We start from the raw sequence: 139,288 nt of genomic DNA, 5'->3' as shown, positions 1-139,288 counted from the left end.
GGGATGTAGCTAACTTTCTTAAATAGAGAAAAATTATAGATACTGAAGCTGATATCATACTGTAAGTTCCACCTGTTAGTAGTTGAGTCATCTTGGGCAAAAAACTAGGATTTTAAGGACCTGACTCTAGAGCCTGCAATCTGGCCACCGTGCCCGTTATCTGAGCACTGCCCTCGCTCGTGTGCTCAAAGAGACGGGCTGGTCACTTTCAAGGTCATCTGAAGTGGCCTTTTCATGTATAATGTCAGAGGCTTGACTGAAACCTTTTCTGAATCTGGCAAGACATCTAGCCCACATTTGCCTTCTAAAGTCATGGCCATATTATGTCCTTCACCATGTTCTGTCCCAGGAAAAGTGGGCTACAGGGGTGACCCCGTGAATGCTACCCATGTACCGCTGAGGGCTCTCCTGTAAGCTGCTTTCCTCAGCCATCAACTTCCTGGCCAGGAGCCCTGCCTCCAGGCTGTCCCGCCACCAAAAGTATGGGCTCCTGGGTCGCAACAGAATCCTGATGGTGCTTTGACCATTTGACTTGAGGATGATAAACAGCCCCTCATCTTCAAGACTGCCTCATAGGGTACTGTATTGCTTACATATGCAAAAAACACATGCAAAGTACTGATATAGGGTAGATGCCCAACACATATTTTATATCCTTTTTCTTTTATTTATTAAAAAAATTTTTTTTTCTTTATTAATTTTAGAGAGAGAAGAAGGGAGAGGGAGAGACAGATAGAAACATGGATGAGAGAGAACATCGACTGGCCGCCTCCTGCACGCCCCCCCACTGGGGATCGGGCCCACAACCTGGGCATGTGCCCTGACCAGGAATCAAACCAGCGACCTCTTGGTACATGAGTCAATGCTCAACCACTGAGCCACCCCCGCCGGGCTGTCCTTTTTCTTTTAGATGCTTGGTGTTATGACATACTCAGAGGAGCATTCATTTACAAGGGAGTATATTGTATCAAATAAGTGATATAAACAGCATATACCATAGGACAGTAGTTCCTAACAAGCAATTCATATGAACACTCACTGAAAACCTTTTTAAAAATTTCTTAGACCTACTCAGTTGGCATCACCAGGGTCGGACTGGGGCATATGAATACAGTGTGTATTTATTTTCTATTTAAATAGTAACACATGCTGATGGTTACAATGTAAACAGTATAAAGGGTATACGATGAGAAGTAATTCTCCCTCCCACTCCCATCCCTCCAGGCCCTCCCCATCCCTCTCCATGGGGCATTCATTTTCTCCAAAGATATGCTTTATTTTTTTCCAATACTTTTCCTCCGTGTTCTTCAGACTCTGTAATTTCTATTCTATCTTCTAGTTCACTGACTTTTTTGTTATTTTCATTCTGCTGTAAGCCCATCCAGTGACTTTACATTTCTAATGTTGCTTTTCTTTTTTTAGTTCTAGAATTGAACCATTTGGTTGTTTGCGAATAATCTCTATTTCTCTGATGACATTTCCTATTGGTTCCTTCATTATGAACAATTTTCCATTATAACCAGTTCTTATCCCATTATGTGTTTCCCCTTAATGACAAACCTTTTCTCCGCTTCTATTTAATTCTCAGCTGGGTTCCCTCTTTATCTAGAGAATGAAGAATTAGACCCAGTAATCTTCACAGAAGAAAGATTATTCGATTTCTTAAAATCCTTTTATTCACCTTGCAAGCAATTATAAATTTGTCTTTTCTTAAAAAATGAATGTTTCATTTGAACTATATCACGCATTTAATGTGAGTAAAAATAGCATATCTTCTGCTAAGTGATTTGAATAAGAATGTGCCCTGGCTGGTTTGGCTCAGCGGTTAGTGAGTCGACCTGCGATCCAGAGAGACCCAGGTTCGGTTCCCGCTAAGGGTATGTGCCTTGGTTGGAGTTTGTCCCCGGCCCTGGTTGGGTTGTGCGGGTGGCAACCACTTGATGTGTCCCTTTCACATCGATGTTTCTCTCTCTCTCTCCCTCCCACTCTATCTGAACAAAAAATGGAAAAATGTCCTCGGGTGAGGATAATAAATAAATAAATAAATAAATAAATAAATAAATAAAATAAAGAATACACCAAAACACACCGTCTTTTGCCTATTTTTAATTTGAAATATTTCCACCTCTCCCCACTGCCTCACTGTGGAAGGTGCAGAACTTGAGGGGACTCCTGAGCTTTTAGTGGCAGCAGCTAGGACACAAGAACATTTCTGCCACCTGTTCTGCAGGTGCGAGAATAATGTCCCCCCTTGAGTCCAGTAGGTAAGAGAAAGCAATTCTCTCCTGGCCACTCACTGAATTAGGGCAAACATTTCTGCTGTAAGAGGGGAAAAGAAGCAGAACTTCTGCTAAAATGATGCCCAAGAAAACAATTTCTTTCAAATAAACTATTCCATCTCACATTAATAACAGGAAAGTACAAAACACATTATTAGTGTATTATAATCACTGAAAATTGCCTTAAAGATGAAGTTGGGCCAATTCTAAGAAAAAACCTGAAACAAAATAACCATTTAGTAATCTTTGTTCTTTTTTTTATCCTCACCTGAGGACATTTTTTTCTTTTTTTTTTTTTTTGTTGTTGTTGTTCAGATAGAATGGGAGGGAGAGACAGGAAGAGAGAGAGAGAGAGAGAGAAACATTGACGTGAAAGGGACACATCGAGTGGCTGCCACCTGCACGACCCAACCAGGGCCGGGACAAACTGCAAGCGAGGTATGTGCCCGAGAACCAAACCCGGGTCTCTCTGGAACTCAGGCCGACGCTCTAACCGCTGAGCCAAACTGGCCAGGGCCTTTTTTTTTTTTATTCCTCACCCGAGGATATTTTTCTGCTTATTGTCAGATAGAGTGGGAGGGATGGAAAGGGAAGGAGAGAGAGAGAAACATCAATGTGACAGAGACATCAACTGGTTGCCTCCCGCACGACCCGACCAAAGCTGGGGATGAACCACAACCGAGGTCCATGCCCTGGACTGGAATCGAACCCTCGACTCATTGTTCTGCAGGCCAATGCTCTAACCGCGAAGCCAAACAGGCCAGGGCTAATCTTTGTTCTTTTTAAGTGAACAAATACCAAACAACATATTTATAAATATGATTAAACTGAATTGTATTTCCTAAAGAAAATACCAGAATCTTCTAAGAACAGGGCTTTTTGTTCTTAAAGGGTATGTTTTTCTCATATACATTTTGTATTTAACAGATTTTATGTAAAGAGCAATTCCACACGATGGCAGAGTATGTCTGGAGATAGCAGTTGCCTTTGTCCTTCATGATGAAGTTATGAAACACATCGGCAAGATCTGATGATCTGGTTTCTGGGAAAAGGAGACGCAAAATGGAGCAGGGACCAGTCAGGCCGTTGACAGAAGTTGGAACAACCACCGGATCCTGCGAGTTGTGAAGGATATTGTTAGATTAATATTGCCTAGAAAAAGCATGTGTTAATTATTCCTTGTTAATTGTGTTCAATGTTAACTGCAAACTTGCTAATTGCAGAAATAACGACTGTTTCCTAATGTTCTGTTTTAAAATACAGTTTAGGATGCTAAACATATGTTTATGGTTTAGAAATACCTATCTGCTGGCATGTATGTGGGCCAAGCAAAGTTGGACTGGAAAATGTAAATATATGTATTCTTTTACTATATTGTCATGGCCTTGTGCTCCTGACAGTTTTAATGGTGTTACTATTAAATCTTGGCAGACACTCCGTGGTGCTTCTCAGAATGTGGGTGGCCCTCCAATAACCTGCATCAGAACCCCCAGGGGGTTAACGTACAGGTTCCCAGGCCCCATCTAAAACCTGCTGAGTCAGAACTTCAGTTTGAGAAACACTGTGCCTTCGGGGGCTGCCTGCTCTGCCCTACCAGTGGTCTTCCTTGGGTTTCACTTTTCCACAGGAAACAGAACATAAATCTCAACTTGTCTTTGCACTTGGACCAGTTCCCTTTGTTGATCTGATACAAGAATAGCTTTTTGTGCTGTGACGGTGAGTGGGTTGAATGGATCCCTTGTATTTTAGGAGAAGAAATGTAGTGCCTCCTTGCTCCCCATCACTATTGGCCCTGGTAGCTCTGAGGATAAACCAGCTTGGATTTCACCCTGGAGGATTAACATTTCATAGAGTACATAAAGCCACTTGAAAGTCAAGATGAGGCAGAGTGAAGTGTGCCCTGGGCTCTTTGTGTGGTTGGTTTCTTGTCTTTGGCCATGTGTCAGGCACAGCAGCTGAGGCTGCTGAATTGGATCAGGTAGGAACATTCAAGAGTCGAACCAGCGGCAAGATGTTCCCCTAGGATGGAGAGAGGGCTGCTGACCCCCTCCCGTCCCTCTCAAGCTTAACTCCACACCTGGGATTGTAAGACAGAGAGAATGTATCCTCTATTCTCTTAGGTTCGGCACCTGGGGACCTGCAAATTAAGCTGACAAAGATTAGCAGGAGAAAAGGCCTACAATTTTCTTGATGTTACTTTTGTACATGGGGCTTCACAAAAAAGGAAGTGAAAACACAAAGAAGCAACTAGACTTGGGGGCTTAAATACCATTTTAAGAAAGGGCAATAAATAGTGGGAAAGGGGATTTGGGGTTCTAGGGTGATAAATTGGGGGAACGTAACTAAGATATAGGGGGGTAAATTAATGAAAGGTGAGGGTTATTTTAGGAAAGTCTGTTTCTACAGACTCGTCTTGGAATGCCCCCCCACTCCTTTCTCTAGTGATAAGAGTCCATCTCCTCTTACTGGTGCAGAGGGGCATCTTCCTCAAAGGAGAATTTATGCCCTGCTTTTAGGCAGATAAGGGGAGGACAGAGAACTTTCCTGGCATCTTTTTTTTTTCTCAATTGCCAACTCAAAATAATCCTTATGTCAAAGTAGCACATGTTGGGGTGGTATATTCTGATCCCCTTGGGACCATCAGTATATGCAGCTGGGGAGAAGCTGAACAGGGGCTGGTACAGAGGGAGGTGTCAGGCAGTTTCTCTGAGTTCCAACTGCAACCCCTGTGCAGAACAACTGGTCTATGCCCTGGTGAGGCCTGCTCTCCCCCCTGCTCCAGAATCGCTGTGGACTCGTTTGAAAGCAGCCCTCTGACCCTGGAGGAAAGACAAAATGACTGTGTTTGCAGGACTGAGGTGCCCACCAGGTAGAACAGCTCGGCAGGAAGACAGAATCTCAGATGGTGAAAACCAAGCTTCATTGTCCAAAGGATTGAAAATGAAATCATAACTAATTTTTGAAAAGAATTTTGTGAAATGTGTGAGTATGCCATTATCTGCAAATGACCCTAAAATTATGACTAGTAAGTAATAAACGGGGTCCTATTTAAAATCTAGCCCCACCGGTGTTGCTCAGTGGACTGAGTGCCCCGCCCCCAATGGGCTGAGAGGTCCTGGTTTGAGTCCCGGCTGATTTCTGGTCAGGGCGCATGCCTGGGTTTCAAGTTCATCCCTAGAAGGGGGGCTGCAGGAGGCAGCCCATCAATGTTTCTCTCTCACATCAATGTTTCTATCTCTCTCTCCCTCAAAAAAATTCAACAAAAACATATTTAAAATCTAGGTGAAGACCTAATTCAAAGAAATCATTATGTTCCACTAGAGGGCACTGTGGTAACAATCTAGTAACTAGTTTATAAAAATAATAGATGAGCAAGAAGGGTGTTTGAGATTGGTTTATAAATTTGTGATGAGAATTCTTTGAGTGGAAACAAAAAATCAAATACCACTTTTACCACAGGGGGTTTGTCTATATGACACCAAAATTACTCAGGCAGTTGTTTTTTTTAAGTTGGAATGTTTTTTAAAATGCAAGTTGACTGACTTGAGCAAAACGGAATGGCTGTCAATTAGTTGCTATGTTGTTCTGTTGCTATGTGGTCTCGTAGAGGCTGCAAACAAAATCAAGGAGATCACATTTCCTCTGCCTCAGCCATTTGAAAAGTTTCATACCCCTCAGAGTCCTCATCTGCAGTTGTGCCCAGAGTAACAAAGTTTGTGTGAGGGTTTAAATCAGGAAAGAATGTTATAGCTTGTTTTTCTGCTGTTGTTTGTTTATTGATAGATTGATTGATTGATGATTTGAGAGAGAGAGAAAGAGAAACATCAGTTTGCTGTTCTACTTATTTATGCATTCGTTGGTTGCTTCTTGCATGTGCCCTGACCGGGGATGGAACCTGCACCTTGGCGTATCGGGATGATGCTCTAACCAGCTGAGCTACCTGGCCAGGGCCTGTTCTTTTCTTAACTCTGAGTGACAGGTTGGGTATTTCACATGTTTGATCTCTTTAATCCCCACAGCAGCCCTGAGTTAGGTCATATTATTATTTACTATCTTGACCAGACAGATGAAGAAACTAAGGCTCATACAGGATTTCATGCTTGCCCATGGGACATGGCTAATCAATGGCAGAGTTGGGATTCAAACTCTGGCAGATCAAATCTAGATCCCTACCCTGGCCGGTTTGGCTCAGTGGTTAAAGCATCGGCCTGCGGACCAGAGAGTCCCGGGTTCGGTTCCCGCTAGGGGCATGTACCAAAAAAAAAAAAAATCTAGATCCCAAGTTTGAGCTATTTCCAGGCAATTAGTGGCAAAGACAGAACCAGAACCCAGGTCTCTTTGTTACAAATGAAAGAGTGATTTAATGTTAAAAAAGATGTGTATGGGCAGGAATGCGCAGGAGAAAAACTTTAGACGAGGGCTGAGGTGAAAGACAAAATGACTGTGTTTGCAAAGAGATGGATTCATGCCAAGAAATAAGAACATTCCAGGCTAAGCTGGGATGTCCCATAGATGCCAATTATGTACAGTGCCCGAGCGGCCACGACCAGAGGGGTTTCCCTGCTGCCTCCTGAAATCCACAGAGCCTGAGGTGCATGGCCTGGTGGGCTTCCCAGGAAAAGCTCGCCGAAGACTGCTTCTTGTTTCGGGGCACAGAATAGGAGAGTTAGAAGTTCAGCTTAATCCCCAGAGCCCCTGGTCAAGTCCATTCCAAAACTACAAGAATAATTATAGTTGCTATCACTTGAGCACAGAAATGTGCTTCTGTGCCGGCGCCGCGCTGAGCACTGTACTTGTCTTAGCTCACAGAATCTTCCTGACAGCTCTGGGAGGTGAATACCGCGTCCACCACCCGGGAATTTGATGTGCTGTCCCCTCATGTAGGGCATGTGAGAATTACGAGTGAGAATGTACATCATGCCCACACATTGGACATTTTATTTATTTATTTATTTATTTATTTATTTAAATATTTATTTATTTATTTATTTTTATCCTCACTCGAGGACATTTTCCATCCTTTGTTCAGGTAGAGTAGGAGGGAGAGAGAGGAACACAGAGAGAGAGAGAAACATCGACGTGAAAGGGACACATCGAGTGGCTGCCACCCACACAACCAACCAGGGCCGGGGACAAACTGCAACAGAGGTACGTGCCCTTAGCGGGAACCAAACCCGGGTCTCTCGGGACCGCAGGCCGATGCTCTAACTGCTGAGCCAAACCGGCCAGAGCCACATTGGACATTTTAACCTCCCTCCCTTATCTTTGAGCAAAACAGCCAGTTCTGTTACTTAAATACAAGCCACTTCTGGGGAGGGATGGCAGACTGCTTACTTCCCCCTTCCAAAGTCGCACTCAGATAGCAGGAAAGGAGATATATATGTGAAAATGGGAGGAGAGACAACATGGAGAAGAGAGTTCCAGAAATATTTAGATGATGGAGAGAATGGTAGCTGATTTGGTGGAACGAGTAATCACTGTCTGGGTCCTACAGACAAGAAGACCAACAAGCAGACCAAGGTTGACCTTGCAGAACTCTAAGTCCTGAGGACTCAGAGGCACAAGATCTACAGAAGGTGGAAATGAGGCATGACACTAAGGGGGGGTGGGGGTAGGAGGGGTTGGCCCCCCTTCCTTCTGCTTCTGAGAGTTACCAGGCATTACAGACAGCTTACCCTAGCCCTCCCCACACACCCACCATGCCAGCGGATCTGAGTTCTCTCCGGATGACTGAATGGCTCCAAAGAACTCTGAAGTCAGACATTTTAGAGTCCCGCCTCCAACTGAAAAGCCAGTTTGCTGCCCAATCATCGTGGAGTAAGTCCTTCCCATTGACAAGCCACACCCCCTCCCTCACAGCTTCCCGTCATCTTTTTAGTGAATCCGGCTTAGACAAGAATGAGCAGCCCAGAATCATCAAACATTTAAGGAAAGTCTTCAACCTGAAAGCCTTCAACCGCTCCCAAACAAACAGGGGAAAAAATAATAATAATTTGGAGGGAACAGACATGATTCAGGGAGCAGGAACACAAATGTGAAAGAAAAATCCCTACAATAATTCCTTTACAGAGCTAAAGTAAGACATGATGTTCATTAAACAAGAGTTGGGTGTTATTCTGACAAGAGGCGGTGGTGGGGAGAGATAAACCACAGAACTTATATGCACGTGTGCATGAACAATGGACACGGACAACAAAGCTGGGGACAGGGCGGGGAAGGGGGGCGATCAGTGCGGGGAAAAGGAGAAACATCTGTAACAAAAATAAAGTAATTAATAAAAAAAATAATTTAAAAAAAAAAAGAGTTGGGTGTTATTTATTAATTTTTTTATCCTCACCCAGGAGGGAGACAGCGGGGAAGAGGGAGACAGCGGGGAAGAGAGAGAGAGAGAAACAACATTGAGTGGTTGCCACCCACACGACCCCAACTGGTACGGGGACAAACTGCACCCAACATAAGTGCCCTTAGTGGGAACAGAACCCAGGACTCTCTGGTCTGCAGGATGACCCTCCAACCGCTGAGACAAACTGGCCAGGGCGAGTTGGGTGTTATTTTTATTTTTTTTATCCTCACTCGAGGACATTTTTCCATTTTTTGTTCAGGTAGAGTGGGAGGGAGAGAGAGGAAAGGAGAGGGAGAAACATCAATGTGAAAGGGACACATCGAGTGGCTGCCACCTGCACGACCAACCAGGGCGGGGGACAAACTGCAACCGAGTTACGCCCCCTTAGTGGGAACCGAGCCCGGGTTCCTCTGAACCACAGGCTGACACTCTAACCACTGAGCCAAACCGGCCAGGGCTTGGGTGTTATTTTTAAAGGGCTTAATGAGAAAACAAGAATGAGATTTTTGGAAGTATTTTAAAAGGAAAGTAAAAATAAAATACTCAAAAAAAAGTTTGGGAGATAATATAGAATGAAAAGACAAAGTCATTTTAATACAATAATTGAGGAAAAATGAGAATGAGGCCCAGTCCAGGGAGTCCCATTTCCGATAGGAGCTCTATAAAGAGCAAAGAGGGAAGACCAGGCGGTGTGGCTCAGTGGACTGAGCTTGGTCCCATGGACTGAGAGGTCCTGGTTCAATTCCCAGTCAGAGCACATGTCTGGGTTGCAGGCTCGATCCCTAGTAGGGGGTGTGCAGGAGGCAGCCAATTGATTTTCTCTCTCACATCAATGTTTATCCCCCCCCCAAAATCAATAACAACATATTTATTTTTAGAGAGAGAGAGAAAGCAGGAGAAAAGAGAAGTGGAAGGAAGGAAATTCTAGGAAAAACAATCCCATTTCCCAGAACTGAAGGACATGAGTCTCCAGGTTGAAACTCCCACTGAGTACCTGACACCATAAATAAAGATGCCCACCAAGATTCATCATCACAAACTTCAGAATGCCCTCAATAAAGCAAAGAGTGTCGCCCTGGCCAGTTTGGCTCAGCGGTTAGAGCGTCGGCCTGCGGTCCGGAGAGACCCAGGTTCGGTTCCCGCTAAGGGCACGTACTTCGGTTGCAGTTTGTCCCCGGCCTTGGTTGGTCGTGCGGGTGGCAGCCACTCGATGTGTCCCTTCACGTCGATGTTTCTCTCTCTCTCTCCCTCCCACTCTATCTGTACAAAAAATGGAAAAATATCCTCGGGTGAGGATAAAAAAAATAAAAAAATAAAAATAAAGCAAAGAGTGTCAAAGCCTCCTGAGAGAAAAAATGCACAAAAGATCAAAATGGAATTAGACGTCTAAATAGCCACACTGACGTTAGACAATACTAGAGCAATGTCTTCAAACTTCTGTGTGAGAATGACTTGCAGCCCAGAATATTTGTAACCAGATGAACTCAGATGATTAATGAAGGGTGAAAGTGAAATAAAACATTCCAGACAGGTAAGCACTCAGATTTTGCCTTACATGCGAATCTTCTCTTTAATAGCTACTGCAGGATGTACACCAACCAAACGAGAAAGTCACCAAGAAAGATGTGGAATGGGAGTCGTGGGATCTAATACAAGAAGGCAGTGGGTGAAAAAAAATGCCAAGATGGCAACTGACAGAGAAGAACCGGTCCAGAGGGGAGCAGGGGTTGGCAGGCTCCAGGAGGGAGGCACCAAGGAATTAAAGAAAATGACATTTTTAGGGATGTAGAAAATAAAAGCACTTAGGTGGGGAGTGACTGACAATGGGTATATAGAAGGCTCAGCAAATAAAAAACAAAAATTAATTAGTAGTTCTAGGAAATAAATGAAGAAAACTGTTCTTGTTATAATAATAATTACAAAAAGTAATTATTAGTTCCAGGAAATAAACTCATGCAAATGACCCAATGTAGAGGTGAGCCTAATGCATTCAAGGACCAGAAAGGAGAGAGGGGCTGGAGCAGAACTGGGGAGAGGAGAAGATGAGGAGACAAGGTCAGAGAGGGGGGAGGGGAGGGGCCTGCGGACCACGGTGGGGACTCTGGCTCTCGCTCTGAGTGAGATGGGAGCCTGCAGGGCTTTGGGCTAAGAAGTGATGTGATCTCACCTATGTGTCAGCAGGCTAATTCTGCCTGATGTGTTGAGAATAAACCATGGGGATGGGTGGAAGGAGAAGCAAGATGCTACTGTCGTTAGAAGGCCACTGCAGTGATCAAAGCGCAAGACAACCATGGTGGCTTGGATAGGGGTCTGAGCGCTGGAAGTGCTGAGAAGTGATTGGATTCTGGGTAGACTTTGAAAGCAGAGCCAAAACATTTCTTGCCTTATTCTATGTGAGATATAAAAGAAAGAGAGGAGTCAAAAATGCTCCCCGATTTCTGCCCTGAGCCCCTGAAGGATGCCGTTGCAGTCCAGGGAGGTGGGGAAACTGCAGTTAGTTAGAGCAGTCCTCCTGCACCTGTGGCTGAACCAGCCCAAGCTCAGCGGCATAAAACGACAACGACAACCCGTCGTTTGTGATTATTCGCTCTCACGGTCCTGGCAGTTGACTGGGCTCCGCTAGGCACGTCTCACTTGGTCAGGGCGAGGGATCCTGGAAGATTCAACTAGCTGGAGGATGGACCATCTAGAGCTCCTCAGCATCTCTCTCTCCCTGTCGCTCTGTCTCTCTCTCGGGCTCTCTCCATGTTCTCTCCACATGATCACGCCATCATGCTGGCTTCAGAATAGCTAGACGTCTTACACGGTGGCCCAGGGCTCCCGGGGTGTGTCCCAAGGCAGAGCGGGAGGCGTCTTCTCCTCTGGCCTAGGCCGGGAGGCAGCACAGCATCACTCCAGCTGCCATCCGATGCTTAGAGTCACGTCACCATGTTCAAGTAGGAAGGGGATCAAGTTCCCCCTCTAGATAAAAGGAGAGTCGAAGAATTTGTGAACGTGTTTTAAAACCACCACAGCAGCTTTGGGGAAGAAGAGGAGATTCAGTTGGGGAACATTTTGAGTTAAGCACTATTTGCATAGTAATAAGAAAGTGAACACTGACCATTACTTTAACCGAAAATTGTGATGTGACCACACTGGGGAGAATTGAGGGAAAGGAAGTAATGGGGTCTCAATATAGAAAAGCCAAGTTCTCATCCCCCATGGTGGGAAATCAATGAATGTAAACAGAGGGGAAATCAAGAAAGAAGGGTAAAACAATGTCAATTAGGAAGACAGGGATAGCTCTGGTTGGTTTGGCTCAGCGGTTAGAGCGTCGGCCTGCGGTCCAGAGAGACCCGGGTTCGGTTCCCGCTAAGGGCACGTACCTCGGTTGCAGTTTGTCCTCGGCCCTGGTTGGTCATGCAGTGGCAGCCACTCGATGTGTCCCTTTCACGTCAATGTTTCCCTCTCTCTCTCTCTTCCTCTCTTTCCCTCCCACTCTACCTGAACAAAAAAATGGAAAAATGTCCTCGGGTGAGGATAAAAAAAAAAAAAGAAAGACGGGGATAACCCAGCCATTGTGGCTCAGTGGTTGAGCATCGACCCATGTACCAAGAGGTCACTAATTCGATTCCCAGTTAAGGCACATGCCCTGGTTATGGGCCCAATCCCCAGTGGGGGGCGTGCAGGAGGCGGCCAATCGATGTTCTCTCTCATCAGTGTTTCTATCTCTTTCTCCCTCTCCCTTCCTCTCTCTCTAAGATCAATAAAGAAAAAAAATTTTTTTTAAAGAAAAGAAAGGGATAAATACAAAGGGACATACATAAAGAAGGAACCATAAGGATGGTTCCTTCTAGGGAGCAAGACAGGATGAGGGTGTGGGAAGGGAAAGGGGACTAGGGTTTTCAATATGTATTCCAGTACCATCCGAGTTTTTAATCTAGGTACACGTATTACCTTGATAAAAGAGCAAGTTTTAAAAGGGTGTAAATTTGCCCTGAGCAGTTTGGCTCAGCAGTTGAAGCATCAGCCTGAGGACCAAAGAGTTGTGGGTTCCATTCTGGTCAAGGGCGTGTACCTCAGTTGCAGTCGGTCCCTAGCCCTGGTCATGCGGGAGGCAGACAATGGATGTGTCTCTCACATCGATGTTTCTCTCTCTCTCTCCTTTCCACTCTATCTGAAGAGAAATGGAAAAATATCCTTGGGTGGGGATTTAAAATTAAAAATAAAATAAATAAATAATAGGGTGTAAACTTTTAGTAAAATTGTTGTTTTAAATGCGTACAAAAGAGTGCCTGATCCATATGGCAAGAGCAGTTTTAGAAAATACCTGACCAGTCCGCCTTCCTCTGTGCCCTTCTCCACACCTCTGGCCCGAGGAGTGCCGAGAGCCACGGGCGCGGCGCCGAGAGCCACGGGGCGCGGCGCACAGCCCGCCGCACGGTCCGCACTGTGCGGCCCACGCTCACTGCTGCAGATTTCCAGGTCTCGGATCGTCTCCCTAACCCCCCTCCTCAACCCTTCCAGGCTGGTGGCGCAAGGATGAGGCCCATTTGAGGAGAAACTATGGCTCTGTGAGTTCACATATTCATTAACAGATAGAGTGGAGACTAGAAGGCAGGCCTCCTGGCTTCTGGCTTAATGGTCTCTCCACATTCAACAAAGAGGCGGCCGTCACTGTAGATGATGCTCTCAGGGGAGAATGGGGGCAAGGGAGAGAGAAAGGGAATGTTCTTGGAAGGAAAGTCCATCCCTCTAAATTAAGTGCATTATTTTTCTGGAATAAAACACACCTGTTATGAAATCCACTGTCCTAAAAGATACTTGATACAGCAACCATGGTGGCCCCTGGCTGAAAATACTACATTTCCCTTAGTCACCCTCCTCAGGTCAGTGCGCGCCTGCTGGATAGAGTAACAGAAAGCAGCAGACAGATCTCCTTTGGAATGAAATTCCTTGGCCCAGAGGAAAACTGCAGCGAGAGGCAGGGATCACCGTTCTGGGCAGAACCTTGGGTTTTTCTCTTCAAAGTGACCCCTATGAGGGATGGGCCTGGCGTGCCTAGAGCTGGGGAGCAGACAGAAACACAGCCCTGTGAGGCAAGCTCCCTGTGCATCGGTTAACCCCCTGCAGACCGCGAGCCAGCCAGCAGAGCTGATGAACCCGCTGGCTTGCAGTTATGCAAAGAGCCCTGCTCTAATGATGCAGAAGCCCTTATTAAAGTGACAAAGTGGCCTGGCAAACGGTGTCTGCCAAATTTGCCAATGTGCAATGCGGTGGTAACCATGGTGGCGGAGAGGTGCCAACAGGGAGGCCGATGACCCTGCCGCGGTCAGGTCCACAGCACCTGCCGAACAGCTGCTCTGTGCAGACTGTCCGAAGCCTGGGATGGGGGGGAAACAGGCAGGAGCAGAGCTGCACCCTTGTCCCCGGGACAAACTCGAAGCTCGGGAGGCCCTCAGGTTCCTCAGCAGCGGTCTGCTCTGTGGTGATCCCCTCTGCTTCACTGCTCCAGGACAGGACCCCGTTACTGACTCTGCCGCAGTCAGGGTTTTCGTGGCTGGGAAGTGCTTGCTGCCCTGTCATTCTGGGGCCCCTCACCCGCACGTTTTCACCCTGAGTACAGGTTCCCCTCAGGGTCTCTGTCCGTGGTTCTCGGCACTCCTCTGTTCTGATTCAACCTGATTTTCCTTTTTTCCAGTCTCTCCCTGTGACCTGAATGACTCTCCTTCATCCCTGTCCCCGGCAGTAACGCTGCACTCTGGGGGCTGAAATCTGAGCCTTTCAACCGAGGGTGGTCCTAGCCAAAGCTGGGGAAGCTACGTTACAGCTTGTCACCTTGGGCTCCATTTATCCACCTCTGCTGAACACATGGCGACTGGAGCGTAGCGCTGAGGCCAAGCCGCCTCCCGCCGCTGCCCAGGAGGGCCTGGCGATCCATCGAAGCAGTCCTGCGTGAGAATGTCGTGCCGGCACCTGATTAATTCTGAGAGTAAGCACTGAACCTTCAGCAACTTGGTCTGGGTCCATGAGGCCCAGAACAACAGACTCATTCAGTCGGTTTTTCCGGTACTCACCTGGCATTGGTGACTTGGTCATACTGGCCGTCTCTTCAGAAAATACTAATGGAGAACCTACTATGTGTCAGGCATGTGTCAGGCCCAGGGGACCCTGCAGGGAACCAGGCCCCCTCTCTGCCCCTGTGGAGCATATGGTCTAGTGATAAGAGTGGTGAGTGACAGGACCAAGTAAGTTCTGGGGCTCTGGGAATGGAGATGGGGAGCACCGTCAATAAAGGCCTCCCTAAGGAAGTGAGGTTTGGACTGAGCTAGGAGCACAATGGAGGAGAGATTCGGATCAACGGAGCAGAGGGGATGGAGGAGGACAAGGGTAGAGGTTGGGGTTGGGACTGGAGACACACGGCCAGGTGAGGGGGTCTCCAATGCCTCGTTAAGGAACTGCTAATCCCAAGGACAACAGGACTCCACTCACTGGAGGTGGTGACATAATGAGGTTTACAATTTATGGAGATCACTCTGGTTGCAGAGTGGATGAGGGATGGCCAGGAGTAAAGGCCTAGAAACCAGTTTCAGGAGTTAATTGTTCTAATCCAAACGACACAGGATAGGAGCTGGATACGGTTATAAGGCAGAGCAGGTAGAGAAAATTGGGATCATGAAATACAGAAAGCTCCCTCATATGTACAGAGCTCTTAAAACTCAAGAGTAATAAAAGATAGAAAAATGGGCAAGAGACATGAACAGAGAGTTCACAGAAAAAGATGTACAAATGACCCACATGTATGAAAATCAGCTCACCTCCATTTACGAGGGAAACAAATTGGCACCACACTGATAGCATCCGTCTCCTGCGAGGCTGAGGGAAGCCAGAGGTCTGACAGCACTCCCTCGGGGGAAAGGCGAGTTGGGGAAGAACATGGGGAAGAACAGGTCCTCTCACACGTTACCGGTGAGAGTGCAGAACGAGGCACGAGGGGGATTTGACGGTATCTAACCAAACAGGCGTTTAACCTTTAACCTAACAGTCTCATTGCTGGGATTGAACCCTGAAGACACACCCCGAAAATGTGGAACAGCGTGACCAAGGCTGTCACTGCGACACCGTGTGCGATAACGAAATACTGGAAACCATCTAGATGTCCTCACACAGGGTTGAAGAAACTGAACTGTCCACACCGTGGAGGAGCTTGCAGCCATCTGAGAATATGTGTGTTTCTTATTATTGATTTTTAGAGAGAGGGGAAGGAGGGAGAGAGAGAGAGAAACATCGATCGGCTGCCTCCTGTACTTGCCCTGGCTGGGGACCAGGAATCGAACCCCCAACTTTTTGGTGTTCAGGGCAATGCTCCAACCAACTGAGCCACCCAGCCAAGGCCCATGCAGCTGGTTTTTTTTTGTTTTTTTTTATCCTCACCCAAGGACATCTTTTTGTTTTTTGTTCAGATAGAGTAGGAGGGAGAGAGAGAAAGAGAGAAACATCAACGTGAAAGGGACACATCAGTGGCTGCCACCCACACAACCCAACCAGGGCCGGGGACAAACTGCAACCGAGGTACGTGCCCTTAGCGGGAACCGAACCCGGGTCTCTCTGGACCGCAGGCCGACTCTCCAACCGCTGAGCCAAACCGGCCAGGGCTGTAATCCTTAATGATGCAGAAGAAAGGGAGAGAAGGAGAGTGAAAAAGAAGGAAAGAAAGGCAGCCGGCGAGGGAGGATGAGCCAGAGACAGAAGGAGTGAGCAGGCGCGGATAGAGCGCTGTGAGTGGGGTATGCCTCTCTAGACAGTTTTGACTTTTGAACTAGGTAAAGAGTTTACATATTCAAAAAATAAAATAGAATAATGAAATAAACCCTCAATCACTGAACATAAATAGAAATAAATGAACCATATATTAAATTCATAACATGACTAAAGAGAAAAAAACAAACCACCATGCGCCCTAAAAGGATGTGTTCTGGGGGGAAAGAGGGCTGCAGAACTTTATTTAGTGGGTTTGTTACTGGCAGTGGCATCAACTTTAAAATTCTGAAATGGCTGTTTGTGCATCGTAGCACAGAAGAAATGTGTAAGGACCGTGGTGCGCAACAGGTTTACTGTGCCAGCCGACATTCTTCTGAGTTAATAAAGCTACTGTAGTCATCATAACCTGTGTGTCTTTTTCCGTATGAACCACTGGTAAACCTACTTTCGCCCACCCCTGTGTAATGAAATGGATGGAAATCAGGACTGTCGGAGAAACAGAACTATAAATATGGAATAAAGAAGAGCACAGGTGAATTCTGTGCTCCTGGATTTACACTGGTGGTATCGTTCCTCTTGGAGGCATCTCCATATAAAATGTCTTAGCTCTGTTCATTGAACGGGCGTAGAAGCATCACACCCTGTACCTGTGAACACACCTGCTTACTGTGTCTAGACTGATCAGTACTATTCCCCACTAAGAGAGACCAGGGTTGCTTGAAGAAATGGCTGAGTCCAGGGTTCGAACACTTCGTGCCACAAGGCAAGGGAATGTTCAAAGGCAGAGGGACTTGTCAAAAGGACACAAGAGCTCTCTTCTCCCACTGCACAAACTTTGGACAATTTGAGCTTCAAAAACAATGACAGCAAGGAATTATAACACATTGAATAAAAATAAAAAATGAAGAGCCCTGGCCGGTTTGGCTCAGCGGTTAGAGCATCGGCCCGCAGAACAGAGAGACCCAGGGTTCAGTTCCCGCTAAGGGCACGTACCTTGGTTGCAGTTTGTCCCCGGCCCAGTTGGAGTCGTGTCGGTGGCAACCACTCGATGTGACTCTCTCTCTTCCTTCCTCTCTCCCTCCCGCTCTATCTTAAGATAAATGCAAAAAAAATTTCCTTGGGTGAGGATAAAAAAAAAAGCATGCCTCAGAAAATAAAAACTTATGACGTTTCATTTAAAAAAAAAAAAGAAAAGAATCCATGAGTCCACAGTAATACTCACAAAATAAGGTAGGAAGAAGGAAAGGCCTTCTTTACAGACGAATGCCAGTTAATAAATATAGGGAAAAAATGATGGAATTTTTTAAATCGCCATTTTCCTTTTCTAATATAATAACATGTTGATCTCGGCAGAAATCATCCATTGATCATCCTAAATGGGGTGTGGAACAGGATACTCACATGGCCTTAAGACTCCCCCACACTGATTCCCCGGGGAAAGAGGGCCATAAAGAGGTGTGGTGGACACCCCTTACCCACCCAACCAAACCTCCAGGACCAACCGTGGGCAAACGCGCCTATGAAAGTATCTATCACCTGAGTTGAAATCCTGCCAAACACGCTTCACTCAAATCTAATCAGGAGGAAACGAACAAAAGCAGAGTCCGGGCAGTCTCCAAGGCAACCCGCCTGGGCTGCTCACAGCAGTCACATGGAAAGGAGACAGTAAATAGAAAGCGGGGGACTGTTCTAGACTTAAAAAGATAAGAGAGACGCAGCAACCAAATGCAGTGTGTGCAAACTCTGACTGGACACTGGGCTTCTAAAATGTTTTAATAACCATGAAAGGCCTGTGGGAACAACCAGGAAAATGTCAGTATAGACTGTACATTAGATGAGCAAATGTCCCATTTCTTGGGTATGCTAACACATTGTGCTGACGCAGGAGAATGTTCTTCTTGGGAAATATCTGCTGAAATCCTTAGGGGTGAGTGTCACGATATCTGTACCTTATTCCAAAGGGCTCAGAAAATGGAGGGAGACAGAACAAGCATGGCAGAATGTCAACGATCAAAGCAAAGGAATACACAAGTTCACACAACTCTTCTTTCAACTATCCAGTAAATTTGAGAATTTTCCAAATAAAACCTTGGGGAACATCAAAAGCTTCGATGCTTCAGAGCTCAATAGAAGAAAAATCTTGAAAAAGTCCTCCATTGGCAAGGGTTTCACAAATACCTCATTCACACGCGGGAAAGGAAGTGAGTTGCTTTGGCAGGAGGGCCACGGTGCCCAGGAGCAAGGTGACAGCCAGGTCTCCAGCATGGACGACAGGTAGTGACCATGCTGCCATTTGTTGAGGTAGCAAACCCAGGAGAAGGAGGGAAAACGCAGTTTCAGAGGGAAAAGGGGAGTAAAACATTCTATTCGGGCATCCAGATTCCCAAAGCCCACACCAGCCCTGGGTTAGGAACCCCTGCTGTAGAAGACGGACCACAGAGTGTAAGACGGAGGAAGCACAGGGGGCGATGGGTAGAGGGAAAGGAGGCCATGAAGGAGCGTGGAAAGAGACAGCCAGAGAGTGTGGGCACCTCCATGACAGCGCTGAACCTAGTCATGAGATGCTGGTGGAGAGTCGAGATGGGGGCTGCTTGACTTCAACGCAAGTCCGAGAACCAGGAGAGGTGAGATCCAAGGCTCTAAAAGCAAGCCCAAACTAAATCTTAGAAGCAAGAGAGATGAAGGATAACAATCAATCCAAGGACAGTTATCATTCAGCAGAAGCCAGTGATCACTGCTCATTAATGATCCTGTAGTTACGAGCGCCTAGCTGGGAGAAGGAAAAAACAAGTTGGCCATCTCACCGGGCATAATCAATTCATCAGAATGAGCTGGTGACCTGTCACCAGCTCAAGAAATTGACCAACTTAATCAGCATTTTAAGTCTGCCATCTAATTGCCTGGAGTCACAGACCTGGCAAGGCAGAAAATAGCCCTTCCTGCTTGTCTCCTCCAGTTACAGGGTACTGACCACTGCGACGGGGAAAGATGAGAACTTCTCATCATCTAACACATTTGCGAAATTCATTGGCTTTAACAAATTGTTCCCCAAACACCTGGCCTGTGCGTTCTCCTCTAACCGGCATGTGCTATATCATATTCAGAAAGTGCTTATAAGCTCTCACTTGCCTTGAGAAATAGCCATCAGCTGTCAGAAAAGCTAAAACCCATCTTGGCTCTGGTGAAACGTTCACTTCAGGGAAACACACAAGCCAATTTGGTCAGATTTAATAAGTTTTAACAAAATCCAGGTGAAGAACTCTATCTGGAAAAAGCAGAAGAATCTTACAAGCAGCTCCGGGAAATGATTCTCTCAGGAGAGGGGAGAAAAAAAAAAAAAAAAAGATGTGAAAGCATTTATACCGTGGCAGAAGGCAACCTGAAATCGAATTTCACAAATGGAAACTTTCACGTAACCCTGATCTAATCCAGTGTTTTCCAAATGTCTTGAGACTGTGTGGCCTTGCTGTACTTTTCCCCCGTGGCCTGGAACCCGCAGGCTGTGTCCTAGAGGTGATCAAGTTTAAAACCCATCAAATCTGAGCCCTCCCCAAAGACCACAAGCAACCACATTGTAGAACCTACTTTAAAAATATCTAGTCTGTATTATGCTGATTGTGAGACATGAGGGACACTACCCCTCAGGTTTAAGAGAAATCGTTCCTGATTCTGGCAGGACCTGCTCTATTTTACGTGCAAAGGTGCAAGGCCATGTCTGCAATTCAGGAGAGCTACATTGAACATGTGTGAATATTCAGTAACATATAGGCAGGCTTTTTATAGAGCCCTTGTGTTTCCAAATTGGCTTTAGGTCTGAAACCCTAGGCTGCAACCTGACAAAGGAACAGGCACTGGATCTTTGCTAATAGGAATCACCTACCTGAGCCTCCCAGAGGGGAGAGCTGGAAAGGGAGTGGTCCCACTGTGGGAGCACCCAACGGACTGAACAAGACTGCCGAGTCGCTGCTCACCCACCCACCAAGCTCGGCCATGTTCCCCCTGCCACCCCAAGTGAGCTCTGTGCCAGTGCACAATGGACACGTATGTGACTCTGACCCACTGCATGAGCTGATGATACATACACATCAGCTCCTTAAAGGGAATCTCTGGACGTTCAGGGCTAAAATCCAACCCAATTAGAAAATGGTTCTTGAATAAGAGTAAGTGAATGGCTGTGGCTTTAAAGACTGGACAGATGTTCTATGGAAAGCCTACCACCAGACAGCTGTGAAAATAAACCGGTGTTTCTGGATGGGCTGCCTCCACGTGTGGGTCCACCCCAGAACCTGCGTGGTGGACCACTGTTATCACAGACATGTCAGTAACACCCAGGGGCAGGCCCACAAGGGGAACTCTCTGTTCATGCTCCCTCCACAACGGAGATGAGCAAATGTGACTTTCAACCTTCCGACAAGTGATTCAGGTACAGAGACAGTAAAAGGGGGCATCTGAGTCGATTTTCATTTGGAATGTGTGCAGAATGTCTTAGTGATGGGCCCCGCATCTCCCAAACAGAAATAACAAACCTCAGGGGAAGTTCGACACATCTTTTATGTACAAATGGTCAACGGTACAGATGGAGTTCCTTTTTATAAATATCTGTAGCAAATCCCCTTAAAAAGCTGTGAATAAAAACTACCTCTCCACAAAGGGCCGGTCCTTTCCCAAAGTGTTAACTGCAGGAAAGCCTATTCTTAGCCAAACACTTGCGGGGCCTCCTGAGAAGGAAAGGAACACTTTGGGACCCGGCGAGAGCCTTCCCATCTCCCCAGAGAGCCGAGGTGACTTGAAGGTCATCTGTTGCCCAGGACCTGGGACTGATTAAACCCTTTCTTCCCAAGACTTCGGTCTTCTTTGTCAAGCTGCTGATTAAGCGGTCTCTCTGTTTCCTGGCAGTGGCCCAGAGGGAGGGAGGAAAGGAAACTACAATAGTGTGAGGAAGTAAAAAACTCTGGGTATTTTGATTAAAAAAAAAAACACTTGGTAATCAATGTAACCCTGTGAAACCAAGGGAGCAGATCGACTAGAGGCAAAATTGTGATTTAGCATTCTGGGATCTACGGACAAGCGTTTTTTAAGGAAGGGAATTAGCACCAATTTCTCTCTCTGGTAATTTCCCGTTTCCCCCAAGGCCCTGCGGGGATGAGCGCCGTGGGGGCACAGCTAGGCGGTGCTGCCCGCGGGACGCGGCGGGCAGGGCCGGAGCGCAGTCTCGCACCGCGGGGCCCACGGCGCGCACCCCGGAACGCAGCGCCCCGCGGCCACCGGGACTCGGGGACACAGCGGCCCCACGGTCTCCTCCCGGGCTTGCTGTGCGGCTCTCCGGGCCCACGGAGCTTCACTCAAAGCGGCGCAGGTGGTTGTACAGCGACTGGACGTACGTGAAGACGCACATGGGGTCCGGCCTGCGGCCCATCACCATCATATCCTCCACCTCGATGAGGCGCTCGCAGCTGGCCAGGTTCCTGAAACACAGAGGCCGGGTCAGAGCGACGGTCTCGCCTCCCGCCAGCCCCACGACCAGCACCACACACAGCACTCAGTCTGGAGCTGGGGCTCCCAAGTGCCCCCCACCAGAGAACGCAGATCACCCCAGGGGAACCTGTGGACTCAAACTCCCACGTTCGGAAGCACCAATGCAGCTCATATTCTGATGTACCAAGACCGACATCAATTTTCAGTCTAATTCAATTTCACTAAATTAAACTTCGCCATGAAAGTAAATGTTATTAATTCAGCCTAATTTTACTAAACATTTAAAATTAAATTTAACTTAAAAAATGTCAATGTATATCCGTATATGGAAAATCGGCGTAAGCTATAAAAATAAATGTATGGCAAGTCCTCGGTGAACATCATGGGTCGGTTCTGCGACGTTAGCAAAATGATGTGTCATGAAACCAATTTTACCACAGGCTGGTAACAACAGTTCAGTCCCTACAGAATCTCGGCAACATTATAACCAAACGATGTTGAATGAAATGTTATTCGAGGACCTACTGTCAAAAGAATAAAGTACAAATAAATTCACCCCTACGCCTCCTAAAAGAGTGTTTCTAAAAAATTTCCACCATGACCCATGGTTAGCAAGGGATTTTTCATCACGTTTCAGCCACACTTGTCCATATATGTGGAAATAATGTTTCACAAAAATACTGGCCCTTTCTACTGCTGGTATTTTCTCTAGAGTATTTCATCTTTATTTCTCTTCCCACTTTTTTTTTTTAATGCTGATTACGAGCCACTAAATTAAGTTGACTCCCTGTTGATGGGTTACAACTCAAAGTTTAAAATATTGGCTAAAATCACCTACCCCCCCTTCCCGGGGCCCTGTGCCTCATGCTATGGGAGACACCGGTTTAACTCTGGCCACTGGCGCAGGTGCGGGTGAGAAGTGGGCCTTCCACTGGGTGTAGAGGACCCTGTTCCCTCCGCCATCCCAGCCTGGAGGCGGCGGGAGGCCCCGGCTTCACAGAGGCAGGATGATCAGTATCCATGGCTCCGGCACATGGCACTGTGCATCGCAGCACTGAGTCTTGAGACAACAGCCAACGTCCTCTGCGATGCCAAGCAACACTTCCCAGGGCACCCGATGTGGCTGGCCTGGCGTTAGCAGGCAGAACCAACAGGGCAAAGCAAGCGCACTTGGTCCAGTCACCAGTGTCCTTCCTTCAACGGCTGTGCGTACTTTTGTAGCGCCGGGGGTCCCCGGTCTTCCTCACCCCACTTCACTAAGTGCATCACTGTCAGGGTTCCTGTCCCACCTCCATCCTTACTAGCTACATCATGACTTTGGGCAGGAGACTTCAATTCCCCGTGCCTCGGTTTCCCCATCTGGAATTATAGCCCCTTCACAAGGTGGTGTGAGGACTAATGAGCTGATCCATGCAAACAAGATAGAACAGTGTCTGGCACGTGGAACAAGCTCAATAAACATGGCAGATTAGTACTGTTCTGTTCTGTTCTTATTACTGTGCCTCACTTTAAGCAGCAGAGGGGGTCACTGGGGAGAAGAGGCCCAAATTGGAGATCGAGGTAGCCGAGTGCCAATTCGGGCTCTACCAGTTGCGTCCCCTTTCCGTGCCATTTCCTGGGCAGAAAATCAGCCTCCTGCCTCTGCTCCCCCTCCCAGCGGGCTCCCCCTCTGCTCCTTTTTGGGGAGGCTGTGTGTCTTTGGGTGCTTTGTACCCCAGAGCTGTGACCCCGTACCCGTGGTTCATGCAGCACTACTTTCTACCAGTCCCCCCCCGCTCCTGGGCTTGCATGCTCCAAAGACAAGGACCATGACATTAGCACAGGGCCCTGGTTGGTGGTGCCGGCCTGACGCCAGGCCTTCTATCAGAAACCAAATGTCAAGGCGAAATGGAGACATCTGTCCCAGATCCCATTGCCGCCTCCCCCTTGGTTTGGAGCGGGTGGCCTGTAAGAGAATCCAACAGCTTTGTGGGGTGGCGAGTGGTTTGGCCCAATGAGCGGGCACCTTTGCTCCTCAGGTCGGGCCAGACGGCTCAGTGTCAGGAAAGTCGGCACCCTGACAAGGGTCAAGGTCTGAAAATCCGAGTTCTTCTGAGAGTTCTCCAGACACCTGAGTTCACCTTCCTGAGCTCTCACTTAGCACCGGGTGCCCTCCGCCTCACCTGCAGCCCAGGGCTGCTGTCAGAGGACCTCAGGTGTGTGCGAGCAGATGCCTGTGAGCTTCGGGTATCGCCATGGGCAGCGTGGCCTAAGCAGAACCCCTATTAAATGTGTGTAGCATTAGAACCCGGAACCTCAGCCTCAGAAGAGAACTGAACTATCCTCCAAGCACCATTTTCTCTCTTGATTCTTTACACCTGTTGGTTTCACAAAGCTATTCTCAGGTTAACTTCCCCCCACAGAAGAACCCTGTTGGAAGAGGGTCTTCACATCCATGTCTTCCCCTCAAACTAAATATGCTGGTTCCTTCACTGCCCCCAGAGGGTACCTGGGCCCTTTCTGTTGAGCGAGTTCACATTTCTTTCTTGCCCCCCCCCCCCCCCGTGGCGCACGTCCAAAATCGCTGGCATGTCCCAGGGCTGTCCAACCTGTGCAGGAGAGCAAGCTGACTCCCTCCTTTATTCTAGAAGTTGCGTTGACCCTCAGAGTAACGACATCCCTGTCCAGGCAGCGAGTCTTGGAGGTCAGGGTGGCGATTGGGACCGGCACTAAGGCCTCACCTTGGTGTCACCCTCTACTACCCAGAGAGGTAGTGGTGGGCAAGGGGCCGGCTTCCCCAGCAAACAACCAGGGATCGGACCCCTGCCTCTGGCTCCCACCCCAGCAGTCAAGACGAGACTGCCAGAAGCCGAGGACACCGCTTATGAGATGAGAAAAGGAAAGTAATGATCGGCGACGTCTACAAAACCGTCAAAGCCTTAAATATTAGAGGCCCCAGGTGCCTTTTAAATAAAAAACAAAACAAAACAAAAGTTTTTGGATAGATGATACAAGCTTGTTTTAAATAATTCAAACAACCTGGAACAGTCCAAAGGAGAAAATACAAATCACTCCAAATGTCACTGCACAGCAAGAACCAGAGGGGACATCTGTGCACCAGCCACTTTAAATGAACTTGCTTAGCCCCACACCTTATTTGGGGTTAAAAAAGCTTTAGCGGGGTTTTCTCCTGCCCTGGTCTATTGTGATCTTCAGCCACCACAGGGCTGGCCTGGAAGGGAGACAGGAGAGGGCTCGGAGGGGCTATTTTTATTTATTTAAGCCTTCTCTAAGACCAGGATGCCAGGGCTTCAGCTGGTTTTAGGCAGAGACACATGGACACTACAAATAGCCTGGAAGCCCCTTCTGCACAGGGTAACCCGAGAGCAGGGCACATTCCCCGCAGGGCAAGTGGGAGCCTCAGGCCGCATGTCTGGCTCCACGGGAGATGAGGGGAAAAGGGTGCAGAGGGTCAAGGAGCCATAAAAAGGGCTGGTCCTCCGCTTTCCAAGTCCTGAACACCTGTCCGACAGAGAGGGCTCATCTCGCTGTCAACACTGCATCCGCTCACACGGATTAGGCCACGAGGAATCTCTGGGGCCGTAAATTCGTGGGGGGAGGGGAAGCACCAGCCACTTGCGCTCCGCAGGTCCCGCTGTGTCTCTGTGCTCTGAAGGCACTTGCTCACGGAAGGACCTGGAAACTTTCCCTCCCTGATGTGAGGTGGCCCAGTGTCTGGAGTCCCCTTCCCTGTCCTTCCAAAGGTCGTGCCTTCATCAGAGCCCAGGCTCCTTCCCCCCACCCTGCCTGCTCCCAGTGGCCTTTCTTAGCTCCATCTCGCCGCCTGCATGGCTCCTCAGGGCCTCCAGCAGCCCTGCATGTCTGCCTGGCCGCGGCTGGCAACCTGCAGGATGTCTGTGATGACACTGGTAGACGTATCCTCACGCAGGTGTCTGCGCTTTCTGTCCATCTTCCCTAACCAGCCTATTGTCCACGTAACTGGGTGATCCAAGCTGCTGTCCTCCCAAGAAGCCTTGGGCAGGGGGCCCACCTTCAAGCCCTCTCGGCTAAGTACCCTCGAGATAATCCCCTGATGACTCACTTGGGGAGGCACCTTCCAGGCTCCGAGCAAGCTCCCCACGCAGGCTTGCTGTGAGTGCCCCTCCTGGCCCCCTCGAGTCAGCAGAAAAACAAGAATGCATTTCGGGGGCCTGGCAGACCATCCTCCTCTCCCCAGCCAGGAGCAGACTCAGGCCACAGGGAAGCCGGGCCAAGTTTTTTACCCCCGCTGTCTGCTCTGGGGAGAAGGGAGGCAAAACCTGGAGCAGCCTCCACCATTGCTCCCCCGGGCTGGGAACAGAAGAAACATCTGTTTGGAGTCTGGAGGCTCCGCGCTCAAACCTCATGCTGGGAAAGCGTAGCCCCAAATCGCTCTGGCTCTGGCTGCCAAGGGAAGCTGTGTTCCCTGCAAGCCGGGGTGCAGGGCCACCACCCCGTGACCCGGGGCCTCCCTCCGCCTGCCACAGGGCCAGGGCTGAGGGCCAGCAAGGCAGCCAGGGCATGAGCTGGCACCACCTGGCCCACTGGACTGGATGGAAAACTGTAAGTGACATGTGACCTCCCACAGATGGGGTGGGTCTTGGGGTACCCACATCAGAGACCCGGCCCTGCGGACTCGGAGAGTCTGGTTTCCAACTGTCCCCGTGCCTAGGCTTCAGGCAGCTGGGCCTCATCCTCGGGAGGCAGCCCCCTCCCCAACATCGTGCACTTGGCCCTGCTTCACCATTGTCTGGATCCAGTTGCATTACACACTCCGTCCAAAGCTGTTTCTGCAATTAGGATGACAGCCGATCCCAAGCAGCCAAGAAAGAGAAGGCTTTTTAAGTACACAAGGCGTTCTTATGACCCCAAGGGGACCGAGAGTCCAAGCGCGTCATCCGAGACAACACAACAGAGGCAATGCTCGTGTTCCAACAGCTCGGGCCAAGGAGCCGGGAGCCAGGCCTCCACTGTGCCCCCAGAGCTGCTGCTCGGAGGGGCAGCCGCCTCGGCTCAGGTGAGCCCTTCAGTCCCAGGTGCGGGTCTCGTCACCTGCTGGCTCCTGGCTCAGGCTCCTTCCCTGGCCAGGCTTCAGTGGGTGCAGGGAGCTGGGAGGTAGGGCAGGGAATGCAGTGAGGAGGCCGGGCAAGGCTTGGGGTGAGGACTCCTCCAACTCCACAAGCACAGGAGAGAACCTCCTAACGTGGGCCCTGGGCACGCAGACCAGAAACGAAGCAGAGGCTTAAGTCACTGGCACAAAGTCAGGTGGGCAAGCTGGAGGGGATGAGGAGTTCCCTCCAGGAAACTGCTGTGGGGAGGCCTTCCTCCCCTCAACTCCACAAGGCTGAGTGTCAGGCGGCCCTGAACACACTCATTTGTGGCCACATGCTCTGGGGCCTCGCCGGGTGCAGCGATGGCTGTCCTGCCCTCTACCCGTGTTCAGCCAACAGGAAGCCCTGCCGTGGGGGAGGGGGAGAGCAGAGTCTTAATCCCCTCAGCTCCCTCCCTGCCAGTCACTGAGCTGGTCACACCCACTGCCCCAGAGCATAGCTCCTACCGCCAGCCCTCTGCACACAGCTGTGCTCCCCTGTGCCCATAACTGCAGGCTGAGTAGCCAGAGGGCCCTGCACTGCACCTGGCTCCACTCCCTCACTCCTGCCCACACCTTTGTAAGGAGTCCATCATGGCTCCGTGGGAATGCACTCCCCAGAACCCTGGCAGATACACCCCACTTCGCCCTGCTCCTGCCGCTCTGGGGCTGCCCTCAGACAATAACCAAATCCCCAGCTGACCTCCCGAGAGCGCCCTGATCCCCAAACCGCCCCCACCCCACCACCCGATGAGCGGGCCTGAAGAGGGCAGGCGATTTCATGTGAAACACTAGAACAATGTTCAGGGAAGCCAAATCTACTTATTGGAGAAGTTTTTTAAATGTCCCCCAGGCAGACATTATTGAATTTCCTGCTGTCAGCAGCTGTGGCTCTCCCAGGCAACCGCATCTCTCCACCAGCCCAGGGAGGACAGACGCAGCGCTCTGGGGGACCTCGTCCCACTGCCCATCACACCCTGTCTGTGGCTGTCCGCCAGAGGCCAGCCACCCAGCAGAGAGGGCAGGTGCATGGAGGAGAGAGCCCAGCTCCACGAACAAGTGCTGGGGGACCAGGAGGATCCCTAGCCCAGGACTGTCTCCCATCCACACAGGGGAGAGCAGACTGAATGGCCTCCGTGGCCCTGAGGATGACGGCGCCACACGCTGCCCGCCCCTGGGCTCCAGCCAGGCAGAAGTGGGCTCTGGGGCTGGGCCAGGGCTGGCAGCCAGTGCCACTGCCCTGTACTCACTCAGCCATGGTGAAGGCCAGCTCAAAGTTCTTCTGCCGCTGCGTGGGGCTCAGGGCGCTGTAGTCAAAGGCGTCGGGGAAGAATGAATGCACCAGGGCACAGAAGGCCATCCCGTCACTCCAGCTGGAGGAGAAGTTCTGCAGGTCCACGTGCTGCAAGGAAGCCACGGTCCATGAAGGCAGGGGAGGGGTGCCTGGCCCCATCTCAGCTCCCCGACCCAGATTCTCCCAGCCCCTCCCCATAATCCCCCATCTACTCAGCTCAGCCGCAGCCATCAACCATAGTCACCAGACCTCACCCCATGAGGGGCACTAGACCAGTCTGCTTGGGTCCAGACACGAGACTCCTGGGATTGGCTAGGGGCTGACCAGGTAGCTCCTACCCTCCACCCCCACCTAGGGTTCTTACCCTGGCCAGGGGAACAAAAGTGGAGGGGGGGCAATGCTTAGTTAGGCCTCTGGTCGGGCCGGGGGGAACCCTGGGCTCACCTGGTAGCCAAGAGTCTTGTTGCGACACCACTCGAGCAGGATCTGCTTGATGCTGCTGGCGCTGGCCACCCCGAAGCTCTGGGACCGCTTGAGCTTGGCCCGGGCCTCGCCCCGCCCCCTGTGGAGAGAGTGCAGGCCTGCCGTGGGGCCAGCCCTCAGCTGCCACCTCCTCTGAGAAGCAGGGGCGCCCCCAGCCACCCCCACACCATGGGGAAGATGGCCCATCTGCTCTAGTCACCCCGGGCAGACGTCCTGTCAGGACACAGCCTCCCTCACCCCCGTGCCCACGTCCAGGACCCCAGACCAGCTACACAGTCGCCCTTGGTGGTATCTGGCAGGACCACCCCATTCCCACCCTCCAGGCATCCTTTGGAACCCCTTAACCCCTATTGTACCCCTCCTTGAGCCTCCCTCTTTCCTAGCATAGCAGGATGGTTTCCCCTCTGGGCCCCAAGGACACTCTCTAACAGCCAAGACGAGGTTGTCTGGGCCACTGGGAAGGCGCTCTGCTCTGTCCCCCTCACTTGAGTCGGAGCCTCGGGAGCCAGCACTAGGGTCCTTTCATCACCACAGGCCTGGTGTCACTACCAGCACTGACAGGTGCTGATACACGTGCAAGAGGGAACCCCAGCTCCAATGGGAGGGTTTGAGGCAGGACAGTGGGCGGTTGGGCACTCGGGTCCTGGGTGTCACTTCCTAGCTCCTGCTGGGAATCCCCACCGACTGCCCTCCTGGTCTTCCAGTCACTCCCGGAGACCAAAGGGCCACGGCTCACAAGGAACTTGGGTGCAAAAACAGCCCGGGGGCCCCCCTGGGCACTGGGCAGAGGACGACCCTCATCAGGCCCTGCCTGGCTCCCTAACCCAGCCCACCCTGTGGCTCAGCCTCCACCTGTGGAAGGAGCCCCGGGGACCAGCACAGGGCAGCATCCCTGGGCCGTGCGTCCTGGACCCGTCGGGGGCGGGGCCTACTCAGGGGGCGGGGCCTGGTTTGAGGATGAGTGCTCGTACTTGCCCACTGTATCCTGCTCCCACTTCTCAAACAAGGCCTTCCGGGCCTGCGCACTGGAGGTCCGGGGCAGCGTCTGCGACCTCACCAGCTCCCTGCGGCTCTCCCCGGGGCGATGGGCCTGAGTGGAGGCTGGCAGCTGTGAGGGTGGGGACGACTGGGGCGGGGTCACCAGAGGTGGGCTGAGGACAGAACCAGAGTCAGAAGTGTAGGTCCAGCCATCACCAGCCCACACAGGCCCTGGGCTCCTCCCCACCGAGTGTGAAATGAGGCAGGAAGGGGGCTTGGTGGCAGGCGGAGGAAGAAAGCCACCTGCTCCGAGCTCTGACCGGTTAGGCAGGTTTTCTGAACTGAGCTGCTGTCTGAAGCAGGCCTGGCCAGCACCCCAGCTCGGGAAGGGAGCAAGGGCCCCCCGCTGGGTGTGGGTGTCCTGCCGTGCCCGAGGCAGGCGGGGGACATCCTCTCAGGCAGGAGGGGCACCAGAACCAGTCCCACCAGAACCAGACTCCCCTCCCCCACCACCAGATAAGCCCCCCTTTGTTTCCCCCTGGAACAGTTTGCCAGAAAGTCACAATTCTTTTATTATTAAAAGAAACAAGAAAGCCAAGCCAGTTCCCCATCCCCATCTCCAATCATAGTCCAGCTGGCCAGGGGTCCAGGGGGTCACCCACATGCCTGGGGGAAGCGTGTAGCACACCCTTTGGCCTGTCCAGGCACCTCCACAGCCCAGAGGCAGGAAGTGCCAGGCTCTGAGGGACCCTAGCAGGACAGATGGATGGATAGAAAGTAGAGATCCTCCTAACCTCCTTCCAGGGGGACGGAAGCACCCCTCCCAACCTTCTGACAGACTTGCTTTAAAGGGTCCATAGAGAAACCAGCCCATAGCCCTATTTCTCCAAACAAAACTCTCCACTGCCCGGCCGGTGTGGCTCAGTGGCTGAGCGTTGACCCATGTACCAAGAGGTCGCCGGTTCAATTCCCAGTCAGGGCACATGCCCAGGTTGTGGGCCCGATCCCCAGTGGGGGACATGCAGGAGGTGGTCAATCGATGTTCTCTCTCATCGATGCTTCTATCTCTCTCTCCCTCTCCCTTCCTCTCTCTAAAAACAATACAGGAAAAAAGGAAAACTCTCCACCAAACCCCACTGCCTCATTTCCCCTGCTTTGATCCTACCCAGCAACCCTGCTGCCCTGGTTCTCCAGAGGCAACAAGCCCGGGAGTGTGCCTCCCCCTGGAGTGCACAGGGGGCTCCTTGCAGGTGGCCTGGGCACCCTGGGTCCAAGGCAAAGCCCAGGTGACACCTAGGGAGCAATGACCCCACCCACCAGAAACATGGGCCCCAACTCACCTGTCATGGTTCCTGCCTGCTGTCACTGCCCCATAGCCAGAGCCCAACAAAGACCGCGGGAGAGAAGTCTTCTCTGCAGGACAGAGGGAGGGAGAGAGAGAACCACCCCCCGTCTCAGGGAGGACCAGCCCCTGCCTGTCGCCCTCAGCTGCCGCGGCCCTGCACGGTCTGCCCAGCGTCACCCCATGGACTGGGCTATGCTGGTCCCTCCTCAGCCAACAGCTGAGAAGAAAGGAGGCTGGGAACATAAGCAATGACATAAAAGGTCTGTTAAAGTGTCCCTACCTGCTGTTGAGAGCACAGGGCCCAGAGCCCCCTGTGCTGTGTCCAGCGAACATTAGGTTCCTGAACCCTCATTTTGGAAGCCCACAGGGCCCCACCCCAGGTCTACCACTGAGGCCTGACCACAGGCCCAAGTCAGGCCTGGAGGGGACTATGCCAAAATGGGCCACCTTCCAGCCACAGCCTCAACCTGCAGTAAGAGCCTCGGCTGTCACCTGCAAAGGGCGTTGCTATTTCATGGCGTCTCTGGGTCCCACTGGAGGGTGCGGTGGGCTGGAGGAGGGAGTCACAGTGACAGGCAGGGGAGCTGGGGCTTGGCCCCATATTTTCTGAGTCTCTGGCTAAACACCCCAGCCCCTGCCCACCCTCCCGCACCAGAGTTGGGGTCAGCCCCAAACCCCAGCTCCTACCACTGGGGCTGGGAGACCAGGATGTGGGTGCCTCACTGGGGCTCAAGCTGAGCGCCCCCAGGATGGCAGCCGACGTGGGCGACAGAGCTGTGGCTGAGGTCTCTCCAGAGAACCTCTCAGAGACCCGCGTGACGGCCGTGACCGGCTGGTGGGGCAGCCCCAAGGAGAGGCTCATGGGGCGAGGCTTGGGGAGCTCAGGTGCCGAGAAGGTCTGGGCAGCGTCAGGGGGTCCATCACCTGGACCTGGAACATGTGACAAGAGGGGTTGGTAGTGTCAGCTATGGCATCACCGGGGCCTCAGGCGCCCCAGGGCTCCAGCCTCTCTGGACCCTCCTCCCACCTCCTCCAGGAAGGCCTCCTTGACCACTCCAGCCTCCCTGGCCTCCCCGTAATGGGAACTTTTCACTGCTCCGCTCCAATCCCCTCACAGCCAGGTCAACGAACACTAGGTGACCTGTTGGTCCACTCTCCACCCTGTTCAGGCTTGGACAACGCTTCAGCCCCTGCTTGCATTCTTCCAGAAACAGGCAAGCTCACCACCTTCCAAGATCTCCCATGTCCTTCTGTGTTGAAATCTACTTCACCCCGAATGAGGCTGGCTGCTCTCCTGGCAGCCTCTCCGTGGGTTGGGGTTTAGGCTCAAGTCCCCTCACCCAGCGAAGGGACGGCCTGGCACAGATGCATGGCCGCCAAGGCCCTGGCCCGAGCTTCCCATCCGCCTGCTTCTGCAGCTGGCCCCTACCTGCCCCTGGCTGGTGCCCGTTCTCGATGATGCCCAAGTTCGAGGTCCTTCTCATCTCCGACTCGCTGGCTTCATCCTGATGCTCCACACTCTGCAGAGACACAAACACCATAAAGGCCCGTCGGCCAGGGCTGGCTGTCCACCCCCAAAACACTCCCCAAAGCCCCTCTGGCAGGGCAAACAACATTCACAGGTGAGAGAAAGACACCCCCCAGGACAAACCCTGATGGGCCAAAGATACACAGCAAGTCGGGGCAGCCCCAGCCCCAGCTCTCGAGCCCCTGGGATCCTATGAGGCAAACACCGCCTCCACTGGGCTCATCTCAGAACCCCAAAACACTAGGGACAAAGGTCACGGCACAGGGTTCCAAAGGAGTGCGTGTGGGAGACGGCCCCACCCCCATTCCAGGCTGGACCCGATGACTGGGGTCGGCAGAGTCCGGCTCTGGCTCACCCAGCGGGGCGGCTGGGCGGCTGCCTGTGCATGGGCAGCCAAGGTGCAGAAACATACATAAGTTTCTGGGCCAACAGTGGGCACCGGAGCCCTCCTGCTGAAGCCTTTTCATTGGATGCAGGGTCACAAGGTGTGCCCAGATGTCCAGGGCACGGGGGACTGACTGGCCCCACTGCAGCCCCTCCATCCACTCCACGCCGCAGCAGTCAGAGGGGGGCGCAGAGGGAGAGCCTGGCGTCCCGCTGGGCCGCCGGCCGCCAGGTGCCCGGGGTTAGGTCACACCCCCTCTGAGTCCCAGTTAATTTGCTTGAAATATGGGAATAGGCTCTGCAAGTGCCACTTGAGCATCTACCAAGTGTCAGGCCCCTTCTCTGGGCATGCCGCGTATACCAAGTAGCTCTGTCCTCCCAGGTAGGTGCCACCAGCCCCATTTTACAGACGGGACCCGAGGGCCAGAAAGGGGATGTACACAGTCCAGGGCTCCACAGTGAGAAACAGCCCAAGATTTGTAGCCAGGAAGGACATGCTCCTCAACTATGGTCCTGTGAGGGGGTGTGGAGGGCTCAGAGCGTCTATAAGGCTGCTGGGGTCTGCTGGCAAGAGGGGGCCCAAGGCAGACCCCTACTAGGGGTTCCACTAAGAACTCACAATGGATGGCTTGAGAGGTTGGCTGTCTCTCTCCCTAGATGCCTCCGGGCTGGTCCCCTTGCCTACACGTTTCCCAGGTGACCAAAGCCCATCCCTAGACCCCAGATGGCTCAGCTGCTCCTGCAACCAGTGCAGGAGGGGCTACCCTGCCATGGAGGAATCAATCTGGGGAGGAGCCAGGATGGTGAGCAGACCGCCGAGGCAGCATGAGGGTGTGTGCCAAAGACAGACTTCGTCCAGCCCAGCAGGTCAGGGAGGGCTTCCTAGAGACAGGGGTGCCTGAGCCAAGTCTAGAGTAAGCCAGGTGGACAAGGGGGGCGCCATTTCCAGCGGAGTGCCTAGCATTCACAAAAGCAGACAGACATCAAGGCACAAAGCATTCTGACCCATGGCTGTGGAAGCCGCACGCAGCCCAAGGTGCAGCCCACGAACTTGGCCTTGACTCCTTAAACAAGAAAGAGCTGAACAGCATCATCTCTGTATTTTAGGAACATCCTTTAGAAGCCAGGAAGAGAGTGGCATGCAGGGGAAACCAGATGGCCGGCCACCTCACTAGTCCCAGGTGGGGACAGGGGGAGGGGGGAGGGGGCAGTGGGACAGCGAAGGGCAAGAGGGACTCAGAGCTTCGGGGAGAGTGAGTGGATGTGGAGAGAACAGGATGCCACTCCTCCAAGCCGGGCTTCAGGCTTGAGTGACATGGCCAGGAAGGGAGGGGACGTTGGTGGAGAAACAAGAACTGTAGCTTTGGGACATGACAAGGGTAAGGTGCCCTGGGACATCGGGGAGCTCAGGTCAGGAGGTAGCTGGATATTTGAGGGTGTGGTTTAGGAAGAAGGGCAGACAAGATGAAGCAACAGGAGTCTTAAATCCAGAGCAGAGGAAGAGCTGGCTTGGGGCTGATGGGGCCAAGGATGAGGCACCACACTGGACGGGCGGAAGAGATGTCTGAGAATGAGCAGGAGCAGCCAGGCGAGTAGGAAGAAAACCAGAAGAACGTGGAGAGGCAAGTGGAAGTGTATCAGGAAGTCAGGTGTGTCAGCAGCATCCAAAGGTGGCCCCAGGTCAAGGAAAAGAAGGTCAAGATGAGAACTAAAAAGCATCCACTGGGTTCAGCAAAAAAGAGGTCACTGGTGATGGTTAAATCAGTGGGGTAGGCACAGGGCATGGCCTGGGGGAGAATGGAGACCACGCAGTAACTTCAGCCATGAGAAGAGAGGGGCAAAGTGGTCTGAGGGGTCCTTGCAGAGGGAAGGGATAGGACATTTATAGGCTGAGAAAGGCTCCAGCAGGGTGAGGGGACCCTCTGCAGGGTCACTGAGGAGGTGAGAGAGGACAGGACTCAGAGCCTGGCCTTGGAGAGAAGGTGACCCTTCAACTTCTGATTCAGGAGGGGGAGGGGCCAGGCCTATTCCAAGGGATGATGGAGAAGGTGGGGGTGTGTCTCCTGGCACCCCAGCATGGGCAGGGCACCCCTAGAGCCACACCACCGCTAACTTAAAGCCAACTCAGCAGGAGATGGAGAAACAGCCAGTCCATCCTGAACCCCAGCCCCCACCTATCACCAGGCTCCACCCAGCTCTTGGGTGGCCATGTCCCCCCACCCACCCTGCTCTGGTCCAACAGGTTCCAAAGGTCCACGCAGGGGCTTGGAGAGACAGGCTGGAAACCATTTGCCCAGGAGTGTGGGTCTCTATGGGGGGCACCCCCACAGCCACCTGCCCCTGCATGTTGCAGGCCCACGCCCCCCCCCCATGCTCCAGGGGACCGGATGTCACAACCAGAAGGGAAGGAGGTTCTGGATCAGCTGGGTTCCTGCCAAGGGGTCTCAGCAAAGCTGAGGGGAAGGGAACAGGGTGAACTCATACTGGGAAGACCTGGATGGGGGCTGAGCCTGGCCTCCCAGGCCCCGCTGCCCGTAACTCCCCATCCCTGTGAGCGGAGCCAGTCCTCACCCGAGGAAAAAATTCTGCCCACACCCCCAGCCAAGGGGCCTTCGGAGACAACCCTCCAACCCACGTACACACCAGCCCAGGGTGGAGAGGTCACCCCTGACCTCACTCCTAGACTGGAGGCACTAGCAGAGTCAAGGTTTGGGAGTCAGGTCTCCTACCCCAACTCAGGGCTCTGCCCACAAAGTACTCTGGCCTTCCAGAGGACAGAGAGGACAACTGAAGACAAACGTGTGTGCCAGGACCTAGGGCTGGGTGAGCCATCTTAGTCAGACGAGGGGGAAATGTGTAAGTGGGGTAACCACCCTGGCAGGACCTGAGCCAAAGAGCCAAGCTGGGCTACAGCGAGCATTTCTCCTTGTCCCCAAGCCCACCCGAGGAGGCCTCTGCTCATTCTTCCGTGGTCTTCCTTGGGGGAGGGGCAGCCTGCCTGGGCCCCAGGGAGGGGAACTCTGTGTGCAGGGTAGAAATCACTGGAGAGCCCGGAAGACAGAAACTGGTCCTGCTGGGCTGGCTTGAGCACCTCCAAGCTTTCTTTTCTTTTAAGAAGGGCAGGCTTGCCTGGCCGGTGTGGCTCAGTGGTTGAGCGTCAACCCAAGCACCAAGGTGTCACTGGTTCGATTCCTGGTCAGGGCACGTGCCCAGGTTGTGGGCCAAATCCCCAGTGGGGGGCATGCAGGAGGCGGCTAATGGATGTTCTCTCTCATCAATGTTTCTATCTTTCTCTCCCCTTCCCTAACTCTCTAAAAATCAAAACATATATTTAAAAAAAAACTAAGAAGAGGAGGCTGCCTGTGAGGGAGCCCGGGCCTGGGAATGTTAGAGGGATAGGCGGGGATGCAGAAAGTCTGACTTCGGAGGACCTCTGCCTGGGGATGTTTTCACACACTTCTGTGAGAGCAGGGTATTTCAGGCACTCTCGGTGCTGCGTGGTCCCACGCAGGCTCCTGTGTGGACATAGCAGCCCACGCGCATGCCCAGCCCAGCCCACATAGGGCCAGAACCCCATCGTAAGCCAGTTAACAGGGCTGCCCTGCTCTCTTCCTGGTTCACACCATGATTTTAAAGACTCGATTCAAACTTCTCCCAAAGCATTTAACTCCCTTATCACACAGTGTGTCTGGGAAAGGAAGGCAGATAAGACGAGTCTGGTTTCTTTCATGGTCAGGCCTGACACCTCGCTCCTGGCGTAGTTCCTAAGGGACTCCTCTACTTCGGCCTTGGGGACCCAGTGGCTCCAGCTCAGCCAAGAGGACATTTCCAGGGCACAACAGTGGCCCGGCCTCCAGGGCCTGGCCTGGCCTCAGGCTGCTATCATCCACCGGAGGCCCCCGGCCAGCTCCCTCTGCCCACCAGACCACAGCTGTGGCTCTATGGACACTTTGTGAACACTCTGGGCTGATTATAACCACCCACCCCGCTCAGTGCGAGAGGTCCAGCTGGGCTGGGCCAATCCCCTTATTTAGATACAAGAACACTGAGGTCGAGCTGGGAGGAGATATCCCCAAGGCCTCACAGAAAATGCCCCCAAACAAGTTCTGTCCGCTCCAGGGACTCAGGCCTCCTACAGGGAGTTCTCCCTGGTTACTCCCACCCCACTGCCCTGCCCTCTCCCTCCTCCTGGAGCCTCCCTGCTGCTCTTCTCTCTTCTCACTACCTGGCTCTCATCAGACCTGTACAAGCCAGATAAGCAAGGTCCTTAGCAAGGTCAAGGTTTGTGTACTCAGAGTTCAGGGTACATTTACATGATGAGTATGATGACCCACCTCCACCCCCTATAGTCCCCACTTTAAAACAGCAAGATGCAAAAGGGTCTCCTAATCTCATTGCTTGTTACAGAGAGGCGGTATTATACCAGCCTCAACAATGCCTGACCACGGCTACCACTGGCTACAGTGTGCGAATGAGACCCTCACACGCAGAACCCACCTGCGACAGAGACAGTGTGAAAGGCCAGAAAAGCAGCAGCCCCTGCACCCAGCCACGACACTGTCCAGTCTTGCCCTGGAGCCCTGGTTCCCTGTTCATGACCAAGTGCCCAGTAACACACTGCTGGTCACAGCACATGAACGGGAACATGTGGATGGCCAGAAACTGACTGGGAGCCTGTGTCAGGGCTTCTGAGAGGTAGGCTGCAAGGGAAGTGGGGACCAGTGCTTCCAGTCTGATGGGGGGAAGCTGCTGCAGGCCCAGGGAGCCATGCTCAGAGGGCTGCAGAGCCTCTGACCCCACTGGAGGCCCTGGCTATCCTCTACCCACAGACTCAGCTATGCTTGCTGTTCCACCTCATCTCAGGCCTTTCTGAAGTCCACAACCTACTCCCCACCCACGTTTCCATCCTCTCCCCCGCATCCCGGCCGCTGCAGCACCCCTGCTGACTCCCAACAATGGAGAAGGCTCCCCTCTCTCCACGTCTAAGGGTGGGTTCTCCAGGGCCTCCTAGCTCCCTGGCAGCTCCATGCACAAGGACACGCAGGGGCTGCAGCACGTGGTGTGGCGCGTGCGTGGCCGAGGTGCTGCGCCTGGCCCACCTGCTGGGGTGCACTGTGGCCAAGCTGCAGCATGACAAACTGTGGCTGCTGACACAGTGCTGGAGGCTGAGCCTCTGCCCAGGGCTCCTGCCCACCCCCTCCTTCTGCACAACTGAAGACCTCACCCACCCTAGGGCTTCAACTACCAGCTCTGCCCTGGAATCTCCTTAACTTGTGGCCTTGACCACTCTCGGTGCAACAGATTGGTGACTCCACCTGCTCTGGGACAGCTTCACCCTGGAAGTCCCACAGCCCCTCACACTTGGCATGACCCACCAGATCTGTGACCCAGGAGGACCTCAGGCGAGCTCCTCCCTCTGCCTCCCTACTATTCAGACTATCTCACCCCGCTGATTCTCCCCCCGAGATCCCTCTCTAAGGCAACCCTAGCTCTCCATCATCACCTATGCCCCAGCTATGACTGTCCTCTCTCCTTGGGCCTTCATAATTAAGCTAGCCTGTCTCCAGCCACCCTCCAACCCTCCATTCATCCTTGAGGGAGCTTGCCAGATACAAGGAGGACCTCGTCCCTTCCCTGCCCAGTGTCCCTCACCCACCACCCCCATAACTGAGAGGACTAGTTCACCTCAGGTTATTATGACCAACTCCCACTGAAAAAGTTGGATGACTGGAGAGAATCCTCTCACATATGTATGTGTATGCATGTGCATATACATTGCTTCCATGAGCAGACAAATAGCATATGCATGTTAAAATAAAACCTCAAGCCCGACCAGTGTGGCTCCCATGAACTCAGAGGTTCTGGTTCCATTCCCAGTCAGGGCACATGCCTGCGTTGTGGGCTCCATCCCCAGTTGGGGGCATGCAGGAGGCAGCCAATCAATGTTTCTCTCTCACATCGATGTTTCTATCTCTCTCTGCCTTCCTCTCTCTCTAAAATATATATATACATATATTAAATAATAATAAAAATATAAAACCTCAGAAATAGTCGATGACACAGTTTATTAGGCGCATGTGAGCCTACAGTGGTAACTTTATACCATGGACATGTAGTGTGTCACACTCAAAGGACAGAATTAAATGTATTCATATTTCCAGACACTTCATATGGAGCACTGGGACACGCAGGGGCTCTGCCACCAGCACATGCTGAAGTACCTCTCATGCCCCAGGGACAAAGCCCAGATCCCTTGCCCAACATCCAGGGGGCCTTCAAACTTGCCCCTCCACTCTCATACCCACCAGGCTCCCCTCTGGCCAGAGAGTCCTTTTAGTTTTTCAGGGGATGCATGCACAGCCCCCCAGAGCACCCCCATCTACACCAGCAGCAGCAAGCCCTGCGCCTTCAGCACAAAGCCTTCCTGGACACCCACTGGGAAGGGATGATTGTGTTTGGAGCAGAACATCTGTTCTGGCTGCCTGCACTGTTGGTACTGCTCTGTCTGGAGCCATCTTCCACCTGGTCAGGGACCTCCAGGGGCAAGGGCTAATCTGATCCCCTCCCCCTAGCCCCTTGAGGTGTAGCCCCGCCCACACAAGAGACCTGAGTGCGCGATGGACTGAACCAAGGAGGGGCAGCAGGTGCAGACTACTCACACCCAGACCCTGGAAACCCAACCCAAGAGCACATGTCTGAGCAGGGCGAAAAAACCTCACCTAAGGGCCACCGCACACCCCATGGAAACAATTCTAAACCGGCCACCCAAGAGGCCCCACGCTCAGGGTAGTGACTGGTCCACAACTGCTTCCGCCCCACCCCCACGCGGTGTGGGCCTCTGGCCAGTCACTGAGCTCAGGAATTTAGACACTGCTCAAGGCTGGTTTCTCCATCTCTCCCTTCACGGTAAGGGATTTGACCCCTGCAGTGCGATTCTCAAACACCGCTGCCAGCCTGCACCCGACCAGATTGCGTCCTCCCCTCCCCCCACAACGGGGCTTGAGTTCTAAATCTGGGTTAATCAATAACGAAACGGTCAGGCCTCAGTGAAGCGGCAACGCGGGGGGTGAAGTGAATGGAGGTAGGGGAACAGGGGATGCTGACCATTCCAACATGCCGGCGAGGCCTCGGGCCGTGTAGCCAGGTCAGGGGCCAGACCTCAGCGCCCAAGCCCTTAGTGTCACCGGACAGCGAGGAGAGGGAGACAGAACTTGGGGCAAACAAGGACCGGCTCCAAAGAAGGGAGGGGGCCTGAGACAGGTGCAGCAGGCCGCCCAAGATAGTGCTTTTCGGCCTTCTCCAACTCCGGAGTGGCGACCGAACTCCCACCACCAAGTCCTCGCGGCCAGTGGAGGCACACCCCCAGCCCCACAGACTGCACACACTCGGGACGGCTGGGCGACACCTGCAGCCCCACTCCCCCGGCGCACACGCACGCGCTTCCTGAGGCTCACCTGGCCACGGCCCGAAAGCGAGAAGGTGGCGTGGCTGGCGAAGCGTGCGGAGCCCAGGCGGGGCGCGTGGTCTGGGACGCTTGGCGCCAGCGGAGGGCTGGGCGTGCCTGGGGTGCCGGGCGCGGGGGACAGCCCGGTCGCCAAGCCCAGTGCCTCCACCTGGCGCGTCAAGCGCTCGAGCTGCGCCTGCAGCCGCTGGTTGTCGCGCTGCAGCTCCGCTACGGTGCGCGCCAGCGGGCCGGCCAGGCGCAGCGCATCGGCCACGCGCCGCTCCACGCCGCGCTGCAGCCCCTGCATGTCCTCGTGCAGCGCGCGCACCGCACCCTCCAGCGCCGCCTCGTAGCGGCCCAGCGCCTCGTGCACCGCGCGCGCCTCCGCGGCATCGGGGGCCGGCTCCATGACCGAGCGGGGTGCGCAGGGCTGAGAACGAACCTTGAAGCGAGAGAAGCCAAGCTCCGCAGCTCTCAGTCGCGACTGGCAGTGGAGAGCTGAGCTCGCTGGAGGGGCAGTAGGAGGGGCGGGGGGGAGGGCGGGGCGGACCCCGGGAGCCTGGGGACTGGGCGCCGTGCGGGGGCGGGGCCTCGGGGGCGGGGCCGGGGCCGCCTCCTGGCCGCCCCAGCCCCTGGAAACCCTCGGGATTGTGCGGGGTGAGGGCCCCCAAAGACACCATGGAAGAGCTCGCCCCGCCTCTCTGCTCCCTTGGTGCGAGTCGAGGGGGAAGTGCTCAGTTTGAGCCCCCCCTTCAGCGGCGGCGTGAGGCCTGGGAGAGGGGCTTGGGTCCACCAGAAGGCCTTGCCCTCCCAAGTGGACTTGACTTTGGAAACCACACACGAGGCTCATGCTTTCCGTGGGCGTTCTCACCCCCAGGTCCCTGGTCCTATTGGGGGTGGGGGCTTCCCCACTTCTCAGGGAGGCCTGAGAGCAGCAGGCCCCCCCTGTCCCTCACCCTGTGCCGGGCACTGCCCTCTCTACTACAGGGACACGGCTTTCACGAGCACATACTCACTTGTGGGACCTTTCTCTGAATTTTTTTTTTTTTTTTTTTTTTTGCACCTGTTATAAGACCTAAAAGAGAAAAAGACGAGTGGTGAGATTCCCTCACTGTCCCTCCCCTCGCAGCCCCACTCTAGCATGATCTTTGTGCGGTTCTGCCAGTGGTCAGTAGGGCTCCAGGCTCACCAGGGGGCTACTGTCAGGAGATCAGGAGAGGCTAAGGTCAGTCAAAGGGAAAGGTGTGCTTAGGACCTAATCTCCACATCCTGGGAGGGGCGACTGTGGAACTAATCACCCCCTCCCACCACCAGAGTCTCAGTCACAGGCCAGGGCTCCCACATCTCTTCCCTCTCAATGGTCCTTTTATGCCTGAACCCAGATATTCCTCACTTCCAACACCCCACCCCCAACCATCACCAGAAAGGGAGGCATGGAAGTGTTCCCATAGGGTGATGGGTACAGATATGTAAATGTCCGTGTATATTGGAACACTGTAAAACTGATTTCAAATGTAAATGGGAACATCCCATCCTTGTCTGTGCAAAAAACCTTTCCTGATTAGCCTTCTCCTGCTGAGGCCTGGCCCACCTGAGGGAGACCCAGTAGCTAAGTGAGCACAGCCAGATGACCCCAGGAATGAGAGAGCTGAAAGGCTTGTTCCTGTTGCATTGGGCTCCCAAAACTGTGTGGAGCCTCGACTGGCCTGCACTGCCCCAAAGGAGCTGGATCCGCCTAACAGATGCTGAGTGCTGATTCCCCTTCCCCCTCCACCATGGGGACAGGAAGGAACGCTGGGTTACCTAATCCAAGCAGCCTTCCAGCAATTATTTCATGAGAAAGTCAAGTGCCAAAAGGCGTGCATGTTGCATGTATGTGTGTGTGTGTGTGTGTTCCAAATAGCTGTCTGAACAGGGTAAGCCAAACCACTCCCTGCATTCTTTCTCGGGTAGAATCTTTGAGAGAGACCGTGAGAGATGCTGCTGCTTCCGCTGCTTCCACCCTAGACGGCCCCTGCAGCTCCTTCAGAGACCCCGATCGCAGCCGGAAACGCCAGGCCCTTCCTTGCAGGACCCAAGGAAGGACCATGTGGGGAAGTCTTAGGAGGGACCATCCAGCTTGACCCCTGGCCCCACAGCCAATGTGCACTTGGGCATGGGCCTGGTCCAGCAGCATAGGTGGCGGTGTGGAGGCAGAGGTCCAGCCTCTCTCCTATTCTCCAAGGGAAGGAAGGCTGGCCAGGTCTCTGGGGTGGGAACCCTAACAGTTTGGATGAGATGAGAGGCTGCAGAGACGGGCTTTCCAGGATCTATCCACACTCTCCCACCTCACATAGGTTACTGGTCTCGCCTGATCCGCCATGAGAATGCCTGAGAGGGCTGCTTGGAGGCAGGCCGGGCTCCGTCTGCAGCCGAAGTAGGGACTCTGTCAAAGGCGGAGACCAGGCTCCCTGTGGGCTCTGGAAGGCAGACAGTACAAGAATCAAACATCCCCCTTGGCTCCTCTTCCTCAGCAGTCAGACCATTGAGTCAGCTGGAGATTAGCCTAGGAGATAAGAGATGAGCAGGAACATGAGGAAGAGGGGCAGAGGACCATTCTGGGTGGGAGTGGAGTATGAAGGCCAGTGCCACCCAAGAGCTGGCTCCATGCCAGGTGGAGAGAGGCTGCTACTCGGCTCCAGGCCCCCACCTCACACCCTCCTCCAGCTCAGCTCCTGCCCAGTACCAGGCTATGAGGGAGGTGAGGGCTGATGAACCTGGATGAACTCCCTGCACATTCACCAGCCCTGATGTCAGCAGCCTGCAAGGCTGACCTCCCACTGAGGCCTGGGCCTCTGACGGCTGCCTTCCCAGCCTCCCCTCCCCAGTCCCTGAGCCCCCTGCTGCCTGCTGGTCCCCGCGCTGCTCTGGTTCTAGGCTGGAAGCAGGTATGGGACAAACCTTCCCGAGTTCCCCTGCCAGTCCCCTCAGGAGATCAAAGCCAGGCCAGGCCAAATCCATGGAGTTAAGTTAGCTAAAGTCATGGACCTGAGATGGGGAATCCGAGGCCCGGAGAGGGACAGGGACTGGCCCGGGCCACACCGCAAGGCACGCAAAAACACAACTGGAACCAGGGCCCTGACCCCAGATTTGAAACACTTTCTACGTGCCAGTCCAAGCACACCTCCACAGGGCAACAGTCAAATTCAGCCAAGTCTAGGCAGCTTCTCCCTGTTCCCAGGTTGGTTAGAGGCTCCACTCCCCTGGGATTGCTCCTCAGAGTTTCCAGTTCCCCTAGCCCAGGCCCTGTGGCAGTAGCCAACTAAGGACAGCTCCTTCCTCCTCCTCTCTCTCCGGACCCTTCTCGCCTCCGTAGGGACGATCCTGAGGGACTGTTCTTTCGCTCATCCCTTAACCTTCATGGTCCCCAGGGCTCTGAGGACCTGGGCCTGTCCCCCTTTCACCTACAGACCCTTTCTGAGGGATGGAGGTGTCACTTGGCTGATGACTGACACTTGGACACTCACCCAGCCCCTCTCCCTATACCCACTCACCAGCTGCTCCCTGAAGGTCACACCCAGTCCCCAGACTCCTCAGAGCCTGAGAATGCACACAGGGCTCACAGGGTAAGGAAAGGACATAGAAGTGGGATGGTCCAGTCCTCTGCCCACCTGCGTGGCACCGCACTCACCCCCTGCACAGGGTCCGTGTGCCCAGGTGCAGTGCATACACACAGGTGCGTGCACATGTCAGACCCCTTCCTTGGAGAGCAGGGACTGTCTGCCTCAGCTATTGATCTATCCCCACACCTGGAGCAGCAACTAGCTTTAGAATGTGCTCGATAAACATTGGGTAATTGAGTGCCTGGGAAAAGGGAACCATTGAAGAGCCAGTGGGACCAAAAGGACTGCGGGATGGATGGACAATGGGGAGAAAGGCAAGGATGCTCCAAAATGCTGGCTTGGTCCGGCCGGTGTGGCTCAGTGGTTGAGTGTCGACCCATGCACCAGAAGGTCTCCAGTTCGATTCCTGGTCAGGGCACATGCCCTGGTTGTGGCACCTGATCCCCAGTAGGGGGCATGCAGGAGGTGGCCAGTCGATGTTCTCTCTCATCAATGTGTCTATCTCTCTCTCCCTCTCTCAAATCAATAAAGAAAAAAAAATTTTTAATGCTGGCTTGGGTGTCTGGGGGCTATGGAGAACCACTCACTAAGGTAGCTCATAGAGAGGGTACCTATGTGGGCATGGGGAGCCATGGGGGGTTCATAGGTGCTACACAGAATCTGTCTCCAAGGTCACATCAGCCTTTGCACCGGGTCAAAGACAGCTGCCAACCTCACTGGTCACCTCACTCCCCCAAGCCCCTCTAGCAGGAAAGTCTCATATTGGAGCATCATAGGCCAGGTCAGACCCACTCTCTGTCAGGCCCTAACTGGCCCTACCACACCCTCCATACAGCCCTCAGCTTGCCGGGCTGCCAAGGGGCCTAGCAGTCGTGTAACTGGAAGGTACACGAAAGCAGCCCTACCCTGCTCCCCACAGGCCACAGCTACAGGCACTCGAAGGGAGCGGGCAAATAAGGACTCAGCAGAAAAGTACACTTCAGGACCGGACACCCTGCAAACATACCATCCCCCACTTCTCCTCCCAAATCCTGAAATCCAGCCTCTGCCCTGGAAACCGTTGCCTTGTTATGAGGTCCATAGGGGTGGGGACGCAGGGCTCATATTTATCTTTTCCTGCCAGGTTGCTGGGTTCGGGAACCAAGAAGCAGGGAGTCCAGAGCTGCGGTGGAGGCTGTACCAAAGCAGAAGCACCGGGGTAGGCAAGTCCTGAAGCCCCCGAGCCTCACCTCCAGCCAGACCCAGGAGCAGGGCTCCCGGGGCTGTGCCCTCTGCCCACAGCTCTGGGAGCAGAGCCACTGGGGCCCGTGTTGGAACCCTGAGGCCCCTGGGTCACTCCAACTCCTCTCACCAAACCCTTCTTCAAATTCCATCCCTCCATCCCAGGGACACTGTGCTGGACACATACGTAAACTTGTAATGTTCATCTTTTCCCCATGTATCCGATGATTTATCTGTGCATAAATCATGCTTGCACATATATGTGTGGGAGTTACAGAGTTCTAAGACCAGCACGCATACCTGCACACATATGTGGCATGTGGGGTTTGTGCACATTTGCATGTACCCATGTTTCTAGAAAGGATATTTATTCAATTGCTTGTAGGTGGCAAATGTGTTTATAGACACATATGTATGCATGCCTGCAGTACACGTGTCAGCCTAGGCATCAAGATGTGTCCTATGCCACTGATACTACATGCATACCTATACATGTGTGTCAAGTGTCTACACATGTCGAATGTCTGTGTAGGTATCATTGTGTGAGCGTGAGTGTAAGTGTGAGTTTGACCACACATGTCACATTTCTTGCTGACTCTTTCACCAGACCTAGAAGTCTGTTTCTAGAAGGTACAGATTCTGGATGCTTTGCCAAGACTCTTGCATATAGAATTCGAAGGATGACCCTGATCTGGGAGGTGGTAATAGAGAGCAGAGCTCCCTGACCTCCTAGACCAATATTGGGCCCTGCTGGTCCTGTTAGCAGCATAAAAACGGCACCAGGTGTTAGAGCTCGGTTCAGCAGCAACCTTGGTATGTACTTGCGTCCTGGCTAAGAAAGAATTCAGAGGCAAGACTCAAACTATAAGAGAAAGTTGATTTAGAAAGTCACAGAGGTAGAAGTGAGCCATAGAAGAAATGGTCTCAGGAAACAAGTTATAGCAAAAGAAGGCCCTTGAAGCTTAGAGGAGAGAGGGGAGGGGAGGCTGGGTCCTCTATCCTGAGGGCTTTTATCGAAGTCTCAGGGGATGCTCGCAGTAGAATAGTCATCAGCTTTCCAGGTGTGCCCCCTCGTGGTCTCCTCTCTTGCTTGGTCTGAGTCTAGGCCTGGAGCTGAAACACAGCTGAAGCCTAGATGTCATCTCCGGGGGTTAAGGCTTAAGGCAGTGGTCGTGCAAGGGCTTGTAGTTTTGCCTCTTGCTAGGCACCCAGGGCTCTCTGCCCTGGCAACCCTCTGCACCTGGCCCATCCTTCCTGGTCTGCTCATGCCTGTCTGACTGCCGACTGCAGACGCAGTGGAGGAGGAGTTTCCCACAGACCTCTGCTGCAGCCCAGGCTACCCAGAGAGCAAACAGCATGCATCCATGCGTGAACAGGCCTGCGGTCCTCCCCCCAGAGGCGGGGGCTGCAAAGAGTGTGGAGTGGAGACAGCTGCTTCCAGCCCAGATAAGGCTGTTGGGCTCACATTTTCCATTTCCAGGATTCTCTGCCTCAGGTCCCAACCCCTAAGCCCTGGCCCATGGCCTCGAGAGGTCTCCACTGCCTCACCCCAACCCCCCACCTCCACCCTGAGAACTGAGGAGCCAAGAGGGAGACTGAAGTCCAGGAAGAGCATGCACCCCATCTAAGCCACTGGGGAGGGGGGATGTAGTCTCTGGGGTAGGACAGGCCCGGCCTGGGGCCCTTACAGCTGACCCTGGGGCCTCAGGAAACCCACCCAGAGATAGGAGGAAGAAGGATGGGCCCCTCCTCTTGTAACAACAGTCCCTGCCCAGCCTGGCTGCCCAGCACAGAGGACCCTGAAACCCAGGGGTCACGCAGTCGTCTGAGGACAGAACGAGGCTCAAACTCTGGGCTCCTTTCTTCTCCCTGCCCCCTCCACAACTGCCCACCCAAAGGCCTGGCCCCTCCAGCCCGCGTGGCCTGCCTCCCTTCCCCCTTCCTGGGCTATTTATAGGGCCTGGCTCAGGGGCCTCCAGGACAAGAGGAGCCAGAACTCCAGGGCTACGGCTCACTGGCTCACCGGGCCTTCCCCAGGGGCCCGCGGGCTGGGCAGTGTCCGCTTTCAGTCCAGCAAAGCAAAAGGCCTGTCACTCAGAGTGATCAGTGGGGGTGGGGAGGCCAGGCTGGGGTGAGGGCAAGGCTGGGGCCGGATCCAGGGCCCACGGAAGCCTTTTGCAGTCCATAGTCAAGCTGGGCTTCCTCAGAAGCATTTTGGAGACTCACTGGGGCTTATATGGGAGGTCTCAGGGGGGCCCAGCCCCTCTTTGGGAAGGCCTGGGGGGCACAGACCAGCATCAGGCTGCCATCTCTCCTGCAAGCCCCAGAGCCACCTTTCTCTAACACAATGGCCCCTGTGACCTCTGGATTCCCTCCACTAACAGGGCAACGCCTGAGTGTGCCATTCAAGGCCCTTCCCAGCAAAATGCAGGAAACTCACACCTCTGCCCTCATGCCTGTGCCGGTCCCTCTGCCTGAAGCATCCCTCCCACGTGCAGTCCTGTCTGACACACTCCTGCTCGTTCTTCAGCTCGTCAGAGCCCATCTGTCGCGCTGCCTCGTCTAGGAAGCCATCCTTAATGAAGCCATCACCACCCCTCACCTTCACTGTCCCCCACTGTGGCCTTTGGAATACACCCCTCCTCTCTTCCTGGGCTCCCTCCTCCCATGGGGCTTGTGGACCCTGGAGCAGTGATCTCTGTTTGGAGTGTCTGTGAGGCTCCCTGTGCCCCTTAGGCTGGGGACTCAGAAGGGCTGGCCATCACGCCCCCACCCGCCCCATCACCGGTTCCCACTCCGACAGCCAAGGCTGCTGGATGAGGGAGTGAGGGGGGGGGGGTGCTGGATGCGTGAGTGTGCGAACTAGTGATTGAACAGGGAATGGAGTAGAGAGCAAGGCAGGGAAGGAAGGCAGAAAAGACCCTTTCTGAATCTCCTGCTCCCAGACGAACTGCCTGGTGTCCCTGTGGGCAGGGAGGCAGCTGGGCAGCCCAGGCCAGGGCTCAGTGACATGGCTTGGCCCTGGGAAGCAGCCAGATTGGTCACTCTCATTCTTTCCAGATCAAAGTTCCCCCAGGGAACAGCCTGGAAAACCTGACACTGGGAGGGGGTGGTTGTGCTGCTGGGCCCATTCAGGAGGAGGGCACGGAGAGGCAAGGCACCTGTCCCCAGCACCAAGGACGCCAGGCCAGCAGCCCAGGGAGGAGGCTGAACACGTAGTACTCCAGCCTCAGCCCCAGAGCCTCCCTCAGATAAAGGGCCACCCTGGGAGGTAGGCAGCCCCTGGCTCCAGACTCCCCAAGGACTCCAAGCCCCCAGCCCCCAGGGGCTCAGCTCCTTGCATTTTGCCCTCCATGTCAGTTTTGACTCACCCCTGCCCCGTCTCTCTGCGGCTTCCACCTCAATCTCCTCCAGGTCCATCTTTCTCTGCCTCCCAGTCACTGTGTCTGTTTCTGTCTTTGCACCTCTCTGTCTCAGCTCTCTATATTTCTCTGCATTTTGCATCCCCTTGGTCCTTGTATCCCTATCTCTTTTGTTTGTTTGTTTGTTTTGTTCAGATAGAGTGGGAGGGAGAGAGAGAGAGAGAAACATCGACATAAAAGGGACACATCGAGTGGTTGCCACCCACACGACCCAACCAGGGCCGGCAGGAACCGAACCCGGGTCTCTCGAGACTGCAGGCCAACGCTCTAACCGCTGAGCCAAACCGGCCAGGGCTATATCCCTATCTCTTTCTGTTTCTCTGTCTCCCTAGCCATGAAGAACAACAACAAAGTGGTGCATTAGCCTTTCTTCTAAGGAGAAGCTATTTCACACCCCTCCCCCCCTCCAGCCCTGGTCCCCACAGTTTGCAGTGACAAGATTTTTCCTGAGGTGGGACAGGGCTGGGAGAGGATGGGAAAGGACAGAACCCATGGCCCCTGCAGCAGCCAGGCCTCCTGGGTACCCTCGGGCTGCTATGTCTGAGCCAGACCTAGACCAGCTCCACAGCCCCCTAAGCAGGCAGGGAGGGGCGCACAGAGCTGGTGTGGGGCAGGAGGCTGCCTCCGCGGGCCACTTCCCTGAGTCTGCCATCCGCTGTTCTTCTCCCTTATTCCACAGCGAGCTGTGGAAAGTCACACCACAGCCAGAATTTGACTTCATGCCCCCCACCCCTGTGTTCAAGGTAGCATGCACACACACACACACACACACACACATACATATGCACACACATACATATACACATATGCACACAAATACATACACACACACATATACATACACACACACATATACACACACACACCTACACACACATACCTACACACACATACACCTACATGCACTCACAAACACAGCATAGGGCAGAGGCTAAGAGAATAAAGTTCTGAATCTCAGTCATGGCTCACTACTCTTTGTACCTCAGTTGTCTTATCTGTAAAATGGGGATTATAATAATAGTATCTAGGATTGTTGTGAGTATTCAATTAGATTGTGTTTGTAAGGCCCTTGGCAGATAGTGAGCTATATATATATATATATATATAATAGAATTAATAAGCATGCATACATGCTTCCAACTTGACTCTCAAAAATTACAGGTTGTTTCACCTTTATCCTGTTGCCTGAGGCTGAGCCAGACCCCGGTCACCAACAGGTCCAGACAGGCCTGACGTGAAGAGCTGTAGTTCAGGTTAAGGAGCCGCACCGTTCTGGGTGTGTGCATCTCTCCAGATCTGCTGTGAGACAACATGTAGTCAACAGGCTGGAGAAGTCACAGCTTCTGGTTGAAGGTGGTTGAAGCCATCTCCTTAGGATCCAAACACAGACATGAGATTTAAAAAAATTAATCATCACACAAATGCCATCAACAACATGAGAGGGACATGTCTGCAGGCAAAACGTGGAGCCTTCTCCTTAAAAGAAAGGCAGTTTCTGGAGGCCAGGAAGTGAGCTGGGCCGAGTGTGTAAGGCGTGGGCCACGACGTGAATGCTGAGCCAGGCCGGGGCCTGAGCCTGGTTAGGGTCGAGACCTGTGCTGCTAGCTGATGAACATAAACCTGAACGGCTACAGCCACCCTTCGAGATCATGGCAAAACCCAAAGCCACAGGCCTGTGGTTGGGCCCTCGGCAGAACCACTGAGCTCAGAGAGACTGTCCCAGACAGGCTCGCTCACATGACGTGGAGCCCATGGTGGACACCTCTGAGAAAACCCTGGTCTGGAGCCCAGCCACATACTGACCAAGCCGAGGCCACTAGCAGATGGCCGTGGGGTGACAGTCTCCAGATTCCTCACAACTAGGAGTCACAGAGCACCAGAGGGGGGAAACAACTCGGCAAGTGGAAGAGGTAATAGCTGAAAAAATAATGTTTTAGGACAATTTGGAAAACACTTTACAGTGGGTGTCTTTAAAGTATTCAAAGAAATCAAAGGGATAGAAACCACAAAACAAAACTTTATTTCATAAGTAGTCATGAAATAAAAATAGGACAGCCCTGGTCAGTTGGTTGGAGCATTCTCCAGCGCACCAAAAGTTTGCAGGTTCGATTCCCAGTCAGGGCACATACCTAGATTGTGGGTTCAATCCCTGGTCGGGGTGCGTATGGGAGGCAATGATTGATGTTTCTCTCATACATCGATATTGTTCTCTCTCTCTCCCCCTTCCTCTCACTCTAAAATCAATAAAAACATATCCTCGGCCCTGGCCGGTTTGGCTCAGCGGTTACAGCGTCAGCCTGTGGTCCTGAGAGACCCGGGTTCGGTTCCCGCTAAGGGCATGTACCTCAGTTGCAGTTTGTCCCCAGCCCTGGTTGGTCGTGCGGATGGCAGCCACTCGATGTGTCCCTTCACATCGATGTTTCTCTCACTCTCTCTTCCTCTCTCTCTCCTGCTCTATCTGAACAAAAAATGGAAAAATGTCCTCGGGTGAGGAATAAAAAAAAAAAAAAAAAAAAAATCCTCAAATGAGGACTTAAAAAAATCTAAAAAGAATAGGACAAATGACAAAGATTCCATTAGAAATACGGGAAATTTAAATTACAGGAAAAATACTCGAAAGGTAAGCTGAATACTTGACTGATTATAGCTGGAGAGAGACACAAACTAGAAGATTGAATTGAGAAAATCTCCAAGAACATATAACTCAGAGATCAGAAATGGAAACTGTGAAAGAGAAGAAGTAGACACGAGGAGAATAGAAATAGGGTGTCCAGAACAGAGAAGTAGAAAGAGTGGTGGAGAGATAATGCTAAAATAGTGATGGCTGAGGATTTTTCAGAAATTAAAAAAAAAAACATAAACTCTTACATTGGCAAAAGTTTTCATCACATGCTAAGCATGATAAGCAAAGAAAAATCCATACTAGTTTTACTTTAGTACATCAAGGATCAAGGGGGGGAACATCCAGGATCAAGGGGGGTGGGGGTGGGAATCCTAGTACTAAGGGAAAAGAAAAAGGTCAGATGACCAAAAAACAATGAATAAGAATCTGACATCAGAATCCTCATCAGCAATACTAGAAGCCAGAAGACCATAAAATAATATTTTCAAAGGGATAAAGGAAAATAAATTTGAACCTAGAGTTGTGGACACAGCAATACTATCCTTTAGGAGTAATGGCATTTTAAGAGGGATTGCATTGAATCTGTAGATAACCTTAGGTAGTATAAACATTTAAATTATGTTGATTCTTCCAATCCATGAACATGGTATATGTTTCCACATTTTTGTATCTTCCTCTATTTCTTTTTTCAATGTCTTATAGTTTCCTGAGAACAGGTCTTTTACCTCCGTGGTTAAGTTATTCCTAGGTATCTTAATTATTTTGTTGCAGTGGTAAATGGGATTGGTTGTATTGGGGGGGAGGGGCGCGTTAGTTTCTATTTCTGAGTTTTTCATTATTGGTGTATAAAAATTCCATTGAGCCATGGCCAGTTTGCTCAGTGGTTAGAGCATCAGCCCACAGACCAAAGGGTCAAAGTTTTGATTCCTGGTCAAGATCATGCAGGAGGCAACCAATCAATGTGTCTCTCTCACATTAACATTTCTTCTCTCTCTCTCTCTCTCTCTCTCTCTCTCTCTCTCTCTCCCTCCCTTTCTCACTCCCTCCCTTCCTCACTCCCTCCCTTCCATTCTCTCTAAAAATCAATCAATGAAAAAAATATCCTCAAATGAGGATTAACAACAAAAAAATGCCGCCCTGGCCAGTTTGGCTCAGCGGTTAGAGCGTCGGCCTGCGGTCCGGAGAGACCCGGGTTCGGTTCCCGCTAAGGGCACGTACTTCGGTTGCAGTTTGTCCCCGGCCCTGGTTGGTCGTGCGGGTGGCAGCCACTCGATGTGTCCCCTCACGTCGATGTTTCTCTCTCTCTCTCCCTTCCTCTCTCTTCCTCCCACTCTATCTGTACAAAAAATGGAAAAATATCCTCGGGTGAGGATAAAAAAAATAATAATAAAAATAAAAAAAATGCCATCAATTTCTGAATGTTAATTTTGTATCCTGCTACTTTGCCAATTCACTTATTAAATCTAGTAGTTTTTGCCCAGTCGGTGTGGCTCAGTGGTTGAGCATAGACCTATGCACCAAGAGGTTGCCGGTTCGATTCCCAGTCAGGGCACATGCCGAGGTTGTGAGCCCGACCCCCAGTAGGGAGCATGTGGGAGGTGGCCAGTCAATGTTCTCTCTCATTGATGTTTCTCTCTTTCTCCCTTCCTCTCTCTCTAAAGTCAATCAAGAAAAAAAAATTTAATCTAGTAGTTTTTTTGGTGGAGACTTTAAGGTTTGCAATCCCTATTAGAATACCAATGACATATTTCACAGATCTAGAATAAATACTCCAAAAGTTTATATGGAGCCAAAAAATAATATCCACAGCAATCTTAAAAAAAGAAAAGAAAAAATTGCAGGGATCACAATACCAAATAGCAGGTTATACTATAAAGCCATTGTAATCAAAACAGCCTGGTACTGGCACAAGAACAGGCATACAGATCAATGGAACAGAGCAAAGAGGCCAGAAATCAACCCAAGACATTATGTTCAATTAATATTCAACAAAGGAGGCAAGAGCATACAATGGAGTAAAGACAGTCTCTTCAATAAATGGTGTTGGGAAAATTGGACAGGTACATGCAAAAAAATAAAACTAGACCACCAACTTACACCATGCACAAGAATAAACTCAAAATCGATAAAAGACTTAAATGTAAGCCATGAAACCATAAAAATCCTAGAAGAAAATGTAGCCAGCAAAATCTCAGACATCTTACGTGCAGAATTTTCACCAATATATTGCCTAGGGCAAGAGAAACAAAGGAAAAAATGAACACATGGGACTATATATCAAACTAAAAAACTTCTGCACAGCAAAAGAAATCAGCATCGAAATAAAAAGGGAATCCACTGTATGGGAGAACATATTTGCCAATGATACATTGGCTAAAAGTTTAATTTCCAAAATATATAAAAGACTCATACAACTCAACAAAAGGAGGACAAACAATTCAGTTTAAAAATGGTCAGATGACCTGAATAGATGCTTCACCAAAGAGGACATACAAATAGCCAAGAGACATATGAAAAAAATGCTCAAAGTCACTAATCATCAGAGAAATGAAAATTAAAACAACTGCGAGCTATCACCTCACACCTGCCAGAATGGCTGCCATAAAACAAACAGCCAGTGCTGGCGAGGGTGTGGAGAAAAGGGGACTCTAGTGCACTGCTGGTGGGAATGCAGACTGGTGCAGCCACTGTGGAAAACAGCATGGTGTTTCCTCAAAAAATTAAAAATGGAACTGCCATTTAACCTAGTGATCCCACTTCTAGGAATATATCCTAAGAAGCCTGAAACACCAATCAGAAAGAATATATGCACCTCTGTGTTTATAGCAGTGCTATTTACAATAGCTAAGATCTGGAAATAGCCCAAGTGTCCATCAGTAAATGAGTGGATAAAAAAGCTGTGGTACATTTACACTATGGAATACTATGTAGCCATAAAAAAGAAAGATATTGCCCAGCCAGCTTGGCTCAGTGGTTGAGCATCTGCCCATGCACCAAGAGGTTGCCGGTTCAATTCCTGGTCAGGGCACATACCCAGGTTGTAAGCCCAATTCCCAGTGGGGGGCATGCAGGAGGCAGCCAATTGATGTTCTCTCTCATCGATGTTTCCAATCTCTCTCTTTGTCTCCCTTCCTCTCTCTCTAAAATCAATAAAGGAAAAAATAAAACAATTATCAAATTAAAAGAAATCTTATTTGATATATCTGTTCAAAACAATTTTAAAAAGAAAAGAATCCCTGGCCGGTTTGGCTCAGCGGTTAGAGCGTCGGCCTGCGGTCCAGAGAGACCCGGGTTCGGTTCCCGCTAAGGGCATGTACCTCGGTTGCAATTTGTCCCCGGCCCTGGTTGGGTCGTGCGGGTGGCAGCCACTCAATGTGTCCCTTTCATGTTGATGTTTCTCTCTCTCTCTCTCTCTTTCTCTCCCCCTCCCACTCTATCTGAACAATAAAATGGAAAAATGTTCTCAGGTGAGGATAAAAAAAAAAAAAAAATGAGCCTCAAAAGAAGTTATGTATTACAGTAAGCACTAATGAGCAAATAAATTAGCTAAATGTATTGGCAAATCTAACCGACCATCATTAATGTTATTACGTTTAGTTGCTGGTACTAAAATGTTGGATCACGAGAATGCGGGAGTTGGGAGGACAGAGTACGGGGGTCTATGAAGAGCACAGCGTGTCTCTGGTGTGCTTGTCTGTCACATCCTCGCAGCCTCACCTCCGATTTCAGCCAAAGTTGCAGCCAGCTGTTCCTGGGGGCTGGGGGGTGACAGGCTCTCACCTGGCGTGTTTCACTTTTTGCTCTGAGACTTAGGATTTAACGCCTCCAGAGGCAGCCCTCAGCCAAGAGAACGGCAGTTGATGGATAAATGCTTCTCCCACTAACTCTTCACGTGGACAGTTTTGAATAGGCTTCTGTAGGCTCCTCAGGGAGTCCCCACTGGAGCTGAGCCCAGATTGCCCACAGCAGAGGCCTCAGCCACATGCCCACAGTGGCTCTCTCGCCATCTCTCACTCTCCGGATCCCTCTCTCCTGCTTCCTGCCACTACCTCCCAGATCAGCGTTCTCACTCACAACGCTTTTCACATGCTTTGCTTTCAAAAGGACGGTGAGGTCAGACACGAAGGTTCTTGTCTTCTTCAGAGGATTGCAGAGACACAGATTATGTTTTTTTCTTATTGAGCCGTAGTTCATTAAATGACTTTTATGGATGCAAAACCAGTGATTTTTAGGATATCCACAAGGGTGTGCCACCATCACCACTATCTAACTCCAGGACATTTTCATCATTCCACCCAGAAATTCTGTACCCATGAGTAATCACACCTCAGCTCCACCACTAATCTACTTTCTGACTCTATGGATTAGCCTGTTCTGGGCATTTCATATAAATGGATTCATACACTGTGTTGTCTGAAGTGACTGGTTCCTCACTCTATAATGTTCCCGGGTCCATGCGGACCACGGTATACAGAGCAGTCCGTCCTGCCTTTTTATGGCTGCATGATACTCCACTGTAGGGCACAGCAAACTATGGAAAGGTGAGTTTTAGCTGAAAGATAATAGTATAATAACCAGGAATTAGTACACAAACAAGGCAGTATTTTTAAAAATCAGCTAAAAAAAAATTAAAAAGTGATTGCCTGTGGGGAAGAGGAAATGAAAAGGAACAACATGGAGATATTTTTCTAAACAAACCTTGAAAGAAACTAATTCTTTTTTTATTTTTTTTATTTTCTTATTCCTCACCCGACGATATTTTTCCACTTATCATTAGACAGAGTGGGAGGGAGGGAGAAAGAGAGACAGAGAGAAACAGAGAGAAACATCGATGTGACAGAGACACATCAACTGGTTGCCTCTCGCGCGACCCGACCAGGGCCGGGGACGAACTGCAACAGAGGTACGTGCCCTTGACTGGAATCGAACCCGCGACTCTTTGGTCCTCGGGCCAATGCTCTAACGGCTGAGCCAAACCAGCCAGGGCAGAAACTAATTATTTAAACTATGTGCTTATGTCACTGGTGGAAATGAAAAAATAAATAAATAAATAAATAAGAAAGCATGGTAAATAGAAAATACAAAATAAGCCCCAAAGTATCCATCACAATACATTTAAATGGCTTAAATTCACTTATTAAGAAAACTAAGCTTTTCGAAATGGATAAAATCCAAGTATATTCTGTTCACAAGAGACATGCCTGAAAAGCTACCACAACATAGGAAGATTGAAATGTAGAGGACGGACGGAAATGTCTTTCTCAGAAACTGCCAAAGAGAAAGGAAAGCTGGTACGGCAATAGTGATGTGAGACGAAATCGAATCCAGTTCAAAAGGCATTAAGATTAAGATGGATATTTCATGCCAGTAAAATGTACAATCCACCCATAAGATGCAGCAACCATGAATGTAACAATGATGTCCTCTTTTCATTGTAGTGAAGAACACATAACATAAAATTTACCATCTTAATTATTTCTTTCGGGGGGTGGGGGGAGGTGAGGATTAACCGGAGGATATTTTTCCATTTATCTTCAGATAGGGTGGGGGCGGGGAGAGAAACATCGATGCAAGCATTGATTGGTTGCCTCCTGCGCAACCCTGACCAGGGCTGGGGACCCACTGAACTGCAACCAAGGTATGTGCCCTTGACTGAAATTGAATCCACGACTCATTGTTCTGCGGTCCGATGCTCCAACCACTGAGCCAAACCCGCCAGGGCTTTTTTGTTCTTTATTGGTTTTAGAGAAAAAGGAAGGGAGAGGGAGAGAGAGATAGAAACATCGATGAGAGAGAACATTGATCTACCGCCTCCTGCATGCCCCCCACTGGGAATCAGGCCCACAACCTGGGCATGTGCCCTCACAGGGAATCCAGCCGGCAACCTCTTGATGCATGGGTCAACGCTCAACCACTGAGCCACACCAGCCGGGCCCATCTTAATTATTTCTAAATGTATATAGTTCAGTAGTGTCAGGTACATTCATATTGTTGTGCAGCCATCACCACCATCATTTCCAGAACATTTTCATCTTGCAAAACTGAAACTCTGTCCCTGTTATATAACAACTCCCCATTCCCCCTCCCTGCAGCCCCTGACAACCACCATTCTATTTTCTGTCTCTGAATTTGACTACACTGAGTACCTCATATAAGTGAAATCATACAGTATTTGTCCTTTTTTTTTTTGACTGGCTCATTTCACTTAAGGTTCATCCATGTTGTAGCATGTGTCAGAATCTCCTTCTTTTTTTAAGGCTGAATAATATTCCATTGTATGGATATACCACATTTTGTTTATCCATTCAGCTGTCTGTGGACACTTAGGCTGTTCCCATCCTTGGGCTATTGTGAATAATGCTGCGATGAACGTGGGTGTGAATGAATGAGTCAATCAATAGCCAACTAAATTCATTTATTGAACACTTACCACCTGCTCGGCACTACTTCGGGTGCAGAGAATCCAGCAGTTGAAGAAGACAGCACCTCAGGAGCTTATATTCTAGTGGGGGCCTCCATGTGCACACAAATGAAGCAGTCGTGTGATGTCAGGTGCCGGTCAGGGCCAGGAGAAACAGGAGCGCAGCCTGCGGCTCACAGGGACTGGCCAGGTGGGGGCTGCTTTATCTAGGGTGGTCTGAGGAGACCTGTCCAACAAATGTAAGATCTGAGCTGAGATCTGCAGAGTAGGAATGTAGCTAAGACCTGTGTGGTAAAGAACATTCCAGGCAGAGCAGCGGCAGAAGCAGAAACCTGAGCCTGGATCCAGTTCAGAGTGTTTGGGAGCTGAGAGAGCATCGAGGCCGGAGGGTCACACAGAGGTGGGCAGGGACCAGAGGACAGAGAGGGAAGCAGGGCCAGGTGAGGAGTGTCCTTCGGGCGACGGTGCAGGGTTTGAGAGCTTCGGAAGGTTCCAAGCAAGGGGAGGACACGATTTGCTTTATCATCACGGGAGGGTAGACTTTAATGGGACCAGAGCGGAGGTAGGATTCCAGTTGGGTGTGCACGTCCCGTCCCTAAAGTAGGGCAGCGCCAAAACTGGTACAACGACAAGAAGTTGAGAAACCTATTAATCACCGTGGGGAGTCTTACCTCTAGAAGAAGGAGCATCTCTCTCAGCCCCTCCCATGTTGTCCTGTAATTCCCACATTTCCCCAAGCCCTCTAGGCCATTCCTCCCCACGCCTCACCCCCACTTCTCCCCATCACCTCCCTGTTCCTCCCGAGCCGGCCAGCCCTTCCCTGTCCCTGCGTGTCCCTGCCAGTTCCCCGGGCCACTCCAGACCTGAACATCCTTCCAACGACCTCCCCGCCTTCCCAGCCTCGTCCCCCACTCCCCGTTTCTCTTCTACACCCCACTCCCCTCCCTTGGGTCTCTCCGACTCCATCCCATTTGAAATGTCAGCTCCTCCCATCTCCCTAGGTCCCTGCCATTCATCCCCTGTCTTCTCTAGCAATTCAAGTCCCAAAACCACTCCCAGTTCTATTTCATCCAGCTCCCTGTCCCTTCCTGACCCTTCCAGACACTCAGTCTTTTTATACCCCAGCACCCCCACCCCCCAGGCCCACCAACTTCTGCCCATTTCCCAAAATTCCTCCCCACCCCATCCTCGCCCCTCTGGTCCAGTCCGGTCAGAGACTCGTTTTTTAGTTCCTCCTGTGGGGCCAGGAGCAGATTATCTCCCCACTTCCCAGCCAAATGTTAGAAAGCACACGCCACCTCCAGCCATCGCTAGACCCAGGAAGGAGGGAAGGCAGGGTCCCGCAGGCCCCCTTCCACGTCCCGCCCCGGGCAGGATGGGGACAGAGCCCATCCTGGCAGCCAGGCAGCTTCAGGCCCAGCCAGGGGAGGGTCCCAACAGCTGTCACCACAGACCTGGCAGAGCATGGGGCCAGCTGCAGCAGGTGGTCTCCTAGGGAGACCAGGGGGCTCTGTTTTAGGAGGGGCTATGGTTTCTCAAGATGACCAGCCTTGTGCCACCCCCTTCCCATCCATCATCACTCAGCCCCTTCTAGGTTAGGACACTGAAGATGTGACTTGTGGCTAAACACCTGTCCCTTGCTGTCCCACCTCCAACTTCCTGGGGTAGGTGATAGTTGAGACAATAAAAACCAGTCTCAGCCAGCGTCAGCAGCCATGTGGACCTGTGTTGCAGTTATTTTTTTTTTCCTTTATTGATTTTAGAGAGAGAGGAAGGGAGAGGGAGAGAGAGATAGAAACATTGATGCGAGAGAACATCGATTGGCCGCCTCCTGCATGCCCCCCACTGGGATCGGGCCCACAACCTGGGCATGTGCCTGACCGGGAATTGAACCAGCAGCCTCTTGGTGCATGGGTCAGTGCTCAACCACTGAGCCACACCGGCAGGACCTGTGTTGCAATTTTGAAGCTGCTCTGCCCTCCAGATCACCATGTCAGTCCCGGGAAATCCAGAGAAAGAGCGACCATCCAGAGAGGAGGGACAGAGACAAGCTGCACCTTTGACCACCGGCAGAGACCAGAACCATTTCCTCCCCTTGCCCGCAGCTGAGACACCTGCACACAGGCCCCAGCGGGGGCTCGTCTCTGAGTTCCAGCACGCCCTTCCTTCTGGAGTGCGCGTATCACTTCAACGGATCTGCTGTGCTTTGCTGAATCTCTCTGTCTCCTTCCTAAATTCTTCCCTGTGCGGTTACAAGAGCCTGGACACGGCCACCAGACTGCCGCCTGCCTTGGCCTCCCCATGAGCCCTCTGGCGTCACCTCCGGCCCCCAGGCCCTCCTAGCCCTGCCCGGCCACCCAGTGCCTCCAATTCTGCACAGGGCGTCCTGGTCGTGCCTCAACCCCCATTTCCCCAGCCCCTCCCTGCCTCCCAGTCCCCGAGCCTCCGCAAGGAAGAAGGCTAGTGACAAGGAAACATGACTTAAAATGCCCTCTGTCCGAGACGAAAGGTAGACTAGATGCTACAAGGGGCCGAGGTTATGGGAGTTGCCATTTAGTGGTTTCTGTACTGGAAGGTTCTGGGGGCAGATTGGGGGGCGGCCCCACAACATTGTGAATGTACACAATGCCGACGAATTGTACAATTCAAAATGCTTAAAAGGGTAACCGTTATGTATATTTTACCACAATAAAAGACATTTAAAATATTTTTCTCTATACAAGGAGCAGCTGCTGGTCACTCCCGACCCCACCCAGTCCTCTCCAGCGCCCTCCCCACAGTTGCTGTTTTGCTTCATCTTTCTCCCACGTGAACTGGATGTCCCTTCACTCTCCTGGTCCTCCCAGTCTCCCCAGCTGCCCCATCCCTCTCAGTCCTCACCCCTTCCATGACTTCCAGCCCCTCTGAGCCCTCCTCTCTGCCCTAATCACCCCCACCCCGCCAGTGTCCCTGGGTCCTGTCGGTTTCTCTCAGCCCCGCTGTCCCTCCAAGTGCACTCCATCCCCCACCCCACCCCATCCCCATCGTACCCACCCCCAATCCAGCAGAATCTCCCTGTCACTCCCCTACCCCAGTCCCACTCAATTGCCCAAATTAGGGCAGAATTATCTGTGTCTCCCAGGAGCTATTTTTGCTCTCGGGGCTTGTATAAGTTAGGGATTGTGACAGAAACCTGCCTTCCAGGAGTTTAAACAAGTGTAACAGGCTGTGGGAACGTGTCTCAGTACTGACTGCGACCCCAGGACAATACAATGACTGCAGAGTGGGGAAAGCCACCAAGGCAGGACTGGCGAAGGCGGAGGTTGAAAAACCCGTTTTGTGACCTATAGCTGACCACCCCATCAAGCTCACAAAAGGAGTTGGAGAAGCTAAGAGGGGTTAAAAATAGAGGTAGCATTTCTTTGGAGGGATCTACACAGCGATTCCCACCACCCACCCCTCCCCCCAGCAATGGGGAAGGGGTGGAGGTATGTCTGTCCCCCGCACAGGTCTAGGGAAAGGGGCTCCGATGGACCACTCAGAGAGCTCGATATGCATCGGCCAGTCAATCAACACGCTGCTGATGTTCCAGGAACTAGGGGTTTGGCTGAGGATGAACTAGGGGTCCTCAGTAACTTAGAGGTCACAGTAGAATGGCCTCTGACCCATGCCTCAAAAACCTAGTAAGGTGGGCTTCCACTTCTGCCTCAAGAATTGTCCCTCCTCCTATAAACAATTAGAAATCTGGAGAAAACAGATAAAACATATTTTCAGACACTGAACAACAGGTAACACAGGACTGTGAGCCCTGAGCGAAGAGAAACAAACCATGTAAACACCCTAGCTCAAAGCCTGGAGTTCAGAGGTCAAGGCAGGCAAAGCACTGAGGAGGAAGGAGTTCTTAGAGACAGCACCAGATGTTTGCAGAGGGGTCTCCTGGAGGTTTAGCGTAGGCCTCCTCTATTCATGTGTGAGAGGAGGCTCCCCAAGGCCAGAGAAAGAACCACCATAAAATAGTGGACCAAACAACGTCTGGAGTTCACACAGAAGTGGGAATAGTCCCTTCATCCACCAGCCAGAATGGAGAGACCTTGTAAGACAGCAGTGTTCACAATAGCCGAGATACGGAAACAATCTAATTGCTCATCGACAGAATAATGAATAAAGAAAATGTGTATGTGTATGTATACACAGACCCAGAAATTATAGAATTAGTAGATAAAGACTAAAGCAGTTATTTTAAATCTTATAAAGGTGAGGTCTTAGCCAGCGCAATAAGGCAAGATTTCTTTTTAAGACATATAGATTGGCCCAGCCAGTGTGGCTCAGTGATTGAGCACTGACCTATGTACCAAGAGGTCACCAGTTTGATTCCCAGTCATGGCACATGCCCAGGTTGTGGGCGTGCAGGAGGTGACCAATTGATGTTCTCTCTCACTGATGTTTCTTTTTTTTTTTTTGTCCTCGCTCGAGGACATTCTTCCATTTTTTGTTCAGACAGAGTAGGAAGGAGAGAGAAGGAGAGAGAGAGAGAAACATAGACATGAAAGGGACACATCGAATGGCTGCCTCCCACAGGACCCAAACGGCCGGGGACAAACTGCAACCGAGGTACATGCCCCTAGCGGAAACCGAAACCGGGCCTCTCTGGACCGTGGGCCGACGCTCTAACCGCTGAGCCAAACCGGCCAGGGATCATCGATGTTTCTATCTCTCCCTCTCCCTTCCTCTCTCTCTCTAATCAATAAAAAGAAAAAAAAAAATTTTTTTTTAAAAGCCCTGGCCAGTTTGGCTCAGCAGTTAGAGCATCTGCCTGTGGACCGAAGGGTCTCTGGTTCAATTCCCAGTGAGGGGCATATGCCTGGAGGCAACCAATAGAGGTGTCTTACTCACATTGATGTTTCTCTCTCTCTCTCCCCTCTCCCTTCTTCCCTCGCTCCCTTCCACTCTCTCTAAACATCAATGGAAAAAATATCCTCAGATGAGGATTAAAACCAATGGAAAATAGACAACAATGCTTGGGCGGTGGTGGGGGAGGTGCGGGATAAGGAGGAGGGTGTCTGGGGGTAAAAAGGAGAAACATGTAGCAAAAATTAATTAATTAATTAATAATTTTTAAAAACCTACTATAACTGCCCTTGCCGGTTTGGCTCAGCGGTTAGAGCATCGGCCTGCAGTCCGGAGATACCCGGGTTCGGTTTCCGCTAAGGGCACGTACTTCGGTTACAGTTTGTCCCCGGCCCTGGTTGCTCGTGTGGTGACAGCCACTCAATGTGTCCCTTCACGTCAATGTTTCTCTCTCTCTGTCTCTTCCTCTCTCTCCCTCCCACTCTATCTGTACAAAAAATGGAAAAATGTCCTCGGGTGAGGATAAAAAAAAAACCTACTATAACTAACAAATGAGTTTAGCAAGGCCTCAGGATATAAGGATCAAGGTCAATATACAAAAGCAAATTGCATTTCTTTTGTTTTTTGGGTTTTTCTTATCCTCACCGGAGGACATTTTTTTTTTTTTGCATTTTTATTTTCAGGTAGAGCAGGAGGGAGAGAGGTGGGGAAGAGAGAGAGAGAAACAGCGATGTTAGAGAGAGAGACACATAGACTGGCTGCCTCCCGCACAACCCCTGGGCCAGGGACAAACTGCAACTGAGGTACGTGCCCTTAGCGGAAACCGAACCCGGGACTCTCTGGTCTGTGGGCTGACGTTCTAACCACTGAGAAAAACTGGCCAGGGCGCGAATTGCATTTCTTTATATTAACAAGAAATGTTGGACATTGAAATTTTTATTTATTTTTTTTATTTTTTTTAATCCTCACCCGAGGACATTTTTCCATTTTTTTTTGTTGTTGTTCAGATAGAGTGGGAGGGAAAGAGAGGGGGAGAGAGAGAGAAACATCGACGTGAAAGGGACACATCGAGTGGCTGCCACCCGCACAACCCAACCAGGGCCGGGGACAAACTGCAACCGAGGTACGTGCCCTTAGCGGGAACCGAACCCGGGTCTCTCCGGACCGCAGGTCGACGCTCTAACCCCTGAGCCAAACCGGCCAGGGCATTGAAATTTTTAAATGTTGTTCTGTAGCAACAGGTCACAGGTTCGATTCCCTGATGAAGCACCTACCTAGGTTGTAGGTTTGATCTCTGGTCAGGGCATGTGTGGGAGACAACTGGTCAATGTTTCCCTCTCACATCAATGTTTCTCTCTAAAATCAATAAACATTATTTTAAAAAACCATTTACAATAGCAGAAAACTCAATACCATTTACAATAGGAGAAAACTAAAAAACACTCAAGGATATATTTAGCAAAATATTTAACAGACTTGTGCATGGAAAACAACAAAATATTGCAGAGATAAACTAAAAAAGTCTTAAATAAATGAAGAGATATACCATATTCATGACTCATAAGAATCCATGTCATTGTCAATTCACCCTAAATGGATCTACAGTGTTTCACTACCCCGATCAAAATTCCGTAGGCTTTCTTTCTTAAAAATTGATAAGATAATTCTAAAATTTATTCCTAAATTATATATATGTGTGTGTATATATATATGTGTATATATATACATATGTGTGTGTGTGTGTTGGAGTACTCAAACTACTCAATTTTCAGACTCACTCTAAAGCTTCAGTAATCAAGATATAGTATTAGTATTCTTTCATGTTGGGATAGACAGCAATATCAATAGAACGTAATTAAGAGTCCAAAAATAAGTTCAGTGCTCGCTTCGGCAGCACATATACTAAAATTGGAACGATACAGAGAAGATTAGCATGTCCCCTGCGCAAGGATGAATGCAAATTCGTGAAGCGTTCCATATTTTTAGACTCACATAGATTGAAAGTGAAGGGATGGAAAAAAATCTTCCAAGCAAACGGAAAAGAAAAAAAAGCTGGGGTAGCAATACTCATATCTGATAAAATAGATTTCAGAATAAAGGCCATAATTAGAGACAAAGAAGGCCACTACATAATATTGAAAGGATCTATCCAACAGGAAGATATAACCTTGATAAACATATATGCACCCAATATCGGAGCACCAAAATATATTTAAAAACTTCTGGAGGACTTCAAAGGAGAAATCGATAGCAATACAATCATAGCAGGGGACTTCAACACCCCGCTGACATCACTGGATAGATCCTCGAGACAAAAAATTAGCAAGGAAACAGAGACTCTCAATGAAGCACTAGACCAAATGGATTTAATAGATATCTACAGAGAATTACACCCCAAAACTACAGAATTCACATTCTTCTCAAGTGCACATGGGACATTCTCAAAGATAGACCACATGTCTCTACAAGTTCAAGAAGATTGAAATCATATCAAGCATCTTCTCAGATCACAATGGCATGAAACTAGAAATCAATTGCAAGAAGAACATACAAAGACATTTGAACACATGGAAGCTAAATAGCATGTTACTAAACAATGAATGGGTCACTGAGGAGATCAAGGAAGAAATCAAAAACGTCCTGGAAACCAATGAAAATGAAGGTACAACAACACAAAATCTATGGGATGCAGCGAAAGCAGTTCTGAGAGGGAAGTTCATAGCACTACAGGCCTACCTCAAAAAAGAAGAAAAATCTCTAATAGATTATCTAACCTCACAATTTAAAGAACTAGAGAGCAAACAAAAAGAAAACCCCAGAGCAAGTAGAAGGAAGGAAATAGTAAAGATCAGAGCAGAAATAAATGACAGAGACCAAAAAAACAATTCAAAGGATCGATAAAACAAAGCGCTGGTTTTTCGAAAAGATAAACAAGATTGATGGACCCTTAGCTAGACTCACCAAGAAACAAAGAGAGAGAACCCAAATACACAAAATCAGAAATGAAAGAGGAGAGATAACAACTGACACCACAAAATAAGTTCACACTCATATAGTTGATTGACTTTCAAGAAATGTTGAAAACCAAGGAAAGGATTGTCTCTTCTAAAAATGGAGCTGGAATAACTGGATACCCCTATACAAAAATAAAGTGAACCTTGACCTGTACCTCACACCATAACCCAAAATAATTCCAAAGAAATCTTAGACCTAATTATAAGAGCTAAAAATGTAACACTTCTAGAAGAAAACAAAATCTTCATGACCTGGGATTAGGCAAAAGCAAAATGATAAATAGAATTTTATCAAAAATAAAGTTGTGATCTTCAAAAGACCGTTCAGTAGATGAAAATGGAAGCACTGCCCTCGGCGGTCCCCCAGGTTTGTCTCTTGCTTCAACCATGTTTAGAGGGAACAGACCCGGGGACGCCCCTTCTTCCAGCCTCTGACCACCTTCCAACCTCTTTTCCAGTCAACACCTTTGGAACCAGCTCAGCCATCCTCAGCCTCCGAGACCAGCCAACTCTATTTGTTTGTTTTGTTTTGGTTTTGTTGTTGTTGTTAATCCTCACCCAAGGATATTTTTTCTATTGATTTTTAGAGAGTGTGGAAGGGAGGGAGAGTGACAGAGAGACATTGATGTGAGAAAACCACAACAATTGGTTGCCTTCTGCATGCACCCTGACCTTGACTGGGGATCAACCTGCAACCCTCCGGTGCACAGGCTGACGCTCTAACCACTGAGACACACCAGCCAGGGCCAGCCAACACCATGTTTATGTTTTTGTAGAGAGAGGGGAAGGGAGAGAGAGATAGAAACATCAATGTGAGAAAGACACAAAGCCCTGGCCAGTTTGGCTCAGCGGTTAGAGCGTCGGTCTGCGGTCCGGAGAAAGACACAAAGATGTTTCTCCCTCTCTCTCTCTCCCTCCCAGAAATTATTTAAAATTCTAAAATAAAAAAAGAAACATTAATCAGCTGCCTCCTGCATGCCCCCTCCTGGGGATTGAGCCCGAAACCTGAGCATGTGCCCTGCAAGGGAATAGAACTGCGACCTCTCAATCCTCTGACCCACACTGGCTGAGCACCAACACCGTATTTGACCTTAACTCCTTATTGCCAAAAAACCATAAACTCCCAGATTTCTCAGAATTATTCCACCAAGAGGGAGGCTGCCATCAACTGCCTGGTCAACCTGCATCTGGGAGTCTCCTGCACCTACCGGTCTCTGGGCTTCTATTTTGACCGGGACTATGTGATTCGGGGCGGGGGGGGGGGGGCACTTCTTCCGGGAGTTGGCCCAAGAGGAGCAGGAGGTCCCTGAGCATCTCCTACCAGGGTCTCTCTTGTTTTAAAATTTATTTAATGATTTGAGAGAGAGAGAAAGACATCAATTTGTTATTCCACTTAGTTATGCATTCATTGGTTGCTTCTTGTATGGGCCCTGACAGGGGATCAAACCCTCGACTTTGGCGAATCAGGAGGATGGTCTAACCAACTGAGCTGTCTGATGCAAAACCAAGGCGGCCATGCCCTCTTCCTAAGGTGAGTGGGATAAACTCAGGATGTCATGGAAGCTGCCATGGCCTTGGAGAAGAACCTGACCCAGGCCTTTTGGATCTGCATGCCCTGGATTCTACCCGCACAGACCTTCAACTCTGTGACTTCCTGGATGAGAAGGTGAAACTCATCAAGAAGATGGGCAACCACCTGACTAACCTCCACAGGCTGGCCAGTGCCCAGGCTGGGTTGGGTGAGGGTCTCTTCCAAAGGCTCACCCCAAACACGACTAGGAGCCTTTGGAGCCCAGAGGACTTTGAGGGGCCCCTCTGCAGCTCCCTGGTGTCTGGCTTCTTCTCAAGCCTCTCCCTGAAACCAGTAGGCATCCTTTTAACCACGCTGAAGCCCTCTCCCACACATTGGACCAAATGGAAACAATAAAGCTTTTTGCAGAAAAAAGACAAGGAAAAGAAAACAAAAACGCAAGCCACAGACAGAGAAAACATATTTACAAAACACGTTTATCCAGTAAAGGACTTGTATCTAGAATGTGCAAGGAATTCTTAAAACTCAATAATAGTAACATTTTTTAATGGGCAAAGATTTGAACAGACACTTCACCAAAGACAATATATGAACAGAAAATAAGCAAATAAAATGATGTTCAACATCATTAGATATTAGGGAAATGTACATCAAAAGCACATTGGGATACTACTATACATGCACACACACTAGAATAGCTAAAATATTAAAATGTATGATTCTAAGTGATAACAAGAACAGAGCAACTAGAATTTTCATTCATTGCTGGTAGGAACGCAAAACAGTACAACTGCTTGGGAAAATAATTGGGTAGTGTTTTATTGAGTTAACCTATGTTTGCCATACAATCCAGAAATCCCACTCTTAGATATTTACTTAAGAGGAATGGAAATCTGTGTCTATACAAAGACTTATCTACACATGTTTATGGCAGCTATATTCATAATAATGAAAAGCTGGAAACAATTCAATCTCCATCAATGGATACATAAACTATAGTATGTAGATACAATGAACACAACTCAGCAACAAAAAGAAAAAGCTACTAATACATACAACAACATGCATGTTTCCAAAAGGCTTTATACGAAGTAAAAGGGGCCAGATATGAATAATTACATACTTTCTTATTCCGTTTATGATAGTAAACCCTCAAAACATGATTCCTTTGCTAAAGGCCAACATGGAGGGACAGAAATCAGGTCAGTGGTGGCAAAGAGTCAGAGGTAAGAGGTTCAGCAAACGAGACATAGGAGGCTTTGGGGCCAATGAAAATGTTCTTTACCTTGGTTGTGGCTGTATACCTTAAAATTGGTGACTTTCACTTTATGTCAATTATACCTCAATACATCTGGTTTTTAAAATAGAATGCATGACAGACTTGCTGATCTACAGTGGGTCTGATAATAAAGTGAAAACAGTTTGCTGCATTGGAAACTGGTACCCCTAAAATCTGTTTTGGGGAAGTGAACAGGATGTGTGACTTTCCCACGGCCCAGATGTGAGCCATTGGAGAGCAAAGACCTGCCTAGAGCCTTATTAAAACCTGTCCAAGAGCGCCACCTGGAGGACAGATGCGACCATAGCAGCAAGAAGCTGAAGCTGCCCTGGCCAGTGCTCCGTGGTTAGAGCATCAGCCCATGGACTAAAGAGTCATGGGTTTGATTCTGGCCAAGGGCACATACCTGGGTTGCGGTTCAGTCCCCAGTCCTGGTTGAGATCGTGAGGGAGGCAACCAATCGATGTGTCTCTCTCACATTGATGTTTCTCTTTATCTCTCCCTCCCACGCTGTCTGAAAATAAATGGAAAAATATCCTCAGGTGAGGATTTAAAAAAAGGAGAAGGAGGAGGAGGAGGAGGAGGAGGAGGAGGAGGAGCCTGAGCTGCCTACGAGCCTAGGAGAGGTCAGTACCACTCCACAGCCAGTGACTCACCTGTGGGTGAGAGACCCAGATAACGGTGTGGGCGAGAGGGCTTTGGAAGAACTTACAAAGAAGCCCCATCAGATGAGGAGTCAGCTTCATACACGCTGAGCCTGGGGAGACGGGGTGGCAGCTCAGCTCATACAGTACTGGTCAGAATAAAACCTTTCTCGCCCTGTCCACCTCTCTCTCCCCCACTTCAACTCTGGAGGAACAAAAAGCAGCCTAGTACATGAGGAAGAGAATCTCAGGGTGTATGAGCAGTGAGGGGAGGGGAAACTGAGGAGTTTATCCGATACGCACACACACACTATCACACACACACACACTCACACCAGTTCTTTTCCCTGCTGGATGCTGCCTACCCCAAACAGACCAAGAAGTTGCTAGGGAGAAGTTTTTAACCTTAAATGAATTTTACTTTTTTTCTTGTATTTTTTTTATTGTGGTAAAAAATATAAATAACAATATTTGCCATGTTAACCACAATTCAGTGACACCAAATACACTTACACTCTTGTACACTCACCTCTAGAACATTTCCATCATCCCCAACAGAAACCTCGACCCACTGAAGAAGGCTCCCCACTTGGCCCTGCCCCACCCTGGCAACCAGCCCTGCCCTCCGGCTCCATGAATTTAACCACACTCTCCGTTTTGTTTTGTTTTTTTGTTTTTTAATTGCAGTTACTGGAATGAGACTTTTATAACTTGAACCGACCCAGGAACTTTTTACCAACCGAGAGTGTCCAGAGAAGACGTGGCCTGCCCTATGTTCCGTGCCAAGGGTGGCGACAACATCCCTGCAGAACAAGTTTGCGTGGAGATGGGAAGATCAAAATAAAATTGCGTTATGACGGCACCCTGTGAGTCCTAGTCGTTCAACCTCACACTTCGCAAATAAGGGGCTTGTTTTTCTCATGTGACAAGAAATCTAAGGACATGCAGTCCAGGGCTTACCGCTGGTTGAAAAGTCACCGAAGCACAGGCTCCTCGCAGCTCCTTAGTGTAGCGCCCCCACCCGCACGGCCTAGGTCTAGAGGCTGAGTTCCAGGAAGGAAGAGAAAAGGCAGATGCTTTTGGAAGAACTGGGGCCCTGGCCAGTTTGGCTCAGCGGTTAGAGCGTCGGCCTGCGGTCCGGAGAGACCCGGGTTCGATTTCCGCTAAGGGCACGTACTTCGGTTGCAGTTTGTCCCCGACCCTGGTTGGTCATGCGGGTGGCAGCCACTCGATGTGTCCCTTCACGTCGATGTTTCTCTCTCTCTCTCCCTCCCACTCTATCTGTACAAAAAATGGAAAAATATCCTCGGGTGAGGATAAAAAAAAAAAAAAGAATTGGGGAAATTGTCACTCGGTCACTTCTGTGTTCTGTGGTTCAGTGAGTAACCTGGATGACAGACCCTGCTCTAAAAGATCACGAAGCCAGCCCAGCCAGTGTGACTCAGTGTTTGAGCGTCGACCCATGCACCAAGAGGTTGCCGGTTCAATTCCTAGTCAGGACACATGCCTGGGTCGTGGGCCAGATCCCCAGTGGGGAGCATGCAAGAGGCGGCCAATCAATGTTCTCTCTCATCAATGTTTCTATCTCTCTCTCCCTCTCACTTCCTCTCTCTCTAAAACCAATAAAGGAAATATAATAAAGAAGATCACAAAGTCAGAAGCATGGTAGTATCCCTTGGTAGGGCCAGACTGGTCAGTGATTCTCACCTCCACATAGATGAGTCACTCACTCAGAGGAAAAGACCTGAGGGCAAGGATCTAACTGGCTGAGCTTAGGCCACATGTGTGCCCCTTGCTTGTATCGTATGGTAGGTTGAGGAAGGATTTGCTCCCTCTGCTTCTGTAGTGGGAGAGAGTGACAAGGGGCAGGTACTTGATATTACCTGCCTCCATCATATACATAAGCTGGAGGTGACCCCTATATATTGGCCTCTGTGGTGTTTATTTCTTCATAGCAGGCTGGCACCTGATAGCTCAAAAGACCACCAGAGGCAAACTCAAATTTGTATACATCTGATTGCTTTCAGTATAGCCCCAAATAAGCATATTTTTAGCCACGAGTGCCTGCCCGCTTTGCATACCTTGCGAAACATCACCCAGTGTGTGCTGGCCATAGATAAGGCAAACCCCAGGGCTCCAAGACCCAGAACCACTGCTGCCCTTCAGAGCTCTCAGACCCAGAGACTCCCCTCCGCACTTAGATGCGTATGCAAATCTCCGTTCCGAGTCCCTCCTCTCCAAGAGGTCCCTTGCCCATACTCCTGCCCTGCGGTGCCCAGCACTGCTGTCCCTAGGTCTGCGGTGGGCGACTTCCCCTCCCCTCCAGGCAGCCCTGCCCTGGCACCACCCAAATACAGCTCACTGGGTGCTACTGCCATCTTGTGGTCATGCTTTTTATTTTCCTTGCTCAGCCCCAAATCTCGGCGTGCGACAGGACACCACACTCTAGGGAGGAGAAAATCTGATGCTGTTAGGAAAGAGAACAGAGACTAGACAGCTGAAAGTCTGACAAACCACCGCAGTCAGTAACGTCTAAGGTCAACGAGGCTCTCAGCACAAGGATAGGACTGGTGCCCGAAGGCAACTGGAACACTTTCGACAAGAGATAAAAGCAGTGACTAAAGAGCTAGATGCTTCCGGGACAGGGACACCCAAGGTACTTCCTGATTCAGGTCTGCTTTAGAAATACTCAGAGAAGAAACTGACCGGTGACCTAGAGTCAAACGTCCCCATTCTGAGTCCGGGCCCGGGTGCCAGCAGAGGCAGGAGAGCACGGATACCCTCCTTGCCTTCTAGGTTTTTAGGACCTTTGAGCCAGTGTCAATGTGCTGCTTCTACCTGGCACCCCACCTCCCGTGCCCCCCCAAATTCAAGTGCATATGTTGTGAGCTGCCCTCCAGAGACTCCTAGATGTATATGTGCAATCGTCAATGTTAGCTGCAGGCAAAAGCCACACTTCTGGCCGAATTAAATAGAAAATAAGTTCAGGAAAGGTCCGTGTGCACAGAAAGTGGATGGGGGCGGGGGCGCTGTCGGAGAATTGGCTCAGGGCATGTGCAGTGAGGACCGACGTTCAGGGTTAGGCTGCAGAGATGTCTGGTGAGGGCACTCCTGTTTCCACTGCACCTGGGACCCGGATGCCACACTCGTACCCCTGACATGAACACTGGGTCCTGCGCTGCCATAACGCTGAAGCAAGATTTTGTAGGAGCACTGCCATCCCTACCAGGTAAAACAAAGCACTTCTGGATTCTCTGCTTATTGGAACAGAGGATAAAGCCCTTGCCGGGGGCTGTGTTGATTTTCCCCAATAAACACCTAGAATAGCAGCTGCAGTTTGACTTCCCTCTTATTACAGCTGACCCTTGGACACCATGGGTTGGAACTGCCTGGGTCTACTTCCATGCAGGTTTTGTTTGTTTGTATTTTGTTTGTTTCTATATTGATTTTAGAGAGAGAGGAAGGAAGAGGGAGAGAGAGATAGAAACATCAATGAGAGAGAACATTGATTGGCCGCCTCCTGCACGCCCCCGACTGGGCATCGGGCCCACAACCTGAGCATGTGCCCTGACTGGGAATTGAACCGGAGACCTCTTGGTGCGTGGGTCGATGCTCAACCACTGAGCCACACCAGCCAGGCAGGTTTTTAAAGTGTATTATTTTTTTACTGTATTTTCCATTGGTGATCGGAAACCCACATATGTGGACAACCAACTTTAGTTTTATGCAGTTTTCAACTGTGCAGGGATGGGAGGTCAACACCCCTAAACCCTAAACCCTGCATTGTTTAAAGGTCAACTGTATCTCTACTGTAATTTCTCAAGAGCCATTTGTCTTCTGCATTAGACAAAGGACTAAGTTAATTGAAATATGATAGGAATCAGTAACCCTTCGTCTTCCAAGTCTTTCCTGGTAGCGTTCATCCTTGCACCCCCTCCAAGGACGCAGGCTTGACTTTGACAGCGCTCACACGGGGCACAGCAGAGGCTCCCCTGGGATTCACACCATTCCGAGAAACAATGTGAAGAGTATGATAGATGCAGAGTACATTTATTCCAACTACATATTCAGAAAGTGTGGAAGTAGCCATAGGGTGAGTTAAGAATTCTGCCAGACCTACCAAATTTCCCTTCATCACCTAAACATCACAGTCCCCATTCCAACTAATGGACTAGTGGACCACAGTGGCATTCAGAAATTATTAGCTTCGAGCCAGTATCCAATAATCCCTGAGAGATATGGGTACTTGTCTCTCCCGAGTGCACAGCTGCCCTAGCACATGGCATGTACTAACACTGCCTCCTGTCTTTGAGGCTGGTCCTGACTTGATCAAAAACTCTTTTCAGTGGTTTCTACAACTGGATTCACCGGGAGTGGGTGTTTTTTTGTTTTTGTTTTTTTTTTAATAGAAATCAATTACATTGATATTAGAACACTATAAACATCACAATATGCTTTGTTTTTCTAAGATCTTTTATTGATTTTTAGAGAGAGAGGGAGAGAATCAGCGATGTGAGAGTGAACTATGGATTGCCTGCCTCCTGCTTGCCCCGTACCTGGGATGGAGCCCACAACCAGGGAGATGAACCGGCAACTTTTCTGTGCAGAGACCAACGCCCAACCAACTGAGCCACACCAGCCGGGGCTGGAGTAAATTTTTTTTAATACCAATATTCTGGTCACATCACACACAGAGAATCACCTTGCAAGGAAAACCCAATTCTTCTACCCCAACAACACTTCATTGTCTCCATATCTATGATCAAAGTCAAATCTCAGCATGTCCCAGGGGCCAATAATAAAGTCAATACACACACACAACAGGTCTGAGCCAGAGAGACGATGAGTAGGACAGTCAGCCTGAGGGAACTGGAAAGAAGTGACCGCCGGCCTCTGGGAGCCCCTCTGGTTGGAAGGAGCAGCCAGGGCTGCTGCAGCACCTGCTCTGTGGACGGGGGGCGGGGGGGGGGGCATCCAACCTTCGGCAGTGCCCAGCTCCTCACTGCCCTCCCCAGCACATGCAGCTCAAGGAGTACTCAGTGAATGCCCAGAAAATGCACCTGTGAGAGTATTACTATAAGCAGCAATTCTCAAACCTGGCGACACATTAGAATCACCTGGGGAGCTTTAAAAACTCTCTTGATGACCCAGGCTCATTCCCAGAGTGAGCCATTGGTGTGGGACTGGGGGAGGGGAGGGACCAGCATATTGGTATTATTTTAAATCACTGGCCGCGATTCCAGCTGCAGAAATCACTGGACTAGGGGCCTAGATAAGGCAGTGGATTGCCCCCTTGGCTGCACACTGCAAACACCTGGGAAGCTTTAAAGAAAAGACCAATGGAATGCCAACCTAGAGACTCTGATTTAACTGTTTAATTTGTCTGCCTGGCATGAGGATTTTGCCAGGTGGTTCTATGGTGCAGAACCATAAGGATGAGGTCGAGAACACTATTAGGATAAGAGAATGAATGAGGGATGAGAATTATTAGGAAAAGAGAATGAATAAAAGATAAAATGAGGAAATGAAGACATGAATGAACCCGTAGCTCTGTACTCACGGTTCTGTGAGCGGCGCGTGTACCTGTGGGTGCAGGGGTGGGGATTATTCGCATCCTTTCCACATTGTGACACCGAGGCCCAGACAACAGAGAGCAAGGACTTCGTGTGTCTTGGAGGGTCCACTCTGTCCCAGACAGCGGCCTAAATGCTTTCAATGTATTTCCTTATTGAATCCTCACCATAACCCTGGGAGGATGGATATTGTTAGACACTTTTCCACAGAATTGGAGTCAAGACTCCCAGAGGTCAAAGGACTTGCCTGCAGCCACGTAGTGAGTCAGAGGCCGAAACTAGACGCGACCCAGGTGTCCCAAAGCCAATGCCATTCCAACTGCCGCGGACATGACTGGCTCCGCAGCTGTCGGCCTGACACCGTTCACCCCCAGAGTCTGTCTGGTTCTACCTGAAGCTTTGCTAACAGTCATCTCTTGGGATGCGGGGCAGCATTGTCCGGGCCCAGAGCTTCAGGGGTGAGAGAGACCACAAAGGAAAAGGTCTCCATGACCCAACCAGTGGAGGCCTTGGTCCCAAAGAACTTGTCAGGACACAGCTCTAAGCACAGAGGAATACTGGCTGGACAGGGGTCAAAGACTCATGTCTGCTGGACAAAGGGAGCCAGCTCTGGAAGCCCAGAGGCCAGACTGAAGACAGGGCAGGAGACGGGGTAGCACAGGCAGCGTCGGTTCTCAACCACCTGTTCTCAGGAAGAAAGGACTGACCTCCCTTCTGAGATTATAACCTTCCCACATTGTGCTAACAGGAAGTGGAGTCAAATTATTATTATTTTTTTAAACCCTCACCTGGGGATATTTTTCTGTTTATCATCAGATAGAGTGGGAGGGAGGGAGAAGAAAGGAAAGAGAGACACATCGATGTGAGACAGACACATCAACTGGTTGCCTCCCGCACAACCCAACCAGGGCCGGGACCAACCACAACCGAGGTACGTGCCCTTGGCCGGAATCAAACCCGAAACTCATTGGTCCCTGGGCTGACTAACTGCTGAGCCAAACTGGTCAGGGCGGAGTCGAATTATTTTATTAAATTAGAGCAGATTACCATCAGGAATCAGGTGGTTCCCCTACCCCACCCTTGGGAGAGAAAAAAAAAAGTGACAACCTGCGCCGATATCTCCATTTGGTGTGTTTTCATTTTTTATTTATTTATTTTATCCTCACCTGAAGACATTTTTGCATTCATCTTCAGATAGAGCAGGAAGGAGAGAGGGAGGAAGAGAGAGAGAGAAACATCGATGTGAGAGAGACACATCTACTGGTTGCCACCCACAAGACCCCAACCGGGGCAGGGGACAAGCTGCAACCAATGTACATGCCCTTAGGGGAACTGAACCCAGGCCTCTCTGGTCCACAGGCCGTTGAGACAAATCAGCCAGGGCAATTTGGTGTGTTTTTATTGATCCAAAAACTAAAGGCTTTTCTGGGGGTTTGGGGATGAAAAACAACTTGTGGTGGGCTGTGGGGAAAATAGGAAGCAAGGAAATGGAGATAGCAAGTGTAGACGATTTTTTGTAGATCAGTACTACCCAAAGTGTGGTTCCGGGACTGTGGCAGCAGCATCCCCTGGGAGTTAGGAAAGCCAATTCAGGTCCCGACCCCAAACCTACAAAATCAGACACTCTGGAAATGGAGCCCAGAAACCTGATTTAACAAGCTCCCTGGATGATTCCAATGCACACCCATGTCAGAGAACCTGCTTGTGAAGAGGCTGAGAGAAAGGGACGTGGCTGGAGAGCCGAGTGGGATTAAAGGATGGTATCCGTGGTTTTTCAGTGTCAAAAACACTTGAGCTTTTTTTAAAGCTTTTTATTGAAATACAATACACCTCCAGAAAGTGCATGTGTCATAAATGTACAGCTGGTTGTAGTTTCACAATCCACACACTCATGGAACCAACATCGGATTAAGAAACAGAACGTCGCCCTGGCCGGTTTGGCTCAGCGGTTAGAGCATCAGCCTGTGGTCCAGAGAGACCTGGATTCGGTTCCTGCTAAGGGCACGTACCTCGGTTGCAGTTTGTCCCCAGCCCTGGTTGGGTTGTGTGGGTGGCGGCAACTCGATGTGTCCCTTTCACATCGATGTTTCTCTCTTTCTTCCTCTCTCTCCCTCCTACTCTATCTGAACAAAAAATGAAAAAATGTCTTTGGGTGAGGGTAAAAAAAAAAAAGATGCCCTGGCCAGTTTGGCTCAGCGGTTGGAGCGTCGGCCTGCGGTACAGAGAGACCCGGGTTCGGTTCCCGCTAAGGGTACGTACCTCGGTTGCAGTTTGTCCCCGGCCCTGGTTGGTCGTGCGGGTGGCAACCACTCGATGTGTCCCTTCACATCGATGTTTCTCTCTCTCTCTCTCCCTCTCTCTCCCTCCCGCTCTATCTGAACAAAAAAAATGGAAAAATGTCCTCGGGTGAGGTTAAAAAAAAGAAAGAAAGAAAGAAACAGAACATCACCAGCATCCCAGAAGCCCTCTCGTGCCTTCTCCTGTTACCATCTGACTTCTAAGGGCAGAAACTAGTTTCACTGGTTCTTGTACTTCATATAAATGGAAGCAAAAACACATGTGCTCATTGGTATCTGGCTTTTTTCACTCATCGGTGTGCGTGTAAGATCATCTATAGTATGGCACAGAACGGCAGGCCCCTCCTTTCTCCGCTGCATAGTATTCCACTGTGTGACGGCACCACGCCCTCTACTGGTCATGGGCATGTGGGCACTCTCGAACGGGCGACTGTGCCAATTAGTGCTGCTATGAACATTCTGGGACATGTCTCTTGGGTACATACCTAGGGGAGAAATTTCTGAGGGCTCAACCCTGTTTAAACGTTTCTGAGAAGAAACCAGCAGGGACATTGTGAAGCTACAGGAGAGATGGGAGTCAACTAGAGGGAGAGGGAGGTCCCCGGGGAAGTAGGAAGCCAGAGGTGGGAGGGGTTGGGTCAGAATCAGAGGCCGGAGTGGCAACAGGTGGGGAGGAGAGAGCAGTGTGGAAGGTGGGTTTGTCGTTGCGGTGGGTATGGAGGGCTCCTTGCATCCGCCTTATTTGCCCATGTGAAGTAGGGAGCATGTGGAGTCAGAGGGTTTGGGACTTGAGGCAGGGGGAAGGGAGAAGGTTTGAGGTGGGCAAGGCAGAATGGTCAGCAGAGACATGGCTAGAGATCGAATGAGACTGGAGTCCATAACCTGCCCTGCAACACTCTGAGGTTCTCGGATTTTGCCACAGAACAGGTCGGTGATGTGAATCCCAGAGAGAAGGAATTTGGAAACATGGTTTCCAGGCTATGGCTCCCTAAGAGGTCTGTACCGCCACCTGCTGGTCAAGAGCCACATGACTGAGCCTTTACCTCCTGTTGCTCATGGGGTAAAGAAACCCAGATCCCTGGAGGAACCTCACATACTGAGGCCCAATCCGGGCAACAATGTAACTGTAATCCCAATTCAAGCTCCACTGTCTCTGCATGAACATTCTGAACAGGCCTGGGGGCTCTGGGGCTGCATCCCCTGAACAGGGAGCCAGCAAGTATTCTGGATCTCAGGGCATATGGCTGTGGCCCAAGGGCTGAGCTCCTCCTACCTCCCTGAGCTGCATCCCCTGACAGAGTCCCCTGCCATGAGAGACCCTAGGCCAGTGCCCTGATGGGAGAGCCTCCCTGGCCCATGACCTGCCCAGACCTGTCCCAGATTCCACAACACCCTTCCCCAAGGCTGCCTCCGCCTCCCACCTGCCTGGCTTGGGCAGGGCATTGTGAGACTCAGCTGGGAAGGAAGACGGGCAGGCGGGCTGGGGTGGGCACCGCGGGGCCATGGAAGACACGACAGGGCCCGTGGTCTACCAGAAGCTGCTGCTCTGGGAACAGAGCTGGGAGTCTGAAGAAGAGGAAGAGGAGATATCAGAGCCTCTCATTTTCGATCCCTGGAAGCCCCAGGATTCCTCTTGGTGAGTCAGGGAGGGCTCTGGGCACCTGGCAACTCAGGACTGAGGCTGGCTGAGCCCCTCCCTCTGGGGCCCCTCGTGGGGCCAGGCAACCCTATGCTTGGCTCAGCTCCAGGAATTTTCTGGTTGAATAGGAGGAGCCCGGGCTACAGCCCAGATGTGGCCTGAACCAGTCAATTCATGGTCTGTGTGTCTGAAGGGACATTTGTACCAAGCCAGCCCGCCCACTGCTCTGTCAAAGGTGCCCAGCCCCCAACCCCTGGTGCAGGAGGCACCTGCTGAGCAGGTTGGGGCCTGGTTACACCTGGCTGGGCCCTGGCTCCTCAAGCCTGCCAAGCCCCTGCCAGGCTTCCTTCCCAACTGACTCAACTCTGTCTCTCCGACCTTCTCTCCAGAGACTCCCTCCCTAACTGTCCTCAGTTTCCCCAATCTTTATGTTTCTGTCCACACTGCACCATCTGCCAGGAAGCCTTTCTTCTTCTTAAACTTGCACTCCTCTTGCAAACAAGATCAACCTTTTGGAAAATATTCCCTGGGTTTTCTTGGGGCTCCTGGGTATCCCCCTGTCTCGGCCCTGGCTCAGGATAACCTCTCTGCAGGAAAGAAGTTAGTGCTCGGCCCGGGGCCTGGGCCCAACTAGTCGCCACCCTGTTGCTGTTGGCTGTTGGCTTCTCTCTGGCTGTGTGGCAACTTCATACCAGGGGTAGCTCTACAGAAAACTTGGGCTCTGTGGTCCCTCCACCCAGTGGGCACTCACACCGCCCGGGTGTGTACCACCATGGTGCCATCATCAGCCCTGCAGGTCAGTAATGAGAGCAGCTCTGGGAGGGGAAGGACCAGGGTCCCTGACCCAGCCCCTCCCAGTGACAGCCCCTTTCTTGCTGCAGCTGTGTGCTCCCACCTGGGCCAAGAGCTGCTTGTTGCCGGAGGCAATGTTGTGGACGCAGGAGTCGGAGCGGCTTTGTGTCTGGCGGTAGTGCATCCTCATGCTACAGGGCTAGGTCAGTGACCCCCAACCGCAGTGACCCCAACCCTGGGCCCAATCAGTGACCTGGAACCCGGTGGTTAGTGACCCTGACCTCAAGGCTTGTCAGTGAGCAGGACCTAGGACTTGGCCAGTAGTTCCAACCCTAGGCTGTGACCCTTAATTCCAGATCCATGTGATCCTGACCCCAGGTGGGTTTCCAGGCCCAGTCAGTAACTCCTGACCCCAGGCTAAGTCATAACCCTTCACCTAGAGCTACTGAGTGACCCTGACCCCGTGTGACCCCTTTGTCTCCCCCAGGTGCCATGTTTTGGGGCCTCTTCTACAACAGCTCCTCGGGCAATTCAACTGCCCTGACATCAGGCCCAGTGCAGACCCTGGTCCCCGGCCTGGGGCTGCCCTCGGCTCTGCCCACCCTGCGCTTGCTACACACACGCTTCGGCCGCCTACCCTGGCCACGGCTGCTGGTGGGCCCCACCACACTGGCTAAAGATGGTTTCCTCGTGGACACACCCTTGGCCAGGGCTCTGGAAGCCCAGGGCACAAAGGGCCTCTGTCCACTACTTTGCCACACTGATGGGACGCCCCTGGGCCCTGGAGCCCGTGCCACCAACCCAAAACTGGCAGAGGTACTAGACAGGGCAGCACTTGCCCCCAGCCCAGACTTTGCTGGGGATGCTCTACTGAGTCTGCTGGCCAAGGACCTGGGGCTGGAAGGACCCTCAGCTGAGCCTATGCCCACCTTGGAGCCAGCGCTGCAGCTGTCTTTGGCCCAGGGCATCCTGTTCACCACCCCCAGCCCCTCGGCTGGCCCAGAACTGCTGGCACTACTGGAAGCAGCCCTACAATCTGGAGGACCCAGCCCTGGTCCCTGCCCACCACCCCTACAAGCTACTGAGACTCCTGTGAGCAGTGCCCTGGCCACCGTGGACAGCAGCGGTTCTGTGCTCCTTCTCGTCTCCTCACTCAATAGCTCCTTCGGCTCTCGACACCTGTCCCCAAGCACTGGGGTTCTACTCAGCAACCTAGTGGCTAAGTCTGCAATTAACACCTGGGCCTGCCCCCTCATCCTTCTTGGCAGCCCAGATGAAACAGAGGCCGATGTGTTGGGGCTGGTGGCTTCAGGGACCCCCGTAGTAGCCGGAGTCACAACTCATGCCCTGCTCAGCCACCTGGCTGGGCCCCAAACCCAGGCCCAGCACCAGCACCAGGCCCAGCAAGGACCGACAGAGAGCCCCAGTGTTTGTGGCCAAGGGTCTGTGCTCCAGGTGGCAGCCCATGCAGAGCATGCCCATGTCTCCAGTGTACCCAGTGGCTGCTGCCCCTTCCAGGGGTTCTGAGGGTCAAGGACAGAGCAGGCCCAGCAGCGATGGAGTGCACAAAGAGCATGCATGGATTATGTGCTCACCACTGGCTCAGGCCCTCAAACTCTGGCTTGGTCAGTTACAGGACTGGCTCTTCTCAGCTAAGGAAACTGAGGACAATAAGAAAAGAGCACCAAGACCTGGGGCCAGCCCTGAGTTCAGATCCAGTTCTGAAAAGGAAAGATGGACAAATGCCAAGCCTCTATCTAGGCTCGGGGCCCCTTGGGCGGGGCAGACAGAGCCTGGGGTACTCCTGGCATCTCCATCCTCCCCTTCAGGCCACCGTCTGCCGATCTCCCTCAGTGAGGCTGGAAACAAAATAAAGATCAAGTCCCACGGATGCCATGCGCCATGCGCCATTCCTGCTTCTTGGTTAATGACCCATAAGTCTCTGAGGTACCTGGTGTCGGGGCTTCCCCAGTGGGCAGCACAGGAGACCCCCGAACCCAGAGAGGCAGAGACTGGGCTGATGTCTTTCAGCTCCCCCCGGATCTGCTCACCTCCTGCCTCCTAGGGCACCAGAGATGGAAGGTAAACCTCTTAATTTCACTTCCTAAAACAGACAGCAGAGCAAGGAAGAGGTTGAGAGGGTGAGTAGGAGGTTCCCTCGGGGCCTGTGTACAAAAAAGCTGGGTGTATGAAATTTAAAGGCCAGGTTTGACCCTGACCACCCCACCTCCCTGAGGGCTGGGGTCTCTCTGGACTACACCCTCCAGAGACAGCTTCTCAAGTCAACAAACAGGGTTGACCAGTAGCACCTCCACACATACACATTGTAAAAGGTATCTCTGATTTCACAGAACTTGTAATCCTACCATCTCCATCTCCCTCCCATCCAGAAAGAAAATTCTGCCCCTGTTCAGTAAATGGTAGCACAATCTACCCACTCACTTTAGCCCCAAACCTGGCATCCCTCTCTTTTTTTCTCTCCCCACATCCATCACTCCCTACCAGCTCCAAATAGCTGGAATCTGACCTGTTCTCCTAATTCCTTGGCCCAATCCACCATTGTCTCTGTTCTTTCTGCTTCTACCTCTTCATTCCTACAATCCATCCCAACAGAGCTGCAGAATAAGCTTTTAGAAATGTAAACAGAATTAAGACTTGCCCCTCCAGAAAACCCTCTGACGACCCATTCACACTCAGGGTAAAATTCAAACTCCTGATTTTTTTGTTGTTGTTCCTTTATTGATTTTAGAGAAAAAGGAAGGGAGAGGGAGAGAGAGATAGAAACATTGATGAAAGAGAACATCGATTGGCCGCCTCCTGCATGCCCCCCACTGGGTATCGGGCCCACAACTTGGGCATGTGTCCTGACCAGGAATTGAACCGGCGACCACTTGGTGCATGGGTCGTCCTCAGCCACTGAGCCACACCGGCCGGACCTGTGTTGCAATTTCGAAGCTGCTCTGGAGGCTGCTCTGCCCTCCAGATCACCATGTCAGTCCTGAGAAAACCAGAGAAAGAGCGACCATCCAGAGAGGAGAGACAGAGACAAGCTGCACCTTTGACCACCGTCAGAGACCAGAACCATTTCCTCCCCTTTCCCGCATCTGAGACACCTGCACACAGGCCCCAGCGTGGGGGCTCCTCTCTGAGTTCCAGCACGCCCTTCCTTCCAAACTCCTGATTTTTTTTTTTTATCCTCACCTGAGGACATTTTTCCATTTTTTGTACAGATAGAGTGGGAGGGAGAGAGAGGAAGAGACAGAGAGAGAGAAACATCGATGTGAAAGGGACACATCGAGTGGCTGCCACCGCACGACCAACCAGGGCCGGGGACAAACTGCAACCGAGGTACGCGCCCTTAGCGGGAACCGAACCCGGGTCTCTCCGGACCGCAGGCCGATGCTCTAACCGCTGAGCCAAACCGGCCAGGGCAAACTCCTGATTTTTTTGAAGTGAGAGCAAAAGGGCGGGACCTTCCCCGCCCAGCGCCTCCTGGCCCCGCCCCGCCCCGCCCCGCCCCGCCCCAGCTCTTCCTTCCCTGGACGACTCCATCCAGCGCGCATGCGCCGCGACCTGACCCGGAAGAGACCGGCTTCAGAGCCCACGTGTTCTGGAGCGTGGTGAAGATGGGGAATCCGGACGTCTCAGAGGCTATGTCTCCAGGAGAGGAGAGGAAGAGCGGCGCTCGGCCCGCCGACCGTCACGGCCTGCTGAAGCACAGCCGCGAGTTCTTGGACTTTTTCTGGGACATCGCGAAGCCGCAACAGGAGACTCGGCTTGAGGCCACGGAGAAGCTGCTGGAGTACCTGCGCACCAGACCAGAGGTACGATGGCGGGGCCCGGGACAGGCGGCTGCGAAGATCTCAGCAAAGCTGTGGCGGCGGGTCACAGGGATTGGGGATTGGGGGCACGTGGTCGCGAACCTGTGTGCCCAGGTGAGCGCGGGCCGTGGGGCAAGGGGCAGGCCGGCGCGGTGCGGTGCGGTGCGAGTCTTGGCTCTGGTCGACCCGGGAATGCACTTGGTTCCGCAGGGATCCGAGATGAAGTACGCCCTGAAGCGCCTAATCACCGGGCTCGGAATGGGGCGAGAAACCGCCCGGCCCTGCTTCAGTCTGGCCTTGGCCCAGGTGAGATGGTCACTCTTGGAAGGGGACCAGCTGTGCTGGTCTAAACTGTGGGGAGTGAGGAGGGCAGATGTCTAGGTTGCAGGGGAGGAGTCAGTGGTCTTCAGAGGGAGAATTGGGGGGGGCGGGGTGACATGTAAGCGGATGGAAGACGTCCCCACGTGGAGGTGTAGAAAGTGTATGAGACAGGCCTGTCTCCAGAAAAGCCCCAGCAGGTGGAGTGGGAGGTTGAGTAGTTTTCTTTTTGGCACATGGATTGACCGCCCTCTGAGGTACATTTTACTGAGGGTAGTAAGCTTTGGAGTGGGTTCACTTACCTCTGCAATGTTCAGGACCCTCCACCCCCAAGGGCCACTCAGCTGATTTTAGGCCACCTCTGAGGACTTGGACAGCTGGAAGTGCAATAAAGATCAGTCCTTTAGGATCAGCGTGAGGGGAGCTCAGAGCAGCCTGTGAGGATAGAGTGTCTGGGAATCTAGGGGCCAAAGGAGGTACTTTCTGCAACCCAGGGAGGCAAGATTCAGCTCCACTCCAGCAGCGAATTCCATCATCGGTGCTGCTCGGAGGGGCATGAGCAGCTTCAGAGGCATTCTTGGGGTGCAAGCAGGGGCCCAAGCCCCCGGGGCAGAAACTGAAGGAAGAAGTGGGAGGAGGTTGAGGTCTGTTGGGTTGTGACTGGACCAGCCCTCTGAGCCCCCCTCCATCTCCTGCCACAACTCCTGGCAGCTGTTACAGTCTTTCGAAGACATCCCTTTGTGCAGCATCCTGCAGCAGATACAAGAGAAACATGACCTGCAGAAAGTTAAGAAGGTGAGAGTTACTGTCCCCGGGGAGGTCAGCAGCCTTGGGGTGGAGAACACTTGGTTCCTTCTCACCGGTGCCTGGAATCCCTTTCTAGGCAATGATGAGACCTGCTCTTTTTGCAAACCTGTTTGGGGTGCTAGCCCTCTTTCAGTCTGGCAGGCTGGTGAAGGTAAGAGCTTTGGGGGAATGAGATATGTCGACTGGGTTGGGAGTGGTGGGGGACAGTGGCTCGTATCCTCTACCTCTTTGTGGGTACCAGGACTCGGAGGCACTGATGAAGTCCGTGAAGCTACTGCAGGCCCTGGCCCAGCACTACAACCACTTGCAGGAGCAGCCCCAGAAGGCCCTGGTGGACATCCTCTCTGAGGTACAGGCTTAGGGTTGTGGGACCCCTGGTAGTGCTACTCGTTATAGGAATGTGGAAAAGACACGAGTTAAATTAACTCATGGAAGGAAGTGCTCTAGAGCAGCACTATTCCACAGAAATATGAGTGCATAATGACACTCTTCAGTTACTGTATTAAAAGGGGGAAAAGAAATAAGTATAGTTTAGTAACATTTCATTAACCTAGTACGTGTTAAGTTATTTAAGTAATTATCTAAAGTGTTTTTTTAACATGCAATCAATATAAAAAGTTACAGAAAAACTTTGTATTCTTTTTGTCATTTTAAGTTTTGGGAGGCCAGTATATACTGTACACTTAAGCAACCCTCCTTTCAGAGTAGCGTATCCCAAGTGTTCAGTAGCCACTTGTGGCCAGTGGCCATGTTGGACAGTGTAGTTCCAGAACAGCACCTGGCATGTGGCAAGTATATTAGGCATGTTTGCCATTGTTTTGAGGCAGAGCTGGCCCCTCAGGAACCCCTCCACCTGCCACTGCCCTATTTGAGAAATGAAGGTAAGCTAATACCTGGAACTTTCTGCTACTGGAGAAAAGGCAGGGATAGGAAAGTCCTGGGCCCCAGCTTTCTGCACAGATCTGGCCGCAGAGCCACAAGGACCTGAATTTGAACTCCAGCTCTTCACTTGCGGCTCCTTATATAACAAAAGGGCTAGTTCTGAAAAATCCCAAAGAGAAATAATTAAAATGGTGACCTCTGGTCAGTTAGCATCAGTTGGGTGCTTATTAAAAACTAAGCTTCCTGAGACTTGGAAATTTGAGCTTTTTAACAAATACCCTAGCAAGGTGGGTTGTGGCTGTCCCACCTCACACTGGCACTGCCAGGTGCCTCAAGGGAGCCACCCTCCCTCAACCTGTCTCCCCACCCCAGGTCCCGGAGGCCATGTGGCAGGAGGTCCTGCCGAAGGTTCTCAAGGCTGACTTGAATTCAGTACTTGGCTCTCCTGAGCACCTGGAGCTCTTCCTCTTGGCCCAGCAGAAGGTTCCCTCGAAGCTCGAGAAGCTCATGGGATCGGTCAACCTATTCTCGGATGAGAATATCCCCAGGTGTGAGGGGGGTGGAGTGGGTAGCTTCCCTGGGGCCAAGGGGCTGCATCGGGCCCGTTCACAGATTTGCGGTATGGCCTGGGTGTATGCCAGCTTCCCTGGATACCTGGGCCCTTGTCTGTGCAGTGGATGCCACCTGAGTCCTCTCTGCCCTCCACAGACTGGTGACTGTGCTGAAGATGGCCGCCACCTCTGTGAAGAAGGAACGCAAACTGCCTGCTGTGGCTCTGGACCTGCTCCGCCTGGCGCTTCGGGAAAACAAGTTCCCGAGGTTCTGGAATGAAGTTGTGGAACAAGGGCTACTGAAGAAGCAGTTCTGGCCGGCCAGGTGCCTGTGGCGCTCATCCACTCTCCACCCCCTTTCCTGTTTGTTGGGCGGAGGTGGGTTGGCAGTCCCAGAGTCCACCCAGGGGAACAGGGCTCTGACCAGGCTCTGTCGTGCACCCCCTTAGCTACCTGTGTTTCCGCCTGCTGGGTGCATCCTTGCCCCTGCTGTCCAAGGAGCAGCTGCAGCTGGTGATGCGAGGAGACCTGATCCGACATTATGGGGAGCACATGGTCACTGCTAAGGTGGGTGCCGCCCCCTGCAGCCCAACGCTGTCTGAAACAGCCAGGAAGGGAGGTGGGTCGTCTCAGGGATAAGTCAGCTTCTGAAGCACAAGGCTGCAGCCTCAGGGCTCTTCCTGCCTGTGGTCCTCCCTGGTATGGGCAAGCACAGCTCCTGCTGGGAGGTGCCTGGGACTCGGTGTCCCATCTGCGTCAAGTGAGCTACCCGAGTCCTCCACCTCTTCACTGAGCAGACTCTTGGCAAGGACAGCCCTTCTGTCCTCAGGCCCCTCAGCAGAGGACTTGCAGCCAGCAGTCTGTCCAGACCTCCATCCACCCCAGTGTTCTGAGCACTGTCTGTGCAACCCACACGAAGCTGAGCACTCAGCAGGAGGGTTAAGGTGGTCAAGAGCATAGAATAGGGGGCCAGACCACCGGGTTCCAGTCCTGACTGCCCCACTCACTAGCAGCGTGACCCTGCACAGGCTGCTCCCTGCCCTGTCCCTACTGCTTGTCTGGGAGAGGAGAGGAGCGGTGCTCCCTCCAAGTCACTGTGACGGTGTCAGTTATGGCCCACGGGCCCCTGGAGTGGTGCCTACTGCAGGGTGTGCAGCCCGGTTTGCTCCCCTCACCGGCTCAGGAGCAGCTCCGGAGAGCTGCATTCCTGTTAGAGTGCTGGGAGGGCAAGTCAGAAAGCAGAGAGCAGTGAAGAGCACAGACCAGGAAGCCAGGCTGGCCTGGCCACACCCCAGCTGTACCACTTGGAGCCCCCAGAAACTACTTCTAAGCCTTTTTGTGCCTAATTTTCTTCCCCTGTGAAATGACAAAAGCAGCCCGTTGCAAAGGGTTGTTACAAACATTAAACAAACCTTCACACAGAAACACGTCTCTTGATGCTGGCACGTAGTAAGCTCGGAGAGGGGTTAGGTTTTAAGCCCCACCGTGACACCGACAGGAGCTGGCAGAAGTGGGACTTGAGCCCAGGTCAGTTTGATGGCCCAGTCTAGACTGAACCACTGCTCCACCCTGAGCCCAGAAAACAGCCTGTCCTGGTCCAGTGCGGTGAGAAGGAGGGGCCTTCTAGGGCCATAGGGGTGGAGGCCAGAACAGTCAGGCAGAGGCAGGCCTCGGAGGCAGACGAAGCATGGGTGCGACAGGGCAGCTCAGCCTGGCTGTACAGGGGGAGGGCACTTGCTGGGCCTCAGTGCCCCGGTGTGGGAGAGGTTGGCAGGGCTGTTAGTCACTGTGACGCCTGACTCTTGCAGTTCCCGAGCCAGTTCAAGTTTGCTCCAGAGATGAACGAGTATGTCGGAACCTTCCTGGAAGGCTGCCGAGATGACCCCGAGAGGCAGTTGGCCGTGGTGGTGGCCTTCACCTCCGTCACCAACCAGGGCCTCCCCGTTGTGCCGACCTTCTGGCGGGTTGTGCGGTTCCTGAGTGCCCCCGCCCTTAAGGGCTACGTGGTCTGGCTACGGAACATGTTTCTCCAGCCTGACCTGGACTCCTTGGTGGATTTCAGCACCAGCAATCAGAAGAAAGCCCAGGATGCTTCGATCCATGGGTGAATGGGCCAGCAGGGGGCAGGCAAGGGCCCAGGGCTCAGGAGTGGGCTTCCTGGGCCTGTTGAGCTCAAAGACCAGGGCCCTCCTTCCCACAGTATTGGGGTTCCATGAAAGGAGAGGGGAGGGGCCGAGCCTTTGCTCTTAAAGAAGGCCTCAGTTTCCTCGTGCGTGTTCCCACACTGGTGTTAAGGGGGTGGATGTCTTAGTGTTCCTGTCTCCAAAAGGAGGCAGAGGGGTACCATTTTTACCCTCTTGAGTGGCTCCTGTGACCTGACTGCCCCGCAGGCCTGAGCGAGCTGTGTTCCGGCTGCGGAAGTGGATCATCCTGCGCCTGGTTAGCATCGTGGACAGCTTGCACTTGGAGAAGGAGGAGGCCTTGATTGAGGAGGTGGCCAGGTGTGAGATGTGCTCAAACCCCAGTTCCCCACGGAGGGAGCAGCCAGGGAATCGGACCTCTTGCCTAGTCCTAGTTTGTGTCCCCCTGGAGCCAGTCTAGTGTTGGGGTCAAGTTGTCCATGAGGAGCAAGCAAGCCATTCCCTTCCTTTAGGCGGAAGGGGATTTAAAAGAAGTTCCCTGGGAGCCCATGAAAGGAAGGGACCCAGGAAGTGTGAGGCTGCAGGGACCTCAGGCGCAGGCCGGCTCTGGGTGCAGCCCAGGCAGTCTGCATATCAAGTGTCAGGGAAGTCTCAACACCGGCCTCATCTGTGCCAGCTGCTCAGCAGCTCACTGCCATCCAAGGGGGGCAACCTATGTTTGCAGTAATGATGGTGCAACTTGGTTGAGGCCACACAGCCTTGAGTCTGTCTTGGTTTCAAGGGAGGGATGCTGGGTCCAGATCTGAGAAGTGTCCGTTCCCTTCATCTCCAGGGTGGTTCTCTCCTCTTTCTCCAGGCATTTGGTGATGCCATCTAGGAGGGGCTGGTAAAAATAGGTGGCAGTAATTGAAGCAACATGGCTTGATCTCCCACCTTCCCCAGGTTTTGCTTCTTCCACTCATTCTTTGAAACAAAGAAGCCCACGTCCCAGATCCCGGAAACTGAGCAGCGGTTCTCCTTCCCTGTGGAGGGCCGGGCCCGAGAGGTGGTCAGCAGTGCCTTTTTCAGGTGGGCCATGGGCAGCTGGGGAGAAGCTGAGGGTGGGCTAACAGCGTTGGAAGCTGGCCTTGAGGATGCTTGCTCTCCAGTTCTAAGCTGGGAGAAACTAGAGGCCCAGTGAGTTCCAGTGGGGCTGGGGTAGATGGTCAGGTTTACTGACCCAGCCCACCCTGACCTCACCCTTACCAGCCTGCTGCAGACCCTCAGCACACAGTTCAGGCAGGCGCCAGAGCAGACCCAGGACAGACGGCCCTGGACCTACCGCCTGGTACAGTTTGCAGACATGCTGTTGAACCACAGCCGCAACGTGGCCCCCCTGACTCCCTTCACTACACAGCAGCGCCAGGCCTGGGACCGGTGAGTGGTGGGACTTCCGGGGGACGAGTGGGACGCTCTGGGGTGTGACTGGCAGCAGTAGCCTGAGCGCATGCCCATCTCACACCAGGATGCTACAGACTCTGGACGAACTGGAGGCTCGCTCCTCAGAGGCCAAGGCCAAGGCCACTGCCTTTCAGCACCTGCTGCTCCTGGTGGGCATCCACCTCTTCAAGGTACAGCAGCCTGGAGAGGAGGGGGTTACGGACCTGGGGTGTGGGGCCCTACAGACTTCCTCCTGAGAGGCTTGAGGCTTTACCAGGAAAGGCTCTGGGCAGTTGAACTTCGCAGATTTCCTAGGCCAGCTGGCCCTGGTGGAGCTGAGTGCCAGCAACTCTTTGTACCCTCCTGGTTTCTTCTTGACTCAACCTTCCTTTCTCCAGAGGTTTTCCTCTTGCATCACACAAGGCTCTTAAGGGTTGTTTGGGTCCTTTTTTTCTGTTGTTGATAGTTTTTTATTTTTCACTTATAGTTGATGTACAATATTAGTTCAGGTGTATAACATAGTGATTAGAGATTTATATAACTTACAAAGTGACCACCCTAGTAAGTCTAGTACCCGTCTAACACCATACATAGTTATTACAGCATTACTGACTGTATCCCCACTGCTGTACTTTACATCCCATGACTGTTTTTGTTTTTTTTTTTTTTTTTAAATTTTTTTATTAAAAGAATTCCCCCATTGACCCCCTCCTCCCCACTCCCGCCCCCCTCCCACCTTTTCCCATACTATTGTCCGTGTCCATTGGTTATGCATATAAGTTCTTTGGTTTATTTCTTCCCACCCCCCAACCCCTTTCCCTTTGAGGTTTGTCAGTCTAGCAATGAATTTGTGCTTCTTAATCCCTTCACCTTTTTCATCCATTCCCCCAACCCCTTTCCCAACTGGCAACCAACAAAATATTCTCTGTATCTATGAGAATGTTCCTGTTCTTCCTGTTCATTTTGTTTGTAGATTCCATTGTTGATAGATATGTATTCATTGCCATTTTGTTTGTTCCTACATTTTATCTTTTTCTTTAAAAAGACCCTTCATCATTTCATATAATAACGGTTTGGTAGTGATGAACTCCTTTAACTTTTTCTTGTCTGGGAAAGTTTTTATATGTCCATCGATTCTAAATGACAGCTTTGCAGGATAGAGTAATTTTGGTTGTAGGTTCTTGGTTTTCATCACTCTGAATATTTCTTGCCACTCCCTTCTGGCCTGCAAAGTTTCTTTTGAGAAATCAGCTGACAGCCTAATGGGAACTCCCTTGTAGGTAACTAGCTGCCTTTCTCTTGCTGCTTTTAGGATTCTCTCTTTGTCTTGAACCTTTTGCATTTTGATGATGATGTGTCTTGGTGTGGGCCTCTTGGGGTTCATCTTGTTTGGGACTCTCTGTGCTTCCTGGACTTGTATGTCTGTTTCCTTCACCAAGTTAGGAAAGTTTTCTGCCATTATTGTTTCAAACAGGTTTTCGATTTCTTGTTCTCTCTCTTCTCCTTCCGGCACCCCCAAGATGCGAATGTTGGCACGCTTGAAGTTGTCCCAGAGGCTCCTTACACTATCCTCATTTTTTTGGATTCTTTTTTCTTTTTGCTGTTCTGGTTGGGCGTTTTTTGCTTCCTTATATTCCAAATCGATGGTTTGCTCCTTGGATTTACGTACTCTATTATTGAAGCTATGTAAATTATTCTTTATTTCAGTTAAAGCCTCCTTCGTTCTAACTGTGCAGCGATCGTTTCTGACTGGTACTTTTTTATGCTCTTGAGGCCCTCACTGAGTTCATTGAGCATCCTTATAAGCAGTATTTTGAACTCAGCATCTGTTAAGTTGCTTATCTCCATTTCGCTTAGTTCTTTTCTTGGGGTTTTGTTCTGTTCTTTCATTTGGGACCTGTTTCTTTGTATCCTCATTTTGCTGCCTTCCTGTGTTTGTTTCTGTGTATTACTTAATGAGAGGTATGGGGCTCGCTGAGACCCGATGCTGCTCGTTTGAAAGAATTTAGGAAAAACCTGAAGCAGGACCCAAGACAGGCCAATCCTATGGTTAAGCAAGTAGCAACAGCTTGGGTGGGCCTGAAAGTTGGGTGGGGCGGGGCCTCAGGGAGTCAGCAGGGCGGGGCTACCAGTGTGAGCCAGGTTGCTGGAGTCCCAGATATGGCGACTGTCTGCCGCCCCAGGGAAGGGCTCACCAAAGGAACAAAGGCCTCTGACAGCACGTTTGTCCCCGAGAAAGCCCCCTCTCCAGCCCTCGCTCCAGTGCCAAACAGCTCAGTTCCTCCCTGTATTTCTCTGGTGCCCCTGGAGCTGCCTCCCCTCCGAGCTTAGAGGGAGAGAGTCCGACCAGTCTGTGCGCGGGCCCTTTAGGGAGCTGCCTGTGGCTCCAGCCAGGTCAGCTTCCCTGAGCCTCAGTTTCTGCTGGTTTTTCCAGCCAGAAGTTATGGGGACTTCTCTTCCTGGCACTGGAAACCTGAGCGGGGCACCTGGTGTGGGACGGGGACCCCTCAGTCCTCAGGAAGGACCTTCCCAGCCTCGGGAGCCTCCTGATTTTTATCCGCCACACTTGGGTGTGGGACCAGCCCGTCGCGCCGCCGCCGTGCCACTGCCGCCACCCCTCGCGCCGCCGCCCCTCCTACCAGTCTGGATGTAGCTGCCTTTTTTTTCTAATTCCGTAGTTGTAGGACTTCCATTCAGCTTGATTTCAGGCGGTTTTGGATGATGGTTGTTCTGTAGTTTTGTTGTAACTTGGATGTGGTTGTGGGAGAACGCGATACTGCGTTTCCCTACGCCGCCATCTTGACCGGAAGTCATCCATGACTGTTTTTGTAACTGGCAACTTGTACTTCTAAATTCCTTCCCCTTTTTTGCCGTCCACCCAATCACCCGCCCAGCTGACAACCATCAAATTGTTCTCTGTACCTATGAGTTTGTTTCTGTTTTGTTTGTTGTTTATTTTGGGTTTGTTTGGGGGTTTTTTTAGATTCCACATATAAGTGAAATGATATTTTGTCTTTCTCTGTCTGCCTTACAGTTCACTTAGCCTTAGCATGATATCCTCTAGGTTCATTCATATTACTGCAGATGGCAAGATTTCTTTCTTTTTTCATAAGATTTTATTCTTTTTTGTGGCTGAGTCTTATTCCATTGTATATATGTACCATCTCTTCTTTATTCGTTCCTCTGTTGATAAGCACTTAATTTGCTTTCATATTTCGGTTATTGTAAATAATGCTGTAGTGAACATAGGGTGGATATATCTTTTCAAATGAGTATTTTGAGTTTCTTCCCAAATGGAATTACTGGGTCTTTCTTTGTTTCTTGTGGCCTTTATTTTAAAGTCTATTTAGTCTGATACAGGTTTTGGTGCCCTAACTTTTTTTTGGTTTCCCCTTTCATGAAATATCTCTGTCCACCCCTTTACTTTTAGTCAGTATGTGTCTTTCTGTAAAGTGAGTCTCTAGTAGAGCAAATATAGGGTCATATTTTCTTATCCATTCAGCCCACCTGTGTCTTTTGATTGGATCATTTGATCAATTTGCATTTAAAGTAATTATTAAATAATGTTGTTACTGCCATTTTATCCTTTATTTTTTTTTTAATCTTTTTTTTTAATCCTCACCCGAGGACATTTTTCCATTTTTTTGTTCAGATAGAGTGGAAGGGAGAGAGAGAGAGATGTGAAAGGGACACATCGAGTGGCTGCCACCCGCACGACCCAACCAGGGCCAGGGACAAACTGCAACTGAGGTACATGCCCTTAGCGGGAACCAAACCCGGGTCTCTCTGGACCACAGGCCAACACTCTAACTGCTGAGCCAAACTGGCCAGGGCTTAAATCTTTTTCTAATTAAAGAAGTCCATTTAACATTTCTTATAATACTGGTTTAGTGGTGATGAACTTCTTTAGCTTTTTCTTGTTTGGAAAGCTCTTGCTATATCCTTCCATTCTAAATGGTAACTTTGCTGGGTAATCTTGGTTGTAGGTAGGTCCTTGCTTTTTGTCACTTTAAATATTTCATGCCACTCCCTTCTGGCCTGAAAAATTTCTGTTGAGAAATCAGCTGATAGTCTTATAGGAGCTTCTTTGTGGGTAACTAACTTACTTTCTTGCTGCTTTTAAGATTCTGACTGTCTGTGATCTTCTGCATTTCAATTATGACGTCTTGTTTCAGACTGTCTGCTTCCTAGGTTTGTATGTCTGTTTCCTTTGCCAGATTAGGGAAGTTTTCCGTCATTATTTTTTCAAATAGATTTTTAATTCCTTGCTCTCTCTTCTCCTTCTGGTATCCCTGTGATGGAATGTTGGTTTGCTTGATGTCTCATTGTTTTGAATTTTTTTTACTGTTCTGATGAGATGATTTCTACTACCTTGTCTTCTCTGATTCGATCCTCTGCTTCATCTAGTCTGTTGATTCCCTCCAGTCTGTTTTTTCATTTCATATATTGTATTCTTCATTTCTAACTATTTTTAAGTTTTGTATTTTCTTTTTTATGTTTTCTGTCTCTTTGTTAGAGTTCTCAGTGAGTTCATTGAGCATCCTAATAACCAATGTTTTGAACTTGCATCTGGTAGATTGCTTGTCTCCATTTTGTTTAGTTATTTTTCTGGAGTTTGGTTCTGTTCTTTCATGGGACATGTTTCTTTGTCTCCTCATTTTGGCTGCCTCTCCGTGTTTGCTTCTGTGTATTAGGTAGAGTTGCTGTGTCTCCCAGTCTTGGTAGAGGGGCCGTAAGTAGTAGGTGGCCTGTGGGGCCCAGTGGTTTAGCCTCCCTGGTCACCTGAGCTGGGTGCCCCAGGAGTGTTCCTTGTGTGGGTTGTGAGTTCCCTTCTGTTGCACTTGAGCCTTGATTGCTGTTGGCACATCAGTGAGAGGGATTGACCCCTCAGGCTGATTGACTGTGAGGACTGGCCATGACGATAATAGAGGAATTGTGTGGGGACTGACCCCACAGAGCAGGATTCGCTTTAGCCAGGCTCTAATGACTGCCGAGTCCACCCTTTGTGTGTGTCATTTGTGGAGGTGGTCAGGTGGTATTCTGAAGCTGGCTACCAGGTATGTTGGTTTTGGGGTCTCTTGGGAGGGCCTCTGGTGCAGGCCAAGTTCAGCAATGGCCTTTGCCTGGGGTCGCCTGGTATGAGCTACAAAGTGACCTCCAGATGGTTGCCACTTATGTGGGCTTGGAGGGGCCTGGGAATGGCGAAGCTGTGAGCTGAGGCCAGCTGCCACTAGTGCCGTGCTTGGGGCCGCTTAGCAACAGGTCTGGGGTACACTGAGGCCAGATGATGCTTGTTTGGGGTTTGTGAACCTTTGTGAGATTTTAGGGAATCTGCATCGTGAGCCAAAACAGCCTGTTAGGATGGAAAAGCCACTGGAAGCAGCTTAAGTGGGCCCCAAAATTGGGTGGGGCAGGGTCCCAGGGAATCACCAGGGCTGGGCAAACTGCTTGCCAGGTTATGGAGATTCAGATATGGTTCCTGCCTGCTGGCCGTGTAAGGGGAGGGCTCAGCGAGGGCACAAAGGCTTCTGCCAGCACTGTCTGGGAGAAAGCTGCCCTTCCAACCCCGCCCTGAAGCCAGGCGATTCATTTTCTCCCTGTGTGTCCCTGGCACTTTTTAGGTTGCTCTCCCAGTGCTGGAGTTAGAGCGAGTGAGTCCAAGTAAGTGTGCATGGGCCCTTTAAGAGGAACTCCCTGCCCTGGTCTGTTTGGCTCAGCGGTTAGAGCGTTGGCCTGCGGTCCAGAGAGACCCGGGTTCGGTTCCCGCTAAGGGCATGTACCTCAGTTGCAATTTGTCCCCAGCTCTGGTTGGTCATGCGGGTGGCAGCCACTCGATGTGTCCCTTTCACGTTGGTGTTTCTCTCTCTCTCTCTCTCTCTCTCTCTCTCTCTCTCTCTCTCTTCCTGTCTCTCCCTCTCTCTCCCTCCCACTCTATCTGACAAAAAAATGGAAAAATGTCCTTGGGTGAGGATAAAAAAGAGGAGCTCCTGCTTGGGACTCCAGCAGCCCTTTGTCTCGTTCAGCCACAATCTCCACTGCCTTTCGTAGCCAGAGTTATGGGGGCTTCTCTTCCCAGCACTGGGACCCCTCACTCCTCAGGGGGAACTCCACAGCCGAGATATCCCTCCAGATTTTTAACTGCCATACATGTGTGTGTCCAGCCCCTTCCATATCTCCGCCCCTCCCGCCGCTCTGGCTTCTTCTGTGTATCCTTAATTGTAGGACTTCTGTTCAACTAGATTTCAGGCCGTTCTTGGTGATGGTTGTTCTGCAGTTTAGTTGTAATTTTGATGTGGTCTTGGGAGGAGGTGAGCATAGCATTTACCTACTACTCCACCATCTGACCAGAAGTCTGCTTCTGGTCTTAGGTAGTCTGAGGAGATGGGTTCTCGGCTGCTCTCCTGTGGCCTCTTGGTTGTGGACTTTGCTTCTGGGCCCAGCCTGTGGTCAGGTTGTGTGGGTGAAGTTTGGCCACGATGCCCCTTCTGCTCCTTGGCATTTGGCATCAGGGCTCTGGTGACTGGGGACATGTTTGAGCCCACCCCAGACCCTGGGATCTCTGAGCTTGACTTGGACACACCTCTGGATAAAAGGTGCCTGGCCACAGTCCTGGCCGGGTAGCTCAACGGTTTGGAGTATCATCCCATACATCAAAATGTGATTGGATCCCCAGTCAGGGCACATACCTAGGTTGCAGGTTCGATTCCTGGTTGGGGTCAGCATGGGAGGCAATAGATCAGTGTCCCCCACCTGCCAAAACAATAAAAACATCCTCAGGCGAGGGTTTTTTTTTTTTTTTTTAAATGGTGCCTGCACAGCCAGGGAGCTGGAGACAGATGACCAGAGCACTGGGCTGCTATTCTGGCCTAATCTGTCACCCCTGGCCACCCCTACCCCCCACTGCATTGTGAGGAAGAAGTCTACCTTTTCAGCACCTTGGGTCACAGGCTCTTTGTAGAGGTCCCCCTGGTGGGCAAGAAGTGTAGATGGCTGGAGTCTGGGCTTATCCCCAACAAGATGGGTTTAAATGAGTCAAAATTAGTGACTTTCAGTGTTTCTCGATGTAATAAATGTTGAGCCGGGTGTAGTAGGAAGCATCTAGAATGAAGCATGAGGCGGGGGCCTGCTGGCTTCTCGTGCCGAACCTGCTGTCCTTGGCAGGCTCTCCGCCTCTGGCGCCGTGGGGAGTTGGGCTCCATTTCCCTGACGGCTCCCAGACCTTGTGAGTGCATGTTAGGTGTAAAGGTCAGGACCTCCTGGGCTGCCCCTGGGGTCTGGCTGGGCCCTCCATTCTGGATGGTGAGGCTGACTGGCCAAGGCAGGCTGGAGTGTTCTCGGCTTCTGATGATCCAGCTACTCCCACTGGACTAGCCCCTCTCCTGGCTCAACAAAGGCTGGGAAGGGGGCTTGGCTCCTGATTTCTGCCTTACCCACAGTCCCCTGCAGAGAGCTGCGACCTCCTCGGTGACATCCAGACCTGCATCAAGAAGAGCCTCGGGGAGAAGACCCGCCGGACCCGCTCCAAGGCCACCAGTGGGTCATTGCACCTGGGGCAGGGGCGGCAGGGCACATTCTGGGTACAACAGGGACCTGGAATGGGGCAGCAGTGCCCTGCCCAGACTCAGACCCCTCCCCGCTTGCAGACCCCCAGGAGCCGCCGTGGGTGGAGGTGCTGGTGGAGATCCTCCTGTCACTGCTGGCCCAGCCCAGCCATTTGATTCGCCAAGTGGCCAGGAGCGTGTTCAGCCACATCTGCTCCCACCTGACTCCACGTGCCCTGCAGCTGATCCTGGATGTAAGTGGGGCCTTCAGGGAAATGGGTCCTGGGATGTGGCTGTCCAGGCACCAGGGCTGCCATCTCAGCCCTCACCCTTGCTGTGACCTGCAGAGGGGGTGGGGGCCTCGCTCAGACTGCTGCTGTCAGCCCTGTTCCAGGGGTTCTGGGTGTCATCGTATATCGAGGAGGTGCTGACACTGGGCCTTGGAGGATGTAGCCTTCCCGCCTCGGCTTTATTTTCTTCCCTTGACCTTTTGGCCAAGATTGGGCTGGGCAAGGCCAGGGAAATTAGTCAAGAGGGCCCACTGGTCTGAGGGAGGGTAAAGGGTCAGCATCTGGAAATACCCTGCAGGTGCTAAACCCAGAGCAGAGCCAGGACAAGGACGACAACGTGGTGGTCATGGATGATGCCGAGAAGCAGCTGGAGAATGAGGAGGTACTTGGCCAGCGTGGGGCAGCGCGGGGCGGGCAGACACGTGTGCAGTGGGGAGGTACTATACACCAGCCACCCCCAGGACAAGAGCTCGGAGAGCGAGGACAACAAAAACTCCGAGAGTGAGGAGGAGAGCACCGAGGAGGAGAGTGACGAGGAAGACCGGGACGGGGACATAGACCCCGGCTTCCGGGAGCAGCTGATGGCGGTGCTGCAGGCAGGGAAGGCGCTGGTGAGCCACAGCTGGAGGGGCCCCTGTCCCTGTGTCTACCCGTGCCCACGAGGCCAGGCTGTTCATGGCATCTTCCCTCAGGGTGGAGTGGATGACGACGACGAGGAGCTGGGGGATGAGGCCATGATGGCTCTGGACCAGAACCTCTCCAGCCTCTTTGCTGAGCAGAAGCTGCGCATCCAGGCCCGGAGGGACGAGAAGAACAAGCTACAGAAGGAGAAGGCGCTCCGGCGGGACTTCCAGATCAGGGTGAGCCTGAGGCCCAGCCTGTGCTCACCGATGCTTCGGCCCAGTTACCCTGTCATCCCCTCCCTCTGTATGCCCTCCCACACCTGACTGAGTCCACCCCGTCCCGGCCACAGGTCCTGGACCTGATTGAGGTGCTGGTGACCAAGCAGCCCGAGAACCCCCTGGTCCTGGAGCTGCTCGAGCCACTGCTAAACATCATCCGCTGCAGCATGCGCACCAGCAGCACCAAGCAGGAGCAGGACCTCCTGCACAAGACGGCCCGCATCTTCACGTGAGCGGGGCGGGGGCCGGGGCGGGGCAAGAGGGTCCGCATCTTCACGTGTGGGGGTGAGACTGGGCGGGGCTGTCCACAGCCCCAGAGCCAACACTCAGAGGGGTGCCTGGCCTTTGGGGTTTCCTAGGTAGACAGGGTAGAAGCCCAGCTTCCAGAGTGGGCCCACTTGGCTCTCAAGGTTCACTGCTCTGCCCGGGAGGCGTGTGTCTCAGCAACTTCCACACAGGCCTGGTTCCTTCATCCCTTCTCCGACACCCAGCCACAGCTCTGCCTGGACCAGCAGTCCTCGGGCCCAGTCCCAGCCCTGCCCTGCCCCCGTCATCGGCAGCGATGCCCTGGGGCTGCGGCAGGGAGGTGGGATAGTGGACAAAAGATGGGAGCACAGAGTGGTGGGGGCGTTGGCACTAATCCAGTCTCGGGTGCCAGGGAAGGCCTCCTGGGAGCTCGAGTTCATCAGGCCTGGGGCCACAGGTAGGGCAGGAAGGGTCCAGCTAGAGCGAGAGTCCTTATGGACCAACCCTGGCTGCGGGGTTAGAAGCCCAGAGGTGTTTTCAGTGAGAGCGTAGGCAGGGGGTGGTGGCACGGGCTGCACCGCAGGAGCCCAGCCAGAGGGCCGAGCGGTGGCAGGTACAGACCGCCTCCCTGAGCGCAGAGGTGCTGGGGAGACGAGGGCCTAGGGACTTGAGATGCCAAGTCCACAGACTAGAGCAGGTGGGGGGAGTGTGACCGAGAGTGCACCCCCATCTTGCGTGCCAGCCTCAGGCGCCCTGTCTCCGCTGGCTCTCCCTGCCTCCTGGTGGGCACTGTTGGGCTAGTGGAGTGTCCTGCCTCTTGTCCCTGCCGTGTCCTGAGTACACAAACCCTGGTCTTGCTTTACAAAGGGCCTGAAAGCCACTGTCCTGCAAGAGACAAGTGTAGACAGGGATGTGGACCGGGTTGGGGTGTTCAGCCCATGGTGCTTCCTCAGCCCAGGGAGCCAGTTTCCCCGCTGGCTTGTCCTCAGAGCAGATGTGCTGGTGGCCCTGGGCCTCCCTCTGCAGCCTTAGTCAGGTCCCTTTCCTTCTCTCTGTGTCTGATTCCCCACCTGAGAAATGGGACTCGGGGACCCTACTCTTGGGGTTGGCTCTGCTCGGCGGAGCAGGGAGGAAAGAGCATGTCGTAACCAGTTCTGCCTCTTGCTGCCCTGCAGACATCACCTGTGCCGCTCCCGGCACTACTGCCGTGACGTGGGCAACTGCGTGGAGGCTCTGTACGCCCAGGTGGAGCGTCTGGTGCAGCAGGCTGCCCGCCAAGCCGACCCATCCGTCGCCCTCTACTACTTCAGCGCTTCTCTCTACCTGCTCCGGGTCCTGAAGGGCAACGCTGCTGACAGGCCCGGCCACAAGGCCCCGAAGAAGGAGAAGGCAGGCACTGGCACCAAGCCCAAGGGCCCCGAGGTGAGCAGGCCCTGGCCCAGGGGGCTCAGCTCGGAAAATCCTGTGCTGATCTGTAGGAGCAAATCCCAGGCAGCTGGCCCAGACCTTCTGCCCATTTCACAGATGGGGAGTTGAGGCCGTGGCAGCCTGGGGAGCCGTCTCCCTGGCATCACATGAACTCTCCCTCAGGTGGCCCCGGCTACCAGCTGCTTGGATTTGAACCTCGTGACCCCAATCTACTCGTCAGCACTGAGCTCATTCCTGACCAAGCGCAACAGCCCACTCACCGTTCCCATGTTCCTCAGCCTCTTCTCCCGGCACCCAGTGAGTGTGGGGGCCAGCCCACCCGCGGGGCCTGCCCACCCAGAGTCCCGTCTCATGGCCGCCGTTCCCTCCCTAGGTGCTCTGTAAGAGCCTGCTCCCCGTCGTGGTCCAGCACGTGACAGGCCAGACACGGCCTCGCCATCAGGTAAGGCCTGTCTGCTGACCCCGAGTCCCTTCTGGCCGGGCACTTGTGGCCCAGGATTGCTGCCCTGGTGGGAGTAAGGGCGGCGGGCGCACCCCGCCCCTGCCCCTCTGACCTCCCCGCTGTGGGCACAGCGCAGCTGTGGGGGCGCACGCAGCCGTGCTCCTGCCTCTGCCACTTCCCACGTGGCCTGAGCCCTCCAAGTCCAGCTCACGCTCCAGCCCGCAGAGGGGAGCCTTTGGCTGGTGCTCCGGAGCCCAGCTGACGGCCCGAGGACGGAGACGGGAGGCTGGGGCTGCAGGAAGACAGTGCTGAGTAGAACGAGGGTCGGGAACTGTCCCAGTCCAGGCTGTCTCTGACTAGCTGAGAGCCCTTACTCCCCACCCAGGCTCTGTTCCCCCTGAGAAAAGGGGTGGGAGCAGATGGTTGCTGGGCCCAGCGCTGCTTCAGTGACGGCCCAGGCAGGTTGGACCCAGAGCAGCAGGCAGCCCCTCATGCAGCCTCACGTTGTCTTGGCCTTAGCTTCTGCCAGAGCTCTCGGGGTCCCCTATGGTTCCCTAAGCCGTGGCCCAGCAGCCGAGGCTCCTGGTGACCACGTTCCCTCCCCCCACCCCAGGCCCAGGCCTGCCTGCTGCTCCAGAAGGCCCTGCCCATCCGGGAGCTGAGACTGTGTTTTGAGGACCCCGAGTGGGAGCAGTTGATTGGCCGGATCCTGGCAAAGGTCACCGAGGTAGCAGCCGCGGAGCTCCCTCTCACACCCGTCAGGAGTGGTTCTCAGAACCAAGGAGCGGGGATTACTGGGGCCCTGAGCCTGGGGGTGGTTTGGGGATTGCTCCCGGAGACATTTCTTCCATCGGGCTCTGGTCTCGTGGGGACTGGCTTCGGGAAGCTGTCCCGGGTGGCTCAGCCTGGCCGCTTCTCCTTAGAATCTGCGGGCGCTGGGTAAGGCGCAGACCAAGTCGGAGCACCTGAGGGAGCGGTCTTCCTTGGAGCTGCTCAACACTCTTTTCCGGCTTATTAATCACGAGGTGAGCTCAGGAGGGAGGTCACCAGGTGGGCGGGGAGCCATGTGGGGCAGGTTCTGGGTGCCAGGGGAGGAGTTGGACTGTTACTGTTTGCGTGGTTAGGGAGCCATGGGCATGAGTGATGGACTTGGGCGAGTGCCACCCCTGTGCCTGGCGGGGTCAGGGCAGGAGGCTGTGCTGTTGTTTGTTCCAGTAAGAAAGCAGAGAAAGGGCTGGAGGGCTGGGGACCTTGGGAGGAGGTGAAGAAGATTCCTGGGGGGCAGCTGTTAGGAAGGAGCCAGGTTCCAGAGCCTGTGGAGAGGGAACGAGGGGCCTTCAGAGTGGGGTCCAGGAGGCAGTTGTGGGTGCGTGTCTGGTTCCTCAGTCTGGCCTGGGGGAGAGGTCTGGGAGTTCCTGCACAGGCAGTGGTCAAAGCCTGCGTGCAGGGCCGGCCTGCTGAGAGGGTGCTGGGGGGAGACGGGCCTGGGCCGGGGTCGTGAGAACAGCCTGTGGACCTGAGCAGCAGTGCCCAGAATGGTAGTAAAAAGCCAGACGAGAAGAGTGTTCTGGAAGCCAGTGGGTTTCAAAATAACCCAGTCATGTGGCAGGGAGGGTGAGATGAGACGAAGGGCTTTGGCCACCCTGATGTCACTGCATGGTGCCCTCAGAGGTGGGCAGGCCAGAGCTGCGGAGGGAGGGTGGAGTGGGAGGGGAGGAGGTGGAGATTGGGGCTACTGGCTGTGGGGAGAGGGAGCGAACATGGCGCCGGGGGCTCTTTCTGCCTAAGGTGAGTGAAGCGTGATTTGCAGTCAGGTGTGGCTGCAGGTGCAGAAGGGGACATGGGGTCCCTGGAGAGGCGGTAATTGGGCAAAGGTGGGGGGACTGGGGACCAGGAGCTGGGGAGAGGCCCTGCTTCCCGTGTGCGCTGCAGCCACCGCTTCCCCCTCTGCAGAAGCTGACCGTGGACCTCACCGCCGTCCAGGGCGTGCTGCAGAGCCAGCAGCCGAACCTGCAGCACAGGGTGCAGCAGGGGGAGCACTCGACGGGCTCCAGCCGCCTCTTTGACCTCTACTGGCAGGCCATGAAGGTCCTCGGAGTGCAGTATGTTCTGGAAGGAGGGCCTGTACCTTGGGAGGGGCAGGAGAGACCCTCACACTGCACACATTGTGATGTGCGTGCCCCAGTGTGGGAGCTTTGCACAACTTGGGTCCCCGGGGGTCACAGAGTCGGACACCCCTGCCTTCACTAGACACTTCCTTACTTTGTTCACTTCTTCCCAGGCGCCCCAAGTCGGAGAAGAAGGAGGCCAAGGGAGTCCTTAGTGCCACACAGAGCCCCGTTAGCATGAAACGGAAGAAAAAGGGGTTCTTGCCAGAGACCAAGAAGCGCAAGAAACGCAAGTCAGGGAACACCACACAGGAGGAGGATGCCAAGCCTGCAGCCACTGGTGGGGACCAGCCCCCCAGCACAGGCAAGAAGAGGAGAAGGAAGAAGGCTAAGCCTGCAGCCCAGGCCCAGGCGAATGGGACTCCTGCCACCAGGAGTCCGGTCCCCGAGCCCCCTGCCAAGACCCCAAAGCTACAGAAGAAACATCGGAAGCTGTCCCAGGTGAATGGAGCCACTCCTGTGTCCCCCACGGAGCCTGCCAGCGAGAAGCAGTATCAGAGGGAGCTGCCCAAAAAGGAGGTCTCGGGCAAATTGTCACAGTCGGCTCTGCCACGGAAAAAGGCGAGATTAAGATTGTCTTTGGCCAGTCGGAGCCCCAGCCTCCTGCAGAGTGGGGCCAAGAAGAAAGCACAGCTGAGGAAGGCGAAAAAGCCCTGAGTGCAGGCCCTGCCCCGCCCTCCCTGGCAGCCCCACAGACTCCTATTTTTTCACCAGGATTTTAATAAACAAGCCGCTCTGAGTACTACCTTCTGGCTCTGCAGGAAGAGGGTCCTACTGCAGCAGACGCGACCGAGTCCTCTTCCAGGTGGCCCTGCCATGCGGTGCTCTCTGGCTGCCCTGTGTCCCAGCCCAGAACACATTTGAATTGTGTGAGGCTGGGGGTGTGGCTCCTGGCACGTGGTCCAGGTCCGGGCTGGGTGTTTGGCAGGTCGGCCAGGGCCAGGCAGACGCCATGTGAGCACAGTGTGGCCACTCCTTGTCCCCTCCCGCCCGGCTGCTTTCCTGCAGGAGCCACCGCGGCGTGATTTAAATAGGTTTATTTCTTCATTTACAAGAGGAATATATTTGGCTTCTCTCTTTTAAGACTCAGATTCACAATCAGCAGCTCTAAAAAATAAAGGAGCAGTTTGGCTTCCGGAAGGAAGAGGAGGCAACACTTGGACCTGGTTCTTGTACAACAAGAAAACATTGCTGGGGCCCCAGTTGAGGCGGAGGTGGGGGTGGAGGCCAGGGTGGTCTTTGGGGATCCCACCCTCTTGCTAGGCCCTCCAGGGCACCCCAGAGCTTGGCGGGGAGTGGGTATTCCAGTAGCTTACACACCACTGAAGCCACGCCAGCCGGGAACTACAGAGCGAAGAGCATTGTCTAAGCTGGCTCTTGGGGTCTGCTGGCCACAGGGGGTCCCCAGGCCAGAACCACCTGGATTCCAGCAACTGTGCAGGGAGGGAGCGTGGAGCAGGGAGAATATGGTAAGCTGCGCGCTGGGGGCCAGGGGCTGGTGGGCAGCGTGGCAGCTGTACCCCGCATGTGGCCATGAGGACGGGGAGGCGGGTGCGGACAGGCCTGCGGCGGGTGTGGAGACGCCCGTGAGCAACAGCAGCTGCCTTTGGGTGGAGGTGGTTCTGGGGTGTCACCTCCATTGGGCTATTCCTAGGTCAGGAGCTTAGTGGATGGCTGCCTCCCCCGCCAGAGCCCTGGCTGCTGCCCTGTGGGTTCTGGGAAGAGGCCCCCTGGGCCCTGCCCCTGGAAGGAGCCCTGTCTGGGGCAGGAGTAGGTCTGGCTCCTGTCGGGGGGTCCAAGAGGAACAGGTTTTCCAGGGGCTGTAAGGAACCCTGTATGGGTGGGCATCCCCCCTGTGATCTCGGGGCTGGGGGCACAGGTGGTGAGTAGCAACCACCAGGGCCTTCACCCCTGGTGATGCCAGCTCCCTGTTGGGGTGGTGACCACCTGGGAGACAGACTGAGCCAGCCCAAAGTAGCAGAGGTAAGTGCCCTCTAGGGTGACCAGCCAGACCAGGAAGTTCTCAGTGACAGTGTCCAGCTCTGCCAGGTTGAGTCCAGTGTCCCTAAGGTCAGAGGCCCACTGAAAGGCCTGGTCCCCGCAGCAGGGAGTCTCAGCGCCTGAAGTGCTGCCCTGAGGCCTGGGCCCCCTCTCCGTGCAGTAGGGGGGCTGTCCGGTCTTCAAGGCTGCAGACGGTGCCTTGCGCCGCAAGCCGCGCGGGGAAGTCCAGCTCGCTGGCCCCACGGCCTGTAGGGGGCCGGGAATTGCCCAGGATCACATGAGCTGGTGCCGGGCCAGATGCTCTCCACACGTTCCAGGGGGGCTGTCTTCTCCCTGGGTCCCAGGGGCCCTGCAGCCTAAACCCAGGGCTGGGGGTCTGCCCCATCCTGTGGCCCCAGCACACACAGCCTTCCAGGTGCGTTGAGGACACGGCTTCTTGGAGCCGTGGCCACTCGGCAGTCCCAGACCGGAGGCCGGCATCCAGCCTTGGGTCGCGTGGAAAGCTGGGCAGCCCAGCAGGGCCGGGGTGCTGAAGGACACCTCCCAGGCCAGGTGGGAGCGAGCGGTCATAGTTCCTGAGGCACCTAGAGGGAAGGGGCCGCAGGTCAGAGCTGGGGCTTGGGGGGCATCATTTGGAGCTTCTTTCCTTCCTCTTCCTGGCTGTTGGGAAAATCACTTTGGGGACCTGAAGGGGGCGGTGTCCTGCAGCCAGACTGGAGGTGGTGGTCTGGGTCTGGGCTGCTAGGAAGGACCCCAGGGCCTGGCCCAGAGGAAGGCCAGAGTAGGCCCTGGCGCCTCCAGGAGAGTTTGGGATGACAGAATCCCGGACAGCAGGGAGTCCTGGCCAGTCTTGGCCCTGACCTATGCCCCCAGCCCTTCTGAGGAAGGAAGGAGGGGGGGCTGATTTACTGGAAGAGGGAGCCTGCACCCCTCCCATGATCCTCCAGTACATTTGGGCACGTTTTAGGAGAAAGTGCTGCCCTGAGTACTCCCGCCCCCAACCCTGCCTCCCCTCCCACGGGGAGCCCACCCCAGCCCCTCTGGCCTGTGCTCACCGCCTCAGACCTTCACGGATGCAGGTGGCATCACCAGCTCGTTCACCCTGGGGGAGAGACGGGCAGGGGTCAAGGTGGCGGATCAGCGGGGGCCGAGCCTGGGCACTGCTCTGAGACATCGAGTCACAGGGGCCGGTTGACCGGATGTGCTGGGCAGGGACCTCGTCAGCCCCAGGGGGAGGTGGGAGAGCCCAGGGGTGGGGAGAGGAAAGAAAGAGAAGAGTAAAGAGGAGAAAAGTCAGAAAATGAGAGAAAGGAAGGAAGGGTCCCAGCTTTGAAACCCATTAACTCCAGAGAAAAACCCGCGTCTAGAACCGCCAGGAACAGGCCGGCTTGCGGTGGCCTCCCACAGCTCCCACGCCCACCGGTGTGGGGCAGGCTTGTGAGTGACAGGCAGCAGCCAGAAGACAGGAAGGCTTGGGAGCTGGCCCAGGTGACCACCCGAACCCCCACCCAGGCAGGGCTGCGGCAGCGGAGGCAACAGGCCCTCCCTGCCCCCACTCACTGCTGCTCAGCCTTGGCGCGGTCACTGAGGAAGAAGAGAGCAGTGGCTAGGAAGAACATGCCACCCAGGACCACGACGAAGGGGCAGAGCATGAGGGCGTAGCCCAGACTCAAGAACTCCCAGAGCGGGGAGTCCTTGGTGCTCTGGCGGATCTGGTCGGAGATCTGCGAGGACGGTGGGTGAATGTCAGGGCGGGCCCACCTCCTGAAGCCCGGCACCCCCGTGGCCGCGCCGCCCCAGACTCACAAAGCCGATGAGGTAGGGGCTGCCAGCATCCCCCAGCAGGTGAGAGGTGAAGCTCTGCAGGGCCACGGCGGTGGCCCGTCTCGTGGGGATGACCACATACTGTGGAAGAGGTGGCAGGTCAGAGGCCTGAGGAGCCGGGCCCATCCATCTGGCCTCATCCCTGGGTCAGGACACTTCTGAAGATGTCTTCTGCCCTAGTGTCTTAACACCTCACTGCCCTGCCCCCCCCCCCCCAGCAGGGCCCTCGCTCATCTCCCGCTCCCTCCCGAGGCCAGGCTGCCTTGCACTCAGCACGGGGCTTCTGGTGGGGAGCCAGCTGCCGTGGTCATGGGACACCGAGGCCCCAGACACAGGTTACACATGGAGTCAGGCAGTGCTGGACCCAGAACCCTGACCTCAGCCCCCTGCCCTCACCTCCCCACCAGCTAAAGATCCATCTTGGTCCCCACTCCATGCGGACCTGGCAAGACCTGGGTTGGCTTGCAAGGGAGTGGGGAGCAGGACCTGCCTGGAAGAGCCTCCACTTTTACCCATGGGCACCCCCAGTAGCAAATGCCAGGAGCCACTGGGCCCCAGGAACCCTTATCAGACCAAGCAGGCCCTAGCCACGGGGTCGTAGCTCGGAGGCTGCGTGGGCCAAGGTCAGCAGAGGAGCAGTGGGTGGGCAGCAGCCAGGTCAGTGGGTGCCCCCGAGCTTCAGCTGCTTCATCTCGTCAGAGCACCAGCCTCAGACAGTCTGCCAGAGCGGCCAGTGCCCACTGGGCACCCCATTGCAGGGGGCAGGGAGGAGGCCTGGACCCGACGGGATTGTGTGGCCCCGTTTCCAGCAGTAGTCACGTGGCTGTGACACTTAATAAAATGGGACACGATTTCCCTGGGCCCCAACCCTGTCAGCAGCTGGGGCTGCCCCTGGGGGCAGAGGCAGGGATGGGGGAGCTGCCCAGCACCAAGGGCGCTTGGTTCAAACAGATGCCTCCTCCTTCACTCAGGGCATGTGCAGTGACACCCCCTACCCGACCCCTGCCACCCAGCCAGGCTCTATGCTGAGGCAGCGTTGAATCAGACCCCCTCTCCCCGCAGCCCGAGGACTGGGATGGGCTGGAGAGAGCCGGCCCCAGGGAAGCCCTGGTGGGCGAGGCAGCCTTCCTAAGCTGCCGGGAGCCCAGCGCCAGGCAGACTGCTCCTGGGCTGCCCATACTGGGCACCAAACCCTGAGTGCCCTGAAGGTGGGCCCACGAGGAGCCCTTCGGCCTCCTGTCCCAGGGCCTGCCCACCCCACCCTGCTGGGCCCCTGCACTCCCCTTCTCCCAGCCCTCCTGACACTGCGAGGGTCCCAGGTACCCTCCACCCCAGCCCTCACCACCCTGCAGACTGCTGCAAGTGACCAGGACCAGGCCTCCCAGTTCCTCAGGCTGCACCCAGCCCCGCCCCGGGACACAAACCCCTGCGGTGCTCAGACAGCCCTTTGTCCCTGGCCGGCTGGTCTGGAGCCCATTGTTGGCCCTGTGAAGACGGCCTCTGTCCGCCTAGCCACAGCCGCAGGCACTCAGGCAGGGCGCCTGGGACCCAGGCTTAGACCCTGGGGGAGGAGCGCTGGCAGGCAGCACCCCCTCAGTGCCAGCCTGGCACTGCCAGCCTCCTGGCCACAAACCGGAGCCTCCAGACATCCCCCTCCCCACCCAGTCTCCATACCCATCCTGCCCGCTCAACCCTCTGATTTCAGGCCCTGCCCCATGCAGACCCCAACATCCCCTCGCTGCCTCGAGGCTCACCTTCCCAGCCTGCCCCCCTCCACCGCCACCAAGTCCTGCCAGCTCTGCCTCCCTTCTTCCGCCCTCTCCAGGAGCCTGAGAGGTCAGGAGGCCTGGCTGAGACAACCTCGCTTCCTCACCATTAGGATGTCTGCGGTGATGGCCCAGTTTGAAAACAGCAGTGTCTCCCCAACAAAGATGCAGATCTGCCCAGGAGAGACCAGAACCACCGTCAGCACGCCACCCGCCGGCGCCTCAGGTCACTCCGTGCACCCCGGCTGCTGGCAGGGAGCCCCCGAGCCTCCCGCCCCTCCCTGGGGCCAGCATCTCCCGGCAGTCGGGCTCATGAGAAAGTTGTGCTTATCGGGCCCACAGCCCCGAAGGACACCAGCGCCATGGACAGGCATGGGCAGAACAGGGCTGGGCAGATAGAAGCCTCCCCATGGGGAGGGAGGGCCTGTAGGTCAGATGGCACCTCCTGCCAGGCCACCCCCCCACGCTCGCACCCCCCACTGCACTCACATAGGCCCCCACAATGCTGCTCTTGGCGGCCACGAAGACGAGGCAGATGAAGATGGCAGAGCCCAGCATGCCCACAGCACACACCAGCGGGTCTGCCCGCTGGGTCCGCAGCCGGCACCAGCGCGTGGCTCCTGCCCCCGTGGCCACACCCAGAAAGCCCGTAAAGCAGGTGATGGCCCCAAAGATGAGGCTGTGGGGACAGAGGATGGGGGAGGGGATGTGGGTTGAGAGAAAGGCCAACACTAGGGCCGAGGGCTGGCACTTCTGTCCAGCGTCCCTCGCCACCCTGCTGCCCACCGGCCCCAGCTGGGCCTGGCCCCACCTGTCCTTGGCCCCACAGGGCGGGCTGCTGCACACCTCTGCCGTCTTCTGCACGACCTGGGCGCGGTACAGGTACAGTGGGATCCACATGCCCAGGGCCCCTGTGGCGAAGGACACAGCCGACGTGGCCAGGGAGGAGAAGACGTAGCTGCGGCTGGGGAGAGGCAGGGCAGCGACACTGAGTGGGGCCGCTGGCCCGGGAGGCAGGCTTTGCGCCCTGCTCCTTCCCCAGGGCTGGAAGGCCTCTGTCTTCCCTTACAGCTTCTGGGCCTGAGGGCTAGGGCTGCAGAATCATAAGCACTAGTGATCAAAACGTCACTCCCGGCACTATTGGCAGCGGAGACAGCAGGGAGTCTGACCAAGGGTGCTGGGTGGGCTGCCCTGCAGAGGGTGTCCTCTCATTGTGGCCCCCCTCGTCTACCAGACCCCACCCAGCAGCACTCACTTGCGGATCAGGGCCTTCATGTCTCGGAGCCACGAGGTCTGTGCCTTGAGCTGCCCGCCGAGCTGGTCGGCATGGCCTCGCTTAGTGGCCGGGACCAGGACAAGGATGAGTGTTCCTGTGATCATGCCCACGATGGGGGACACCTGATGGGGCAGGGGGCACCACATCAGGACACCAGGGCCCAGTCAGCTTGTCCCTGCTGCACTGGGAGGGGAGCTCAGCCACGCCACACCTCTGGGCTCTGGGTCCCTCCTGGGGGCCAGCATCTGCCCAGTCCTCCTGACTGGCGAGCTGAGCAAAGCCACTGGGAATGAGGTCAGCAAAGAGCCTGGGGGCGCAAACGCAGTGTTCGGAGCAGGCGCAGGACGGGAGGAAGAAGGGATGGATGGGCAGTCAGACGGGTGGAGGAGAGAAGACAGATGGCTGAATGCACGGACAGACAGATGGAAGGATGGGCGGGTGAATTAACTAATGAAAACCGACGAATCGCTGGGTGGATGAATTAACACATGGACAAACAGGAAGACGGATGGCTGGCCGATGGATGGAAAGAAAGACAGACAGGTAGGTATTGGACAGACATACAACACAATGAGTGGGAAAGGAGAGAGCTCCTGTGGACCAGGAGCCAGACGCCAGCCCTGCCCAAACCCCTGGGCCTGGGAGGGTTTTCCAGGCCAGACCCTCACCCTGCGGGTCACTGGGAAGGACTGGCTGGGCATGAAGCACCCAGAGAACAGATCAGGTATGTTATCCTATGGGAGATACAGGAGAACAGAGGCTCAGGGTCCCCTTTGGTTCTTCCCTGTGTCCAGCCCAGTGTCAAGAACAAAACCTCCAGGCCCCAGCCCTCCCTCCCGATGGGGGCACGTTTTGACAGCCTGGATGCCAAGGTGTCAGCTCCTCCAGCGGCTGATGAGAACAGGGAAAGCTGTTCCCGCCCCCAGCAAGCCTGGGAGCCCGTGGGCTGGGTGTTCCTCTCCATCCGCTCCCACTCCCATTAAGAAATTCCACGGAGGCTGCTTCCTTCCTGCTTTTGAGGAAAAAACACTTTGTCTTAAGCTTCCTCTCCTCTGTGAGACTGGGGATCTCTGTTTCCTCCGATTGCACTGTCCTGGGGCCTTGGCAGACAAGCCCCGAATCCTCCCCGGGGACAGGAAGTGGCTGCAGACCCGGGGGCCCCCACACAGAGGTCTGGTCTCAGCCTCGCCCCAGCACAGTGCCGGGACTCAGAGCAGGAAGCACCATCGGGGACCTGGAATTTCCTGGCCTGGTGGGAGGGCTCCTCGTCCTCAGCCGGGGGCCCGAGGGTGATAGGGCTGAGCCGGGCTCTGCTCACACCTGGGCTCCCCAACCCCACAGTGTGGATGAATCTAGAAGAGTGTGGGCCTGCGAGGTGGGAAGCCTGGAGGCTGAGCCTGCATCCTGGCCCAGGTTCTGTCCCTGGGTCTCTGGGTGACCCTGGGCACAAGCTGGTTGGGGGTGGGGGTGTCCTTACCCGCAAGGCCCAGTGCCAGTCTCCAGCTGCCTGCTTCACACTGGAGCCAGTGATGTAGCCCAGGCCGCTGCAGGAGAGAAGACGGAACAGTCGGCAGGGGTGGGCGGGGGTGGGGGTGATGCTCATGATCTACAAGGCAGGACACCTGCCCACCTGCCCCACCACCCAGCCAGCTGGGTGATTCAGGTCACAGAGGGCCAAACCTCAGGGGGGGAGTAGTCAGAAGTTCGAGCCTGGCCACTGTCGCTAAGTGGTTGAGCTTCAACCCGGGCACCAAGAGGTCACGGGTCCAATTCCCAGTCAGGGCACATGCCCAGGTTGTGGGCCCGATCCCCAGTGAGGGGCATGCAGGAGGCGGCCAACCGATGTTCTCTCTCATCGATGTTTCTATCTCTCTCTCCCTCTCCCTTCCTCTCTCTCTAAAAAATCAATTAAAAAAACATATTTTTAAAAAAGAAGTTCGAGGGGACCTTGCCCGGATCCTCACCTGCCCAGCGGAATGGCAAAGTAGAAGACAGACAGCATGAGCGTGCGTGTGTTCTTGGTGAAGAGGTCGCCAATGATGGTGGGCGCGATGGTGGAGTAGCTGGCCTCCCCGATGCCCACCAGCCCCCGGGACACGACAAGCAGCCAGAAGTGCTGTAAGGGAGGGGCGGAGAATGCGGGGGCTGTCCTGCTCCTCCGCCTGCTCATCCTTGGTCCCCACTTTGCTCCGCACCCCTGCAGGGTCCAGGAGCCAGGGGAGAGGATGGAGCCCAACCCCTGCCTCAGCAACAATTGCACCCCCAAGCCACTCTGGGCCTCAGTTTCCCCCTGCATACAGTGAGTCTGACTGATGCTGGTTGGCCCGGTGCTGGGATGGGACTCGACTCTCTCAAGCTGAGAGTTGTAGGCATGGCCCAGACAGGCCCCTCTGTCCTCATAGGCACGGAGGACACAAGCCTGTGTCTTCATCAACCCCCCAACTGGGAGACTTCCTTCATGAGTCTGGCCCAACCATGGGAGCCTCGAGTCACCCCCATTCTGTGTCCCACCCCCAGACAGGGCAGCTGGGCTGACGCTGGCAGCACCGAGGATCCAGTGTGAGTGGAGAACGGGCAGGGCAGCCCAGTGCTCAGTGCCCCTCCCCCATGCACACATCAAAGAACAAGGCCTGCTGAGCTGGGAAGGGTGGGGCCATGCCAGCTGCCAGTGGCGCTACCCTTTGATGTGGACCTATCCCTTCGGTCCCCCCCAGCTGCCCAGGGCCTGAGAACATAGCCTGGTCATCTTTCCCCAGCCCCACCCTGACCACCCATCCGGCCAGCATCACCCGCATCCAGCCCTCCCCTGGGCTCCCTGCTGCCCTCTCTCCATCTGCCCAGCTCTTTCCTAGCCCTTCCTCTGGGGCACTGGTCCTGCTCAGCCGTCTCTGTGCCTCTCATTTCTATAGCTCTCTCACTCCTCATCTCTGAGTCTTCCCCAAGGTCCTTGTCTCGGCTTCTTTTCCTGGGGATCGTCTGCCTCCAGTTCCCACCTATTTTTCTGATGGATTGTCTTTCTGGCCTTGATTCTATTAGCTTTTTGTATGTCATGGGTGTTGTCACAAGTACTTCCCGTCACCTTTCCATCCAGTGTGCATATAAAGGTTCCACCATACAGAAGCTTTATTTTGTGTTGCTTAATTTTAGGGTGTCCAATCTGCTCCTTTCTCCTTAACGGCTTCTGGACTTTACGTCCTGTTCAGGAAGGCCTACTCCATCCCAAAATGATAAAAATATGATCTACTGTATATATTTTGTTAATCCTCCCCTGAGGATATTTTTCCACTAACTTTTAGATAGAATGGGAGGGAGAGAGAGAGAGAGAAACATCGATGTGAGAGAGACCCATCGATTGGCTGCCTCCCACATGACCCTGACCAGCGCTGGGGATCGAACCTGCAACCCTTCCGTGGGTGGGCTGACGCGCTAACCTCTGAGCCGAACCGGCCAGAGCTGGTCTAGTATTTTATGTTTGTTCTATTTTAGAGAGAGGGAAAGAGACTGGGAGGGGTTTCCTCATCCATTCTCCCGGGTACAAGAGCAGGCAGCTAACACCTGTCTGGGCTTCCGTTGCTCATGTCCCTGTAGGTTGTTTCCCTGTGTTTCTATCTCAAAACTACAACAAAAATCCTCGCCCGCCCCCGTGTCCACAAGCTGGAGCTCCTGTCTTTGGCACACACCTCGCAGCGGAAGGCTGGGCGGTGGATGTCCGCAGCTAGAATTTTACGAAGTCCTGCCGGTTTGCTCTCCAAAGAGTCTCTCAATTTACACTCCCACCAGCAGCTTGAATAACACTTGGTAGTGCCAGCCTTTGTAACTGTTGCCAATCTGATGGGTGTGAAATGGTATCTCATTGTTGTTCGAATTTGCATTTCCCTGATTGCTCGAGAGAGTCCCGACTCTTCCTACTTTTATCTCCCATTCAGTACCTCCTCCTGGAATTGTCCACCGCCGCCCTTTGCCCACTTTCCTGCCGGGTTATTTGTCTTTTTCTTGTTGATTTCTAGCTCTAAATGGTTATAGTTTGCTTTTTACTTTACTTTGACCTATCTGGAGTTTATTTTGACGGGTGGTTTGAAATACAAGCTAAAGTTTGTTTTTCATCCCGGTGAATAGTCAATTCTCCCAAAACCATCTGAGATGCAATTTTCATCCTACACACGATTCCCATGGGAAGGAGGACTGTGTTTCACTGATCTCTCGGGGTGCCCCACTGCTGTTCGGGTGAGAATAGCCACATTGGTGTGACTGACAGGGCAAGCCCCCTCCACTGCTGATCTTCATGGTGTCCTTGGCCGTTCCTAGGTGTTCTCTCTGCCACGCTAACTTCAGAATCCTGTGGGACTCGGGGGTGAGTGCAATGAATTCATAGATGAATTGGGGTGATCTGTCTGTTTCTCTCTCTGCCTCTGCTCATCTTCTCTCCCCAACCCTCCCTCCTCCTACACCTGGAGTGGGACCCGGCATTGGCTTCATGGTCCTGGACTCACTGGTCAATCCCAGAAGTAGCACCAGAGGGCAGAAGACCAGGGACCTGGCCAGAGGGGCCCTAGAGGCTTCTGGTCCAGGCCCCACTTACTGTGTCAGGCTGACACTCGGGCTTGGAGCTTACCTGAGCCGGACCCTCCTCTGAAGCTGCCCACGAAGCAAGGTTGTTACCCCAAACCTGCTGACTCCCTCTGCCTTTGCCTTCACCTCCTCTCAATCAGTGTAAATCTAACTCAGCACTGCCCTGATTCACACTCTTCCAGGGTCCTGCCCGGCCTTCAGGAAGCCTGCGCCCTCCAAGCTGGCACTTGAGGCTCTCCTTGATTTGGTCCCTGCCTTCCTTTCCAGCCCAAACACTCTCCTCCTAGATTTCCGAACACACACCACCATTTCTGCACCCATGCCATCTCAACAAAAGGCCTAATCTCCCTGTCCTGCCTGCCCAGCTCAAATGCCACCTCCTCCAGGAAGCCTTCCCTGAGTCCGGAAGACTCAGAGACTGTTCTCTCTACATTGAGGACTCTCAGCACTTTGCACATCTTCAAGGCTCTAAACATGGAACCACCTGTCACATCTTCCCACTCCCAGTCTGAGTGCTCCCCATGACAGGGTCTCCCCCTTTGTCCCCTAGGCTGAAAACTTCTTGAGGACAGGTCCTGGTATTCTCCCCTTCTTCCTCTATCTCCCTCTACAGTAACCATCATATGATTGCCCTTCCTCTGCTTGAACATCCCTAGTGATGGGAAACTCACTACTTCTCAAAGCAACATATCTCCTTTTTGGAAAAAAGAATAGAGATAATGATTTGCTGAACACCTGCCATGCTCTGGGCCTAGATATTCATTAGCTCAGTTATTTCTCACAATAAAACTTTGAGTTGAGGCGTATTGTCCCCATTTTAAAGATGAAGAAACTGAGGCTCAGAGACAGGTACATTTCTCCAGGGCACAAGGCTGAGTGGGCAACCGAGTTGGGATATTCAAACCCAGAACTGTGGGAGCTGAATAAGAAACATCTTATGTTGAAGTGATGTTTGCCTCCCTAGGTCTTTGACCCAAGTTAGTTAACTGGTCATCAAACGAAGGCAAACTGGGAGGCCCAGACAGGGGAAGTGACTCACCTATGGTCATACAGCAAGACGTTGGCGGAGCCAGGACTAGAACCAAAGGCTCCTGACTCCTAGGCCAGACTTGTTCCCCCTGCTCCTTGCATTCTCCCCAAATCAGAGGCAACTTAGAAAGAATCAGGGTGCCCACTGGGCTGTGTGCCCCTCAGTTCAAGCCAGCATGGGGCAGGCCCTATATGCAGGGCCAGTTTATAAAAGTACCCAAACCCCCCATCCCGCTGTCCTTGGAAGATACGATGTGGGGTTCGTGCAAAGCAGCTGGAATCCCCATCTAGACTAAGACAGGTGGATCAGACTGGCTGCCCCCTGGAGGAACAGCCAGGACACTCAGGGGTTGCTGGGCAGGAAGTCCAGACAGGCCTCACCTGCTGGGAGATGAAGGAGCTGGAGAACGTGACAGCCGACCAGAAGAAAATGCCGCAGCTGAGGATCACTTTCCTGTTGAAACGGTCGCCCAGGTAGCCGAAGATGGGGGCAGCCACCATGAAGCTGCAGATGAACACTGCGCAGGCAGAGGAGAGCTTGAGGGTGCTGCAGGGTCCCTGGGTCTGAGCCCACCTGCCCGCACCACCCAGCTTGAGGCCAAGAGCCCAGGAGACAAAGCTGAGCCTGGGCCAGGGGCTGAGGAAGCAACCCCAGCGAGGAAGCAAAGGTAAACAGTACATGTTAATGATAATGAGGCAGCGACCTCAGCCAGGCCTGGGCCCAGGGGAGGCAGGAAAAGCCCTCTGGGTTCAGTGATTCTAGACGCCATCCTTTTTAATGCAGGCCCACAATCTGTCCCGTTGCAGGTGAGCCCTTTGGGTACTTTTAGAACAGTAGAGATTTACTCATCGAACAGCTTCTGTATGCCAGGAGCTGTGCTAGACTCACCACAAAGCATCTCGTGTATCCTTCCAGCCCAGCCCATCTCACAGACGGAGACAAGCTCATGGAGAAGCAACTTGCCCAAGGCCCCCCAGCAGGAACCAGCCCAGTGGGGATTAGATCCTGCCCCGCTGACTCCAGAGCCAGTGTTCTTTATACTTTGCCACACTGCTTTCCTTATTAGACTTGGGAAAGAGAGGAGAAGGGGACTACCACCCAAGGTCACACAGCAAACCAGGGCAGACCTGGGCCTGGAACTGCAGGTCTCATACCTGACAGATCACACAGCCACCTGTACTCCCAGCAGGCTGCAAAGGCTTTCCTGACATTTGGAAATATTGTTGTTCATTTGCTCCTTTCTTCCTTCCTTCATTCATTCATGCATTCATTCCCTCATTCATTCATGCATTCATTCCCTCATTCATTCATGCATTCATTCCCTCATTCATTCATCCATTCATTCCCTCATTCATTCATGCATTCATTCCCTCATTCATTCATTCATTCATTCCCTCATTCATTCATTCACCCATTCAGCCAGCCAGCCAGCCAGCCAACCAGTCATCCATTCAACAAAACAGACAAAAATCCCTGCCCTCTTGGAGCTTTAATTTCACTGAGGAGAAACAGACAATAAAATAAAAAGTATAGCATGCTCGATGGTGACAAGTGCTAAGGAGGGTAAAGGGCAGAAACAGGAGATGAGAAATGTGAAAGTAGATGCTATAATTTTAGATAGATGGGTCAGAGACCAACTGGAGGAGGTGAGAAAACAAATCGTGCAAATATTGGGACAGGAGTGGAAAGTACAAAGGCCGTGGGGCAAGAGTGTGCTTAGCATGTCAGAGAAACAGCCAAGAGGCCAGAGTGGCTGGAACAAGAAGGGCAGAGGGGACGGGCCGGCCGGGTATGGCCTCATGCCCATTGTGATGCTGTGGCTTCTGCTGGTGAGAAAGGAAAACACTGGAGGATGCTGAGCAGCGAGGTCTGGCCTGGTTTTGTTCTTCCAGAACAAGAGAAGGGCAGTCTCCAGGACTCCATGGGGATGCCACTGCCCGTGATGGGAGGGGCCTGGGAGGTCCCAGGTGGGATAAAGCGGCCAGAAAGCAAGGGTAGGCCCTGGGTCACAGGCAAGGCAGCCCCCCGCTTCTCTCCCTGGAAGGCAGTCCCGCAGCTGATGGGCAGATGGCCAGACAAAGGCTGGGAGTGGGCAGGCAAGGTGGCCAGCGACTGGCCTCTGACCGCCAGGCTGAATGTGCACATGGACTGGGCTGCTCTCTTCAAGACCTGAGTCCCCAGAGACGCAGGCCTGGAAGAAGACAAAGAGGGAGGGAGGAAGGAGAGGAGGAGGTGAACTAGTGGCGAGAGGGCTGTGCTGGAGGGGTGTGACCGTCTCTCTTATCCTAGTGAGAACAGTGAGCACGTATGGGGTGTGTGGGTGGCCTGTTAATCCCAACGATGTGTGACTGGGACCTTGAGCAGAATCAGCATAGAGGTGCACAAATGTAGGCACCAGCAACACACGGCCTGCGTTGGACTTCAACTCAGTTCCTTCCGAGCTGGGTGACCTTGAGCAGGTCACAGCTTCTCTGTGCCTCAATTAGTGGTGTGCTGATAAGTGTCGAACAACTGGCTCCTGATGTGCAGTGTTTGCCAATTCTCACGGTGTAAACACTCCCACCCTGGCTGATTTCAAGCTACCAACATGATGTCACTGTTCCACACAGCACTGTGTATACAGTCATTTACCAGACAGATATAATAGGAGTAAATAACCATAAGAGCACACTGTAAACTGTAGTAAACTGTAGTAAAATCATTGGGGAGTGATGAATCCTATTTATTACCTTTGTTTTTAATATAAGTTGTTTGATCGTTAGCTTACATAATTTCGTTTTTGATTATGGTTGTATTTAACAACCAGCTCACATAATTCCTGAAAATCTAACAATTGACTCTCATGTGCAGGTCTAAGTCATTTCCAGCACGCCAACTTCCTATCTGTAAAATGAAGATAAAAATAGCAACTCCCCAGCTGGTCTTAGCAGTGGCTGAGATAACGCTCGAAGGCGCTCGAAGTCACACCCTGCCCAAAGCGGGCGGCCTTAGTCAACCCTGGCCGGTTGCTTAGAATCATCAAGGCAGGAATTATTTCCTCATCTGTAGAAAAATAATTCTTCCTGTTGGGCTTGCCTCCCAGGATCTTTCTGAGATCAGACCCAGATATGGGCAAGAAGGAGATTTCGGTTTCATCAGGACCTACCCAGGTTAGGGGGAGGACAGGGGAAGGTGGGGGGTGGGCAGGGAGAAGGAGTAGGGGTTGCACCCTGTCTGGTCTGGCGGCAAACTCTACCCATGGTTGCCCAGCTTAAAGGGCTAAAATGCCAGGGAACCAGCAAAGAAGGCTAGCTCCTGCCAGGAAGGGGGCTTCATGGAGGTGGTGATGTCAGAGCTGGGCATTGAAGGACACACAGGAATTTACCATGATGATAATACTTAAAATCAAGAATATCTACTAAGCCTGGCTAGTGTGGCTCAGTGGCTGAGCGTCGACCCATGCACCAAGAGGTCACCAGTTCGATTCCTGGTCAGGGCACATGCCCAGGTTGTGGGCCCGATCCCCAGTGGGGGTCATGCAGGAGACGGCCAATCGATGTTCTCTCTCATCGATGTTTCTCTCTCTCTCCCCTGTCCTCTCTCTCTAAAATCAATAAAGACATAATATTTTTTAAAAAGAGTATCTACTAAAATATAAATCTTACAAGCAACACCGTAAATAGTTAAGGAGGCACAGTTATCATTTCTAGAATACTTATCACAGACACAGCCCAAGGATGTGCCCTGGACACAAGCACAGGTGGTCTCGTCTGCTTCTCACTATTATCTTCATCTTACACCAGGGGCTGAGAGGGGTGACATCACACAGCAAGTCTGTGGCTGAGCCCGAATGTAAGCCCTCACTGGTCTGACTCCAGAGTCCTTGCTCCAAATCACACTACAGACGGCCAGGCTGGGGAAGGGGTGGTCCCAGCTGATGCTCCCAAGGTCAGAGAAAGTTCAGGGTACAGCGAGAAAGCAGGTCAGGCCGCAGCTGAGGAAGCAGTGGGACATGAGGCCGGGGAGCAAGGTCAAGCCCTAAGCACTAGAACGAGGTTTGCGTTCAGTTAGAAGGCAGTGCAGAACCACGGCACGCTCTGTTCTCCCCTGCGAGGGGGGCGCACTGGAAAAGCCCCCACTGGGCTGAAGGCACCCTCCTGACTCATGCCCGCCCACCTGCCCGGAGCGGAGCAGGAACGTAGCTCCTGGCTCTCTCCCCCAGCTTGCTGCCTGCTGGCCGGTGGGCAGGGGCATCCTGGAGCAGGCACACCCTGTCCCCACCCTGGTTCCAGCCTACTGAAGGTCACCAGGCACCACCCTGAGCTTCACCACGTCGACCCATCTTACAGCTGAGGCCCCTAAAATGTGGGGGAACCTGTCCGAGATGATACTGTGACTCTCCTGACCCTAGACTCCCTTATCCCTCAGTGCCTTCCCCTTGGGAACAAGGGGTCCAAGGTCAGGAAGCAGTATTGTCTTGGGCAAGTCCCCCACACATCAGTGACCTCAGCTGTGACATGGAGACGACCCATCTTTGCAGCCTCCCCTCTGCTCTGCTTGGGGCAAACGAGAGAGGACCTGCCCTGGTCCTCCGGGATGTCACAGGCCAGCGGAGGGGGCCAGACACAGTCACCACAGGAACAGGAGGCAAAACGTTGCTGGCAGAAGGAACAGCACAGACAGAGGCAGGGACACGTGAACTGTCCCAAATGGGCACAGCGGCCAATCTGGCCAGCAAGCAGCTCAGCTGAAAATAAAGACCAGCAGGGCTAGAAGCTTCCCTGTACACCCACCCCTGCCCCATAGTCTTTGTTTGTTTGAGGAGAGCTTTCTGGCAGCCTGGTCTCGATAGGGGTGGGGCCGGGGTGGGGCGGGGGTGGCTTTCCCAGCAGCCTGCTCGAGGACATCCTGTGGCCAGGGTGTGGGGAAGCCCTCACTCAGCTCACGTGTGCTGAGCCCACAGGTCAGGGACAATGGAGTGGCCAGCAGGGAGCTGGGGGGGGGGGGGGCAGGGCAGGGCAGGGCCTGGATGACAGGGGGCGAGAAGTCAGGGCTGCGATACCCATGCCCCCTCCTCCCAGGGCTGACGAGAGTCACCAGAAGACCCAGAAGACGGAGCTTGGACAACATCTGTAAGGGCTGGCCCCTCTCACGGCAGTCCAAGGGCTCAGGGTGCCGGCTGAAGGCCTTTTCCCTGTGGGCCCACAGAGGGACCAGCACCCAGAAGCTCCGAACAGCCCCAGTGAGGACCCTGTGCTGGCAGGACCCCCACCACAGGGCTGCTGAGCCACCTGCAGGGCCCTGTGTGAGCCCAGAGGTGGTCCCAGAGCAGGAGTGGGTGAGGCCTGAGCTGGGGAGCCCTGGGCTCCTACCCTGTGGCCTTGGAGCCCACATCCAGCCCCTACCTTGGCCTGGGCTAAACCAGGGCTATTTTTACAAAGTCTAGATCTGGCTGACCTATTATTTGGAAAAGATCCACCATCCTCCACATCCTGTGGGCAGGGAGAGTACTGGGCGGGCACTGGGATGGGCAGGGGTCAGGCTCTGCCTGAGTGCCCTCCCCACCCACAGGATATGGAGGATGGCAGCCCAGGCAAGCCAAGGTGATGGGAGGACCCAGGACAGCCCGGACACATCAATGCCTGAAAGCCAACATGCCCTGACTTCCTGCAGAAACCACTCCTCCTTTCAGTGCTGGGCATATAAGCCCTAGGCTGGCCCCTCCGGCCTCAAGGAGGCCCTGGGGAAATACCCACAGAGGCTGCCAGCCTTCAGAATCCACGGAGAGGATGTCACTAGGTTGGCCAAAGTGGGGAGGGGAACAAGGCCAGAAGGAGACTCAGCCCTGAAGCAGATGTGCTGTCTGGTTTCAGTCTGAGCTGGCTCTTCTTCTGTTCCTGCTGTCTCCCTGCCACCACCACCCCTCCCCCCAATCCTGAAACTTCCCCATGACTCCACGAATCCCTGACCTGAACTGCCTTCCAGCCTCCTCTGCCATCCATTCCCACACTGGGCCCCAGAGTAATTGTCCTGATGTACACATCTTACAGGGGCCTGCCACGCCATGAAACCTTCTCTGGCTCCCCACGGCCCCAAGACAAAGTCCAGATGCTTTTCACCAGCAGACGCTGCGATTTTACAGTCTCCTCCTTCCATTCTCCCCACACTCCAGACCACGGCTAATGAACCACAAGTCCTCAGAGCCAAGCAGTATCACCTTCACTCTCCCCTTTATGTCCTCAGATTCATCTTCTAACTTGCTTATTTTCTCTTCAACGGGGTCTAGTCTTCCTGTTAGCAACTCTTAATTATTAGACTTTTTAATTTTAATACTTGTATTTTTCACTAATAGAATTTAAAATGTAGGTCTTTTCAACATCTCCCTGCTTTGTTTTGTTTTTAATAAGGTACTATTTCTGTCTTATAAATTCTCTTTCCTGTAGAGCTTTGAAAATTAAGGGACCTGCCCTGGCCAGTTTGGTTCAGCGGTTAGAGCATCGGCCTGCGGTCCAGAGAGACCCGGGTTTGGTTCCCGCTAAGGGCATGTACCTCGGTTGCAGTTTGTCTCCGGCCCTGGTCTGTCGTGCGGGTGGCAGCCACTCGATGTGTCCCTTTCACATCGATGTTTCTCTCTCTCTCCCCCTCCCACTCTACCTAAAAAAAAAAAAAGGAAAAATGTCCTCGGGTGAGGATGAAAAAAAAAAAAAAAAAAATTAAGGGACCTGATGTTCAAGTCCCTTCAGGAGTTCTGCAGTTCTTCAGGAGCTGGTTTTCCTAGGCCAGCCGACTCCTTCCCACAAAGGTGGCTTTCCTTGCGTGCTCTGTCCATTTTGAATGTGAGTTTGTCCTCCGTGGGAATTGTCACCTGTGTCTCCTGCAGGGTCTGGTCATTAAGGCTTCCCCGAGGAGCAGCTTTTCCTCAGCCTCTGCGGGTTCCTGGAAGCAAGGTCTGCACGGGAAGGGCGTGGACGCCCACAAGCACACAAAGCGCCCCCGGCTGTGCACAGAGCCGGAACCAGGAAGGACGCGTCCTTTCACAGAAGAAAGAGCTGCCCACCTGCCTGGGGCACAGGCTGAAACCAGGGAGCTCGCCCTGGACTCCGGAGAGCGAGTCCCCCGTGCCACACGAGAACACGGCCTGCACTGCCTAGTCCTCAGAACGAAGAGACCCCCGAGCCTGGAACGGGGCCAGACTGCTGAGACTCAGTGAATCTGAGTGTAAGCAGGGTCATTGTACTGTTCTCTCCACACTTTGCGTGTATTTGCATTTCTTCATCATGAAAACTACTGTAACAAGCTCTAAGACAGACAGACACTGGTCCGCAAACCCTCTGCAGCACTTGGTTTTGATCCCAGCTCCCACTCCTGTTTTGAGTTCAAGCCTGTGCCCTGGCCCCCGGAAACCTGCCGGCCAGCGATAGCGTCCAGGCTCAGCTGTGTAATCTCCATGCTTCTTGGCGTATCTCATGGAGGGTAAGGAGGCCTTCTCGCGTCTACTCAAGCTGACAAACCGACTGGAAGTTCTTTGCCTTGGATAAATTCTAACCCATCCTTCAGAACCCCTCTCAAAGGTCCCCTCCCTGGGTCCACAGTTTCCTTCGGGCTCCCCAGTTCCCCTCGGGCTCTCCAGTTCCCCGGGCCTGGGGGAGACGGCTCTGCTCTGTTCCCACCAACAGAGGGGATCTACTGAGTGCAGGGACTGTGTGCAGAGCCCAGCTCAGGGCCTGCCAGGCAGGAGGTTCAGAGGCAGCTGCCCCTTTAGACATAGGCTATGGGGGCTCCTGAGTTCCCCAAACTGCCAAAGCCAAGCGCCGTGAGCCTGCCGTGGGCTTGCACAGAGGCCGAGCTCAGAGCTCCAGGAGACGGGGTCAGCTCTGGACTAGCAGCTTGTGCACCAGGTACAGAATGCAGGCTCTTCCCCAGCCTTCGCTCGTGCTCTGGTCCCAGCGGAAATCACAGGGGCAGGCCCAGGCCTAACCCTCAGCCACCTCCCAGCCTGTCTCCCTGCCTAGTAGCCCCTGGTGCCCAGAAATAAGCAGACAACTCGGCTCTCAGCCGTGGACCTTTGATCTGGGCAAGCACCAACACCTGGCTGGCGCCCTCCACCTGGCTCCGACCTTATCAGGGCTTGGGGAAGAGACAGGTGCCTGCGGCCCAGGCCAATTAGGTGATTTGCCTGGATGCTCACTGCATCGCATCCTGGTCTAGCTCACCTGGCTTCTTGGCTCAGATGGCCAAAGGGGTGAAGACACTCTGGGGAGCCATCCCAGCTGTGCTAGGGGTAAGTGGTTGGGGGTCAGACTAGGGGGTCTCTGAGAATGCTGGACTCTCATTATGGCCCAGAGCCCTCCTCCCCCACCCCGAGAATGCTGAGATGCCAGACTCTGACACCTGGGACGAGACTCACCAATCCAGTGGCCATCTGTGCTCCCTCCCCAAGCCAAGAGGACAGCATGTGCAAAGTTCCAATTCCAGGCCTGCTACCCTCTCACCACGAGACCTTAAGACCTCTCTTAACCTCTGTCCCTTCATCTAGAAAGTGAAGTTTGTAGGAGAAATAATAAAATAAGACGATTCCTGTGGGGTATTTGTCCTCCTCTGGCCAGGTCGCCAGGGGTCGCAGGGACTGCCGTGACTCCTCTCTCTTAGGAAGGCAGCCTGGGGCATAACCATGGCAACACTACAACCTCACAGGCCTCCACCGGCTCCCTGGGTGGCTGCACTGGCCCTGCCCTCCCTCAGTGGGGACGCAGTAGAGAGACTGGGCAGAGCCTGGCTCTATCAGTCAGCAAGGCCCAGACCAGGAGGGGATGAGGCTCAGCAGGTGCCCAGTGCCTCAGGGGCCACAGAGGGAGTCTGGGTGGCTAGGCTCTCTCCTGCCCTTTCCTCACCAACTCGGCAGCCGGCTCCCTCTTGCTTGAACTCTCTCCTCCCCTCTGTAAGTGGAGGGCCCGGGAGACCGGAGGGACCTGGCCCAGGCCCCAGGGAAGGCTGATTTGCTCTGGCCCAGCCAGGGATACCCAGCAAGGGAGTAGGGGCCAGGGGAGGGGTTTGGGCTCACATCCTGGGTTGACGTGATACCTGCGATGGCAGGGACCTGGCCACCCTTAGCAGGTGCTGGACCACATGGCCTTACCCAGTGCGAGCTCTGCCAACGCTCACGTATTAGGGATGAGCCCGGAGCTACCACATCCCTTCTCTCTGAGCCCCAGAGACCCCATCTGGGAAATCAGCACAGGTAGCCAGGCTCTATGAATTCACTGTGGGAGCCTGGCATTGTTCATGCTGGAATGCCACCTAGACAGGTCAGGCAGGTTCCTGGACAGAGCCCGCTCACTCCAGCCCCCCCTCCCAGGCAGGGGAAGGGGTCCGCAGACTGGAATGCAGACTATGGGCTTCCTCCCATACGTCTGACTGGGTCTCAGAGTCCGGTGGACTCCTGGGCCGGTGGTAACCAGGGCTGCGGGGGCCAGGCCCGGCCACACAGAGAAGCTGGCATACAGAGCTGGCTCTGAGTCTCTGCCCCGGTCTGAGGGGCCTGCTGAGGACACGGCCAGCAGCCACAGCTAGTGAGAGGGCCAGGGAGCCAGGAGCTCAGATCCACCAAGGCCATGCAGTGGGCAGGGCAGGGACAAGGGTTACATGGACCCTAGAGGGAGGGGCAGACAGGCTGGGATAATTGCTTAATGACTTGCCACCTTGCCAGGGCCCAGGGGGTGTGGGCCTGGCCTCCCCAAGGGTCAGAAGGCTGGGGCCCCAAGGGAGACGGGGCTGAGAACCTCAGGCCCGGGACTAGGCTCCGGCCCTGAGTCTGGGAACAGCTCTGGGCCGAGCAGGGTTCCTGACTGGACATCTAGGAGCTGACTCCCAAGCTGACGGCAATGGAAGGACTGGGCGTGGGATATGGAAACAGGGTTGCCAAGGCTCTGCTGACAGTGCCCGACTCACTGACCTAAGGAGCTCCTTCCCAAGCTTCAGGATGAACCTGGACCCTGGGTCCCCGTGAGGGCCCAGGAGTCGCCTACAAGGCCTGGGCCCTCGGCCTGCGCACTGATCTCTCTCAGCCTCCCAGGGTGGTACGGTCGGTTTCCTTCTGCCAGAAGAGAAGCAGAGGCTGGGGAAGGGGTGCCTTCTGCGGCAACAGCGGGATTGGAACGCCAAGCCCACGCGCAGGGCCTGTGAGAGCCCAGCAGAGAATGGCCCACTCGGAAGGAGGGGGCTGAGACCCGGCAGGGCGAGGGGGCTCACCTGACTGCAGCAATCCGGCACCTCGGTCCTTGACCCCGAAGTGCTGCTGGATGTCCAGAAGGACGCCTGGAGGGGAAGACAGATGATGCTCACTGGCGACGTCTGATGCTGGGGCCCCCATTATCCACCCAACCTGGGTTACCCCCAGTCCCAGCCCCGCCCTCTTTCCACCTTGCAGGGCCCAGCCTGGCCCCATCTACACACCACCACTCTGCCCAGCTCAGCTAGGCCGTTGGGGACCGTAGAGGCCAAGCTTCCATTCTGCCCCCCTGGGCCTCCTGTGCTCATGCGGGGGATAGGGCTCACCCCCTCCCTCGGCCACTGCGGGGGCCGGAGCACAGACAGGCCAGTGAGTTCCTCAGCCCAGTGAGACAGCCAAGCTTCCTCTCTGCCCACCTTGGCCCAACCTCAGCCTGAGTGAGGAACAGACAGGGCCCTGCCTTCAGGGAAGACCACCGAGTCCAGGGAGCAGGTGGGCGGCCACTGAAAGTGTGAGGAACCAGCGGGGAGGGAGAGGGCTCGGGCAACGCTCACACCTGCACACGAGCACACACACAAACACACTCACTCAGTTGTCCTCAGGATTATAACCAGGACCCCCGATTTCCCAAGACAGAGGGAAGCAGGTGGGGCTTCAGGCTTGCTTTTCTGAGGGAAGGAGATTCCTTTTCCCAAGTCCCAACCACCTCTGCTCTCCCATTAGGGCATTATGTGTCGGGGGAGGGGAGACCAGACATCAGAAACTACCCCCAGCTGTGAGCAGACAGAGCCACACTGGATGGGGGCCAGCAAGCTCCTGGGCCCCTCTCACCTCTCAACCAGGGCCTGAGTAAGCACCGTCCCCAGCCCTGGGGCTCTGCCTTGGCTTATCTCTAAGGACACCAGGAGCCTGGGTCACAGGCCAGGGCCCCACTGACCACCACACATCTGCACTGGGAAGGGACGGGGGGAAAGGAGGAAGAGATAGGGCCTGCCTTAGGAGCTCCCCATGCAGGGGACAGAAGAGGGGACTAAACCCTGCCTTTAGGGGATTCCCAGGCTCTTCCCATCATGATGATGATGATGATGATGAAAATGATGTCAGCATTTGAAATGATGATGGTTCAAATTATTGAGCATTAAGTGCTTTGCTACTTTAATCCTCATACAACCCTATTATGGTGCTATTATCCCACTGGACAAATGAAGAAACTGAGACACAGGAAGTTAAGTTCAGTGTCATACCACGTAAAGGTGGAATCTCCAAGCCTTGTATGAGGGTCCCCTCTGGTGGCTGGGGCTAAGCGGGGAGAGGGGAGTGTCACCGTCCCTCCCAAGACCCAGGGCTGGGATGCTCAGCAATTTCCGGGGATGCCCGTCAGACCCAGCTGCTGTCCGGCAGCCTGACAGCCAAGAGAAGCTGGCCTCCTCCTTGTTAATGCCCACAGTGGATTTACCATAATTATCCATAATGAAGAGGCTGTGTAAGACCCAGTTAATGACCTAATAACCAAGGCAGGCTGTGGCCTTGCCTTGAAAGCAGAGGCCAAGGGCCGATCCTCGGCCTATGGAATGCACAGCCACCGAGTGGGACCTCCAAGGTGCCTGGCCTCAGAGGCCAGGAGTCCATCAAGACCTGCTCCCCTCCTGATGGGTGGCGTGTGATCACATCCCGCTCTCGCATAGTCACTATCAACTGTGACTCCCCAGTGCTTCGGGAGGACACAGGACCCTTCACCAGGCCACCAGCTACAGGCTCAGCCCTGCTAATCTCACCCTCCCGCCTCATGTCTCAGCAAACCTCCCCTCCACTCCATACACCAGCCACCCCAAACTACTCATGGCACCCCAATTACACATGCTTCCTCTTCTACCCTGATACAACTTTGTTGGCTCTGCTAATTCCTGCCACTCCTTCAAGACCAGTTTAGGTGCCTCCTCTTCTGGGAAGTCTTCCCTGATTTCTCTCTCTCCTACCAACCTCAATAAGTTAGTTGCCCCGTCCATCCTTGTTTTAGCACTTGTCATACCAGGATTAGTTAGTTCTACAGGGAAGACACACGGGGACATGGATGAGCTCCTTGGACTCACTGTAGCCAGGAGCTAAGAACCAGCAGTTACTGGTACCTGCTAAGTTCTAGGTACCGTGTGAGGCCTTTCAGATGGTATTTCTACCTGTGCTAGTATCTACAATTATTATCCCCGTTGTACGTAGGAGGAAACAGGCTCTGAGAAGTGCAATGTCGTCATAGAGCACTTGGGGTGTCAGAGGTGTGATCTGAAACCAGGTTTGCTGCCAGAATCAAAGCTTGTTCTCCTGCCACACGGCTTCTGTATGGTTTGCTCTCAGGCCCCAGCCCAGGGCCCAGCACACAGCCGGCCCACGGTGGCAGTTCGTGGAGTGGGTGCACAGAAGGGTGTGAGGTCTGCCTCCTCCCCCACCAGACCAGGAGCCCTGAGGACTAGTGCCATGGCAAGTCATCTCCAGAACCCAGACCAGGGGCTGCCTAGGTGGTCTGCAAGGATGGGTGGAGTTGAGAAGTGGTAGAAGGGTAAAACTCTCCGTGGGTCCCTAAACAGTGGGTCCCCAGCCACAGCCAAATAGAGGGCATGGATCTACAGTAACTGCAGGCCACTTCCTGGGAAGGAGGACATATCAAATGGTCATCATAAAGACAGATGCACGCAACAAATAAAAACACGCGTGCTGCCTCCCAAGGCACATTCTAGCCAACTGACCAGACACAGTCCCCCTCCCATGACTTCGAGGCCCAATGTTTGCCTCTGCCTCCAGAAAGCTTCCTGGCCTCCTACCGCACAGAGTTCCTGTAAAGGGGAGGAACATTCCTCCACATCCAGATGGCATCCAGGGTCCCTGGGAACTCCCAGGCAGTGTAGACCCCAAGCTTTGGATGCCCCCACCCCAGCCCCCCTGCAGCCCCAGCTTAGGTCTGAGGCCTGAGCTCTGGGCAGAAGACCAGACAGAACCCTCCCAGGAAGCAAGGCCTCGTGCAGGCCTGGCCTGGGCCTTTTGGGCTGTTTACCCTCTTCCAGGCCTGGCAGGAGCTATGGCCACAAGTGGATGAGATCCCACTGGCCACTGGCACGGGAAGCGTGTGTCACAGCAGCCCGGCCGGTCGTCTCAGATTTTCCTCTGGGCTTCAGCCTGACTTGAGCCCGCACACCCCCTCCCTTCTTCACCACAGCCTTATTTTTAGCCTCTTTCCTGGAGGCTGAGGTTTGGTGGGTCACAGGATGGGCCTCACACCCAGGAGGAGCCTCCTGCGGCTCAGGCCAAGCCCCCTCCACTAGCCCCAGGGGCACATACGGTGGGGTCCCCACCCCACCCATCCCATGGCCAGAGGTCCCAATCCAGAAGTCTCCAGGCAGTCACCCCAAATCCACAGCCAGAATCGCCCTGTGCCCACAGGATCCTCCTCCCTAGGCCCAGAAAACATTCTGGAACAGCAGGAGCGTCTGCACCTTCCCACTCGTGACCTTAGCTACACTCCTCCCGAGGCCCCCGAGGGTCTCGCCTCTTGTCTAAGGCCAACTGTCCCCTCTAGGCCAACTGTCCCTCCTGCCTCCCAAGGGTCTTGCCCTGGACCCGCCCCTGGCTTGAGATGTTCTCTCAGCATCTCCCTCATTTCTGTCCCCTGCACATCGGCCTACAAAAGTGCTCACATCTCTCTTATCCTGGTGGCAAAAGCCATCCTGAAGACCCAGGTCCAAACCCCGATCTGCTGATATCACAGAGTCTGGGAAAAGGCCACGGTACACAAGGAAGCCCACAATGACCTCAGGAGCCCCCTCAGGTGCAAGGTAGGGACATAGTCATCCCCCCTGCCAACCGCTTCTTCTCTCTCCCCCTTCACAGCTACTGTTCTTAGAAGAGTTCTCGCCCCTCCCCAACACCATGTCCTCACTTCCATCACTCCCTGAAACCAACCACCTCCTACTGGCTCAACCCACACTCTTTCACCCCTCAGTGTCTCAGCCACCTGTGCACTCTGATTCCACTGCCCCATCACCTGGTCCCCATTCTCTCAGTGGCACGACTCAGGCCAGACACCTGGGAGTCAGCCATGACACCCCCTCGCCTCCCACAGGCGCATGAATGGGCCCACCGGTTCTCCCCTTCACCACCTGGCCTCCTCTCCGGGCTCCCTGCCCCCAGCCTCTCGTGGCCCATCTAGCATCCCTCCCGCAGCCTGATCTCGCAGCATTTATCCATCTACTAAGTCTGGGTTGCGTTTCAGAGACCACAGACAATGTCTGGACTCAAAGAGCTAACGCCACGGTCCAATGGTTGTCCCCTCTGGGTAGGGCTCGGAATCACCCACATGTTCTTCAAAAAGCCATTGGTCAGGCCACTGGTTCAGCAATACTACTACAGCAACAACAACCGTCATCTGGGTATTGACATGCATCAGGGCTGACTATGTGCCAGACACTATGCTAGGTGTTGCCTGGATTTGCTCCTTGGTGTGGCTGCCCAGTAATGCTTAGTGGCTCCCCATTGCCACCCAAATGAAGGCCAGACTTCTCCCAGCATCTGAGGCCCCCATGATGCACATCCGTACAATCACCCCATCCAGGGGTGAAATGCAGGGATCTATTAACACGCAGCCCAGGTGATCGGAAACCGCTGGCCTGGCTGGTCTGAGGCCACTAGGACTCGCACATAACAGCCTGTAGCCCTCCAAGCCTTGACTACAGCCCTCTTCCTGGAGTGTCCACGTCCACTTGTGAAGATGCATCTCATCCAGAGCCCAGATCCAAGATCACATCTGCCAGGACGCCCCACCCCCCACCCAATCCCTCCTCTGTGGCTCTTGTTGAAGAAGTGCCAGTAACCTCTAGGGCACCCCCAGAGCTGGGTGAAATCTGGCTGGTCACAGATACTCACGGTAATCCCCCATCACTGTTGGTCCTTCAGTAGCCCCCAGAGGAGCCAGGTCCAAACCCCAACCCGCTGATATCACAGAATCTGAAAAAAGGCCACGGTATACAAGGAAGCCCACAATGACCTCAGGAGCCCCCAGCTCAGACCAGCCTCAGGTGCAAGGTAGGGACGTAGTGATCCTGAGGTCTCCTCTTACCTAGTCAGCCAGGACAGGCCACCTGGTACTCAAGCTCACTCCCGCAAGCACAGCCGTCACACAGCACTCACTCTGCCTCTCCGTGCAACAGGCAACTGCACTGAATTCCCAAGAGCATGCGCTCTAGAGCCAGACCATCGGGTTCAAATCCTGGCTTCTCTACCTTCCCTGCTGTGTGACCCTAGGCAAGTTACTTAACCTCTCTGTGCTGGTTTCATCTTCTGTAATATGGCTTAATTTTAAGATGTGCTTTCTGTGGTCATTGTGAGGTTGATCCATGTAAAGTGCTCAGAATGGTGCCTGGCACATAGCAGGTAGTCAATAAATGTTATCAAAGATCATTAACTCGTGGGGACAGATGGCTAGAGAAACATGGCCTAGGGATCTGAAGGGATGGGTCACGCCTGCCATTTGTTGATCCCCCTAGGAGGGACCTTGGTCCCCCTATGGAGGCCTCAGAGCTGGCTTATTCTGCTTCAACACTGGGCCACACCTCCCACCCCAGTAATTATAGGGGCCTGAGGGCCTGGCTCTGCTGACCTGGCTCTGGATGGCTAAGGCTGGGAAACCACAGCTTGGCCCTGCTGACAACACACACACACACACACACACACACACACAGCACGCACGCACACACACCCGGTTTAGCCTAGGGATACTGGCCAAGGCTGTCCCTGAGCCGGGGACCCAAGTTCTCAAACATACACACTTCTACCTGCCCCAGAACGTCCACAGGGCAAAATCCTGCCTTCAGGGTCAAGCTGAGTGACCTCCAGGATCATCCGGCCCCTCCTCTGAGCCTCAGGTCGCCCATCTGAGAGTGACCCAGGGTCCCTACACATCCCTGCTAGGTCCATCTCAAATCTCAATCGCATTTGTTCTACATATGCTGACCCTCCTACCCCCATGTTGCCCTATAAAACTGGGTCATTAATGTCAGGACAGCTTAGTGGTCATCTCTGTAGGGACCATGATATGAGGCCCCCAGCCCCAGAGCCTCAGCCCCTCACAGAGTCCCCACCCACTCCCTAGAGGATCTAGACTGCAAACCTGTCCCCCTAAAGAGCACTCCAGCTGGAGACCGTACAGCGCTCCTACCAAGAGCTCTGCCTGCCAGCCCCGGAGAGGAACCACCCCCAGAGCTCAGGGAGCCCTCCCTTCTCCCTGCCAAGTCTCTGTGCCCAGAGTGGGCAGGGACAGGCAGCCTGGACTCAGTCCCGTGGTTCTAGTCTATCATTTGGGGCCAGCTTTCCTGGAACCAGGATCGGCCTTAGCAATTTGGGGGCTTTGCACAGCCACCCCTTTCCCAGCGCAGCCTCCCCAGCCCTGTCCTACCTCAGGGGCGCCCCAGACCACCGGACAGAGGACACGGTGGTCACACCCTCATCATGATCCTCGGAGGGCACAGCCTAGGTGATCACAGACGTGGGATAAGGGGAGGTGTGGGGAGAGAGATAAGAGACCCCAGAATGGGGCAACTCGAGCCCACAAACCCCCAGCTTCTCCTGGCGTGCGGCTTCAGTGGCCAACGGGACCTGTGACTTCTGCTCCCACTTCTCAAGTGAAAAGTTGAGATTCAGAGGTAAATGGGACAAAGGCCAAAGAAACGGGCTGGAGTGAGGCTGAGTTAGCCTCCAAGTTCCAGACCTGGCCTGTGTTCCCACCACACTCCAACAAAACCCAGAAAAGAGGTCACAACAGCCCCTCTCGACATCCACACCCACAGCCCTCACGTGGGTGCCAGAAACAGTGTGTGACCACGTGGCACCCCCCGCCCCAGGCATGGCCCTTTACAGTTTATAAAGCCTAATCGTGTTCCTTGCCTCCCGGGACCCCACCGACAAATCCTGCTCGACAGTGAAGGGACCACGAAGACCTCATGGAGCTCCCAGCCGGCGGGGAGACCCCAGCAAGGTCCCCATGATGGCAGAGGACTGAGGGGAGGTAGGAAGCTGGGCTCCAGCCCTTGCCTCCAAGCTCTGGTGAGTGCATTGTTCCTGCCTGTTTCTTTCTCTAATGTGACTGCTTCTGCCCTCTGCTCCGTCCCCCCTAGGACTCCTCTTACCCGCCTCCCAGCTAGCTCCCAGGAGAGGGCCCGGCCCAGGGCAGACAGCCTCACTGTGTGACCCGGGGCCAACCCTTCGCCTCTAGTGCCCTCTCTGTGGAAGAGACCAAGAAAACCCACCAGAGTGCCCTCCTGAATGTACAGAAGCCATTGTGCCCAGAATGGGGGCAAGGGGGCCCCCACTGTCGGGGCTCACAGCTGGGCAGACAGGGGCCATGCTAACCACTTCCCCGTGTTCCTTCTCAGGGATGCAAGGTCCCACAGATCGTTGTGTGACTTGGTCAGGACAAAAAGGTGGTGCCGGCCAACTCGAGAGAAGCTCTGGCCTCAGCAACGGGGCCTGGTCCTTCCTAGGGTCATCCAAACCTTTCCAGGCCCCCTCAGCTGGGAAGGATGGGCTTGGGGGTCAGTCTGCCACTCAAGTCAGTCAACAAGGGCCGAGCCTGTGCTAGTCCCCCACATATACTGGTCACAGAAATGACCAGGCTCAGCCCCTCAACACTGGAGGGAGACAGCTGCCCTACCCGGGGGTAGGTGTGATGGATATGGGATAGAGTGCAGTTGAAAAGCAGGAGTTAGGTGCCTGGCTCAGCCTCGAAAGTTGGGGAAGACTTCCTGGAAGGAGGGCAGAGGTTCCACTAGGGAACTAGGGAAACTGAGGTTGGCTGCTGCAGCAACTGGGGAACGGATTCGGTTATCCCTGGGGAGGGAGGTGCAGGTAGAGCCAGGCGCCGGCAGACAAGCATTCCTGTAACCAAGTGCCCCATGCTGCCCTTGGGAGCAAGACCCTGACAACAAAAAGAGAGGGGCAAAATCACCTAATGTGAATTCAGGGCTCAGAGAGGGTCAGGATCTGCATCAGGTCACACAGCAAGTCTGGCAAAGCCAGGAGCTCAGCCCAGAAGATATTCGGAGCGCAACAGGCAGCCCAGCTCCAGGAGCCTGGGGATCCAGTGGTCCTCTTTGCCTTCCTCCTCTCACCCCCATTTTACAGTCAGGATGTCAGGACCCCACACCTGGGCAGAAACAAAAGTCACTTCCTGTCTGGAGAAGGGACATGGAGCTCTTTCCTCTCTGAGCAGCTCTGACCCAGGCGGCCTCACTCTCAGATGAGGCTGTAAGCTGCCCCACTCATAAAGTGGGAAACTAAGGCACAGGCTGGGGCATTAAATAGCCTGGGTCCCAGACCAAGGTAGTGAGTTTCAAGACACTTCCTCTGAGCCCTGGCCAGGTAGCTCAGCTGGTTAGAGTGTCATCCGGATATGCCCAGTCAGGAATACAAGAATTATACAATGATCAGCCCAGTACAAGAATCAACCAATGAGCACATAAATAAGTGGAACAACAAATTGATGTTTCTCTCTCTCTCTCTCTCTCTCTCTCTAAATCAATCTTTAAAAATTAAATAAAAGCCCTGGTCAGTTTGGCTCAGCGGTTAGAGCGTCGGCCCGCGGACCAATGAGTCATAGGTTCGATTCCAGTCAAGGGCACGTAACTCGGTTGCGGTTCATCCAGGGCCCTGGTAGGGGTCATGCGGGAGGCAACCAGTCGATGTGTCCCTCTCACGTCGATGTTTCTCTCTCTTTCCCTCTCTCCCTCTCACTCTATCTGAACAAAAATGGAAAAATTTCCTCAGGTGAAGATTAAAAAAAAAAAAAAAAGCCCTGGCCAAGTAGTTGGTTAGAGCGTCGTCCCTATACGCCAAGGTTGCTGGTTTGATCCCCCGTCAGGGCGCATACAAGAATCAACCAGCGAATGCCTAACTGACTGCAACAAGAAACCGGTGTTTCTCTCTCCTTACCTCCCTTCTTCTCTCTCTTTAAAATCAATCAATAAAAAAAAATTTTTTTTAAGACACTCTTCTGACAGGTCAACAGCACGACTGAAGTGCTGATAAAACCAACCACAAGAATCCTAAGGAGGAAGAAGGATCAAGGAAATGGGCAGCTGGCAGTTAGTCACTGGGGTGCCAGCATTCCAGACCAGCCTGCGGTGCACCTGAGTGCTGACCTGCCAGACAGGTGCGCTGGAATGCAGCCCTGGGTCAGCCTGCCCTGCAGACTGCAGGCAGTGCCGATGTGTCAGAGGCGAGGGCAGGGCCACCCAAGCGGACAAGACTACAGGAGGGGAGGGGATGGAGGTGGTAATGACTATCCTTATCTACAAACAGCCATAGAGTAAGGCTTGACTTGGCCTCTGCCCACCCAAGTGACCCTGTAGGAGACCCTGGGCCTCCCTTTCCCCATCTGTCAGCTCTGGACACTCAATCAGGCAGACCAAAAGAAGCCAAGACCCCTAGGGTGGCAGCCCCCTCAACACCCAGCTCAGGTGTTTGGGGAAGCCCCAGTCCCTGCCAGGCCTGTGTTCTTGACTAGGTCCCTATGCTCAGCAATCCTTCTGGGTTTGTGATAGTGAGCGGTTGCCACGGATACCGGTCTCAGCTTCTTTGGCAGAAAAGGACTCCCCTAGGGCAGGGCTCTGCTTCTCCTCACCAGCCCCCTCCCCATCCAGTTTCAAGTGCCAATCTGCCGTGGGCTGGATCAAAGGGAAAGAACATAGAAAGGGACAGGTACCCCAGAGAAGGTGGGGAAGGATCCCAGCTTTCAAATAGTCTCCAAGCATGAGCAAGGCCAGCGCCAGCCCCCTCTTGCGGGGCCCGGCTCCAGAAACAGAAGGCTGCCACCTACACCCTCAGCACTGCTTCCATTTCACAGATGGAAGAATGGGAGCCCAGGGGCAGAGGCAACTCTGGCACCAAGAAGCAGAGCTGGGAGGAGGGGATCCAGGACCTCACCTGAGGGGCCCCCTCAGGTGGACTCACAATGGAGAGTGGGTGGCTGCCAGGCTGGTAGGGGCCACGGGAGCAGAAGCCACAGGCCCTGGGGAAGCTCCAACTGCCTCTGTTAAACTGAGCTGAAATTCATCGGCCCAGTCTGGCAGCAGAGTCCTGAGTTTCTAGGCCAGAAGCAGGGGGCAGTCCCGCTTCCACCAAGAGAACACTGCGCTGGGGGTTCTGGTTCTGTTCTTCCTGACGTGTGGCCTTGGAGAAGCACCTGCATTCCCCAGGCCTCAGCGTCCCCACCGCATGAAGGGCCAGAGGGAAGGGTTCAGAGGTGGTTGGTTCCTGGGCTACCTCACTTTCATCCTGAAGCAGCACTCAGGAAGGAAAGCAAGCGCGGAGCCTGGCCCTCCTCTCCTGCTCTGAGGCCTGCTGCCCTCAGGGGGTTCTCATGGCGAGTAGGAGGCCATAATTAGCTGGATCACTGGGTGGTGCTGGGAATGCTAGGGCAGAAGCAGAGCCTCCTGGAGTTCCCAGGATGGAAACCAGTCCCGGCGAAGGGAGGGGTTTGAAAAGGTGTCCGAAAGAGACTGTCCAACACAGAGAAAGGTGGAAAGGGCATCAGGGCTGGGCCCAGCTTGCCAGAGTCCTGGGAGAGAAGGCAGCTGACATTTGTGAAGCTCTCCTAGGAGTCAGCCTTATCCCAGGTGCTTGAGAGGCACTCCCATTGGCTGCACAAGCTGGGAGGTGGAGAGGAAATGATCACCCGGAAGGCTCAGGCGACATGCCCAAGGTCACACAGCTGGTAACTGAAGAAAGAGCCTGGACTCAAACTCAGGCGCCAAGACTCTAGCTGCACTTTCCACTGCAGTGGCCCCAGCCACTGCGTCTGAACGGACATGTGCTACAAATGCCAGACACACACCGTTCCAGAACTCAGTGTGAAAAAGAAGGCAAACTATCTCAGCCTCAGCTCTTACACTAATGACATGCTGAAACTGTTGGGTATATTGAAGTGAACAAAATACATTAATTCATTTCACTTATTTCTGTTTACTTTTTAAATGTGGCTACTGGAAATTTTTATATTGTATATGGGGCTTGCATTATATTCTTTTTGGACAGAGTTGATCTATACCATGAAGACAGAAATTCACAGGACAGATTTAAAAGAGAGTGGGAACTGTCTTTTTTGAGGGGGGAGCCAGGACCAGATTGTAAGGTTAGGGGGGCAGAGGGGTGAGTGATGAGTAGTGAGTGTTAGCACCCTGGCTCCCTCTCAGCTGGGCCAGCCAGCAACAGGTGGAATCAGGCCTGGAATGACCATTCTCCCGCCCCACCCCAAGAGCCATCAAGCTATAGTAGTTGCCATAGAGACAGTAAATCTTCCTAAAAACTGAACCTAGGGCCCGGGGAATGTGGGGGAAATCTACTGTAAAGTGAGGAAGAGGGAGCCAGGCTCATCCGGAGAGGAAATCTGTGCACGCTGTGTGTTGGAAGGGGGCAGTGCGTGAGCTCTGGCCCAGGCTGGGGAAGGGAGGGATGCACAGCCCGGCTGGTGTTTGCACGCAGGGCTTTCCGGGCCTTCCTCCCTACTACCCACACCCCTCTCAGCTACTGCTACCATCCCCCCAGCAATTCACCAGAGATTTCCCATCTTCTTCCCCCATTCTGATATTCTGACTCTGGGATCCAAGTCGGGGTGGGGGCAGATAAACGCCAGACCTCCCTGATCTCTCCCTCTCCCCGTCAGTCCCTAGCAGAGTCAGCTTCCCTAAGAGTATGGGGGGGGGGGGTCTGGGGCCGGATAAAAACAAGTTGGAAAGTGCTACCGTGCCAGAAGCAGCACCGCTCGCTGCCTGCTGAGGAACAGTGAAAACCTCTTCCTGGGCTAGGTTTACTGCTTGATCTAAAGCCATCCTTGTTGGGCACTTCCCAGGCCATCTTAGACAAGGGCTGACAGGGGCTTCGGTTTCCCCATCTGTATACAAGGTCTGTTTTGTACTGACTACAGAGCCCCGATGTTCTCTGACTTCTCCCCACCTTAGAGTGGCACTTAAGCTCCCAGGTCCCAGGCAGGCACATGCGTGCCAGGGGTTGGAGCACTTGGGCCGTACTGGGTATTTATTCCTGCTCACTAGAGCAAAGTAAGAGCCTCGGGGGAGAGCCGACCCCAGAAACTGGTGCCACTAGTACCCACTTCCAACCTGCAGTGGAGGAATGGAGAGCGCCAAAGGTTTTGAAAGCAGGAGTGAGGGAAGGGGGAAGCCTTTGCTCTCCCTTCAGAGTTCTTCCCTTCCACTTGACACAAAACCCCAATCAGCAGAGGAGGAGACTGAGGCCCACAGAAGGGGACCCAGGTAGCATCTGGTATATACCATGGGTCTCCTCTTAATCACTGCAAAGATCTCTTTAAAGTCTGTCCAAAATTCCTCCTGCTTTTTTTCTTCTAGTTCCAGATTTTACTAAACTGTGGTTAGGCAGGTTCTGGACCAGCATGCCAGGTACACTGTCACAGCAGAGAGCTCCCGCCTGTCAGCCTGGCCAGTCCTTTTCTCTCAGGGCTGCACCATTCCCACCTAAGAGCAGCTCAGTCTAGGGAAAGTCTCTACTCCCAGATCCCCTGAGAACTGGGGAAGGGGAGGGAGCCAACTGGAATTCCATCCCCAAAGGGCCCGGGATCAACCAACTCACAAACGGGGGAAACAGACCTAAACACAAGCTGAGACTGGCCCAAGGTCACACATGAAGTGCAGGAGGGGCAAATCTGGGACTAGAACTGGTTGTTCTATGAAACCCCACCCCATCTCCAAGGCTGGTACCCCGAGATGCTCACAGAGGATGAGGCAACCCTTCTCTAGTCCAGTGGCCTGCGCCCTACCCCAGGCCCAGGCGCCATAGAACAGGGAGAGGCGCCTTCAGGCCTCTAGCCAGGGCCAGCTGCAAACCGCATCCTGGGTCCCCAGGCGCCACAGACCCGTTCCGCCCCTCCCTCCGCTCCCCGCAGCCCAGAGCCTTTGTCAGCCACGCGCTCACACGCTCACACGCTCACACACACATCTGCGCTGCCCGCGCGCACACACTTGGTCTCCCCTAGCGCACACCAGCAAGGGACGCGCGCACTCGCCTCATGGACGAAGGGGAGTGGAGGCGGCGAAGGAAGGAAGGAACTGACCGGCTACGGACCCACAGACCACCTGGACTGGGGAGGAGAGGCCCGAAAATCTGAGGTGGGGGTGGAAGGGGGCGCAGAGGCGAAAAGGCAGAGAGACGTAGAGGAGACTCGGAAAAGGGTACAACGGATGGGACGTCAAAGGCTGGCGAGGACGCGCAGGCTATTCCAGGGGTGGGACTCCCCTAACCCCGGGCCCGGGTAGGGGGCGATCCCTGAATTGGACCCGTGGGTCACGAGTCATCACTTGCCCAGTTATGCCTGAGCGGAGGGCCCTAAGGGACCCCAAGTAAGGCTTGGATATAGGGGGTCTGGGACCACAGGCTCCCCGGGGTACCTCGAGGCGGGGGGGTTCTAGTTCTCAGGCTGAATTGGGCACTAGCTCACCTACTACGGTGTACCTGTCCAGGTAGTTGAGCACGTTGCCCAAGCTGAGGATGGCGGCGGCTGCCCCCCGCCTGCGGCCCAAGCTGGCGGGTTTAGGCTGCTGCGCGCCGGGGCCCTTGGCAGCGGCTGCGCAGCTGGGGGTGCTGGGGGAGCTGAGAGGTCCCGACGGGGCCCTTCTCACACTGCCCGACAGCGTCTGCACCTCATCGTCGGCGGCCACGATTCCAACGGCGCCCGCTGCCCGCGCCCCGCAGCAACCACCACCGCCAGCTCCCAGCTGCGCCCCCCGGCGCCGGCGCCGCCTCTCCGCGTCCGCCTCCTCCTCCTCCGCGCCGCCCGCCGCCGCCGAGGCGCATTCCAGGCACATCATGCCGGCCGGGATCGCGGCGGCGGGGGGCGCGGGGGACGCGCGGCCCAGCTTGGGCCCACTCAGTGCGTGTATGCGCCGTGGATCTGCCGCTGCACCATCCCGGCCGGGCCCCGTCGGCTTCTGCGCTCCGGCCCGGGTTGCGGTGCGGCCACCGTTCAGCACGATGCACGATCGCCGCGGCCGGGGCTCTGACAGCTGAAGTCCGGCTCCGCCCACCAGGCCGCGCCCAATCAGCTCCAGGCTCGGGCCACAGCCCCGCCCCGCACGTGCTGCCCCGGGGGGGCGGGAGAGACGCGGGTTGAGCTGCCGAGCCGCAGAGCCCCTTCTGCCCGACGGGGGCGCAGTCACGCTGGAGCTGCAGGACCAGGGAGGCGGGCGAGGACCAGGAGGGGGTTTATGGGAGCTACGGAGCTAGGAACAGGGTGCGGGAAGCAGGGCTCCCCAGCACTCATTCAGTGCCCTCCGTCCCCACTCCCCACCACAAGAGTGGGCTCTTGGTG

General features: G+C 53.5%; 4 protein-coding genes and 1 non-coding gene across 8 annotated transcripts; 3 read left to right on the top strand and 2 right to left on the bottom strand.

Moving 5' to 3' along the window:
- Nucleotides 1–21,593: 21,593 nt before the first annotated feature.
- Nucleotides 21,594–40,879, bottom strand: SMTNL2 (smoothelin like 2). 3 transcript variants are annotated; one of them, XM_036269149.1, is made up of 8 exons: nt 40,843–40,879; nt 32,474–32,564; nt 31,732–31,974; nt 31,040–31,112; nt 29,693–29,872; nt 28,683–28,800; nt 28,195–28,346; nt 21,594–21,827 (listed from the first exon to the last, which is right to left on the bottom strand). In XM_036269149.1, the coding sequence occupies exons 2-8, from the start codon at nt 32,526–32,528 to the stop codon at nt 21,701–21,703; spliced, it is 948 nt and encodes a 315-aa protein (XP_036125042.1). In that variant the 5' UTR covers nt 32,529–32,564; nt 40,843–40,879; the 3' UTR covers nt 21,594–21,700. The 3 variants fall into 3 exon arrangements, with proteins under 3 accessions (XP_036125042.1, XP_036125040.1, XP_036125041.1); XM_036269147.1 differs by lacking the exon at nt 40,843–40,879 and adding an exon at nt 40,411–40,809; XM_036269148.1 differs by lacking the exons at nt 31,732–31,974; nt 40,843–40,879 and adding an exon at nt 40,411–40,809.
- A 23,515-nt stretch (nt 40,880–64,394) lies between these two features.
- LOC118635202 lies at nt 64,395–64,500 on the top strand. Its single transcript, XR_004960525.1, has one exon. It is a non-coding gene; the product is annotated as a U6 spliceosomal RNA (small nuclear RNA).
- A 13,856-nt stretch (nt 64,501–78,356) lies between these two features.
- On the top strand, nt 78,357–81,067 carry GGT6 (gamma-glutamyltransferase 6). Its single transcript, XM_036269259.1, has 4 exons — nt 78,357–78,490; nt 79,087–79,289; nt 79,375–79,488; nt 79,773–81,067. The coding sequence occupies exons 1-4, from the start codon at nt 78,357–78,359 to the stop codon at nt 80,810–80,812; spliced, it is 1,491 nt and encodes a 496-aa protein (XP_036125152.1). The 3' UTR covers nt 80,813–81,067.
- Nucleotides 81,068–82,901: 1,834 nt separating this feature from the next.
- On the top strand, nt 82,902–103,651 carry MYBBP1A (MYB binding protein 1a). Its single transcript, XM_036268542.1, has 26 exons — nt 82,902–83,109; nt 83,317–83,412; nt 84,136–84,219; nt 84,308–84,382; nt 84,473–84,580; nt 85,486–85,661; nt 85,822–85,989; nt 86,114–86,231; nt 87,473–87,768; nt 88,055–88,165; nt 88,748–88,873; nt 89,054–89,221; nt 89,310–89,415; nt 96,661–96,757; nt 96,868–97,019; nt 97,354–97,437; nt 97,517–97,666; nt 97,748–97,915; nt 98,029–98,186; nt 99,379–99,625; nt 99,794–99,928; nt 100,005–100,073; nt 100,687–100,800; nt 100,997–101,098; nt 102,027–102,175; nt 102,355–103,651. Exons 1-26 carry the CDS (start codon nt 82,912–82,914, stop codon nt 102,896–102,898), a joined length of 3,999 nt encoding a protein of 1,332 aa, XP_036124435.1. The 5' UTR covers nt 82,902–82,911; the 3' UTR covers nt 102,899–103,651.
- A 685-nt stretch (nt 103,652–104,336) lies between these two features.
- Nucleotides 104,337–138,996, bottom strand: SPNS2 (sphingolipid transporter 2). Of its 2 annotated transcripts, XM_036268543.1 has the most exons (13): nt 138,419–138,996; nt 124,935–125,000; nt 115,088–115,224; nt 111,073–111,224; nt 110,586–110,652; nt 109,088–109,230; nt 108,644–108,796; nt 108,322–108,511; nt 107,940–108,005; nt 106,049–106,147; nt 105,803–105,966; nt 105,298–105,344; nt 104,763–104,826 (listed from the first exon to the last, which is right to left on the bottom strand). In XM_036268543.1, exons 1-12 carry the CDS (start codon nt 138,786–138,788, stop codon nt 105,302–105,304), a joined length of 1,650 nt encoding a protein of 549 aa, XP_036124436.1. In that variant the 5' UTR covers nt 138,789–138,996; the 3' UTR covers nt 104,763–104,826; nt 105,298–105,301. The 2 variants fall into 2 exon arrangements, with proteins under 2 accessions (XP_036124437.1, XP_036124436.1); XM_036268544.1 differs by lacking the exons at nt 105,803–105,966; nt 124,935–125,000; nt 138,419–138,996 and adding an exon at nt 124,639–124,689 and having other exon boundaries at nt 104,337–104,826.
- Nucleotides 138,997–139,288: the final 292 nt, after the last annotated feature.

The sequence above is a fragment of the Molossus molossus genome, unplaced genomic scaffold, assembly GCF_014108415.1.
Source record: "Molossus molossus isolate mMolMol1 unplaced genomic scaffold, mMolMol1.p scaffold_m16_p_19, whole genome shotgun sequence".
In the NCBI taxonomy this organism is placed as follows: domain Eukaryota; kingdom Metazoa; phylum Chordata; class Mammalia; order Chiroptera; family Molossidae; genus Molossus; species Molossus molossus.
This window is presented reverse-complemented; position numbering and strand designations above follow the sequence as displayed.

What these genes read in the sequence shown, in the direction of transcription:
- SMTNL2 (XM_036269147.1), bottom strand. Translation starts at nt 40,809, where the DNA reads ATGGAGCCGGCCCCCGATGCCGCGGAGGCGCGCGCGGTGCACGAGGCG. An exon ending in CTGGTCTCCCAGCCCCAGTG is followed by an intron (nt 31,113 to 31,731) that starts GTAGGAGCTGGG and finishes TCTGTCCTGCAG; the next exon opens with AGAAGACTTCTCTCCCGCGG. An exon ending in ACAAGACTCTTGGCTACCAG is followed by an intron (nt 28,347 to 28,682) that starts GTGAGCCCAGGG and finishes GCTTCCTTGCAG; the next exon opens with CACGTGGACCTGCAGAACTT.
- GGT6 (XM_036269259.1), top strand. Translation starts at nt 78,357, where the DNA reads ATGGAAGACACGACAGGGCCCGTGGTCTACCAGAAGCTGCTGCTCTGG. An exon ending in TGCCATCATCAGCCCTGCAG is followed by an intron (nt 79,290 to 79,374) that starts GTCAGTAATGAG and finishes TTCTTGCTGCAG; the next exon opens with CTGTGTGCTCCCACCTGGGC. An exon ending in TCCTCATGCTACAGGGCTAG is followed by an intron (nt 79,489 to 79,772) that starts GTCAGTGACCCC and finishes TGTCTCCCCCAG; the next exon opens with GTGCCATGTTTTGGGGCCTC.
- MYBBP1A (XM_036268542.1), top strand. Translation starts at nt 82,912, where the DNA reads ATGGGGAATCCGGACGTCTCAGAGGCTATGTCTCCAGGAGAGGAGAGG. An exon ending in AAGACGGCCCGCATCTTCAC is followed by an intron (nt 98,187 to 99,378) that starts GTGAGCGGGGCG and finishes GCTGCCCTGCAG; the next exon opens with ACATCACCTGTGCCGCTCCC. An exon ending in ATGAAGGTCCTCGGAGTGCA is followed by an intron (nt 102,176 to 102,354) that starts GTATGTTCTGGA and finishes ACTTCTTCCCAG; the next exon opens with GCGCCCCAAGTCGGAGAAGA.
- SPNS2 (XM_036268543.1), bottom strand. Translation starts at nt 138,788, where the DNA reads ATGATGTGCCTGGAATGCGCCTCGGCGGCGGCGGGCGGCGCGGAGGAG. An exon ending in TGCCGGATTGCTGCAGTCAG is followed by an intron (nt 115,225 to 124,934) that starts GTGAGCCCCCTC and finishes CTGCCTGCGCAG; the next exon opens with TGTTCATCTGCAGCTTCATG. An exon ending in TTTGCCATTCCGCTGGGCAG is followed by an intron (nt 110,653 to 111,072) that starts GTGAGGATCCGG and finishes TCTCTCCTGCAG; the next exon opens with CGGCCTGGGCTACATCACTG.